The 144,179-nt window shown below is 40.8% G+C and overlaps 1 long non-coding RNA gene, 1 pseudogene and 11 gene segments (V, D, J or C); 1 reads left to right on the forward strand and 12 right to left on the reverse strand.

The window, feature by feature from the left end:
- Positions 1-12,974: 12,974 nt before the first annotated feature.
- On the reverse strand, positions 12,975-13,647 carry LOC119907339. The segment is given in 2 exon segments: positions 12,975-13,488; positions 13,596-13,647. Coding segments are annotated over 2 exon segments (384 nt in total).
- An 11,002-nt stretch (positions 13,648-24,649) lies between these two features.
- Positions 24,650-25,137, reverse strand: LOC119907647. The segment is given in 2 exon segments: positions 24,650-24,978; positions 25,086-25,137. Coding segments are annotated over 2 exon segments (381 nt in total).
- Positions 25,138-36,726: 11,589 nt separating this feature from the next.
- Positions 36,727-37,205, reverse strand: LOC119907349 (the record flags this gene model as incomplete). The annotated part of the segment is given in 2 exon segments: positions 36,727-37,046; positions 37,154-37,205. Coding segments are annotated over 2 exon segments (372 nt in total), but the record flags the coding sequence as incomplete, so codon positions are not given.
- A 6,672-nt stretch (positions 37,206-43,877) lies between these two features.
- LOC119907649 lies at positions 43,878-44,368 on the reverse strand. The segment is given in 2 exon segments: positions 43,878-44,209; positions 44,317-44,368. Coding segments are annotated over 2 exon segments (384 nt in total).
- A 7,036-nt stretch (positions 44,369-51,404) lies between these two features.
- On the reverse strand, positions 51,405-51,895 carry LOC119907650. The segment is given in 2 exon segments: positions 51,405-51,736; positions 51,844-51,895. Coding segments are annotated over 2 exon segments (384 nt in total).
- Positions 51,896-56,706: 4,811 nt separating this feature from the next.
- LOC119907342 lies at positions 56,707-57,197 on the reverse strand. The segment is given in 2 exon segments: positions 56,707-57,038; positions 57,146-57,197. Coding segments are annotated over 2 exon segments (384 nt in total).
- Positions 57,198-71,043: 13,846 nt separating this feature from the next.
- LOC119907352 lies at positions 71,044-71,626 on the reverse strand. The segment is given in 2 exon segments: positions 71,044-71,355; positions 71,572-71,626. Coding segments are annotated over 2 exon segments (360 nt in total).
- Positions 71,627-85,584: 13,958 nt separating this feature from the next.
- Positions 85,585-86,289, reverse strand: LOC119907365. Its single transcript, XR_005445095.1, has 2 exons — positions 86,239-86,289; positions 85,585-86,022 (listed from the first exon to the last, which is right to left on the reverse strand). It is a non-coding gene; the product is annotated as an uncharacterized LOC119907365 (long non-coding RNA).
- A 135-nt stretch (positions 86,290-86,424) lies between these two features.
- On the reverse strand, positions 86,425-87,581 carry LOC119907346. The segment is given in 2 exon segments: positions 86,425-87,422; positions 87,530-87,581. Coding segments are annotated over 2 exon segments (375 nt in total).
- A 487-nt stretch (positions 87,582-88,068) lies between these two features.
- On the forward strand, positions 88,069-89,498 carry LOC119907651. The segment is given in 3 exon segments: positions 88,069-88,077; positions 88,264-88,315; positions 89,167-89,498. Coding segments are annotated over 3 exon segments (393 nt in total).
- A 10,393-nt stretch (positions 89,499-99,891) lies between these two features.
- Positions 99,892-100,361, reverse strand: LOC119907357 (the record flags this gene model as incomplete). The annotated part of the segment is given in 2 exon segments: positions 99,892-100,202; positions 100,310-100,361. Coding segments are annotated over 2 exon segments (363 nt in total), but the record flags the coding sequence as incomplete, so codon positions are not given.
- A 25,674-nt stretch (positions 100,362-126,035) lies between these two features.
- On the reverse strand, positions 126,036-126,567 carry LOC119907340. The segment is given in 2 exon segments: positions 126,036-126,408; positions 126,516-126,567. Coding segments are annotated over 2 exon segments (384 nt in total).
- Positions 126,568-142,945: 16,378 nt separating this feature from the next.
- Positions 142,946-143,518, reverse strand: LOC119907345 (annotated as a pseudogene).
- Positions 143,519-144,179: the final 661 nt, after the last annotated feature.

Below are 144,179 nucleotides of genomic sequence, written 5' to 3' on the forward strand. Positions count from 1 at the left end.
TATTTTTGGATCACAGAGAAATGTTTAAATATTACTAACACTGATGTTAAAATTTCCATTTTTGAAAGAAACAAGAAGTCTTTAACAGATACAAACACTCATTAGCTGAAAAAAATTAACCGCATGGAGGTCCCCTCTTTGGTAGGTAGATACTGCTCAAGGATCCAAGTGCCCTCTTGGCAATTTCTTGAAGACAATGTTCTCTTTTTATTTTCACAGACCCCATCATTGGCCTATGGAAACCCCTCCTAGTCTCTTATCATTGGCTCACGGTAACTCTGCCCACCCTCTTATTTTGTATGTGACAGCATGTGGGAAATAACTGGTGAGGGGTTGGGGGCCGTTACTTCTGGTACAACCAGATTATTAGATAGTCTGCAGTTCCAAACTCTTGTCTCCGGCTGATAAAAATAGGTTCCTGTTTCGAAAACGAACTCTGTCTGATAAACCCAGACCGTTTTTAACAACCGGAGTCCTGGGTTATAGATAACTCTATTCCATAACTGGTCTACAAGATTACCTTAAGATGCTAATGACAGTTAAAACACACAACTTGATGTGGCTCATTGAGAAAACAGAGGGAGGGGAGGGATGGAAGGAGGTGCGGGGGGTGGAGCACATTCCTCAATTCACCCCACTGCCTATGCTACACCAGAAAGAGAGAGGACAGAGAAGAGGAGACACAGACTCTAGAAGGATTAAAGTTTTAAGACTCACAAGTTTAAGACTAGGCTACAGCTTTGGAGTGATAATGATGGCAAGTTTGTAAGACAAAGCACTAGCAAAGATTTTACAAAGTTTAATTTTGGAACTCTCTTATATTAACTCTTATTTTGCTGCATGCTGTTGAAGGTAATTTAAAATGCTGTTTAATTTTAACTCACTGTTATACTATTTTACTGTAATTATTTCATCTTATTCTTTAGTTCTTTAATGATGGTAAGTTTGTCACACAAAGCTTTAGCAAAGATTTTACAAAGTTTAATTTTGGAACTCACTCTTATTTTGCTGCATGCTGTTGAAGGTAATTTATAATGCTGTTTAATTTTTACTCACCGTTATACCATCTTATTTTGCTGCATGCTGTTGAAGGTAATTTAAAATGCTGTTTAATTTTAACTCACTGTTATACTATTTTACTGTAATTATTTCATTTTATTCTTTAGTTCTTTAATGATGGTAAGTTTGTCACACAAAGCTTTAGCAAAGAGTTTACTTTAGTTTAACTTCAGTTTAATTTTGGAGCTCACTCTTATTTTACTGCATGCTGTTGAAGGTAATTTAAAATGCTGTTTAATTTTTACTCACTGTTATACCATTTTACTGCTTTACTGTCATTATTTCAATTTATTCTTCACTTGTTTAATGATGGTAAGTTTGTCACACAAAGCTTTAGCAAAGATTTTGAAGGTAATTAAAAAATCTGTTTAATTTTAACTCACTGTTATACTATTTTACTGTAATTATTTCATCTTATTCTTTAGTTCTTTAATGATGGTAAGTTTGTCACACAAAGCTTTAGCAAAGATTTTACAAAGTTTAATTTTGGAACTCACTCTTATTTTGCTGCATGCTGTTGAAGGTAATTTATAATGCTGTTTAATTTTTACTCACCGTTATACCATTTTACTGCTTTACTGTCATTATTTCAATTTATTCTTCACTTGTTTAATAATAAAGACTGACTTGATTCCAAAGAAACCTCCTACTGATCCTTTGCTGGCCCCGGAGATTCCTCCTTTTACTTATAACTCACTGCTATACTTTTTTAATGATAAATTTATTGTCACAAACACCTCCTAGTTAATTCATTCAAGTTGTATTACTTAATAAAGTCTTTAAATCAATGAAAAACACACACAATGGAAGGATGTACGCAACCCTCTTATCAGTTACATACAGACATATTTCCGGCTGGGGTGGGACAGGATGAACCCCCTCTTATCAGTTACATACAGACATATTTCCGGTTGGGGCGGGACAGGATGCACCCCCTCTTATCAGTTACATACAGACATCCGGTGTGGGGGCGGGACCGGAAATAGCTGTCAAAAATGAGTTTGATGGAATGTATTTGATACTCCTCTCTGACAGTCTCTGATCCTGAATGTTTCTGATGTCGATCTGTGTCTTCATATTCCAATTAAATGTATATTGTTGAAATTACTTTAATCCCGTATGAGGCTGAGGTCAAAGGTCATGAACAAGACTTTTCTTATCTGCTTTCCCAGGCTGGCTACTCTGGATTATTTGGCAAATCAGAAAAGACAGTGGGATCATAAAAAGACATGAATGGATCGTGAGAAGCTGTGATGGCCAAAGTCATTTCATATTTTTTACAATTGAGCTTATTTTGCTACATGGTCATTGGTAGTTAAAGCAAAAGTTGGGAAATTCAACCTGTGTGTGTGTGTTTGTGTGTGTGTGTGTGTGTGTGTGTGTGTGTGTGTGTCCTAAATTTCTAACACTGTATGACACACACTATCTACCAAAACATCACAGATAGAAATACAACATCGGTTATTTGTTTGTCATATTCCCATGTGTAGTGTTGTTGGTGCAGTTGTAATCCAGTGCTGCTATCTTGTGGAAATGTTATATAATACACAAGTGCCCAAGTTACTTAAACAGGCTTTTTCCTAACATGTCTGTGTGTTGAGAGTGATTTATTCAGAGCGGAAAGGGCACCAGACACTGAGCCAGGACAGACATAAGTCTGATAAGAACTGTGCTCTGGTCCAGATTGAAGTATCTCAACAACTACAAAATGGATTGCAGAGAAATTTTGCACAGACATTTGTGGTGCCCAGAGGAAAAATCTCACTGACTTTGGTTGCTGACTTTTTCTCTTACGCCACCGGCAGGATAAACTTTTTGCTTATTCTGTGAAACACAGTATCTCAACATATAACTGACAGATTGGTATAAAATTTTGTAAAGACAGTCATGGTTCCTATACAATAAATCCTAATTACAGTGGAGCTCCCTGACCTTTCCTCTGGCACCACCATGACGTTTATATTCAACACCCATTTGATGGATGACCATGAAATGTGATTCACATATTCAGGTCCCCCTCCAGGTAAATTGTAATAATTTTGGTGATCCTCTCACTTTTCATCCCTGCACCATCATTTCAGTTTGTCCAGTACTTTGATTTATGAATAAATCTCTGCAGAGCTTATAACATTCACATCAGCCTCACCTTTACATTGTGCTCAATGCTAATTAGCATATGTGATAACACACCAAACATGGTGAACACAGCAGAGACGGGACCAAGTCATTGTTTTACAAGTTACAAGAAAGTCCCAAGTCGAGTCCCAAGTCCAGACCTATCATGTTGGGCACATCTGAGTCAAGTCTCAAGTCAAGTCCCAAGTCCTAAACTTTGAGTTTCGAGTCCTAAACAATTCATAATGCGCTCTTTTCATAAGTTTCTTTTCCAAGTTAAAAATAAGACAATGTGTTGAATAAAACATTAGCCTGTACAGAAAGAAGGCAGAGGAGCACTTTCACACAACAAATGTTCTATAATTTCATGAATTAAATGAAATGTTCATGTAGGGCTGCTAATTATTTTGGTCAATGTTGAGATCACAATTATTTAACATGATTACTCATTGACTTAGGAAACATTAATCTATTGAACTTTTAAAATGTAATACTTTCTTTTTAAAAACTGAATGATGAAATAAGAAATAATAATCCAACATTATTAACTTTAAGCAGCATCTATAGTACAAGAGGACGACAGCAGTTTCCCCCAAATTGACAGCTTTGGGTAACAGATGGGTTACTGAGGGGGCTGTGTGTGTGTGTGTGTGTGTGTGTGTGTGTGTGTGTGTGTGTGTGTCCTCAGTGAAGTGTATCAGTCTCTGCAGTAGCTTCCAGCTGCAGCAGTCACTTCAGTTTCTGTTCAGTCTGACTGAGGGAGGTTTTTGTACGACGCTTTTTCACTGTGTGAACACATCCTGACTGTTGATAACATGAAAACTCTGACAGTAGTAAACTGCTGCATCTTCAGTCTGGACTCCACTGATGGTCAGAGTGAAGTCAGAGTTTGATCCACTGCCTGTAAAACGACCTGGAGTCCCTGATGCTCGAGTGCTAGCATAGTAAATGAGGAGTTTAGGAGTTTCTCCATCTCTCTGTTGGTACCAGGCTAAAAGGTGGTAGTTGCTCCAAAAACGAACATCCTGACTGGTCCTACATTTGATGGAGACGGAGCCTCCCAGAGCAGAGCTCACTGCTCCAGGCTGAGTCACTGTGACCTGGCCTCTGGACTCTGAGGATACAGAGACAAAAACATAAAGCAGCGTCATGGTTTTGTGGGCTTCATTTCAGAGGGACGGATGTTCATAGAGGAGAGGAGTTTGATTCTCTGGACTTTACCTGTGAAGCACCAGCAGAGGAGAGTCCAGATGAGGACGCAGATCAAAGTCATGTTTTTGATGAGGAGGATTTCTGTGGCTTCTGTTGTCATGAAGGACAGCTGTCAGTCATCCAGTGTTCAACTCTCAGGACTATAAACTCTCCCAGAGCACTGGAGCATGGTGCTGCTGATGCAAAGTGGTTCTCTATGGAAATGCTCTGACTGACTCCAGCAGGAACTTGGATTACTCTGATGATTCTGTCTAGCAATGGATCAATACTCACATTTTGTGTCTGATATTTAAAATGTGATGTGTTCACAGGGACATGTTGTTTATTTGTTTTTTGTTTTATCAGTTTGTTTGAAAATGTCACGCTCTGCCGGTTGGCCATCCTTGGTGTTGCACTTTTGTGTTTAGTTAGTGTTATTTTGGTCTGTTGGGTTTTGGGGGTCTGTCTTGTCTTTCGTCTAGTGTTCGGTAACCCTTGTCATGTCTGTTACCCCAGTGATCCCTCTGCATGTCTGTCTCTGTTTTCCCCTGCGCTCTCTCTCTCTCTCTCTCTCTCTCTCTCTACCTGTGCCTCGTTAGCCTCATGTCTTTCACCTGTGTTGCTCCGGCCCTGCTCGTTAGTCCCTGTGTATATATACCTGGTGTTTCTGTCTTGTCTTTGCCTGGTCATTGTTCATGTTACCCCCCATCTGTTGTGTGTTTACTCTCTGCCTGCCTGTAACCAGCCTTTCTTGTCTTGTCTCCCTGTACTTTTGGATTTCTGTTATTCAGCCACTCACCTGTAAGTGTGCTCGCTTTTGGTTATATTAAAACCCTTCGTTGAACTATACCTGCTCCGCTCTGTGTCCTGCGTTTGGGTCCTCCAACCTGCCTCCACACCACGATCGTGACAGAAAAAGTAGTTCAGTAGTTAACATTGTCATTTTAATATTTCATTGTTGATTCTTAGGTACATGAAATGGACAAACATACCATCTTCATGTAGGAGGTTTTTGCTTGAGACAGGAAATATTTAAGACAGTTAAAACAATAAAAGCCTTACAGTCTTCACTATATGTGAAATATTTAATTAAAGAATAAAGAAAATACATGAGAGGAAAACTGTGCCTGTTACTACTTTTTATCTTTAGTCCTGAAAACCATCTGTTGTCATGGTTCAGCAGTGATGCCTATCGGTTGCCATGGTTACTGAGTTCAGAGAGGGAAATGAAACCAGTTTCATCCAATCTGAGGAAGATCGACACACTAGCAGCCTCCTCTCCTCCTTTCCTACAAGTGTTCTCATGTTAGGCTCTGTCACTTTAAGAGGGTAACCTCTGACCCTGAGGTGTGACTATGGCTGTGTCCGAAATCCCCACTCATTCACTACTCCCTACCCCCTATGTAGGGAGTTGTATGCATTAAATAGTGAGCTCACTCGCATTGTTAAAACACTTTCGGACACTACCCCGATCGTTATTTCAGCGCCGTTAATTACGTAATTGCCGTCGGCCAATCAGTTTTTTCTATTAGCGGAATGCATGATGGTATATATGGCTTGGTTAGTGACTATCGGTTGTACACTACTTTTCAAAATGCATTCTGGGATACATTGAGTGGACTATATAGGGTATAATAACTCTCACTATATAGTCCACCATAGTGAGTAGTGGGTGATTTCGGACACAGGGACAGGGACATATGTTTCTTATGATCGCAGGATCTCTGGATCTCTGGAATGTTTCCAGAGATCTACTGGATCTCTACTTCTGACTCGCAAGGAAAACCTTTGGCAAAACTATTTAACTTGCAAAACTTTCTGACTCACAAGGAAAATATTTTGTCTTCAAAGAGGACATATTAGCAATCAGAACTTTTCAGTGACACAAAAAAAGGCCTGTTTATTTTTAATTACAAACTTTTTATTGCAGTGCGATAAATATGCTCTCAAAAAATTTTTTTGTTTGCTTGCATTAAAAAGACAAAAAACCTTATTACTTATACAAGCCTTTTCCTAACGTGTTATCCAAAATGATTTATCCAGAGCAGAAGGGGCATCAGTGGCAGGACAGATCTAAGTCTGATAAGAACTGTGCTCTATAATAATTTAATTTTTAGGCCTCCCATGGCTCTGTGGATGGAAATGTTGGTCAGTCCACTACTTTGGTCCATATGATGGATTGTAGTGAAATTTTGTACAGAAACTTTGGTTGATGACCTTTCCTCCTCCGCCACCAGCAGGTCAATGTTTTCTTATTCTGTTAAATTCTCATTGCTTACACCATGTGGTCATTGAGAAAGCACTAACATTCAATATTGTTCACTCAATCAGCACAGATTGAGCTCAGCTGACCCTTCTACCACATCCCCCGACGACTGAGACAAAAGCCAACAATATGAACAACAACAACACTGTTCCTGTCAAGCTGGGTAGGCTGGGTTGTCCTCTATTCATTATTACATTAAAAAGCAGAACAGTAGGGCTTTATAACGTTACATTCAGTAGGAAGTTAGCTAGCGTTAGCTAACTAACATTAGGAACAATCCACAGCCAACATTTTTCTGGATTTATTTCAGGTTTTGGAAAGAGAGTAAATCGTACTTCTCCTTTCAACCTCTCTGGGTTGCGACTGTAATTATTACAAGGGCCCCAGCGTTTGACCATATCTTAGAAAAATACAGCCAAAAAAAGCTAGAAAACAACTCCTTTTGCATTAGAGTCAATGGAGCGCAGCCATGAAAGTTTCGGACCTCAGTTAGAGAGAGTCCTATACTGCGCTGTGATTGGCCAGCTGCGTATTCGGGCCGTGGCTTAGCGAAGGGTCAATTAGCAAACAGTTACCCAGGTGGAAACACAAGGAAAGAGGAAGAAGATCAGTATGGAGAAGATGAAGAGGTGAAGGAAGAGGAGGAACAGTAGGAGTTAGAGGAGGAGAAGGGATAGGGAGGAGGAGGAGGAGGAGGAGTTTCTGAGGGCTTGTGTGTCATGTCTGAGGTCAAAGTTTGGTTTTTCTGCAAGATTGAATGGTATTAAGTGGAGAGCTTCATTTTGACCTGAAAATAGGATGTTTGGGAAATTGGTTGAGCAGTTGTGGATTTGTGTTTAGAGTTTTGAGAAAAAGAGGCATAATTTTAAGAAATGTGTTTAAGCAATCGAGGAAAACTGTAATAGTGAGAGAAGACTTGTTTACTTTAGTATCACGTACCCACGTACAATCTTTCCCTAACCTTTTGGATGTTTCATTCAGGATGTGAATCCATATTTCTAGTGTCAAAGTGCTGTGCTTTGTTCACCAACCATCCACCCTGATCATCTGCCTGTGCCGTCCAGAATCGTAACCCTTTCTTCACAATTCCTATAGAGTCACAGTTGTGAATATTCACCTCTTTTCTCTGTTATTTATCTTTTTGTTTAGGACTGAAAAAGATATTCAGCAAAGTCAACTCTGGTAAAATTGGATGAACATTTTTCGATATTGTCTGAAGTTTCATTGACTAAACCATTGATCTGAGACAATAATCACCAGGCAGTGATTTTGTTTCTCATTAGCCTGTTGAAAACAGATGCCATCAGTACCGGGGAAAACGGTGCTGTGGGCGAAATTACTGATAGAAAAAAACCCCACCAATGTTGTAGCTTCGATTCTAAGTGGGCGCCATCTTGATTATTGCACAAACAAATACCTGCAAACTGTCTGCCTGCAATCGACATTTCTGCAGAGAGGAAATATAGTGGTGCAGTGGTTAGCACTGTTGCCTCATAGAAAGAAGATTGTGGGTTTAAACCCTGGTTGCCCTGGCTTCCTCCCACTGTCCAAAGACATGCATTTTAGAATAATTGGTGTCTTTGAAATTGTCCTTGTGTGAGTGGTTATTTGTCTATGTGTGGCACTGTGATGGACTGGAGACCTGTCCAGGGTGTACACTGCTTTTGCCCAGTGTAAGCTGGGATTGGCTCCAGCCCCCGCAACCCTGTACGCAGGATAAGCGGTTGACGATGGATGGATGGAAATTTACATGTAAAGGATACTAAAAAGTTATTAGTAACTAATCAAGTGATTTGTAACTGTTATGTTTTGTCTTTCTATTTTGGGAAAGTTGTGTTTTTGATAAGTGACATGAATATTGAAGTTCAAGACATTTATTTGTTCCTGAGGGGAAATTAGTTTTGCTGCAGTAGCAAAGAAGTTAACACACAGTACATAACAACAAAGACGACAACATTGTAGCAGACCTAAATTTATTAGTTATGCATTTTAATAAATTTATGAGAATTAATACCCAATTATGAATTTTAATATTCATAAAATCAAATTTCATTCTTCGTTAAGGGCATTGTTATAATCCTAGAGTCTCCGGACCTCTAGGTAGTTTGAATAATTGTACAATTATTACTAGTGATCAGTTAGTTAATAATCTCTAAATTATCTTAAATCAGTCAGTCAGTCTCATATCTAAAGGGTCAATTCTCTTGGCAGGAACTATAAAGAGGCAACACACACAGCTCTTGATTATATTACAGTGAATTTATTCTCTAACTAAGGTGATAAAAAGATGGTTGGATACAGGGAACATAAACATTTGCTGAACAATGAGCCTGGAGGTTCGATTGTGGGAAGCATTTGACTCATACGGCATAGAAGAGCTACTGAAAGTAAACTAACGCTATGGTTTTAAGCTTTACAATGGACATCTGATCACAGAACGTGTGTTAAGTCTTACTGCTTGTCGACAGCCTGCTTTTGGCCTGTTGCTGGTCCCACGCTAGCTGCCGATCCTGGCTTTTTGCTAGGGATTCTCCGGGGTTCTCTGTTCTCTGATTGAAAACGCCTCCTCCGTCTGGCAATTCGGCTGTTTTCAGGTTTCCTTCGTTGTCACTGGCGAGACCACGTGGCTTGGTCTGACCTCGGTGAAGTTGGCTCGACGAAAAAGGCTTAAAATGGAACTTGGTCGTTCCTGAATTAGTCCAGTGTAACTTAACGGACTGATAACTTTAACAAACAAAAGAAATAAAGAAATTAAAACAAACTGAAGGCAGATCGATGTCGCGGCACTTCAGGTGTGTAGCTTCAAGTGAACAAAGGCCTGTTTGTTTCGCTGGTCGACTGAGGGCGTTGCCTGGCGCGGCACGCCGGCGCGTGCCGAAGCGTCCAGAGAGCAGAACAGAGTAAAAGAGAGCCAACAGCGAAGAAGAGAGAGCGTAGCGAGGTCGCATGTCGCTCTTTTGTTGCCTAGGGCGCGGTTCCCCAGGGGGCGTCTCAGGTTTCCCAAGGGACTGCCTTTCTAAACTTAATGTCTAAAAAGAAATCTATTTGCACGTATTATAATCAAATATTTTCCACAATCGAACCTCAATGGTTGAACGGTTGTACTGTTCTAGGCATTTGGTAACAGGAAACAATTGTCACATTATTGGTCAGGATATTTATACATTTAACGGCATTTCCGATGAGGGCATGTAATACTTATTTCGTCCACTTGGGGGAGCTCAGGTTACATGAGGAAAGCTTGGATTACATTAGATGAAGGAGTGTCTTGCTGAAAATAAAAACACTGCACAAGTAACTTTCTTTTCAGCACTTATATCAACAACAGATAGCAACAACAGTTAACATAACTACTCAAATAGAGGCAAACGTAATCAGGTAACTAAAGATTTAATTAAATGCTTTGAGTCTTTGGAGACTGCAGTCCTTTTACATTGAAAGTTCAGTGTCTGGACCATGTCACACTTAGGTGAGACAAGGAGTATCCCTTTGATGTGGTAATAAAACAAAGAATAAGGTCAGTTGCCACGGAAACGTGTGTGGTGGGGCCAGTTTTGATAGGCTGTTCAGGGAGATGCCAATGGCTGGTTTAAGTTCAAGTCAGCCTTATGTGCAGACGTTACCTATTCTTTACAGAGTTAAGCAGAGAGATAGCAGAGGGTACGAAGGTATCGATATGTTTTGGCTGGTGGCTGACTGAAGCGGGAACCAGAAGGCAGCATCTTAAATTCTGCATGCGGGGGGTGAGAACTATCAGACATGATGGATTCTGCCTTTTTAAGCACATGTCTGTTGTACAGTTCAGTTAGTTTTATCTGCTGAATCCCAATGATTTTGCTGCTAACTTTATTTACCATTGCTAATGTGTTTTTCGGTTTTAAACTTAGAGAAGCATACCAGCAAATTCATGAAAAAGTAAAGACGGACTCAATAAAAGATTTATAACACAATGTCATCAGGGATCTGTCCAATTGAAACTTAGTTAGCTTTCTCAGACAGAAAAGACGTTGCTGATTTTTCTTACTCAGTATATCTGTGTTTAGTTCAAAGGTCAACTTGTTATCAATGATGATTCCCAGATACTTATACGACTCAACAATTTCAACCTCTTTACCATCTATAATCGTCTTTTCAGGAGTTGGATGGTGACGTCTAAAATCAATGCATATTTATGTATAGTGACTTTATTGGTTGTTGAAAATTTCCCGAAGCAAAAACCCGGAACATCAAAACGACTAACTTGCGTTATCATTCAGTACCATAATGTATAGTTGTATCACATATGTTTTCAGTCAACAATGGACTGTCAAATCAAACAATATTTCAGTCAGTTTTCACATCAAACTGGAGGGATAATAAATAATAACTACTCTAATAATAAATTCTAAATTTAATTAAACTAAAATAAAAGTGCCTAATTTTTAGAAAAAATGAAACTGAAAGTGTAGTTTGAAGTGATGAAGTGTAGTCTTAACCAATTTTATAATAAACACTCAACACATCATAACAAATGAACAGCTGTAATGCCTCCTCTTCTTTCATCCCCTCTCATAGAGCTACCACTTTTCTACTTTCTCATGTCACATGAGACGATTGAAGCACATGCGATTGGTCTGTGAGTTTCCTGGGCCGCTAAACCAGTACAGTAAATGCTAGAAAAGCTGTGCAGGTTAAAATAGAAACGCTCCGTCCCGAGGTAGTAAGTCTCAATAATAAATCAGCTGTAGGTTGGTGGTCCGGAGAGGACAGAGGCTGGGTCCGGATCCGGACCACGGTCCGCCTATTAGTGACCACTGGTATAGATATTTCATCAAGTGAAGCAGTAATGAGTAATGAGTTGGTGCTCAGGCCAAGGATCTCAGATAGTTTGCTAAACTCCGGCCAGAGGTTTTTTTAGATGTCATCATCAGTTACAGTTGGACAGATTGCCTCAAGTCCATGTTGTAATATCAGTGAGCAGTATTGTGACGTTTATGCTGCACTTTGAGAACTTCTTGCCCTTGTTGACTCAAAAGTTGAGACTGAAAGTTGATGCTTGATAAATCATTTCACCACAAGTTCCATTCAGTAGCTCTTCTGGAGCTTTGGATCAGTTACATGATCTTCTTCAGCAGATGGTGATAACGCAGAGGTCAGGGAATATTTGAACTTTGAAGCCAAAACACAAAATCCCTAAAAATGATAAGAGGGATGGAAATTTGAAAATCTACATTTCAGTGTAAACATGCCGACTCCATCTGCTGAGAAACATCATGTGATGTAACTGAAAGATCCACAATAGTTTGTGGTTTATTTGTTTATTTGCTTTTACTTTCTTTCTATTCTTTGTACCATTTTGGGCTAGGGCAACATGCAATAGTACTGGCTTCTGGAATTATACTGTAGTTTAGTCAGATGGTGGTGATCTCTGTACATGTTTAGTGACCCACTTTTAATGTGAAGTGTAACAATGTGTGAGTGAGTGACTGGTGGAGCAGAAAAAACACCTGACAGAAACTTCTTAAAGGAGAAAATCAGCTCTCACACAGTAAAGGGGTCCTGCTGAGAGAGCAGTTTCCTACATATTCACATGTTTACATGTAGAGGATTCTGAAAAGTCTAGTAGTTAACTGATCCAGTGATTTGTAACAGTTTGTTTTGTCTTCCTTGTTTGTTAAAAAAAATAATATAAATGCAGGTTCACCCAGCTGTCATAGAATATTTTCACTTTGAAGCCAAAGTGGACATGAAGTCCTAAAAATGCTCAGAGGAAGATGAATTTGAAAATCTACGTTTCAAAGAAGACTGGGTGACTCCATCTGCTGGTTGTGGTCTGTTTTCTTTTTTTGTTGTTTCCAAGGTTAAGAATAATCATTTACACTCAGTATGTTGGTGGAGTTTTGATTTGCATGTTAGAGAAAATGTGTTATTCCATATTCTTTATATATAATATTTACGTATATAGTTATATCAAGAAGGTTACTTATTTCTTTAGCATTTTTATGATTTAATTTGATATTTAGCTTTTCTATAGATGACATGCGTTTATATACTTAAAATACTATTTTGTGCTTTCAGGGATGTACTGATTGTGTTGGACAGTCTCTGATCCTGAATGTTTCTGATGCCGATCTGTGTCTTCATATTTCCCATTAAATATAATTGAAATTGCTTTAATCCAGTATGATGCTGAGGTCAAAGGTCATGAACAAGACTTTTCTTATCTGCTTTCCCAGGCTGGCTTCTCTGGATTATTTGGCAAATCAGAAAAGACAGTGGGATCATAAAAAGACATGAATGGATCGTGAGAAGCTGTGATGGACAAAGTAAGATTTCTTTCTTTTTTTTTTTTTTATTGAGCTTATTTTGCTACATGTTCATTGGTGGTTAAAGCAAAAGTAGAGAAATCTTCAACCTTGTAGAAAACATTGTGTGTGTGTGTGTGTCCTCAGTGAAGTGTATCAGTCTCTGCAGTAGCTTCCAGCTGCAGCAGTCACTTCAGTTTCTGTTCAGTCTGACTGAGGGAGGTTTTTGTACGACACTTTTTCACTGTGTGAACACATACTGACTGTTGATATAGTGTCGACTCTGACAGTAGTAAACTGCTGCATCTTCAGTCTGGACTCCACTGATGGTCAGAGTGAAGTCAGAGTTTGATCCACTGCCTGTAAAACGACCTGGAATCCCTGATGCTCGAGTGCTAGCATAGTAAATGAGGAGTTTAGGAGTTTCTCCATCTCTCTGTTGGTACCAGGCTAAAAGGTGGTAGTTGCTCCAAACTTCAACATTCTGACTGGTCCTACATTTGATGGAGACGGAGCCTCCCAGAGCAGAGCTCACTGCTCCAGGCTGAGTCACTGTGACCTGGCCTCTGGACTCTGAGGATACAGAGACAAAAACATAAAGCAGCGTCATGGTTTTGTGGGCTTCATTTCAGAGGGACGGATGTTCATAGAGGAGAGGAGTTTGATTCTCTGGACTTTACCTGTGAAGCAGCAGCAGAGGAGAGTCCAGATGAGGACGCAGATCAAAGTCATGTTTTTGATGAGGAGGATTTCTGTGGCTTCTGTTGTCATGAAGGACAGCTGTCAGTCATCCAGTGTTCAACTCTCAGGACTATAAACTCTCCCAGAGCACTGGAGCATGGTGCTGCTGATGCAAAGTGGCTCTCTATGGAAATGCTCTGACTGACTCCAGCAGGGACTTGGATTACTCTGATGATGCTGTTTATCAGTGGATCAATCAGTTTATCAGAGTATTCATCTGAAATGGTTTAAAATCTTTTTTACATGATTTTGGTTTCATGCTACAAGATATATTTTGTTTCAAAATATCTTCTGCCTAAATTTCCAAAGAACAAATATAGAAATTGAATTTAACATTAATATATCTAACTAAAACATCCATTCTGGAAATTTGTGTGACTGTCTTAATTTTATATTTCAGCTGATAAAATATTACAAACAGAAACTATTTTTGGTGAGTTTGTTTGTGTCAAAGTCAGAGAGCCGTGTCTCTCTACAGTGAGAGGTTTTTGTACGGCGGCTCAATGAGTTTGTATCACTGTGGTTGACTTTTGGTGGAGGAACCAGACTGGATGTTGGAAGTAAGTCAACCATTTAACAAACTTTTATTAAGTTGTTGTTTTTTTCTTTTATATTCAGCATGCAAAAAAACCTTTTGAATGTCCATATTAATGTATAATGTTTAATCGAATATTTTGCACTAGGAAACAAAGTTCCCTTCACCAAAAAAAAACTCAACTCATTGCAATGAATATATTACATATTAGCAAAAGGGAAAATGATTTCTATCTTTAATGGTTAAGTTGTATCTTGAGAGGTTGTAGCTTTAGTTCTGCCTGAAAAAGTCTACAGTGAGGGATTTTTGTAGTGCAGCTCAATGTGTTTTTCTCACTGTGGTTGACTTTTATTGATATTTTAAATTCAGCTTTTGAATGTTTGATGGAGATAAATATATTTAGTTTGTTTCAGTGATTGGGTTTTTATTTCTCCTCATTTACCAGCAACTTTACTAAACATTTCTTTACACATTACTCACACTGAAATTCAAACAGCTTGAAGTGGAGAACAGATAAACAATAGCAATGATAACTTTAGTTATGATTAAATACAACCCCGCGACCCTGTACGCAGGATAAGCGGTTGATGATGGATGGATGATTGAATACAATTCACTTTCTCCACGTAATGATTGAAATCTGGATGAAGAACATTTGATTATTGTCAATTAGTTGTTGATATATTTCAGGTCGTTCTGTATGATGATTCTCTCTGTGCTGATTTGCATGAGAGGCTTCTTAAAGGGAAGTGAAACAATGTGAGTGAGTGACTGGTGGAGCAGAAAAAACATCTGACAGAAACTCCTTAAAGGAGAAAATCAGCTCTCACACTGTAAAGGTGTCCTCTAAGCTGATTGGTGTCTCCTAGGTGATGTCCGTCCCACCCTGACGGTGCTGCCCCCCTCCAGTGAGGAGCTGCAGCAGGGGAAGGCCACGCTCATGTGCCTGGCCAACAAGGGCTTCCCCTCAGACTGGAGTCTGGCCTGGAAGGTGGACGGCAGCAGCAGCAGCAGCAGCTGGGAGGAGAGCAGGAGCCCCGGGGTGCTGGAGAAGGACGGCCGCTACAGCTGGAGCAGCACCCTGAGGCTCCCTGCAGACCAGTGGAGGAAGGTGGGCTCTGTGACCTGTGAGGCCACCCAGGGCTCCCAGGCTCTGGTCTCAGAGACACTGAGGAGAGACCAGTGTTCCCAGTCCTGACCTGACTCACTGGGACTCTGCTACTGGTTTTACTCTGCTACTGCTCTCTGAACTCTGTAACTCTCTCTGTGTCTGTGTCTCTTTCTTTCCGTAAGTCATTCTCTAATCACATGTTTCATGGTTAAAGTTTGTGTACTGGATTTAATTTGGATTATTTCAACACAATAAAGACCAGTTCATTCAAATCTGTTGTTTTCTGTTATAGTGACTGTACTCTGTTACTCTGTCATCAGATCATATTAACAATATTCAACTTTAAGTAGTGAAGCTTCATTGATGTAATAATGCTCATGCTGTTAACACTGTAAGAAAATAAAAAAAGTTATTTCAAATTAAATAATATTTCATGATAGTTTTATTTTTTACCAACAAAGATGCATTTTCCTACTGGTTTTACTCTGCTCTCTGAACTCTGTAACTCTCTCTGTGTCTGTGTCTCTTTCTTTCCTTAAGTCATTCTCTAATCACATGTTTTATGGTTAAAGTTTGTTTACTGGATTTAATTTTGATTATTTCTACACAATAAAGACCAGTTCATCAAATTAGTTGTTTTCATTTCTGTTATACTGAAAGTAACAGTTGGTAGAGGTCGTGCCCCATGAACAAGGTTGACTCCTTACTGCAACAGCCTGGGTTTGAATCTCACCTGATCATCATAGTTTCAGTATCTGCAGTGTGATTCTTCACAGAGTCAGTGAGCTGTAGCTGTCCTCAACATATCATGATGTTTCCCCCTCAGTGCTGAGAGCGTTGATCTACATATTTACATATTTACATGAAGAGGATACTAAAAAGTCTGGTAATAAACTGTGATTGGCGATTGTGATTTTTCACTGCTTGTAGTTTACACCCATCCCATTTACCAAATTAGCTGTATCCCTGCACATTATAAACATATAACTGTTGTTGTTGTTGTTGTCTTAAATTAAAACATTTAATCCGAAGAGACTGGATTATTCTTAGAGTCAGATCACCAGGATTTTATACTTTTATGTGAACATTTTAAACAGAAATAATGCTCAGTGCCCTACTCTGTACTGAAACGTTCTCTGTTATATAGTAGTTTATCATGTGTGAGCAGGGTTGGGAGGATTACTTTAAAAATGTAATCCGGTACAATTACTAATTACTTGTTTAAAAATGTAATCAGTAACGTAATCCAAGTACCAAATAATAAAAGTAATGTAATCTGATTACTTTTAGTTTCAATGCCAAATAGGCAAATGAAAATAAGAGATGTATCAATGATGTGTTTTCTGCTCAGTGTATTTTTAAAGAAACATAGAATAACAAAATTTCCTGTTCCCAAAATCCATATTTAAATGTTTTTATATGATATGCTTTGCACTATGTGACCACTATGGCAGTATCTCGCCCATCAATGACAAAAACATTGTTTTGTAGGTATTCTTGATGATATTTAAGTTTGTCATTCGGGAAAACATTTTACAATTTTGATTACTCACTCTGCACTTGTATTAATTTAGCATGAAAACAATATAAAGCTGCTGAAGCATAGTGTTTATGGGGCCGGGCCCCACTCATTACTGTACAAAAACACAGCTTTCTTATCTTATTTGAAAGAGAAATATTAGAAATATGGAGAAAATATTTTTCTAGTTTTCTCTCTGATGTCCCCCGGCTGCTCTGCCTCAACTCTGTGTCTGAGTTTCCTGATGGACAGATAGCTTTACTTGTTGTTGAAGTTTAACAAGCTAACTAGCTGCTGTTATTAGCTCAGTTAGCTGTGCAACTACTAGTAAAATAAGTTTACTCTGCCCATACTGGGAGATCGGATCACCGGGGTAGTGTTAGTGTTTACCATAGACTGTAATGTTATAAAGGTGTTTAAGTTACACGGGGTGCGGTGTCTGATTGGGAACCGTAACCGGGCGAGCGGGCAACAAAACCTCGCTCAGCAGCCTCCCAGTGAACACAGCATGAACAGGACCGAACACAGCCTCAATGACCAACAGGGAATCCAGTAACTTACTGAGATGATTTACACATTTACTGTTTGTTAAACTGTTAACTGTAGCCTATCTGCCTGTATCTGGTTGGTTACTTCAGTCGGTTAGCCGTGCTGCTAGCGGCCATATAAGCTTACTCAGCCCCGGGTTGCCAAGAGCCAAACCCAGCAAGAAAACTACATTCGTACTGTATCCCACATAAAGGAAGGAAGCTGCCCTGTGGGGCGCATGCTCAAGCGGCGACCGGCAGCAGGTTTTCTTTCGGCATTATATGTTTAAGGTTTTTAGTGAGTTTTATGTTTGATTGTTTACGATTGTCACGAACAAGTTCTTATGATCATTGTAGGCTTACTATTGATCAAAAGAAATGGAGCTTTTAATTATTGCTGCCTTGTGGACTTTGATCAACCTGACGCTTGTTTGTCAAGGGATCACACTTCATTCTTCGAGGATACAATATACCAGAGATCAACTGTTACAATGGAATAGGCAAAATTCAATCACTGGATTACAGTTGGATCTTCAGTATCCCGATTGCATTCATTGAAGGGAACATATTAAAACTGGAGATAACTCAAGTAAAGTTAAGAAAAGGAAGCGGGGGAAAAGAGGAGGAGTCAGACTGCGACTAAGGAAGCAACAGTTTACCCGGATTCCCTTGCCTTCTTTGGTTATGGGCAATGTCCAGTCTTTACGGAATAAACTTGATGAGCTACAAGGTAATGTTCGTTTTCTTCGGGAATATAGAGACAGTTGCGTCATGGCATTTACAGAGACTTGGCTGACAGAGCAAGACTTGGACAGCGATCTGTCTATTGATGGATTTGGTACTCCATGGCGTCTTGATCGGAATACAGCCGCAACAGGTAAATCTCGTGGAGGTAGCGTGTGTCTTTATGTCAATAAGCGCTACTGTAGCTCAGTGACTGTTAGAGAAAGACTCTGTACTCCTGATGTTGAACTGTTATCGGTATCGCTCCGCCCATTCTATCTCCCTTGTGAATTCCCGCAAATCTTCATTACAACTGTGTACATTCATCCTAAAGCAAATCATGGTTCGGCATCTAGCATTTTATTTGATGTGGTACAAAAACTTCAGAATATCTCACCTGAAGCGCCCAATTTTATTCTTGGAGATTTTAATCATGTGGTTTTAAAAAAGTCTTTAACAAATTTTTTTCAATATGTTACTTGTCCAACCAGGCAGAACAAGACATTGGACCTTTGTTATGGGACTGTTAAGGGAGCATATAAATCAGTACCCTTGCCTGCTCTAGGTTCTGCTGACCACAATTGTGTACTACTACTCCCTACATATAAATCTGTCCTTAAAAGAGAAAAAATTCAGACTAAAGAGGTTAAAATCTGGTCTGAAGAATCTATTGCTTGTCTTCCGGGCTGCTTTGAGTGTACCGATTGGGAGATGTTTAAAGACTCTTGTAAGGACATTGATGAACTCACTGATGTGGTCTGCTCTTATGTTACTTTTGTGAGAATATGATTATTACCACCAAAAAGATTAAGGTTTACCCAAATACTAAACCATGGATGTCTAAAGCAGTTAAGTCTTGCTTAAAGAAGAAGATGCTGTCTTACAATCAAGGAGGGACATTAGAAAGAAAGGTAGCAATAAAGGAGGTTAAAGTGGAAATTCTAAAGGCTAAACAAAGGTATAAATGTAAAATAGAGAATAAACTGGCTGAGAAGAATATTGCTTCAGCATGGTCCGGGTTGAAAACTATTGTCGGTATACAGCAAAGTGTGAATCGAGCTAATATTGTCATAGATGGTTTCAGTTCAAATAGCAAGCTTGCCAATGCTCTTGATAATTTTTATTTGAGATTTGATCAGTCTGATTTTAAAGATGAAGTTGATGAATTGAGATGTAAATTTAAAGACAATCATCACCTCATCCTGGACCAGGGAGCAGTTGAAAAATCTTTTTTTTTCACAGAAGTTAAATAGGAGTCCTGGTCCAGACAATATCTGCGGCAAACTACTGAAACACTGTGCAGGACAACTAAGTTCTATCTTCCATGATATTTTTAATATGTCTTTATATCTACAACATGTACCTAAACTGTGGAAGCAGGCTGTTATTATCCCGGTTCCTAAAAGCAATAGTCCCAAGGTTTTAAATGACCTCAGGCCAGTTGCCCTCACTTCGCTTGTAATGAAATCCTTTGAAAAGCTTGTGAAGATGGCTTGTGAGGCAAACTGAGCAAGCCCTAGATCCTATGCAGTTTGCTTATAGGGCACATAGAGGAGTTGAGGATGCTACAATTACTCTACTTAATCTCTTGCTTAAGCACTTAGAAGGGAGAAAGACGCATGCCAGACTGTTGTTCGTTGATTTTTCCTCAGCTTTTAACACTATCCAACCTCACATTTTAGCCAAAAGACTAATAGAGCATTTTAGCCTCAGCAAGAATTTGGTGGGTTGGATATTGGATTTTTTGATAAACAGAACACAGAGGGTGAGAGTAAATGGCATTTTGTCAGATTTACTGTGTACATCGACTGGCTCACCACAGGGCTGTGTTCTTTCACCCTTATTTTATATTTTGTACACTAACATGTGCCAAAGCATGTATACAAACAGAACAATACTGAATTATGCTGATGACACAGTTATTGTTAGTTTGTTAAATGATGGTGAATCTGGTCACGGTCCTATTATTGAAGAGTTTGTCTCCTGGTGTGACAAATCCTATTTGGAGTTAAATATAGAAAAAACAAAAGACATGATCATAGATTTTAGAAACAGTGCTTCTAATTATTACTCGACGGTCATCAAAGACCAGGCGGTGGATTGTGTAGAAAGCTATAAATATCTTGGGACTGTCATAGACTCTAAATTGACTTTTGAAAAAAATTGTGAGTCTGTATGTAAAAAGGGTCATCAGCGTCTGTTTTGCCTCAGAAAGTTGTCCAGATTTCATATTGATAAATCTATGATGATCCTTTTCTACCATGCTTTTGTTGAATCGGTCTTGTCGTTCTCCCTTGTATCTTATTTTGGAAATTTGTCTTTGAAGAACAAAAATTCTTTGAACCAAATTGTTAGGTGGGCTAGTAAGATCATAGGTTAATCTCAACTCAACCTTGTAGGTCTTTATTCCAATCAGTTACAGCATAAGGCGAGTTTCATTATTGGAAACTTTACATGCTGAGTTTCAGCTCCTCCCCTCTGGATGTCGGTTTGCTGCCACTAGGTGTAGAACCAAACGATATAGGAATACTTTTGTTCCCGCTGCCATAGAATTAATGAATAAAAATAGCAGTAGATGACACTCTTTGTTATGTATAGCACCTTATGTGTTTTAGCCAGGGGGGACGGGCGGGTAGGAGGGTGGGGGTTAGGGGGTGGTGGTGTAGAGGCACACTGCCATGTTCTTTTTAGAAGTTTTAGGTTTCGGATATTTTATAATGTTCTATGCTTATTGTTTGTTTTGATGTTTTTATGTATGGATTGCCGAAAGTCTCCTGTCTGCACAAAAATTTTACCCTCGGGTACTAATAAAGACACCTTGACCTTGACCTTGACCTTGATTCCCAGTGGTCAAATTGGCCTCTGTCGGTCTCGGAGGCTGTGCTCGGTTCTGGTCCAGCTGCGTGTTCACTCACTGGGAGCTGGAACCAGAATCTGCATGATGGGTCGGAGGCGTAAACACACATTCACCGCAACTGGCGACTGTAAACGCCAATCAATGTCTGCGACATGTCCCACCCTTGCTTTGGCTTTTTACCAGACTGTATATAAAAAATATATAGTGGCAAATAGCACAGCGTTTTGTTTCGTGGAAACTTTCTGCTTAAAGGAATCCCTATGAGTAATCCCTGTTGTGGGATTGCGTGGTGTGGGGACAGAGAGGACCCAAATGCAATGTTCGGAGGGAAGGAGGTTTATTGAGGGAGAAAGGGGTAGAGGGACTGGAGTGGAGGAAGAGATGGATGTCGGGAAAGCATATCATGGTGTTTCCCCCTCAGTGCTGAGAGCATTGATCTCATATTTACATATTTACATGTAGAGGATAATGAAAACTCTGGTGGTAAAAAGATCCATTGCTGTTTTGGTTTGTCTACCTAGTTTGGGAAAAGTTTTTTTTTCACAATGATTAGTGACATTAATATTCATCTTTAGGTGTCTTTAATGTTGAGATTTCATCATGTAAAGCAGTGTTGGGTGTTCATGATCATGCAATGTAATTGAAAGCTCAACAACAGTTCGTGGATGGATGTGCAATGATTATTTAACTGTAGTGTACTGCAACAATTTTAATTTAAACATCTAATTTGACTTGGAATATAGAAAAGGGAGTCTTCATCATTACCTCTTCTTGCATGGAGTCATATATAGTGTTGGAATCCCGGGCAGGAAACCTATCGCGAGAAATGCATAATGCTGTACTGCAAGAGTAAATATCAGACTGGCTTTTTTTTGTTGGCGTGGGCTAAGGGAGCTAAAGCTCTCGCTGTAATTGATGTTACTTTGTTTGCTCTGTCCTATGTTGTCGCTGTTGCTTGATGTTCGGCTGTGTTAGCAAAGCTGTTGACATTAATCATGTAATGTAATCAGAGCAAATACATGAACAGGTGTCCGTATACAACAGTGTCATGTAAGTGAATAGTACTCCTAAAACTGGGAGCCAATTTTGATTATAAAGTTTTCTGATGCTGATCTGTGTCTTCATATTTTGTTTTATTTGGAAAAAGTTGAAGTTGCTGTGCGCGTGCCGTTTACTCACGGAGGGCTGTCTCATCAGACAGGTACTACGTTATGATATTAAGAATGTTTCTTAGACCGAAATCTTCCCCCCAATAGTAATCAGCATGCAGTGTGTAGCTATCCACTTTTTAATTTGATGGCTCGTCGTCCTTTTGTTTATCTACTTCTCCCACACGCTGCATCCAGTCTGCTGAAGTCTCCCTCCACTGCTTATTTGTGTGGGTGATTTGCAGGCTGATCAACATCCCGCCCCTCCTGTGACCCATGGTTTGACTGTACGTCTACGTTCAGAGCCAGTGAGAGACGGACTTTTTAAAAACTGCTTTACATGCGATAAAATAATTGTCAGCGATAATTGATTAATGCGTTAACGCTGTTTGTGAGTCCTCAGTGAAGTGTATCAGGGATTATAATGTGATATAAATGTATAGAGAAGAGACGTGCTGGAAAATGTAATTTGACTAAATATATTTTTTGATGATCAAGAGTTTCTTGATCATTAAAAAATTATCTTATTCTATTATTATGCATCACAAAAACAAAGCTAATTCATGTGTGTGTGTGTCCTCAGTGAAGTGTATCAGTCTCTGCAGTAGCTTCCAGCTGCAGCAGTCAGTTCAGTTTCTGTTCAGTCTGACTGAGGGAGGTTTTTGTACGACGCTTTTTCACTGTGTGAACACATACTGACTGTTGATAACATGAAAACTCTGACAGTAGTAAACTGCTGTATCTTCAGTCTGGACTCCACTGATGGTCAGAGTGAAGTCAGAGTTTGATCCACTGCCTGTAAAACGATCTGGAATCCCTGATAGTAGCTGATTAGCAAGTTTAACAAGCAGTTTAGGAGTTTCTCCATCTCTCTGTTGGTACCAGGCTAAATAGTGGTATGGGCTGCTATAATAAACATTCTGACTGGTCGTACATCTGATGGAGACGGAGGCTCCCAGAGCAGAGCTCACTGGACTCTGAGGATACAGAGACAAAAACATAAAGCAGCGTCATGGTTTTGTGGGCTTCATTTCAGAGGGACGGATGTTCATAGAGGAGAGGAGTTTGATTCTCTGGACTTTACCTGTGAAGCAGCAGCAGAGGAGAGTCCAGATGAGGACGCAGATCAAAGTCATGTTTTTGATGAGGAGGATTTCTGTGGCTTCTGTTGTCATGAAGGACAGCTGTCAGTCATCCAGTGTTCAACTCTCAGGACTATAAACTCTCCCAGAGCACTGGAGCATGGTGCTGCTGATGCAAAGTGGCTCTCTGGTGTTTCCCCCTCAGTGCTGAGAGCATTGTCCTCAATATTTACATATTTATATGAAGTGGATACTAAAAAGTCTGGTAGTAAACTATTTCAGTGATTTTGTTTTGTCATTCCAATGTGGAAAATGAGTTTAATATGGTCTGTTGACAATGAATAGTGACTTTATTTTAATGCATATTGACGACGGATGTGGTTGTTTATAATATCGAGATTTTCTCAAATAAAGAAATGATGAGTCATGAGGGGAGGCTGAAGCTGGTATATCAGGTAGCTCGCTAAAGAAACTACTCGGAATTTTGGACATGACGGCAGAGCCAGAAAACAGCTATTATGGAATATTTTAACTTTGAAGCCAACATGGACATGAAGCCCTAAAAAAAATACAGTTTGCAGTTAAAGTTATAAACATCTAATAATATGAAGTAGGTCACTTGTGTCTTTTTGTCTTGATTCCATTTGATAATGAGCTTTTCTTTACATAAATTTAGCTTAAAATAATATTTTCATCGTGAAGCTTATGCTGATCTTTGCCTTCATATTTTTGTTTTGATTTCTGTAATCCAGTATGAAGCTGAGGTCAAAGGTCATGACCAAACATTTTTGTAATTGACTGTCCCAGATTGGATCTTAATGATTATTTGGAAAATAGATACGAACATGGGATTTTTATTAGGATATGAATAGATGGTGAAAAGCTGTGATGGAAAGATTCATTTGATTTGCACTAGATAAGTTTTTGTCATTGAACTTGTTTTTTAGGTTAATTGATGGTTAAAGCTGCAATGTTCCATCTATTTGATGAAACAGTGTGTGTGTGTATGTGTGTGTGTCCTCAGTGAACTGTATTTGTATTTAAAGTCCAGATTAAATGTTTATGCTTTACAATCAGATTTCACCATAAGATAAATACAGTGAATGATCTACACTTTGTCACTCCCCTTAGCATTTCTGTGAGTCTCACTGGACTGCCACAAAGCTTTTCTAACATGTGATCAAAGTTTAGGAAACAAAACTATTGGTTAGGTAAAAAAAAAATCAGTAACGTAGCTACGTAACACTTGTGTAATTTGATTTCCAGCAAGATAATTATTTGACACAGAACTTGTTCTGAAACTGATACTGTGATATTTTTAATCCACTTGATAAAATTGTGCATTTGCTGTGTGTGTGTGTGTGTGTGTGTGTGTGTGTGTGTGTGTGTGTCCTCAGTGAAGTGTATCAGTCTCTGCAGTAGCTTCCAGCTGCAGCAGTCAGTTCAGTATCTGTTCAGTCTGACTGAGGGAGGTTTTTGTACGACGCTTTTTCACTGTGTGAACAACCACTGACTGTTGATAATATGGAGACTCTGACAGTAGTAAACTGCTGCATCTTCAGTCTGGACTCCACTGATGGTCAGAGTGAAGTCAGAGTTTGATCCACTGCCTGTAAAACGATCTGGAATCCCTGATGCTCGAGTGCTAGCAAGGTAAATGAGGACTTTAGGAGTTTCTCCTTCTCTCTGTTGGTACCAGGCTAAAAAGTGGTAGCTATTATAATGAACATTCTGACTGATCGTACATTTGATGGAGACGGAGCCTCCCAGAGTAGAGCTCACTGCTCCAGGCTGAGTCACTGTGACCTGGCCTCTGGACTCTGAGGATACAGAGACAAAAACATAAAGCAGCGTCATGGTTTTGTGGGCTTCATTTCAGAGGGACGGATGTTCATAGAGGAGAGGAGTTTGATTCTCTGGACTTTACCTGTGAAGCAGCAGCAGAGGAGAGTCCAGATGAGGACGCAGATCAAAGTCATGTTTTTGATGAGGAGGATTTCTGTGGCTTCTGTTGTCATGAAGGACAGCTGTCAGTCATCCAGTGTTCAACTCTCAGGACTATAAACTCTCCCAGAGCACTGGAGCATGGTGCTGCTGATGCAAAGTGGCTCTCTATGGAAATGCTCTGACTGACTCCAGCAGGGACTTGGAGTACTCTGATGATGCTTTTTATCAATGGATCAATCACTGAGATCAGAGTACTGATTGGAACTATTAATTCTCTTTTTTTCTATGGATTTGGCCACAGATAAAAGTTATTTCAGAATGTCCTCTGTTGTATAAATTTCACTAAATTCATTAACAACGGAATTAACATCAGTGTTGCACTGAAATTTCAACACTAGGATTTTTGTTTATTTCGTTAAGGTGTCATTTTTTCATTAATATGTATCTCTGATCATTTCTGTATTGTCATTTTACATGATGTAATTTAAAGTTTATTTCCTAAACATTTCTGTTTTGCTTCATTTTACTATGAGTCAGAATATTTGTAGACATTTAACAATTCAGTAAGGGTGAAATTTATACTTTTTAAATGGCGTAGGTTTTGACTGTTTGACTTTTTATTTCATAACTGTCAATGTTTAGTTGAATTTGTTTGTGTCAAAGTCAGAGAGCCGTGTCTCTCTACAGTGAGAGGTTTTTGTACGGCGGCTCAATGAGTTTGTATCACTGTGGAGGACTTTTGGTGGAGGAACCAGACTGGAGGTTAACTGTAAGTACATTTGAGTCCTTTAATTATGCTAATTCAGTATTTATTCTGTTTAACTTTATAACACTAGGAATTATTGCAATATTTTAGCTGATTATTGGATTATAATAGTAGTGAATTCTTGAATGTGTCCCATCCTGTCCAGACTGAAATCTTCTTCAGTGAAAAGTAACATGCAATAATGGGATGAGGTTGCATTTTTAGGGAGAGAAAGTAGAGGAGAGAGGAGCTCAGTGCATCATGGGAAATCCCCCGGCAGTCTAGGCCTATAGCAGCATAACTAAGGGATGGTTCAGGAGTCACCTGAGCCAGCCCTAACTATAAGCTTTATCAAAGAGGAAAGTCTTATGCCTACTCTTAAATGTGGAGATCCGAGGTGTCTCTCTCCCTCTCTCTCTCTCTCTCTCGCTCTCTCTCCTTCACCCCAACCGGTCGAGGCAGATGGCCGCCCACACTGAGCCATGGTTCTGCTCGAGGTTTCTGCCTCTGTCGCCTAGTGCTTGCTCTTGTTGGGAACTGTTGGGCTTCTGTAAATAGCATCATAGAGTACAGTCTAGACCTGCTCTTTTATGAAAAGCGCTGTGAGATAACTGTTGTTGTGATTTGGCGCTATATAAATAAAACTGAATTGAATAGATATATGTGTAGTTTGCTCATTGAACATGAATACATCAGAGGAACAAATTGTCATTTTTAACTTTTTATCTTTAGTACTGAAACCTGTCTGTTGTCATGGTTCAGCAGTGAAGCCTGTCTGTTACCATGGTTACTGAGCTCGGAGAGGGAAGAGAAACTTATTTTTGACACGTCTCAACATCTGGCAATCTTCAACTACTGTTATTGATCAGTAAAGCACAGACAAAAACAATCATCCAAATTCAGTTTCTCAAAAAGGTCTCTCTCTCTCTCTCTCTCTCTCTCTCTCTCTCTCTCTCTCTCTCTCTCCCCCCATCTTTTTGCAGTGGGCCGAGTCGTCCCCACCCTGACGGTGCTGCCCCCCTCCAGTGAGGAGCTGCAGCAGGGGAAGGCCACGCTCATGTGCCTGGCCAACAAGGGCTTCCCCTCAGACTGGAGTCTGGCCTGGAAGGTGGACGGCAGCAGCAGCAGCAGCAGCTGGGAGGAGAGCAGGAGCCCCGGGGTGCTGGAGAAGGACGGCCGCTACAGCTGGAGCAGCACCCTGAGGCTCCCTGCAGACCAGTGGAGGAAGGTGGGCTCTGTGACCTGTGAGGCCACCCAGGGCTCCCAGACTCTGGTCTCAGAGACACTGAGGAGAGACCAGTGTTCCCAGTCCTGACCTGACTCACTGGGACTTTGCTACTGGTTTTACTCTGCTACTGCTCTCAGTCTGCTCTCTGTAACTCTGTCTCTCTTTTTTCTGTCATCAGATCTTATTAACATTATTGAAATTTTATTGGTGAAGCTTGATTGATGTAATGATGCTCATGCTGTTACCACTGTCAGAAAATAAAAAAGTTATTTCAAATTAAGAAATATTTCATGAATTCTTTTATACCAACAAATATGTGTATTCCTTGATGTTATAAGTGCAGTATTATATCTGATGTCAGAAGAAGACTTATTCATCACTGGTAATGGTTTTATTAATACATTCTGGGATTGCATCATTTATTTTCACTTAGCCAGAAACTCCTTGAGTCTCACTTTACAGTGTCTCTGTTTAGCAGAACTATCTTAATGCAGGTAAAAACAAGGTGTGAATGAAAAGTGAAAGAAGGTGTTTTCATGAAGTCATTTAAAATGTGGTTTATAAATATCTACATAACTCAGTTTAAAGGATTAAAAACAAAATATAGTATTGTCGGCATGAGATGGTTCTTATGTCAGATTCTTACACCAAATATTTAATTTCAGTGTTGAATATTTGTTTATTTTAATGTTTTTAATTGTGCTGGTCACTAGTTTTCAGGAATCAACATTTTCTAATATGTCATTATATCTTAAATTTTATTATTTGCAGAAAAAATACTGTTTCATCAGTTAAAAAGAAATGTGGCTTTGTTTATTTATATTTTAAGTATCCTAAAATGGCTTCACCATATAATAGAAAATCCCCCAGGTGTCTTCACCCTGAGGTAAATGAGGTTTCCTATTTAGTCAGTGTTTTTTTTTTATTTGCATGAAGACAAAATACTCAATCCTATCAATACATCTACAAAAGTTTCAACAAAAATAATTTTAGGCTTTAAAATAAGGAGATTCATCAGCAAAAAAAAACTAAAAAACCCCACAGAATTTATGAAAGTGATTTCACATTTTACAAAATCCAGCAATATTTCACCATCTGCATTACTGTCTTGAGGCAGGACACATATGCAAACACACAGAGTCAGTGAGCTGTAGCTGTCCTCAACATATCATGGTGTTTCCCCCTCAGTGCTGAGAGCGTTGATATACATATTTACATATTTACATGTAGAGGATCCTGAAAACTTCTCATTTTCAGTATCCTCTACATATAATATGGTGTTTTAGACCATGATTAGTGACATTAATATCAATGTAGGTTTGATATCTTTAGGTGTCTGTAATATGGAAGTTTCTTCAAGTAAAGTAGTGTTGGGTGTTTGAGGGGATTCTGAGGCCGACGATCTCAGAGAGCTTCCTCGAGAAACTCCAACTAGAAAACATGGAAGTCATCATCAGTTACATTACTTTTTTTTATGAAATAATCTTCCTCAGCAGATGGAGTTCACCCAGCTGTCATGAAAAATTTTAACTCTGAAGCCAATGTGGACATGAAGTCCTAAAAATACTCAGAGAAATAGGAATTTGAAAATCTACATTTCCATGAAAACTGAGTGACTCCATCTGCTGAGATCATATGATGTGATAGAAAGCTCCATAACAGTTAGTGGATGGATGTTGAGTTTGTTTTGCCATTTCCAAGGTAAAGAATAAACATTTAGTCACAGTGTATTTGTGGAGTTTTGATTTGCATGTTAGAGAAAATGTTTATTTGATATTGTTTATATAGTAAATGCAGATACAGTTATATCAAGGAGGTTACTTATTTCTTTTGAATTTTTATGATATAAGTTGATTTTTAGCTTTTCTATAGATGAGATGCATTTATATATTTAAAATACTATTTTGTGCTTTCAGGGATGTACTGGTTTTGTTTGGACAGGCTCTGATCCTGAATGTTTCTGATACCGATCTGTGTCTTCATATTTTCAGTTAAATGTACATAGTTGAAATTGCTTTAATCCAGTATGTGTTACGATTTGTGGCAGAAACAGGTTGGAGAACCCAAAATGCAGACACTGGAACAGGCAGGTTCAGATCTTGAGATTTATTCAACAAACAAAAGAGAGCACACTTACAGGCTGAGGCCAGAGAGTCCAGAAAATCAAAAATGATTAAATCCAAATGAGCAAACAAAACAGACATCCAAAACAGCTAATCCATAACTCCGTGAGACAGCCAGTAAACAAGCAGGGAACAAGCAGGACTAAATACCACACGAGACAGAGCAACTCCAAGCCACGACAGACAGGGCGTAACACAAACAATGACCAGACAAGGGCAGAACAGAAGGGATAATGACAAGGGCAGGAGCAACACAGGTGAAAGACCTGAGGCTAACGAGACACAGTGAGACACCAGGGAAAACAGAGAGACACCAATAAAGCCATAAGGAAACTAATAACCAGGAATATAAATAACTGATCCAGAACATAAGCAGACAGATCATAAATATACCAATAAACTACAACTAACAGGGAAAACAGACTTAACTAAGATTAAACAGAACATAGCACAAACATGGACAAAATAATTCAGAAGTACATGAGGGAAACAGAGGCAAACAGAAGGACACATGAAACAATGGCAAAACTCAGAAACCCACAGGGAAAAAATACAACTCATAGCAGTATGAGGCTGAGGTCAAAGGTCATGAACAAGACTTTTCTTATCTGCTTTTTCAGGCTGGCTACTTATTTGGCAAATAAGAAAAGACAGTGGAATTATAAAAAGATCTGAAAGGATTTTCCTGTGTTTGAGCAGCACATCATGGAGTGGGTGGGAGATATTGTCCAAGATGACATAGCTGGGGGGGCACAGGCTTTGAGCACCCCTAACAGCATTGAGATTATCCGTACGTGAGAGTGTTGTGTGAAGAGAGCCAGGCAGAGCGGGCGATTGAAATTCTGCTGACTGGTGGAGAGTTGCTAAACTTGGGGGAGAAGAGCAGGGAGCAGCGGCAATCGCAAAGTTGTTATATTTTTTTGTTTCTTTATTAAGTTAATTTAGAAAAAATGTTTAACCTACAATCTGAACAAATGACTCATAATAAAAAGGTTGTCTGAAAAGGAACCGCAGCTGAAAAAATTAAACATATAAGTTGTCTTTTATATCACTGCTGACAAATTTGCATTGTATTGTTGGCCAGATAAAATCACAGACAAAAGAAAAAGACAAGTAGTCTAAGTACACTACGTGACGCTCACCTGTTTCTGTGCCTGTCTGCTAAACTCGGTCAGCGGAGAGAGACGAGGGAGAAGAGAAACTCGGGTGTCTGTCAAGCAGCCGTGTGCTGAAAGTCAATTTCAAGTGTCGTGAACCTGTGTTTGAGCAGCACATCATGGAGTGGGTGGGAGATATTGTCCAAGATGACATAGCTGGGGGGGCACAGGCTTTGAGCACCCCTAACAGCATTGAGATTATCCGTACGTGAGAGTGTTGTGTGAAGAGAGCCAGGCAGAGCGGGCGATTGAAATTCTGCTGACTGGTGGAGAGTTGCTAAACTTGGGGGAGAAGAGCAGGGAGCAGCGGCAATCGCAAAGTTGTTATATTTTTTTGTTTCTTTATTAAGTTAATTTAGAAAAAATGTTTAACCTACAATCTGAACAAATGACTCATAATAAAAAGGTTGTCTGAAAAGGAACCGCAGCTGAAAAAATTAAACATATAAGTTGTCTTTTATATCACTGCTGACAAATTTGCATTGTATTGTTGGCCAGATAAAATCACAGACAAAAGAAAAAGACAAGTAGTCTAAGTACACTACGTGACGCTCACCTGTTTCTGTGCCTGTCTGCTAAACTCGGTCAGCGGAGAGAGACGAGGGAGAAGAGAAACTCGGGTGCCTGTCAAGCAGCCGTGTGCTGAAAGTCAATTTCAAGTGTCGTGAACCAGCCAATCACAGCCTGGATGGGGCGGGACATTTAAAAGTATTAACAGATAGGTGTCATTTACACTGGGGACGCTGGGGACAGGTCAGAATCAGAATGTCTCCATCACTTTTTGAAAGCTTTTGTTAAAAAATATTCTGAACAATAGCAACAATAAATAACAAATGAAACAGTGGAAAATAAGAAAACTTACAATGCAATTGAAAGAAGAAACAAATGTGCATTGTCCAAAAGCTGATTACTGCATTAGATTCCATTATATTTTTGTATTTTGAAAAGCTGCTAACAGTAAGGCAAAGCACATGTGTGGTCAGATACTGTAAGTTGATGTCAAAATGAGCTTTTAAATCATAGACATAAAATTCAAATCTCCTTTATGTATTAGACCTAGCGGTTCCCAAACCTCCCAAACGCGCAATGCATCCCCTTATACATCTTGACCAGGTTGCTGCACCCCCAAACCCTCTCTCACTCCATGTTTGCTGATATATATATAAAATTTTTTTTTTTTTAAACTCTCACCTCTTGCGGGGTGACATGTCGCTTGGGATTGCCACATCTATCACTAATGCCTTCTTCTGCTGTTTGGTTAGCCAAACAGCAGAAGAAGAATGTCTGGTTGGTTAGCCATCACCAGTTTGTCAGTCTGGATCTTGAAGTCCCACAGGATCTTAGCTCGGTCATTCTCAACTACCTTAGGAGGTGTTTTGACCTCGGGACTTCCAGCCCATACTCATGGCAGATGTTCCTGTACACTATGACAGCTACCTGGTTATGGCGTTCCATGTACGCTCTTCCTGCCTGCATCTTACACCCTGCTGTTATTTACTTTACTGTCTCAGGGGCATCCTTGCACAGTCTGCACCTGGGGTCCTGCCTGGTGTGGTAGATCCCAGCCTCTATTGATCTTGTACTGAGTGCCTGTTTTTGTGCTGCCATGATTAATGCTTCTTTGCTGTCCTTTAGTCCAGCCTTTTCCAGCCACTGCTGGGATTTCTTGATATCAGTTACTTCTTCTATTTGTCTGTGGTACATGCCATGCAGCGGCTTGTCCCTCCATGAAGGTTCTTCATCTTCCTTGTCCTCACCCTCAGGTTTCTGCTGCCTGAGGTACTCACTAAGCCCTTCATCTTTGGGGGCCATCTTCTTGATGTACTCCTGGATGTTTGTTGTTTCATCCTGGACAGTGGTCTTGACACTCACTAGCCATTGGCCTCCCTCGCTACGCTTGGTGTACAGTCTCAGGGTGCTGGATTTGGGGTGAAACCCTCCATAAATTTTGACAAGCTTTCTTGTCTTGATGTCAGTAGCCTCTATCTCCTGCTTTGGCTAGTTTATTATACCAATGGGGTATCTGATGACAGGCAGGGCGTGTGTATTGATGGCTCGGATCTTGTTTTTCCCATTCAACTGACTTTTCAGGACCTGCCTTACTCTCTGTAGGTATTTGGCTGTGGTGCTTTGCTGCCTCCTTATGGTTTCCGTTTGCCTGTGGCACCCCAAGGTATTTGTAGCTGTCCTGAACGTCTGCAATGTAGCCTTCTGGTAGTTCACCCCATCAGTTCTGATCATCTTCCCTCTTGTTGATACCATGCGACCACACTTGTCCAGTCCAAACGACATTCCAATGTCGTTGCTGTAGATCCTGGTAGTGTGGATCAGTGAGTCGATGTCTCGCTCATTCCAGACAGCTTGAGTCATCAATGTAGAGGAGGTGACTGATGGTTGTTCCACTTCGGAACCGGTCTTTGTGATGAACTGGCTGAGGGGGTTCAGGCCTATGCAGAACAGCAGTGGGGATAGTGCATCACCTTGGTATATGCCACACTTGATGGTGACTTGTGCAATTGGCTTTGAGTTGGCTTCCAGACTTTTCTACAGCCCCATTGAGTTCTTGATGATGTTGTAGTTATCACACTACTACACCACCATTAAATTTTTGTTGACCTTTAACTCATTTCCCATTATACTTTGAAAGCAACTTTTTTTCACTTTAGCCAAATAACCCCTTCATCCCAATGTTTGCCTTTGATCAACCTGCAACATTTTGAATTTATCGCTGTTCATATAACCAATATTTTGTTTTATTAACTTGTATTTACTGTAGTTTGATTGATTAATAAAGTCATTATTAAATTGATAATTCAATATTTCCCAAAGTGTCTCAGTTTCTTTCCCCAAACTGCTAATGATATTAATATTCTCAAGTGTTAACATCCATCATTTTATAAACAAGGTGTAGATTCACCACAAATATCACACACAAATGCAACCAGCTGACAACGACTGACTGTCTCAGTCACATTTGATCATGCTGTGAGACCCCAAGTCCCTGGAAACGCCACTCTGAAGGCCAAGTGTGAGCTCCCGTGTCTCCATGTTGACCTAAACGTTGAGACTGAAAGTTCATGCTTTAGAGTAAAATAAATTTCACCACAGAGGAATGGGAATTTGAAAATCTACATTTCAATGAAAACTTGGGCGGCTCCATCTGCTAAGGAAGATGAAGTGATGTGACTGAAAACTCCACAACATGTAGTGGATGGACTTAGTGCTGAGATTGTTTTTCGTATTCCAAAGTCAGTATAATTTGACATATTTGTTGTTGCATGTCAGTATGGTGACATTTTCAATCGACTTGATGCAATTTAAAATTTACAGTGTGTGTGGGTGCTTGACTGTTGATCCAATGAAAACTCTGACAGTAGTAAACTGCTGCATCTTCAGTCTGGACTCCACTGATGGTCAGAGTGAAGTCAGAGTTTGATCCACTGCCTTTAAAACGACCTGGAATCCCTGATGCTTGAATGTTAGCATTGTAAATGAGCAGTTTAGGAATTTCTCCATCTCTCTGTTGGTACCAGGCAAAACGGTGGTATGGGTTACTAAAATAAACATCCTGCATCCCGGTCCTACATCTGATGGAGACGGAGCCTCCCAGAGCAGAGCTCACTGCTCCAGGCTGAGTCACTGTGACCTGGCCTCTGGACTCTGAGGATACAGAGACAAAAACATAAAGCAGCGTCATGGTTTTGTGGGCTTCATATCAGAGGGACGGATGTTCATAGAGGAGAGGAGTTTGATTCTCTGGACTTTACCTGTGAAGCAGCAGCAGAGGAGAGTCCAGATGAGGACGCAGATCAAAGTCATGTTTTTGATGAGGAGGATTTCTGTGGCTTCTATTGTCATGAAGGACAGCTGTCAGTCATTTACATTTATTCATTTAGCTGATGCTTTTATCCAAAGCAACTTACAATTGCTATAAATGCCAGAGGTCACACACCTCTGGAGCAACTAGGGGTTAAGTGTCTTGCTCAGGGACACAATGCTGAACAGTCAGCATGTGTTCACACAGTGGGAATCGAACCCAGGTCTCCCACACCAAAGGCAAAGGCAAGCATCCTATCTATCCACCATCACCACACCACCAGTCATCCAGTGTTCGACTCTCAGGACTATAAACTCTCCCAGAGCACTGGAGCATGGTGCTGCTGATGCAAAGTGGCTCTCTATGGAAATGCTCTGACTGACTCCAGCAGGGACTTGGATTACTCTGATGATGCTGTTTATCAAAGGATCAATCAGTTAGAAATTGTAAATATACTTGTGAAGAAACAAATAAATAAAGAAGTTACAACAAACTGATGTCTTTGTGATATTTATTAAAGATAAGAAAAACAGACTAAGTGATTCATCTGAAAGGCAGAGCTCACACTTATTAGGGCCACTGTAGGTTAAAGAAATTAATAATTTACCAAGGACTGTGAGCATTAAGACTTAGTTTTAGTTTCAAAGTTAGAGGTTTTAGTTAAGGTAAGGTTGTGGCTTGGAACGTGTGTGTTTGTTTGTGTCTTTTCCACATACATTTTGTCACAAGGACAACAGAGTGTTGCTTGGTCTGTATCTTTAAACAATAAAGATCACTCACCAATCAGTCAGTCCCAGATCCAATTCCAGTAAAATGATCTGAAACTCCAGACTGACGACTTGTAGAATGATAAATCAGGAGTTTGGGAGATTCTCCAGCTTTCTGAAGGTACCAGTTGAGGCAAGTACCAGCACTTGAACTGGCTTTACATCTGAGAGAGACAGTCTGTCCTGGAACAACAGACTGAGCTCCAGGAGACTGAGTCAGGATGATTTCTCCTGATGAATCTGGAAAACATGAAAAAGAGGAGAAGGGTTATTGAGACAAATCCAGTTTGGAGAAAGATGATCAACATCCAAACAGAAGAGTCTCATTTCTTTAACATGAGAACAGATGGAAGAAGGTAAATGCTGCTTGTTTCAGTGTTTCTCCGACAAAGCAGAACAATATTAATGCAGGTTTTACATCTTTAGGTGTCTGTAATGTGGAGATTTCATCAAGTAAAGTAGTGTTGGGTGTTTGAAGGGATGCTGAGGACGACGATCTCAGAGAGCTTCCTCGAGAAACTCCAACCAGAAGTTTTGGACATGTGGGTGGAGCCATAAAACACTGAAGTCATCATCAGTTACATTACTGTTTTTATGACATGATCTTCATCAGCAGGTGGAGTTCACCAAGCTGTCATGGAATATTTCAACGCTGAAGTCAAAGTGGACAAGAAGCCAGAATAATGCTGAGTAAAATGAGCGACTCCATCTGCTGAGGAAGAGCATGTGATGTGATTGAATCATGATGTAGTAATGTTGTCTTAAAACAACAGCTTCACTCCGGGCACGGTGCTGTTGCACTATGTAGCACTGGAATCCCGGGCAGGAAACCTGTCATAACGGCATAGTGCTTTACTATAAGCTGCCTTGATGTTCTCAGTATGGAGATCATAGCAGAGGCTGAAAAGAGACTGAAGAAGTCATTGTCGAAAGGAGTGAGGAAGATACAAAGAGAGAGTTACTGGACAAGATTAAATATCAGACTGGCTTTTACTTGTTGGCCTGAACTAACTGAACTGAAAGGATCCAAGACAGTTGTCGAGCTGGCCTTCTTGCTGTTGGACTAGTCAGTAATATTAGCCTGCTTGCTATTTCTTGTGTTTTCCAACTTGCTTGATGATTGGCTAGCAGTTTTCAACATTTTTAATCATGTAAGTTATGTAATCATGACAACTACATCTGTACAGCTGTTCATATTTGCGACAGTGGTGTGTAAATGAACAATACTCATAAAACAGGGGGCACTAAATCGCAAAACAAGCCATTCTTGTGTAATGTTGCTTTACAACAATATTTTTTTGTAATTGGAAGGATGTACTGGTTTTGATTGGTCCATTTTTTATTACAAAGTTTTCTGATGCTGATCTGTGTCTTCATATTTTCTTTTATCTGGAAATAGTTGAAGTGGCTGTGATCCAGTATGAAGCTGAGGTCAAAGGTCATGACCAAGACTTTTCTCATTAACAGTCTCAGGTTAGTTTCTCTTGATTATTTAAAAAAACGCTGATGAACCTGAGATTTCAATGGGATATAAATTGATAGAGAGAAGACGTGCTGTAAAAAGTAATTTGATTTCCCGAAATCAAATCTGGTTAAATGTTAAATCCTATTGATTTAATTATGTCTGTGTGTGTGTGTGTGTGTGTGTGTGTGTGTGTGTGTGTGTGTGTGTCCTCAGTGAAGTGTATCAGTCTCTGCAGTAGCTTCCAGCTGCAGCACTCAGTTCAGTTCCTGTTCAGTCTGACTGAGGGAGGTTTTTGTACGATGCTTTTTCACTGTGTGAACAACCACTGACTGTTGATAACATGATAACTCTGACAGTAGTAAACTGCTGCATCTTCAGTCTGGACTCCACTGATGGTCAGAGTGAAGTCAGAGTTTGATCCACTGCCTGTAAAACGACCTGAAATCCCTGATTCTCGAGTGCTAGCAGCGTATATGAGCCGTTTAGGAGTTTCTCCATCTCTCTGTTGGTACCAGGCTAAAAAGTGGTAGTTGCTCCAAACATAAACATCCTGACTGGTCCTACATCTGATGGAGACGGAGCCTCCCAGAGCAGAGCTCACTGCTCCAGGCTGAGTCACTGTGACCTGGCCTCTGGACTCTGAGGATACAGAGACAAAAACTTAAAGCAGCGTCATGGTTTTGTGGGCTTCATTTCAGAGGGACGGATGTTCATAGAGGAGAGGAGTTTGATTCTCTGGACTTTACCTGTGAAGCAGCAGCAGAGGAGAGTCCAGATGAGGACGCAGATCAAAGTCATGTTTTTGATGAGGAGGATTTCTGTGGCTTCTGTTGTCATGAAGGACAGCTGTCAGTCATCCAGTGTTCAACTCTCAGGACTATAAACTCTCCCAGAGCACTGGAGCATGGTGCTGCTGATGCAAAGTGGCTCTCTATGGAAATGCTCTGACTGACTCTAGCAGGGACTTGGTTTACTCTGATGATTCTGTTTATCAATGGAGTATTGATAAGATATTTTTAAAAAACGACGATTACATTTTTTAATTACAATTAATCGCATGATTTTCTTGAAAATTGTAAATTGAATAATGAATTCTAAAGTAGTGTATTGCTTGACTTAAATGTACTGCTACATACACAAAAATGCATTAACATGTGGTTTGTAAAGAGCTTTTTACCAGCAGTATTCCCTTTACACAGCAATAAAATATTTTTTTTAAATCTCAACTTAAACATTAATGTAATCAAATCAAATATTAAACCACAGCTATTTACCACTGCCAGGGAATTACCTTTTATCTAGCTTGTTAAAACAAGTTACCATCAGAGTCCAGTTTTCTTGGGATTGGGAACATTGAAACAGTCTATGTTCAGTAGAAAGTGTCCCTGTTACAGTGCGGTGAAGTGGTCGAGCACAAGGTGTACTGCGGTTCCCGTGAAACTGTCGTGGTCGTGCTCGCCTCACGCACACGCCCGCCTGCTGCCAAAGTTGAATTGTCTTGAATTTTTTGTACGAGATGTGCAGCACAAGTCAGTGAAAGAGAGACTGATCCTCGCTGTTTATGAGTTTCCAGAATCTAAATAGATATCAGGATATCAACAGGAGGGAATTCACATGGCAGAGCATCCCCGCAAAACTAAATGCAGGCCTATCAGGTAAAGTTAGTATAATTTAGTATCTTTTTGTATAATTTAAATTTAAGTTAAAGGCTGCGGCTGTGTAGCGCACAGAGGCCGTTGCCATGGTTACTATCCATAGAGCGCCGGCCGTTCACTCGCAGAGAGCTGTCTCCCTGTCTGTTCACCTGAGAACCTGCCGAAGCCTCTCCGCTGCTTGTTTGGGTTATTTTGCAGGCTGATCAACGTCCCACCTCTCCTGTGACCCATGGTTTGATTGTAGGCCTATGTGTATTCAGAGCCAGTGAGCAACGGACTTTTAAAATAATAATTTTAAAAAACTGTCGCCGTTAATTAATGAATGCTTTAACATGATAATAACGCGTTAACATGCCCAGCCTTAAAATTAACATATGAAATTAAAACAGTCATATTTTCACGTCAGCTGATAAAATGTTACAAACTGAAACTATTTTTCGTGAGTTTGTTTGTGTCAAAGTCAGAGAGCCGTGTCTCTCTACAGTGAGAGGTTTTTGTACGGCGGCTCAATGAGTTTGTATCACTGTGGTGGACTTTTGGTGGAGGAACCAGACTGGATGTTGGAAGTAAGTTTCTGCTTATATACTAAATACAATATTATCAAGTCCTGCTATAAATTCTACTTTTGAATGTTTAAGGCAGATAATAATCTATATATATATATTGTTTTAATTATAAAACTTTTATTGTTCATGTTTTTATTTCTCTTCCTTTACCATGGAGGCTAACTCAGAGAAGCTTAACTAAACTGTTCTTCACACAGTCCAGTCAAAATGAAATATAATCAACTTGAAGTGGAGAAAATATAAAACTTTAATCTTAATGTAAAAATGCTTAGATTAGTTAATTTTAAACTGCTGTAAGTGAAGTGATACAGCTGAGCAGTGATACCTGTGTGACTGAATTTGCACTTGAACAGTAACGACGTTTAAACTGTATCTAGTGGTTCAACTCATCATTATAGATGTTAATGTAAGTGAAGAAACACTTTGAAATACAGATGAAGAACATCTGATTGTTGTCAGATCATTTCTGTATTGGTTTCCACTGAATAAATTATCATATTGTTAAGTATGATGTTGAGTAAGTATGATAAGGATGATCTTGATAAGAAAGTTTGTTATTTATTTCCAGTGTAGTTTGATATATTTCAGGTCGTTCTGTATGATGATTCTCTCTGTGCTGATTTGCATGAGTGACTTCTTAAAGGGAAGTGAAACAATGTGTGAGTGAGTGACTGATGGAGCAGAAAAACCATCTGACAGAAACTCCTTAAAGGAGAAACTCAGCTCTCACACAGTAAAGGTGTCCTCTAAGCTGATTGGTGTCTCCTAGGTGATGTCCGTCCCACCCTGATGGTGCTGCCCCCCTCCAGTGAGGAGCTGCAGCAGGGGAAGGCCACGCTCATGTGCCTGGCCAACAAGGGCTTCCCCTCAGACTGGAGTCTGGCCTGGAAGGTGGACGGCAGCAGCAGCAGCAGCAGCTGGGAGGAGAGCAGGAGCCCCGGGGTGCTGGAGAAGGACGGCCGCTACAGCTGGAGCAGCACCCTGAGGCTCCCTGCAGACCAGTGGAGGAAGGTGGGCTCTGTGACCTGTGAGGCCACCCAGGGCTCCCAGGCTCTGGTCTCAGAGACACTGAGGAGAGACCAGTGTTCCCAGTCCTGACCTGACTCACTGGGACTCTGCTACTGGTTTTACTCTCTGAACTCTGTAACTCTCTCTGTGTCTGTGTCTCTTTCTTTCCTTAAGTCATTCTCTAATCACATGTTTCATGGTTAAAGTTTGTTTACTGGATTTAATTTGGATTATTTCAACACAATAAAGACCAGATCATTCAAATTTGTTGTTTTCATTTCTGTTATAGTGACTGTACTCTGTTACTCTGTCATCAGATCATATTAACAATATTCAACTTTAAGTAGTGAAGCTTCATTGATGTAATAATGCTCATGCTGTTAACACTGTAAGAAAACAAAAAAAGTTATTTCAAATTAAATAATATTTCATGATAGTTTTATTTTTTACTAACAAAGATGCATTTTCCTTCATTTTATCAGTGCAGGATTATATCTGAGGTAATTTCTTGTTCTCCTTGAGTCTCACCTTAGCAGAGACACTGTAAAGTTTCTCTTTATAGCTGCATTAAGAGAACTTTCTAAATGCAGGTATAAACAAGGTGTGAATGAAAGAATGAAAGCGGGTGTTTTCATGAATTCATTTAAAATGTAATTTGTACAAATCCACATTACTCAATACAGTTTCAAGGATTAAAAATGAAATTTAAAGTACTTTCAACATGAGATGGTTCTTATCTCAGATTTTCAAACCAAAGATTTTATGTCAGTGTTGCATATACCACACAGTGACACATTAGTCTATTCTGATGAAGCATGCAGGGTGAAACAGTAAACACAAATATCAAATTTCCATCACATACTCCTCCCTTGTGAGCATTCTTTGGTCACTCAAGAATATACAGCATTACAAAAAGATCATCAGGTCATAGAAAGGCATCATGATGTAATCTACACCAGTTTAACCAAGAAACGAATCTGGGTCCTTCCTTTCATCACAGTTCTGCTGCTGCAACAATGGCATGTTCACTTGTTCATGGAGTGTGATCATTTGAATAGACACACATTTATCAATAGCTCTTACAGTCAAACCTCTGGCACATGGAATAATGCAACATCCACAGAGAGGTAACAGCGCTACAGCAATCATTAGGCCTGCTAGTATGGGCATCACTAAGGCTTTTTATTTAGCAAATACAGAATCAGACCAGTCAAACATATTAGTGTCCACTTCAGAGTTCTCTGCAAGTTCTTCTCGTAGCGAACACATTCCTTCCAGCACTGGGGTCACCGAACCATCTGGAGCTGTATTGTTGGGCACAAACGTACAAGAGGAGTTATTAAAATTATCCAAGCATCCCAGCCTCTTTGGGTGCTTCTCTTGCCTCTAACACTGCTATGTGATGTCAATGCCTGTGTGTAGTTCACCGTGGGGTTCTGTTGTGGTGGCTTTTGTGCATCATGCTTGTGATCTAAGAACTGCAACAGAGGCACTGTTAATGTTATTGCAATGGCAGCAAACATCTGTGTTGTTCCTCGTAGGCCCACACATGTCTGGGTGTCTGACTGGGTCCCATGGATGTCTCCTTCCAGAGACAAACATGCTACTCACTCTTAAATCAGCAGTGGTGAGACCAGGGGTTTTCCCACTAGCTCCCTTGTGTTGATGTTTGCTGTCTAACAGCCTTTGAGTCCGAGACAAAGGGTGCCTAAGCGTTCCCAATCCCTCCTTCACTCACAACACAAGGTCAGGGAAAACAGTGGTTCAGTTGCTGATTGTGCACGCTTGTTGATCTGTTACTGTTCTGGTGCAGGCACCTTCCTGCAGTGGCTGGTATGTATCCATGTAGCTCTTTCAGCCTCCACAACCACCACAAACCCTCCTGGTGGGAGACTGCATCGGCTTTGTTGCTGGAGAGGGAAAAACTTCTATCCATTTTGGAAACATATCAACTATCATCAACAGTACTTTTTTGCCTTTGCTTGGGTTTAGATAAAAACCTCCCTCATAAGGTGGTTAAACGGTTCATCTGGTGGTGGATGTGCTGCTAATGAAACCTGTAATCCCCTCCCTGTGTTGTGTCTTAGGCAGATTGAGCATGTTTGACAAAAGTTGTGAGGGTGTGTTGTGAAACCTTTCATGAACCAGTGTCTTGCTTCACCACAATATTTCATTAGTGATACAGTTACAGTTTTACAACACCAGCACTCTGTAGTTTTCTAGTAAGGCTAAACTAAAAAGGAAGAAGAAGAATTGGTTAGTGTTAGATATTAGGCTCTGGCCGCTGCTCCTGATTAGGAGAGGGAAAACTTTCAACAATGACAACAAGACAGTAAATCTTTCACATGATGAATTTCTATGATTTTGTTACACTTTTTTTTTGCTGTTATTTCTTTTATACTGCTTTAATATTGAAACATCTAGTGTTTTCATTTCTGTGCAGCTGGTGAGTCAGATCAGTTCCTCTCCAGCTGAAGGAGGTTTTTGTACAACGTTGTATCACTGTGTGAACGGGAATCTGTGACCACCCTGCTGACAGTAATAAACTCCTGCATCTTCAGTCTGGACTCCTCTGATGGTCAAAGTGAAGTCAGTTCCAGACTGACTCCCACTGAAACGATCTGAAACTCCAGACTGACGGTTTTGTAGCATGATAAATCAAGAGTTTAGGAGCTTCTCCAGGTTTCTGAAGGTACCAGTCCACCTCATAACTAACACTTGTACTGACTTTACATCTGATGGAGATAGTCTGTCCTGGAACAACAGACTGAGCTCCAGGAGACTGAGTCAGGATGATTTCTCCTGATGAATCTGGAAAACATGAAAAAGAGGAGAAGGCGGTGATCTACATATTTACATATTTACATGTAGACGATACTGAAAACTTGTCATTTTCAGTTTCCTCTACATGTAATATGGTATTATGGTGTTTTAGACAATGATTAATGACATCAATATTAATGCAGGTTTTACATCTTTAGGTGTCTGTAATGTGGAGATTTCATCAAGTAAAGTAGTGTTGGGTGTTTGAAGGGATGCTGAGGACGACGATCTCAGAGAGCTTCCTTAAGAAACACAACCAGAAGTTTTGGACATGTGGGTGGAGCCATAAAACACTGAAGTCATCATCAGTTACATTACTGTTTTTATGACATGATCATCAGCAGGTGGAGTTCACCCAGCTGTCATGGAATATTTTAACTCTGAAGTCAAAGTGGACAAGAAGCCAGAATAATGCTGAGTAAAATGAGCAACTCCATCTGCTGAGGAAGAGCATGTGATGTTATTGAATCATGATGTAGTAATGTTATCTTGAAACAACAGCTTCACTCCGGGCACGGTGCTGTTGCACTATGTAGCACTGGAATCCCGGGCAGGAAACCACAACGGCATAGTGCTTTACTATAAGCTGCCTTGATGTTCTCAGTATAGTGATCATAGCAGAGGCTGAAAAGAGACCGAAGAAGTCATTGTCGAAAGGAGTGAGGAAGATACAAAGAGAGAGTTGTCGAGCTGGCCTTCTTGCTGTTGGACTAGTCAGTAATATTAGCCTGCTTGCTATTTCTTGTGTTTTCCGACTTGCTTGATTATTGGCTGTATAAGCAATGTTTTTGACATTTTTAATCATGTAAGTTATGTAATCATGACAACTACATGTGTACAGCTGTTCATATTTGCAACAGTGGTGTGTAAGTGAACAATACTCATAAAACAGGGGGCACTAAATTGCAGAAGAAGCCATTCTTGTGTAATGTTGCTTTACAACAATATTTTTTTGTAATTGGAGGGATGTAAAGGTTTTGATTGGTCCATTTTTTATCACAAAGTTTTCTGATGCTGATCTGTGTCTTCATATTTTCTTTTATCTGGAAATAGTTGAAGTGGCTGTGATCCAGTATGAAGCTGAGGTCAAAGGTCATGACCAAGACTTTTCTCATTAACAGTCTCAGGTTAGTTTCTCTTGATTATTTAACAAACCTCTGATGAACCTGAGATTTCAATGGGATACAAATGGATAAAGAGAAGACTTGCTGTAAAAAGTAATTTGATTTCCCCAAATCAAATCTGGTTAAATGTTAAATCCAATTGATTTAATTATGTCTGTGTGTGTGTGTGTGTGTGTGTGTGTGTGTGTGTGTGTCCTCAGTGAAGTGTATCAGTCTCTGCAGTAGCTTCCAGCTGCAGCAGTCAGTTCAGTTTCTGTTCAGTCTGACTGAGGGAGGTTTTTGTACGACGCTTTTTCACTGTGTGAACACAAACTGACTGTTGATGTAATGATGACTCTCACAGTAGTAAACTGCTGCATCTTCAGTCTGGACTCCACTGATGGTCAGAGTGAAGTCAGAGTTTGATCCACTGCCGGTAAAACGATCTGGAATCCCTGATTCTCGAGTGCTAGCATAGTAAATGAGGAGTTTAGGTATTTCTCCATCTCTCTGTTGGTACCAGTGTAAATAGTGGTAGTTGCTCCAAACATAAACATCCTGACTGGTCCTACATTTGATGGAGACAGAGCCTCCCAGAGCAGAGCTCACTGCTCCAGGCTGAGTCACTGTGACCTGGCCTCTGGACTCTGAGGATACAGAGACAAAAACATAAAGCAGCGTCATGGTTTTGTGGGCTTCATTTCAGAGGGACGGATGTTCATAGAGGAGAGGAGTTTGATTCTCTGGACTTTACCTGTGAAGCAGCAGCAGAGTAGAGTCCAGATGAGGACGCAGATCAAAGTCATGTTTTTGATGAGGAGGATTTCTGTGGCTTCTGTTGTCATGAAGGACAGCTGTCAGTCATCCAGTGTTCAACTCTCAGGACTATAAACTCTCCCAGAGCACTGGAGCATGGTGCTGCTGATGCAAAGTGGCTCTCTATGGAAATGCTCTGACTAACTCCAGCAGGAAATGAGCTTAGAAGTATTTGTGATGACCTCAGTGTTGAAGATGGTCACTTGGATTGTCTATTTATTGAGATAAATGTAAAAAATGTTGCTGCTGTTCGGCTTTTACTATTATTATTATTATTTATTGTTTGTTTTTCTCCTCCCCAAGCCCCCTTCTCTGTTCTATTGCAGGTTTCGTTGCTTTCTGCAATTGTTGTTTCCCACTGCTTTTCCGATGTTGTCCACCTTCCATCCCCCTTCTCTGTGCTGTCTGTTTGTGCCCCCTGTCCGTCCCGGTGACAAATCAATACCATCCATCCATTGTCAACCGCTTATCCTGCGTACAAGGTCGCGGGGGGGCTGGAGCCAATCCCAGCTGACAGCGGGTGCAAGGCAGGGTACACCCTGGACAAGTCGCCAGTCCACACATAGACGAACAACCACTCACGCTCACACCTAAGGACAATTTAAGGTCACCAATTAATCTAGCCTATCTTGTCTTTGGACCCACGCAGACATGGGTGGGTCCATGCTGTGAGGCAACAGTGCTAACCACCGTGCCGCCCACAAATCAATACATAATTAAATAAATAATAAAACAGACAAAGGAGTATATTAATACTCTCTTCTTAAAGTAAAATCTGTCTGGCACAATATGGTATCCAGGTCATCACACTCCATACCAGACTGCTGGGCAGGACAGGTTTAAAAAAAATATATATATAAAGGGGTGCGGCGGCTGGGACCCATGTCTTGCGTGGTGGTTCTTGGGGCGCTGGCTCTGGCTGCAGTCTGCTCTTTGTGGGTCTCCCCCGCATTTTTGAGTGGGTTTTGTTTCGCGGTCCACTCCACGGTGCGGTTGTCCCTATTGGTGCACTTTTTTGTGCTCCATCTTTTCCTTCCCTTCGCCTCTCTGTTGGTGTGCTTGGACGCAGGGCTCTGTGGGCGGCCAGCCTCTTTGGCAGTGACCTTTTGTGTCTTGCCATCCTTGTGCAAGGTGTACACAGGTGCTGGTCATATAAGTAGAATATCATCATCAAAAGTTGATTTATTTCAGTAATTCCATTCAAAAAGTGAAACTTGTATAATGTATACATTCATTCCACACAGACTGATATATTTCAAGTGTTCATTCCTTTTAATATTGATGATTATAACTGACAACTAATGAAAACCCAAAAATCAGTATCAGAAAATTTGAATATTGTGAAAAGGCTCAATATTGAAGACACCTGGTGCCACACTCTAATCAGCTAATTAACTCAAAACACCTGCAAAGGCCTTTAAATGGTCTCTCAGTCTAGTTCTGTAGGCTACACAATCATAGGGAAGACTGCAGACTTGACATCTGTCCAAAAGATGACCATTGACACCTTGCACAGGGAGGGTGGGAAACAGGGGGTCGTTGCTGGGGAGGCTGGCTGTTCGCGGAGCTCTGTGTCCGGGCGCATTGTTGGGGAGGCGAGGGGAGGGGGGGTGGTGGAAAGAGGTGTACAAGCAGTGGGGATGGCCGCGCCCTGGAGAGGATTGTGGAACGGGGCCCGTTCAGGGGTGTGTGGGAGATTCACGGGGGGTGGACTACAGCTAGAGTCGGTGCTTCGGGGGCCGCCGCGCACGGATGTGTGCAGGATGTGGGTTTCAGCTGTCGCATTCCTTGTGTCAAGCCACAAAAAAACCCTCAAAGAATCAGAAGGAGCTTTATTGCCAAGTAGTGTTTTACCCATTGCTGTGACGATAAGGTGCTACATGTAGACAAACATACAGTTGACATAAATAAAGTACAATTTCTACAAAAATGTCGAAATATAACAAATATGGAATGGAAGAACAACGTAGTGGATATAAACATGTGCATTATTCTGGGTCTGTGCCATGCAGACGTAACATAATGGAGGAGAATATTGTGTACATATAAATATATAAACTGACAACATAAAAATATACAACAACAAAGATTAACAATCAACAACAAATATGTGCAACGTGCCAGGTCTGTGCACGACACGAGATGAAACAGTATTTACATGTGCAGAGACATTTGTATCATTTGCAAGGGGGGAGTGTCAGTGGGGGGATCCGGGCCTTGTTAATGAGGCAAGCTGCAGATGGGAAGAAGCAGCTTTTGGTCCTGATGGACCGCAGCCTCCTGCCAGAGGGGAGAGTCTGAAACAGTTTGTGTCCGGGGTGGGAGGGGTCAGCTGCAAGAGCGAATGATACGCTTCAGCCTGCCCTTGTCCCTGGCAGTGGCAGCAGCGTACAAGATGGTGATGGAGGAGGTGAGGATGGACTCAATGATGGCGGTGTAGAAGTGCACAATCATTGTCTTTGGCAGGCTGAACTTCTTCAGTTGCCGCAGGAAGTACATCCTCTGCTGGGCCTTTTTGATGATGGAGGTGATGTTCAGTTACCACTTGAGGTCCTGGGAGATGATGGTGCCCAGGAAGCGGAAGGAGTCCACAGTGGTGACTGGGGAGACACAAGGGATGATGGGGGCGGGTGGCACTGGGCTCTTTCTAAAATCCACGACCATCTCCACTGTCTTCTGAGCGTTGAGCTCCAGATTGTTCTGGCTGCACCAGGTCACCAGATGGTCGATCTCCCACCTGTAGGCGGACTTGTCCCCACCTGAGATGAGCCCAATGAGGGTGGTGTCGTCCGCAAACTTCAGGAGCATGACAGACTGATGACTGGAGGTGCAGCTGTTGGTGTACAGGGAGAAGTGATCCACCTGCAGGTGGAGTCAGGCACGTTCAGCTGGGAGAGCTTGTCCTGCAGCAGGGCCGGGATGATGGTGTTAAAAGCAGAGCTGAAAACCACAAACAGGATCCTGGCGTAGGTTCCTGGGGAGTCCAGGTGCTGGAGGATGAAGTGAAGGGCCATGTTTACTGCATCATCTACAGACCTGTTGGCTCTGTAGGCAAATTGCAGGGGGTCCAGGAGTGGGTCTGTAATAGATTTTAGGTGGGACAACACAAGGCGTTCAAAGGACTTCATAATCACAGTGGTCAGGGCGACGGGTCTGTAGTCGTTTAGTCCAGTGGTCCTTGGTTTGTTGGGGACAGGGATGATGGAGGAGGCTCTGAAGCAGGCTGGCACATGGCATGTCTCCAGTGAGGTGTTAAAAATGTCTGTGAACACCGGAGACAGCTGATCAGCACAGTGCTTCAGGGCGGATGGGGAGACAGAGTCCGGCCCAGCTGCTTTGCGAGTTTTCTGCCACCTGAAAAGACCGTTGACTTCCCTCTCTGTGATGGAGAGAGGAGGGGGAGGAGCTGGCCAGCTCTGGGGGGGGAGTGCAATTTATACTTCTGCATCAAATCGACGGTATAGGTAATGGCGTAGGCTACGGGGATACGCAGAGGCCACGCCTTCGCCTGGCGTGCACCTCCTCAAATGTGTGACTACACTTTGAGTCGACACGGTTCGTAAGCTCTGTGATTGGTCGGCTGTGTAGCCTCGCGATGCCTCTTAGCCGACCAGAATTTTATATTTTAGCATTAGAAATAAAGATTAGGATATCATCAGCTTAAAGTGATACAACATGACTGTGATGTACGATTTTTACAGTTTTTCTCCATTGCTTAAACACTATAAACAGGCTTTTGAGCTAAAATTTCAAAACCATAACCATGCTACTGTACAGCACACTTAAGAATAAAAGAGAGCCACAAACGACCTACGAATGGCAGCTGATGCTAGCTCACATTCCCTCCTCAAACTCCTCGAACTGTCTGCTGCTTTCGACATTGTAGATCATGGCATACTTCTAAACCGGCTCCACCAAACCATTGGACTCACTGACACTGCTCTTAACTGGTTTACATCGTACCTCACTGACAGAACAGAGTACATTTCACTTGGTAGCGCAAGGTCCCGGCAACACACAGTCACCTGCGGAGTCCCCCAGGGGTCAGTTCTTGGCCCCATCCTCTTCATCATCTACATCCTCCCCCTCGGCAACGTCATCAGTCACCGTGGAGTCTCATTTCACTGTTATGCACACCCCACTACAACTTCACCAACATCATCATCGTCTTCAACACTCACCGCCTGTCTGGAGGAGATAAAGGTTTGGATGAAACACAACTTCCTGCAGTTGAACAGCTCCAAAACTGAGTCAATTCTTGTTGGCACCTCACATCAAGTTCAGTCATCCTCCATAACCGTTATAACTATCTCTGGTCAAGACATTCCCCTCTCCACAACAGTCACAAATCTAAGATTTGATCCGCAACTCACCTTTGAAGCCCATATCAAAAACCTGTGCAAGATCTCATTCTATCATCTCAGAAATATTGCAAAACTCCGTTCTACACTCACCTTAGCTGATGCTGAAAAACTGGTCCGTGCGTTTGTCTCCTCCAGACTGGATTACTGTAACGCACTTCTATGAGACTATTGAGACTTTTAAAAAAGGCCTAAAAACATTTATTTTTAGAAGAACTTATGAGTTTTAACCTTGCACAATAATGTTGTTGCACTATTTATCTATATTTTATACACTGATGTTTTTACCTGGCTTTTATCATCTTACCTGTAGCACTTTGAGGTTTTTATGTATTATTATTATTATTATTATTATTATTATTATTATTATTATCTCACCAGTGTGTAAGACTGTGTTGTAGTGTGTGTGTTTTTGAGGGCTTGTGTGTTATGTCTGAGGGCAAAGTTTGGTTTTCCAGCAAGATTGAATGGTTTTGAGTGGAGAGCTTTATTTTGACCTGAAAATAGGATGTTCTGAGAATTGGGTGAGAAGTTGTGCATTTGTGTTTGAGTTTCAAGAAAAAGAGGCATAATTTCAAGAAATGTGTCAGAGCAATCGAGAAAAATCTACAGGCCTCTGCAACAAGTTTTTTGAAAATGAAGATGGAAGATTGATTTTGGGATTTTATATATAGTTGATCTACTTATATTTAAATTATACACTTGTAAGTATAGTTTTATGACTTCAGTTGATATTGAAACTTTTTTTAAATTACATTTAATTAAATTAATCTTTGGTTATGAAGGTTTCTGATGCTGAACTGTGTTCATATTTTCTTTTAACTGGAAATCATTAAAATAGCTGTGATCCAGTAAGAGGCTGAGGTCAAAGGTCATGAGAAGAACCTTTCTCATTACAGTTTTTCACAATTGCTAAGATCAAATTAAACACTTGCCTCAAAACCATTTCATCTGTGCTCAAAATCAAACAATGCTTTCAAAACATAAACACAGCCAGTCAATAGGTAAAACACTACAAAGCATCTCGTCCAGGGCATGTAGTTACAGAAAATGTTTTTTGCATAGAGGAAACACATTTTCCAATTTAAAAAGTATAGTAATCACAACTTAGTACAGTAAATATGTAGTATACTGTAAGTACTGCAAGTAATACAGTATTGAATATCTGTATATTCAAATACATTAAGCCCAAAGAACAAAGAAAACTATAAATGACAAGCACATTACACTCAAAAATGTTGTGCAACATTATATCAATATTAATGCATCTTTTACATGTTTAGGTGTCTGTAATGAGAGATTGAGATTTCATCAAGTTAAGCAGTGATGAGTCATGTGGGTGATGATGACGCCGAGGATCTCAGGGAGCTTCCTCGAGAAACTCCAACCAGAAGTTTTTGACAGCCAGAAAACATTTCGGAGCCAGAAAACATTGAAGTCACTATTAGAAGCATTACTATTTTTACAACATTATCTTCATCAACAGAGGACGTTCTCCCAGCTGTCACACAGTATTTTAACTCTGAAGCCAATGTGGAAAAGAAGCCAGAATAATGCTGAGTGAAATTGGAATTTGAAAATCTACATTTCAATAAAAACTGGGCGACTCCATCTGCTGAGGAATAGCATGTGATGTGATTGAATCATGATTTAGTAATGTTGTCTTAAAACAACAGCTTCACTCCGGGCACGGTGCTGTTGTACTATGTAGCACTGGAATCCCGGGCAGGAAACCTGTCACAACGGCATAGTGCTTTCCTGTAAGCTGCCTTGATGTTCTCAGTAAGGAGATCATAGCAGAGGCTGAAAAGAGACCAAAGAAGTCATTGTCGAAAGGAGTGAGGAAGATACAAAGAGAGAGTTACTGGACAAGATTAAATATCAGACTGGCTTTTACTTGTTGGCCTGAACTAACTGAACTAAAAGGATCCAAGATAGTTGTCGAGCTGGCCTTCTTGCTGTTGGACTAGTCAGTAATATTAGCCTGCTTGCTTTTTCTTGTGTTTTCCGACTTCCTTGATGATTGGCTAGCAAAGTTTTCAACATTTTTAATCATGTAAGCTATGTATTCTAAACAAATGCACCTGTACAGATGTTCATATTTGCAACAACTGCATGTAAGTGAACAGTACTCATTAAACTGGAGGCACTAAATTGCAAAAGAAGCCATTCTTGTGTAATGTTGCTTTACAGCAATATTTTTTTGTAATTGGAGGGATGTACTGGTTTTGATTGGTCCATTTTTTATCACAAAGTTTTCTGATGCTGATCTGTGTCTTCATATTTTCTTTTATCTGGAAATAGTTGAAGTGGCTGTGATCCAGTATGAAACTGAGGTCAAAGGTCATGACCAAGACTTTTCTCATTAACAGTCTCAGGTTAGTTTCTCTTGATTATTTAACAAACCTCTGATGAACCTGAGATTTCAATGGGATATAAATGGATAAAGAGAAGACTTGCTGTAAAAAGTAATTTGATTTCCCCAAATCAAATCTGGTTAAATGTTACATCCAATTGATTTAATTATGTCTGTGTGTGTGTGTGTGTGTGTGTGTGTGTGTGTGTCCTCAGTGGAGTGTATCAGTCTCTGCAGTAGCTTCCAGCTGCAGCAGTCAGTTCAGTTTCTGTTCAGTCTGACTGAGGGAGGTTTTTGTACGGCACTTTTTCACTGTGTGAACACATGCTGACTGTTGATATAGTGTTGACTCTGACAGTAGTAAACTGCTGCATCTTCAGTCTGGACTCCACTGATGGTCAGAGTGAAGTCAGAGTTTGATCCACTGCCTGTAAAACGACCTGGAATCCCTGATGCTCGAGTGCTAGCCTCGTAAATGAGGAGTTTAGGAGTTTCTCCATCTCTCTGTTGGTACCAGGCTAAACGGTGGTTGTTGTTCCAAACAAATACATCCTGACTGGTCGTACATCTGATGGAGACGGAGCCTCCCAGAGCAGAGCTCACTGCTCCAGGCTGAGTCACTGTGACCTGGCCTCTGGACTCTGAGGATACAGAGACAAAAACATAAAGGAGCGTCATGGTTTTGTGGTCTTCATTTCAGAGGGACGGATGTTCATAGAGGAGAGGAGTTTGATTCTCTGGACTTTACCTGTGAAGCAGCAGCAGAGGAGAGTCCAGATGAGGACGCAGATCAAAGTCATGTTTTTGATGAGGAGGATTTCTGTGGCTTCTGTTGTCATGAAGGACAGCTGTCAGTCATCCAGTGTTCAACTCTCAGGACTATAAACTCTCCCAGAGCACTGGAGCATGGTGCTGCTGATGCAAAGTGGCTCTCTATGGAAATGCTCTGACTGACTCCAACAGGGACTTGGATTACTCTGATGATGCTATTTATTAATTAACAAATTAACAAAGTATTGATTATGAATGCGTGAGAGCTGAATAGTAAAGTAATGGGAAAGCCAGTATTGGATCAATACTCACTGAAGATCAATACTCACATATTATGTCTGACATTTGAAATATGATGTATTCACAGCAGTTCTTTTAGTCTTCAGTGTCGTTAACCAGACTACAATCCACTCCAATTAAAAATGTTATATTCAGGCTCAAGAACTTTGCCAATTTCTTTTGATTAAGTGTTTAATGTTTCAGGATTCAGTCTTTGTCCCAGAATAATGATTTTAAAGACATTGGACACGTTTTAGTTGTTGTTGTTGTTGTTTTATCAGTTTGAAAGAGTAGTTCAGTAGTTTGCCTTGTTCATTTGAATGTTTCAGAAATGAAGCCCGACTGTTCAGTGATGATTCCAGCCTACATGAAGAGAACAAACCCATTATCATTTATGAAGTTATTGATTGAGACAAGAACGATTTATGCTAGTTGAAACAAATAAAGCCTCACAATCTTGAAATATTTAATTTAATAAATAGTCAACCTGAATAAAAGTGTGCCTGTTTTAACTTTTTATCTTTAGTATTGAAAACTGTCTGTTGTCATGGTTCAGCAGTGATGCCCGTCTGTTGCCATGGTAACTGATTTCAGAGAGGGAAGTGAAACCAGTTTCATCCAATGTGAGGAAAACCAGCAGAACGAGCAATCTCCTGTGCTAATACTTACAGGATGGAGTTTAGTTTACCTCATATACACTTTATTATCTCTCTCTTCAGTTGGTCGAGTCTTCCCCATAATTTCAGTATTTTAATTTCTGACGCTGTATGACACACACTAAATACCAAAACACACTCATCACAGACAGAAATACAACCACCAGCAGGATACATTTTTTGCTTATTATGTGAAACACTGTATCCCAACATCCAACTGACAGATTGGTACAAATTTTAGTAAAAACACTCATGGTTCCTAGACAATAAATCCTAATTACAACGGAGCTCCCTGACCTTTCCTCTGGCACCTCCATGACGTTCATATTCAACACCCATTTGATGGATCACCATGAAATGTGGATCACATATTCATGTGCCCCTCCGGGTGAATTGTAATAACTTTGGTGATCCTCTCACTTTTCATCCCTGCACCATCATGAACATTCACTTAGACAATTCAAACTCAGCAGACTTCCTGTCTCTGATTCAATCCTTTGATCTAACACGGGTTCTCAGCCCCTTGACCCACAAAGCTGGCAAGGTGCTTGACCTCTCCCTTGTCCAAAACTGTGCCACAGAGTGCCTAACAGTCACACCTCTACATGTGTCTAACCACTATTTCATTCAGTTCACAGTATGCCTACAGGAAAAGCCCATTCTTCCAACACCATTGGTTTCACACCACCGCAACCTGTCTCCCGCTCACTTTGCCTCAGCGGTAGCTTCCGCTCTACCCACCCTCAACACATTTTCCTCACTTGAGGTCAGTGATGCCACACAATCTCTGTGCTCTACACTAAGCTCATCCCTGGATTGCCTGTGTCCTCTATCCACCAAGCCTGCTCGCCGTTAGCCCGTGGCTAACTGATACCATCCGTGGGCTCCGTACTGATCTCAGAGCGGCTGAAAGAAAATGGCGAAAAATCAAAGACCCCGCCGACCTTAAGGGCTATCAATTGCTCCTATCCTCCTTCTCAACAAGCATCAGTGCTGCCAAAACTGCATTCTAGAATTACAGAATAAGCAGTGCCACTGACTCAAGGAAATTATTTTCCACTTTTAAAGCGCTACTAAAGCCTCCTCCACCTCCACCACCCACAAACTTGTTTGCTGATACCTTTGCTGCCTTCTTCACAGGCAAAGTGGAGGCTATAACTAGCCAATTCTTTGAAACACTCAAACTCAACCATTGTAGCAGTCCTGCTACATCTTTTCCCCTGCCCTTCCAGGTCAGTGGTTGTTCACTCTACTCGTTTACTCCTCTCACAGAGAGCGAAGTATCAGAACTCTTGACTCTTAGCCGTCCAACTACATGCCCACTGGACCCGATTCCTACGATTCTCCTCCAAGCCATATCTCCTACTGTGGTCCCGACAATCACTCATGTGATAAATACTTCTCTGGCTTCAGGAACCTTCCCAACCACTTTCAAAAGGGCTCGGGTTACACCCTTGCTCAAAAAGCCCTCACTTGACCCAACTTAAGTTGAGAACTATCGACCAGTGTCTCTTATACCTTTTTTATCCAAAACTATTGAACGGGCAGTATTCAAACAGGTCTCAGAATTCCTCTCAGGGAATGACCTCCTAGATCCATATCAGTCTGGTTTTAATAGTGCCCACTCTACTGAAACGGCTCTTCTGTCTGTAACAGAAGCCCTAAGGTCAGCTAAAGCTGCAGCCCAATCCTCAGTTCTTATCCTGCTTGACCTATCAGCTGCCTTTGACACAGTCAACCACAGGATCCTGCTATCCGCTCTCTCAGCAATGGGCATCTCGAGTAAAGCACTCCTGTGGTTCGAATCCTACCTCTTGGGGCGTTCCTACAATGTTTTGTGGCAAGGACAATTATCCTCCTCCCACTGCCTCTCCACAGGGGTAACCCAAGGCTCAGTGCTAGGGCCCCTTCTCTTCTCAATCTACACCACCTCACTGGGGCTGATCATTCGCTCACACGGCTTCTCTTACCACTGCTACGCAGACGACATGCAACTCTACCTATCCTTCCCGCCAGGCGATCCCACTGTCTCGGCGCGGATCAAGGACTGTCTATCAGACATATCTGCATGGATGAAGGCTTGCCACCTTCAACTAAACCTCTCTAAGACTGAACTCTTGGTCATTCCAGCCAAGCAATCTATCCACCATAACATCAAACTACAAATTGAATCCGCAACTATCACTCCAACCAAGGTGGTGAGAAACTTGGGTGTCATGATTGATGACCAGCTGTCCTTTTCAGACCATGTTGCTACTGTCTCTCGGTCATGCCGCTTTTCTCTATACAACATAAGGAAAATCAGGCCCTACCTCACTCAGTACGCCACCCAGCTTCTGGTCTTCTCTCTTGCATTGACTATTGCAATGCCCTCCTTGCAGGTCTTGTGTGCAGTGAAACCCTTACAAATGGTTCAGAACGCAGCAGCGCGTCTGGTTTTTGATCAGCCCAAAAGGACTCATGTCACTCCATTACTCAGTGACCTCCACTGGCTCCCCGTGGCCTCCAGAATCAAATTCAAGTCACTAATGCTTGCATGCAGAGTGACTACTGGGTCTGCACCCATCTACCTAAACTCCATAATACAAACTTATGTTCCTTCGGGGCCGCTACGCTCCTCCAACGAACGCCTCCTGGCTCTGCCATCCCTTCACACAAAGCAATCCCAGTCCCGGCTATTCTCATCTGTGACACCACGATGGTGGAACGAGCTACCACACGCCATCAGAGCAGGTGCGTCCCTCTCTAACTTCAAGAAGCTCTTGAAAACTGAACACTTCCTCTTATAACACCTCTAACTCCTAACCTCTAACATACACTTCCTGTGCCCTTCTTCTTCTATCCCCTCCAATGATCTTGTATTCATTGCACTTTTTGTTTTGATTGCACTTTTTGCTTACTTCCTTCCCTAGGTATCTACCCCATTGATGTGATATGTACTGTGAGCTCTTACTAGTATTTATTGCTGCTCTTACTAGTATGTATTGTCAGTTGTAGATCTGTAGTTGATGCTCTGTTGATGCTTGTATGTTGTTCCTCAAATGTAAGTCGCTTTGGATAAAAGCGTCTGCCAAATGACTAAATGTAAATGTAAATGTAAATTTCTGTTTGTCCAGTACTTTGATTTATGATTAAATCTCTGCAGAGCTGTTAACATTCACATCAGCCTCACCTTTACTTTGTGCTCAATGCTAATTAGCAAATGTGATAACACACCAAACAGAGTGAACACAGCAGAGGCAGGACCAAGTCATTGTTTTACGAGTCTCAAGTCTTAGCACTCAAGTCCCAAGTCGAGTCCCAAGTCCAGACCGATCATGATGGGCAAATCCCGGTCAAGTCTCAAGTCAAGACCAACAAGTCACAAGTCAAGTCCCAAGTCTTAAACTTTGAGTTTCGAGTCCTAAATAAGTCATAATGCACTCTTTTCAGAAGTTTTTTCAATTTAAAAATAAAAAATAAATGTGTTGAATAAAGCATTAGCCTGTACAGAAAGAAGGCAGAGGTGCAGTTTCACACAACAAATGTTCTATAATTTCATGAATTAAATTAAATGTTCATGTAGGGCTGCTAATTATTTTGGTCAATGTTGAGATCACAATTATTTAACATGATTACTCACTGATTTAGGAAACATTAATCTATTGAAAATGTATGCAATGTAATGTAATTTAAAATGTAAGACTTTCTTTTTTTTTAAATACTCCAAAATAACAAAAATAGCCCAAGAGGACAACAGCAGTTACCCCCAAGTTGACAGCTTTGGGTAACAGATGGGTACACTGAGGGGGCTCTGTGTGTTAGTCCTCAGTGAAGTGTATCAGTCTCTGCAGTAGCATCCAGCTGTAACAGTCACTTCAGTTTCTGTTCAGTCTCACAGAGGGAGGTTTTTGTATAATGCTTTTTCACTGTGTGAACACATGCTGACTGTTGATATAGTGTTGACTCTGACAGTAGTAAACTGCTGCATCTTCAGTCTGGACTCCACTGATGGTCAGAGTGAAGTCAGAGTTTGATCCACTGCCTGTAAAACGACCTGGAATCCCTGATGCTCGAGTGCTAGCATAGTAAATGAGGAGTTTGGGAGTTTCTCCATCTCTCTGTTGGTACCAGGCTAAACGGTGGTTGTTGTTCCAAACAAATACATCCTGACTGGTCGTACATCTGATGGAGACGGAGCCTCCCAGAGCAGAGCTCACTGCTCCAGGCTGAGTCACTGTGACCTGGCCTCTGGACTCTGAGGATACAGAGACAAAAACATAAAGCAGCGTCATGGTTTTGTCGGCTTCATTTCAGAGGGACGGATGTTCATAGAGAAGAGGAGTTTGATTCTCTGGACTTTACCTGTGAAGCAGCAGCAGAGGAGAGTCCAGATGAGGATGCAGATCAAAGTCATGTTTTTGATGAGGAGGATTTCTGTGGCTTCTGTTGTCATGAAGGACAGCTGTCAGTCATCCAGTGTTCAACTCTCAGGACTATAAACTCTCCCAGAGCACTGGAGCATGGTGCTGCTGATGCAAAGTGGCTCTCTATGGAAATGCTCTGACTGACTCCAGCAGGGACTTGAATTACTCTGATTTTTATCAATGGGTCAATCACTTTATCAGCGTATTGATAATATTTTTAAAAAACCTCTTTTGTATGATTTTGGTTTTATTTTGTTTAAAATAAAATAATAAGTTATTTCAGTTCATTTAAAATGTAAATTTAATTTAAAATGAACTAGTGATGGGCAACAATAACATTTTTTAATTACAATTAATCTCATGATTTTATTGAAAATTAAATGATGAATTCTAAAGTAGTGTATTGCTTGATTTAAATGTACTGCTACATACACAAAAATGCATTAACGAATGGTTTGCAAATAGCTTTTTACCAGCAGTAATCCCTTTACACAGCAGCAATAAAATATTTCTTGTAAATCTCAACTTAAACATTAATATAATCAAATAAATATTAAACCACAGCTATTTACCACTGCCAGGGAATTACCTTTTATCTAGCTTGTTAAAACAAGTTACCATCAGAGTCCAGTTTTCTTGGGATTGGGAACATAGAAACAGTCTATGTTCAGTAGAAAGTGTCCCTGTTACAGTGAGGTGAAGTGGTCGAGCACAAGGTGTACTGGGGTTCCCGTGAAACTGTCGTGGTCGTGCTCGCCTCACGCACACGCCCGCCTGCTGCCAAATTTGAATTGTCTTGAATTTTTTGTACGAGACGCGCAGCACAAATCATTGGAAGAGAGACTGATCCTCGCTGTTTGTGAGTTTCCAGAATCTAAATAGTTATCAGGACATCAACAGGAGGGAATTCACATGACAGAGCATCCCCACAAAACTAAATGCAGACCTTTCCGGTAAAGTCAGCCTGTGTATAATTTTAATTTAAGTTAAAGGCTGCGGCTGTGTAGCGCACAGAAGTCGTTGCCATGGTTACTATCCACAGAGCGCCGGCCGTTCACTCGCAGAGAGCGAGACATTTAAAATGTAGTTTGTACAAATCTACATTACTCAATACAGGTTCAAGGAATAAAAATGAAATATAAAGTACTTTCAACATGAGATGGTTCTTATCTCAGATTTTCAAACCAAAGATTTTATGTCAGTGTTGCATATACCACACAGTGACACATTGGTCTATTCTGATGAAGCATGCAGGGTGAAACAGTAAACACAAATATCAAATTTCCATCACATACTCCTCCCTTGTGAGCATTCTTTGGTCACTCAAGAATATACAGCATTACAAAAAGATCATCAGGTCATAGAAAGGCATCATGATGTAATCTACACCAGTTTAACAAAGAAAACGAATCTGGGTCCTTTCATCATATGGCGGGTGGATTGTGCCACGGATGACCTACCAATGGAGACCGTCGTGTGACAGCTACGTGTGTGGATAGGCTACTCCGTCGCCAGTGAACAACGTCGTTGATAAGCCCGTCGCCGTCAGGCTTGTTTTTTTCCCCTCAAACTTGTTCTTCTCTTTTCTTTTTTTTATTGGCGGTTGGCAAACTAGCCAACAGGTGCATTAGCGCCACCAACTGGACTGGAGTGTGGAGCCAGAGATTATTTTCAATACAGGCCTACATGCTCCAGCCTTTTTGTCATTAAAAGTGTTGCTGTAAAATTAAATTTTACACAGAAATTTAAAAGGAGGGTAATCTAATGGATATAATATTTATCAAAGATATTAATCAACTTAATTTTTTAAGTTATGTCAGCTGAGAAGTTTGTACTATTAAAAAAAAAACATTAGGCTAGTTTGGCTTTGTTAGTAGGATGTCTTTGTCCAAATTTGTAAAAGGTTCTTTTGTAAATCAAACCAAAAGGAAGCGTGAAAAATATCTAGAAATATGACCATTGTTCAATGAACTCCTTGAGGCAAAACAGTTTTATGTAGTTTTAACCTCTCTTCTATAAAGTAACGAATCGAATCGAATTTCTTCTCTTTTTCATCTTTCCTATTTGCGGTTTGTATTTTTATGTGTTGTATGCATAGACTGTATGTATTCCTGTATGTTGCATTGTTAATACTGCTATGCTAATAAAGAGGAAAAAAAAATCTTTCCTATTTGTCCTCTTCAGTGGAATGATTCAATCTGTCTTGCTGTTTTGTGATGTCATCACTTGATGGCACTGTTGCATTTTTTTGTCAATTGCAAAATTTAAATAATGCATTTTAGGCTAAAAACTTTGATAATATCTTGTGAGTTAATGTTTGAATATCATAAGATTGCAATAGGCATCTAGGGTGCACATTGTTAACTAATGCACAAGTGGTAATGTATTAAAAATACGACATATAACGTTACTTTAGGTGATGGGCAGGCAGAGATTTGATGCATTTAGATGAGCTCCATGGAGAGAGGACCCCACTTTTTGCTAACAATTTATAACAGTTTTCAACGAAAAAATGTTGCCACTAGTACTTCTTGTAGATTTTTATTTAAGGTTTAAGTTTGTCCAAATTACTTTTTCGGTGTTCTGTCGATTTATGCTACCTGGTTTTGCGCATGCGCATTCCCCAAAAGCATAGTCTGTTTCCCCGCCCATAAATCTGTGCAACCTTGCTGTTGGTCATGCCGTCAAGACTCTGGCTGATCGTCAACAATATCAACATAAAAATAAGAATTAGTCTATCAGAATATGCTACCCCCCATAAATTAAATAAAGACAGCATTATATAGTATATATATTTCAACATGCTCCCCATCTTCAAAAAAAGATGTCATAATACTGAGAATTACACCTTTATGGGATTGGAAATGATTTAGTAATCTTCGGGAGCATTTTTTCTTAATTGATTTAGGTAACATCAAGAATAATACTATAAATGACAATGGCATTGACAAGGTGTTTTAGTGGAAATTTGCAAACAGAATTATGACACTTCATTTAGACACAGGGCTAGTCTTAGTCAGAACACAGTAACATTTTCTTGTCACACTCAATTCAAACATTCACAGAATGCTGGTGGCTCCACAGCCTCTGCATATTATGTAAAAATAATTTAAAATGTTACTCTTTTATTGGTTGTGAATAATCAGATATTCTGTGTTACATCAAAGCCTTATCTCAAATAGTATCTATTTTTGGAACACAAATGTTTTGTCAGTCACCAACATGTATTCACACAAGACACAGATAAGCCCTGGATGAACTGACGGCGGAAGACTTCAGGTTGCTGGTCATAGGCTGTGGTAAAATCAACACCCAGATGCTCATTAGCTCCCCCTACTTCAACGATGAATCTGGTGTGCTGCTGTCTGGATCTCTCTGCTGTCCGCTTCAGTCCGTGTATTTCTCTTATCTCTTCCTTGCATTAACTCAGAAAAGAAATATGTATTGGTGTACATTTTTGTTGAAACATATCAAGCAAGACTTGTAGCAGGGGAGAATGCAGACAAACTACTGCAGTTTCAAAATTGCCCTTCAAAGACTCACCTCAAAAAGTCAGTGCTCAGCATTGCCAGTAACTACATGAGGTCAGGTTTTGTGGCTTTGAGGGATTACTAGCGTGAGTGTTGACTGCTGAAGGCTGACGCTAAACTGGATTGCTTGAATTATACCATTGACTTTGACAGATGCGTGTAATCCCAATTTCCGATAACTTAAATTATCAGGTGACAACAAAGGTAGCCAATTCAGTTTGTCAGTATTTGTCTCTTTGTTTGGGATCTTCAGCCATCTACAGTGGAGCGACGTTTGTGTGTGTGTGTGCTCGTGTATGTATGTTTGACTTTGACTCATCAATAAAGGTATTGCAGACAGGTATTCCAAAAAAAGCTCCACTTTAGGCCACCAATTAGTCCTTTGTGCTTTGCTTAACTAACTAACATCAGCAAGGTAACCAGCTCTCCCTAGACAGATCTGTCAAATAAATCTCCAAAAAGTATAAATAGGGTGCGTCCATGAAATGACCACACCAGTAAAACATTCAGTTGAAGACTACAATTTATTTTTTAAACTTTAAATGTAATAGATGCTATGGACGCTCGTATCGCTGACATCACGTAGCTTGCATGACGTACTTCCGCCCGGAAGTATTTTCTTCATTGTGTTAAGCTTTCTTTTAAACGATTAACATTTATAAAAAGAAAACAAAGTGTCCTTCATAATTCAACAATATGATACGTTAATTATTTCTCCTTTGATTCCGAAAAATAACAATGATGTGTTTTTGATAGCGGAAGGCGCAAGAGAATTGTGTTGTGGGCGGACGGGGCGCGTTCCACTACTGTTTGGAGCTATCTGCCGTGGATTGGCTTGATTCCATTTCAAATTGCCGACCGTCGGCCGCAACTACCAACTACCAAACGAACGCCACTATCTCTGTTAAGAAAATGCGTTTATGGCCTGTGATTGTAAAATATGAAGGTGCTCTTTTCATTTTATAGTTTAAAGAATATGGACCTGAGGATATTTAATATTAAATCATAGGGTCTTCCTGAATTAATAAGGTTCATTCTGAGCCGTTCATCCAATAAAGCACTCCAAACCCGTGTCTGACCGGCTGACAGGCTCCAGGTAAGCTTATGGTTTGTCCTCACTCAGGCTTGTCTGTGTGTTAGACACCTGGGCAAGAGGGATCATGAAATAATATTAATTAGCTGTTCATTTAAATCTACATTCCACATTTAGTAGCCTACCGTCTGGGTGGATTTTACAGTAAATATGCTGGATTTGGCAAACAGCTAAAGCATTCCGTTTCTCACAGTGACAAGTGTTGGAAGGAGGAAAATGTTAAAGGAAGAACTAATTAATTGTCCTTTTTAGTAGTACAGAGGATGCAGCAGGGTCTACACTAGGCATATGTGTGATGTCATGTCTTATTCATTGATGTTTTGTTTTTCTTTACCATCATAGCAGCATTAACATAAATAGACAAGCATATGTGTGTCCACAACAAAGATTTTTGTGTGAGTGACTCATTTGGTCACTATTTTCACTAAAAAATAAAAACAAACAAACAAATAAAAAGTTTCTTTTTACATATTGAGCCTTCAAAGTGCTCTTTGAAACTAGACCTGGGAAGGCTTGCCCCTAAAATGAGAAATTTAAAACTTTGCTGTAGAGCTAAACCAATACATCGTTGGAAAGGTCTCAACCTGTAGATTACCATATATCAGTATGAAGATTCTGAATGGATCCTGCTTTGAAATACTGACCTTTGAACCCTCACCTTGGTACATGTTTGAATGCTTATAATTCATCAACAAAAGAGACTACAGACATGGGACCGACTGTTAAAGAGAGCTCTTGGCCTTAGCTGTCATGTGAGTATAGTCAACAACTGGGGGCCCAATCAAATGTGGTTAAAATTCCAAATTCACGCTAATATGTTTTAGAAAATACAATTCCCTACAGCCATGCAATGCAGTTTGAGTCAAATCAGCACCACAGTTGTAGTTTTTCCTGTGTCCAAAGTTAGGGTTGTAATATAGGGTCGTAAAAACATATACCTACTGAATATATAAAATATCTAGTACAGCCGAACTACTACTTACACTGAATCTAGAAAATCCATGTTAAGTAAAAATAAATTTCTTGGTTTATTTCACATATTTTAACATAAACAGGAGTCCAAAAGGCAAACCCCGCCCACAAAATAAAGCACTTCCGTAACCTTCCACTACCAAAAAAACCTTTATTTCTCGGAATCGATGGAGAAATGATTAAAAGTGAAAGCCTTAACATGAACATAACACCAAAGCTGACTATACCTTGAGTATTAAGTATAAGACAGCAGCTTCTACAAAAACAGTGTTTATTGTCCAAAACAGCAAGTTTAAGCCATTTTTTGTTTAAATTGGCAGGACAGTTCACAGCTCATGAAAAACAAACATGGACTCTGTTGCAGTTCCACTAATAAAGTGATCAGCAACACAGCCTTAATTTGATTGTGACCAGTTACAATAAAGACACACACAGAACCTAACTGTCTGAGTCTGATGCATGTTAGTTAGTCTTGAATTAAGGAGGCATTTTTAATTATGTATAACAAAACGTGCAAATTTGCTCAAAGTATTCGTTCCAGAAGCAGAAAACCACCCCTCGTCTAGAGTGCTTACAGACCTAGTTGCTATCATCGTCATCACGATCATCATCATCACTGTATACCAGTGTCTGTATGCTTGACATGGGGAGGGCCCAATACAGGCAGGGGTTGTCTGGGGTGACATAACCATGCATTCCAGGAACAATGTCTGGTACATGTTGGTCGAACATCAGTGGCGTGATGTAGTTTTCTTTCCAGCTGTTGGAGACGTTGGATGAGGACAGCTTTTGCACTTGGCTGCTCTGTGTCATTGATGGCAGAACACAGGAAGGCGTGCTGCTGTTGGAGGTGGTCAGCTACAGTTCTCATTTCCTGGTAAAGCGTGTGCTTTTCCTCAGCGGCCCGAGTCTTCATATGTAAGGCATCAATCCCTCGCCTTTTCAGACTCCTTGGAACATCATCTTCTTCAACCTGGAAGAAGAAGACAGAAAACAATGTGCAACGTAGTTGTGGTTAGTAAGCGGTTGTCAGGTGGTTACTAGAGTGATGTGGTCACTAGGTTTTGGTAACTATACTTACAGTGTCATCAAAACAGAAGTAGACTGGCCGAGAGGGATTACATGATTCTTGAAAATCAATAGTTGCAGGGAAGATGCTCATCTGTGGTGGCCACTGAATGCTGTTGTACTCTTTTATTGCCTGTCTCAGTCTCTTGTTGGAGTTGGCAACCTGCTTGGACAGTCTAACGGCAACGCCCTGCCCATCTAAAGTAAAGTTATAAAAGAGACATGCAAACAAATGCCTTCGTTATTATGGTCCTTTACAGAGCTGGATCTTATTTTTTAAATTTATCTACTTATCCACAGCAATTTACCTGGAAATTTTCTCTTCAGATGGAGGAGGACGGCTCTCTCCTTTCATTCAGCTCTAGCCTTCCAGATCAGTTGGCCTCTGAGATCACGGTCAACTTCTTTAAGGGTAGACTGGAAGATTAAATCAGATTCTTGCCATCTTCTCCGAATGCTGTGTTTTTTCTCCATGTTTAGCAGAGAGTTCTCAATTCTACAATGGTCAGAGAGTAAAAATTACTGTTAATTAGGCACTTAATCAGAGAACAGAAACAGACTGATACTGCTTACTTACTCTGTTTCATCCTCCATGTGTGACTCACGAGTCCCACATCTATATATTATAAAAAGTATAGCACAACACATCAGTAGTTACCAACCAGAAAACATTCCCGTGGTACACTTGAACAAACATTGTACATTACAGGGGGAGCTTGGTGGTAATTGATTATTAATCACACCATATTTAATTACTGCATTGTGACAGTTTCCTAGAAAACAAGACGGTGTTACTGTCTCGCTCATAGCTATGTAATCACACCTAGGCTTCCATGTTTAAGCACATCAGTAAGGCACTCAAAGATGGGTGTAATTCCCATATAGTCTTCCATAAACAAATTGAACGCTTACTTGAACATGTAGAACTGAATCAGCTTAGTGATGTCATCCCTTTTCCATCTACAGACAGTGTCTGGAGAACAGATAATGACATTACTACAGCTCTAATAAAGTGCTTCATTTCATGTTACTTCTTCACCGACACAGCTTACAGGATACTCTACTGTACATGGAAAAGTATGTATAATGTATTTGCAATATCCTTTGTTAATAATATGTGTTACCTTTTTACAATATTCCAAGACATTCACGCATTCACTTCAGTTTACTTACTTATTGACTTTGGTTTTTCTTGGGCTAGCTCCTGCTCCCTTTTCTTCCATCTCTCCATGTCTCGCTCTGAGACTAACACTAGACAATAAAAATAACAGAAAAACAAACAACTGTCAATGCTACATACTTTGTGCAAAGGGCGCTTGTAAACGCAATTTAAAATTTTCCTGTTCACAACTATTGTTACCTGCATGTGCATGACTTACCTGGTGCTTCTCTGATGACAGATGAGATGTCTTCTTGAGCGAGAGTTGATATTTTCTCTGCTTCATCTAATTGTTGCAGAAGCTGCATCTCTGTAAAGACAGTTTTGTTTACTTCTGCTGACCAATTTGTGTGTCATCAGCTTAAACCATGTAATGGGAATTCCAAACATATTGCATGTAACCCTGGACTCAGGGAGACTCATCTGTGATGTGACACTGAATCCGTGTAAACGCAACAGTCAAAATATCTCGGTTCTCTGTGTTTGCCTGAGCTGTTCATTTAAACACGCAATTCCCACCACAAACACCAGGACAGAATATTGTTATACAGCAGTAGACAAACCTAGGTCAGTTGATTTCCTCCGTCCATAATGCAGAAGGGCATCAGTCAACAGGTCCAAGCGGTGCGAGGGAGTCATCTCCTTTGTGACTCTGGAAAAGACTGAGTCAATAGTCATATATGTGACTGCAGTGGCGTAGCCTTACCGTTCTCCTTGGCTCATGTTGACAAACATTAGGGGCATTTCATGACGACAAGAGGCTCCAAACACTCCTGTAACATTGAGTTTCTTCGCTTGTTTTTGTGACCTCAGCACATTGCCAGCCTTGAAGTTACTACAGTACTAAATTTTTAAGGACATTACATTTATGGGAAGAGTAATGGTCTTTTTCTAGGAGTTAAATCCAACATTTTATAGACTCAACTGCAACTGTGACTAACCTCACGAGGCTTTGAGCTGTCACGATGTGATAGCAGGTATTCCTCTACATTCTTTTCATCAACAAACTTGCGGGTTCCATGCAACGGCTCAACCACACTTGTCCCAGAGCTTTGCTTCCTCACAAGGCCAAAGTTGGCATCCAGTGTCACTATCATATCTCCATCCGCCTGGGAAATAAACACAGCAATCCTGGTTTTGTATCTGGTACTACAAAAAAAGAGTCTAGGTCAGAAACACCCATGGAATTAACAACTGATTGACAAATTCTTAAAACAAATGCTGCAAGATACACAAGGTCCCACATTCATCCTCAAACAGCCATCAGAAATGCAGAGCACTAGGTTGATACACTTACTATTTTTTTAGAATACTTTATACAATAATTCACTGATTTTGCATATATCAATTCAATACCATCAGTTCATGGAAACTGCAATTATCAAACAGGAACTGTCCTGAAACTAGAACCAACCTTTGGACATGCTGGGCAGTCCTACATAAGGCCAAGGTGAAGGTGGTTTAAACAGAGTTTTTTTGCATGCAACTGTATAATTCAATATGTTCATCTTCATTGTTTACATTTTGTTGTGATAATTAATAATGAGCACAATTATGGAAGGGTGTAATTTTCACATCCATTTCGACTTGTCAGTCTTCCATGAAAGTAACTGAAATGTTCACTTCACAGACAGGACTTCAGACTTACCTATACAAAAACCCTCAACAGAAACTTGACACACCAGTGACAGACAAACAAAAAGCTCTAGCAGAGGGATGGAAAAGACTGGTTGGGGCTTGTCGGCTGTTGCTGGCCAGAGCCCGTACCTGAGCAGAGCGCAGGCTTATGGTTCACACGCACACATATTGACAGTGACTGTGCAGAGTCGTCCTGCCAAACAAAGAGAGGGAAATAAAATAAAACATTAAAAAGTACTAATATAAAGACTATTATATCAGCATACACAAAATCACTTGAATGTGTCACTTATAACTTCATGTTTGATATTATTGGAATCAGCAAACAGGCACAGAGAAGAATTTTCAAAAATGCATCACACATTTTCTGACCTCCTTATAGGAAACCATTACTCCACATTTAATAGGATTTCATTCCTTAACCTGTCAAAAAAAGAAAATACACTGAGATTTTTTCAATGCAAAAATGACAAACCTGTGCTGACAATGACCTTCATGTCCTTCCTGTACATTACATTACAGCTCTAATAATTCAATGATTAATTTTATAAGTAACTGTAGGCCTAATACAACCATTTTCACATTGTGGGGAAGGGAAAGCATTAACGTTATCTTCTTCAGTGGAATTTTATCGGACAGTGAATCCAAACAATAAAGCACAACACAGGCTATGAACTGTAGGCTACTCCAGAGTTCCCTGTCGCCACAAGTATAAAAGCATTTCACACAGGCTGTACAAAGCATGACTTGAATTTACTCAATAAAGTTAAAATAGGAGTTACACTGACAATGGTGTACTGGTGGCGACGTACTTAGTGACGACGTGTTTATCACACGGTTGTAAGGCGACGTACCTAGTTCAGACGTATTTAGTAGGCGTATATTTATACAGGAATTCGAACATACGCCGCCGTGACGTTGCCGCCGAAGACGTTGATTCCATGCACTCGCCGCCAAGTCGCCGCCGGTCTCCCGTCTGCAGTCCCAATCACTCCCATTCAAAAATCCACACGGTCTGGCGGCGACGGCAGGGTAGACTGCTCCTTCTCCTTCTCCTGGTAATCCTCGCTCTGACACTATCCACCCGCCATATCATCACAGTTCTGCTGCTGCAACAATGGCATGTTCACTTGTTCATGGAGTGTGATCATTTGAATAGACACACATTTATCAATAGCTCTTACAGTCAAACCTCTGGCACATGGAATAATGCAACATCCACAGAGAGGTAACAGTGCTACAGCAATCATTAGGCCTGCTACTATGGGCATCACTAAGGCTTTTTATTTAGCAAATACAGAATCAGACCAGTCAAACATATTAGTGTCCACTTCAGAGTTCTCTGCAAGTTCTTCTCGTAGCGAACGCATTCCTTCCAGCACTGGGGACACCGAACCATCTGGAGCTGTATTGTTGGGCACAAACGTACAAGAGGAGTTATTAAAATTATCCAAGCATCCCAGCCTCTTTGGGTGCTTCTCTTGCCTCTAACACTGCTATGTGATGTCAATGCCTGTGTGTAGTTCACTGTGGTGTTCTGTTGTGGTGGCTTTTGTGCATCATGCTTGTGATCTAAGAACTGCAACAGAGGCACTGTTAATGTTATTGCAATGGCAGCAAACATCTGTGTTGTTCCTCGTAGGCCCACAAATGTCTGGGTATCTGACTGGGTCCCATGTTTGTCTCCTTCCAGAGACAAACATGCTACTCACTCTTAAATCAGCAGTGGTGAGACCAGGAGTTTTCCCACTAGCTCCCTTGTGTTGATGTTTGCTGTCTAACAGCCTGTGAGTCTGAGACAAAGGGTGCCTAAGCGTTCCCAATCCCTGCTTCACTCACAACACAAGGTCAGGGAAAACAGTGGTTCAGTTGCTGATTGTGCACGCTTGTTGATCTGATACTGTTCTGGTGCAGGCACCTTCCTGCAGTGGCTGGTATGTATCCATGTAGCTCTTTCAGCCTCCACAACCACCACAAAACCTCCTGGCGGGAGACTGCATCGGCTTTGTTGCTGGAGAGGGAAAAACTTCTATCCATTTAGGAAACATATCAACTATCATCAACAGTACTTTTTTGCCTTTGCTTGGGTTTAGTTAAAAACCTCCCTCATAAGGTGGTTAAACGGCTCATCTGGTGGTGGCTGTGCTGCTAATGAAACCTGTAATCCCCTCCCTGTGTTGTGTCTTAGGCAGATTGAGCATGTTTGACAAAAGTTGTGAGGGTGTGTTGTGAAACCTTTCATGAACCAGTGTCTTGCTTCACCACAATATTTCATTAGTGATACAGTTACAGTTTTGCAACACCAGCACTCTGTAGTTTTCTAGTAAGGCTAGACTAAAAAGGAAGAAGAAGAATTGGTTAGTGTTAGATATTAGGCTCTGGCCGCTGCTCCTGTTTAGGAGAGGGAAAACTTTCAACAATGACAACAAGACAGTAATTCTTTCACATGATGAATTTCTATGATTTTGTTACACTTTTGTTTTGTTTAAAGATTCATGATTGTCTGAAAATAAACGTCTATGCTGCCATAAACTACATCTCCCACAATGCATGTCGATTTGTGACCCGAGAAGTGACGGCATACCGCCACTAGATTGCGATGTTTGTGATTCAAGGAGAAAACCCGGTAGGCTAGGCCTATGTCTTTTGTGTTATGAGACAGTATCAGTGATGATGGATCAACATTATTCAAGGCAGACAGCGTCGGCCGATGGCCGTTCACACTGCACAACTTGCCGTCTTGTGACGGGGGTCTTGAAGTCGTTGTGGCGTTCACACTACGTGACTGATCTGTGACAGGGGGTCACACACTACACGAGCTGACAACGACTCTGTCACCTGATGCTGGTTTCCAAATCACGTTTTGTCAAGAAAACACACGAAATGGGAAATCACACAAACCTACAGACAAAACAGCTGTTGTTTGTTATTATAAAGACAGCAATTACAAAGACAAAGAATCTGGGTGAAAGAATGCATTAGGACACGCAGGTAGCAGGTAGCAGGGATTGTCTGAGCTACAGAGAAAGCTGGAGGTGAGTAAAAAGTGTATTTATTTATTTATTTATTTATTTATTTCAAGCAAAATAGTGTGACAACAGAAAAGATACACAATAATAATAACTTATACACTTATGCTTGAAATGGAGTGGGAAGAAGTAAAACTTATTAAACCCCACCCCAGTCTATCAAAGAATTTATACATACAAAAAATAGCTGCTTCCTTCATCAATAATCTCAAAGAAAAAATATTACTAATTAAAAAAAAATTAATAATAATAATAACAATACCTCATTTAGAAACAGTGGATGCTCGAAGTCAAAACCACACATTCATACCATACATACTAATAATATACAAATATTTCCACAGGTAACAATGCTTATCAAATACCAACAATGGTAGATGGAATACTACAAGGGTAAATAAATGACAACTAATCCAACAATCTACACAACATGAATACAATCAAACCTCATTGTCATTGTAATGTAACCAGACCTTTCGTTTGTAAAGACGTTTGAAATTGTGAATGCCTTGACATGCGGTGAAAAAGTAGCTGCCTGCTCTGCCAGCTGCCTGCTCTCATTGGCTGGATGTGGATGTCGAGTCGGCCGACTCCTCCAGATATTTGGCGTGCTAGATATCTGGCAGATGTCGGCGATATGGCAGAAATGTGTTGAGGAGGCGTTTTGATGCGTCTTTGAGTAGTTCACACCGATCAACCGCTGATTTACTCCCGATCACAGCCTGACGGTCGCCGAGCGGCAAATCGGGCTAAGAATTGTGCAGTGTGAACCAGGCTTAGGCTCCAGTAGCCTATACGTCTGCATTTTCCAGGTAATCAAACTATCTCTCATTAGTTGGATGTATCCCCTCTGCAAGGCTGTGTGCAGCTGGACTATTTGTTTTATCAAATGCCACATCTGTCCCTCATGTTATTAGCAGCTTTCTGCACCTCTGGACTGTGAAAAAGTGAAAAGATTATGTTTGATGATATTTGTCTTTGTTATTTACTTGAAATGTTTGATCTTTGATTGATGAAGTAATGAGGGTTTTTAAATCTGATAAATTCATTTACTTATGTTATAATAACACAGAGAAATTTTCTTACTAAGGCTATATTTTTACATCTGATAAATGTCCTTAACTTGAATACATAATGAAATAAAGAGACAATTGTTTAACAATATGTTAAGGATTAGTTACGTTTATGCAGTCTTACAGTTGCAACTGGCCCTTTGAGGGTGACCGTATTGCTTATGCGGCCCTCTGTGAAAATGAGTTTGACACCCCTGACCTAGTGTTATGGTTTCTGTGCAGCTGTTGATTCAGATCAGTTCCTCTCCAGCTGCGAGAGGTTTCTGTACGACGTTGTATCACTGTGTGAATGGCCAGCTGTAATCCTGCTGACAGTAATAAACTCCTGCATCTTCAGTCTGGACTCCTCTGATGGTCAAAGTGAAGTCAGTTCCAGACTGACTCCCACTGAAACGATCTGAAACTCCAGACAGACGGTTTGTAGCATGATAAATCAAGAGTTTAGGAGCTTCTCCAGGTTTCTGAAGGTACCAGTCTACCTCATTGCTAACACTTGAACTGGCTTTACATCTGAGAGAGACAGTCTGTCCTGGAACAACAGACTGAGCTCCAGGAGACTGAGTCAGGATGATTTCTCCTGATGAATCTGGAAAACATGAAAAAGAGGAGAAGGGTTATTGAGACAAATCCAGTTTGGAGAAAGATGATCAACATCCAAACAGAAGAGTCTCATTTCTTTAACATGGAGAACAGATGGAAGAAGGTAAATGCTGCTTGTTTCAGTGTTTCTCCATCACAGCAGAACATCATTGTGGTGAACCTGGTTGCATCCTGAAGCAAAGTTTTCAGAAGAGAGTCTCACCCTGAACAAGGAGCCCCAGGGTGGCCAGCAGTAGAATCAGTGACATCATCATTGTGCTGCCGGCGTGTCAGTGGCTCTGAAAGGCCTGGACAGTCACTGATCAACACTGGCCTCTTAACGGCTGGGAGCAGAGAGGCAGGACACATATGCAAACACACAGAGTCAGTGAGCTGTAGCTGTGGGTCGGCTGTGGCTCAGGCGGTAGAGCGGGTTGGCTGTTAATCGGAAGGTCGGCGGTTCGATCCCTGGCTCCCTGGTTGCGTGTCGAAGTGTCCTTGGGCAAGATACTGAACCCTGATTTGCCGGGCTATTCCGCCAGTGTATGAATGAGTGTGAATGTTAGTTTCTGTTTGAGCACTTAGGCTCAGTGTATGAATGTGTATGACTGGTGAATGCAGATGTAGTGTGAAAGCGCTTTGAGTGGTCGAAAAGACTAGAAAGGCGCTATACAAGTACGGAGCATTTACATTTAGCTGTCCTCAACATATCATGGTGTTTCCCCCTCAGTGCTGAGAGCGTTGATCTACATATTTACATATTTACATGTAGACGATACTGAGAACTTGTCATTTTTAGTAACTTCAACATGTAATATGGTGTTTTAGACAATGATTAATGCAGGTTTTACATCTTTTAGGTGTCTGTAATGTGGAGATTTCATCAAGTAAAGTAGTGTTGGGTGTTTGAAGGGATGCTGAGGATGACGATCTCAGAGAGCTTCCTTAAGAAACACAACCAGAAGTTTTGGACATGTGGGTGGAGCCATAAAACACTGAAGTCATCATCAGTTACATCACTGTTTTTATGAGATGATCTTCATCAGCAGGTGGAGTTCACCCAGCTGTCATGGAATATTTTAACTCTGAAGTCAAAGTGGACAAGAAGCCAGAATAATGCTGAGTAAAATGAGCAACTCCATCTGCTGAGGAAGAGCATGTGATGTTATTGAATCATGATGTAGTAATGTTATCTTGAAACAACAGCTTCACTCCGGGCACGGTGCTGTTGCACTATGTAACACTGGAATCCCGGGCAGGAAACCTTTCACAACGGCATAGTGCTTTACTATAAGCTGCCTTGATGTTCTCAGTATGGAGATCATAGCAGAAGCTGAAAAGAGACTGAAGAAGTCATTGTCGAAAGGAGTGAGGAAGATACAAAGAGACAGTTGTCGAGCTGGCCTTCTTGCTTTTGGACTAGTCAGTAATATTAGCCTGCTTGCTATTTCTTGTGTTTTCCGACTTGCTTGATTATTGGCTGTATAAGCAAAGACATTTTTAATCATGTAAGTTATGTAATCATGACAACTACATGTGTACAGCTGTTCATATTTGCAACAGTGGTGTGTAAGTGAACAATACTCATGAAACAGGGGGCACTAAATAGCAGAAGAAGCCATTCTTGTGTAATGTTGCTTTACAACAATATTTTTTTGTAATTGGAGGGATGTAAAGGTTTTGATTGGTCCATTTCTTATTACAAAGTTTTCTGATGCTGATCTGTGTCTTCATATTTTCTTTTATCTGGAAATAGTTGAAGTGGCTGTGATCCAGTATGAAGCTGAGGTCAAAGGTCATGACCAAGACTTTTCTCATTAACAGTCTCAGGTTGGTTTTTCTTGATTATTTAACAAACCACTGATGAACCTGAGATTTCAATGGGATATAAATGGATAAAGAGAAGACGTGCTGGAAAAAGTAATTTGATTTCCCCAAATCAAATCTGGTTAAATGTTAAATCCAATTGATTTAATTATGTGTGTGTGTGTGTGTGTGTGTGTCCTCAGTGAAGTGTATCAGTCTCTGCAGTAGCTTCCAGCTGCAGCAGTCACTTCAGTTTCTGTTCAGTCTGACTGAGGGAGGTTTTTGTACGACGCTTTTTCACTGTGTGAACACATGCTGACTGTTGATAGAATGACCACTCTGACAGTAGTAAACTGCTGCATCTTCAGTCTGGACTCCACTGATGGTCAGAGTGAAGTCAGAGTTTGATCCACTGCCTGTAAAACGATCTGGAATCCCTGATGCTCGAGTGCTAGCATAGTAAATGAGGAGTTTAGGAGTTCCTCCATCTCTCTGTTGGTACCAGGCTAAATAGTGGTTGTTGCTCCAAACATAAACATTCTGACTGGTCCTACATCTGATGGAGACGGAGCCTCCCAGAGCAGAGCTCACTGCTCCAGGCTGAGTCACTGTGACCTGGCCTCTGGACTCTGAGGATACAGAGACAAAAACATAAAGCAGCGTCATGGTTTTGTGGGCTTCATTTCAGAGGGACGGATGTTCATAGAGGAGAGGAGTTTGATTCTCTGGACTTTACCTGTGAAGCAGCAGCAGAGGAGAGTCCAGATGAGGACGCAGATCAAAGTCATGTTTTTGATGAGGAGGATTTCTGTGGCTTCTGTTGTCATGAAGGACAGCTGTCAGTCATCCAGTGTTCAACTCTCAGGACTATAAACTCTCCCAGAGCACTGGAGCATGGTGCTGCTGATGCAAAGTGGCTCTCTATGGAAATGCTCTGACTGACTCCAGCAGTGACTTGGATTATTCTGATGATGCTGTTTATCAGTGGATCAATACTCACATATATTTCTCTGTACGAAGAAAATACATTTCAAAATGTAGGTTTTAACATTCAGTCTCAAGGTCAGTGCCATTTTCTTTTGATTCAATTTATAATGTGTATAGTATTCAATCTTTCTTCCAGACTAATGATTTTAAAACCATTCCAAAACCAATTTGTTTGAAAAAGTAGTTGAGTAGGTAACAAATGTTCATTTGAATGTTTCAGTGATGATTCCTGCTTACATGAGGAGAACAAACACATCATCATCATGAAGGAGGTTTTTGCTTGAGACAAGAAATATTTAAGATAGTTAAACCAATATAAGCCTTACAGTCTTCACCATATGTAAAATATTTTAAACTCTGAAATTCAGAAAGTTTAATTTCAAAATAAAAAATATATACACCTGAATAAAAGTGTGCTAGTGTTAAATTTTTATCTTTAGTACCGAAAACCGTCCGTTCAGCAGTGATGCCTATATGTTGCCATGGTTACTGAGCTCAGAGAAGGAAGTGAAACCAGATTCATCCAATCTGACGAAGACCAACAGAACTTGCAGCCTCCTCTGCTGCAACTAACAGGATGTTTAGTTTACCTCATATAAACTTTATTATCTCTCTTTGCAGTGGGTCGAGTCGTTCCAGAACACTGAGGAGAAGCTCTCTGTGTCCTAAAACAAACAAACAAACAAAATAATAAACATCTATCGCATTGCGTTTACATTTATAGTTACAAGAATAACTGCTGAGATATGTAGGGGTCTTCATTGAAAAGAGTAGATAAATTAAATCCCAAAAAAGTGAGTTTTAGTCTCATAGTCAGATAAGTAGGATTTTCTAATTTCAGTACTTAAATTTCTCACACTGTACAACACACACTATCAAAACACACTTATCACAGACTCACAACTACAACAATATTGTTTTTTTGTCATTTTCCGTAGCCTTGTCTGTGCAGTTGTAACCCAGTGCTTCTCTCTTGTGGAATTGTTATGGTACTAAATGTTCGAGTCACTGATACAGAATTTTTCCTAACGTGTCTGTGTGTTGAAAGTGATTTATCCGGAGCAGAAAGGGCATCAGACACCCAGGCAGGACATTTACACAAGTCTGAACTGTGCTCTACAGTATTCAGTCAGCTGGTTAGTCCTTTTTGAACAGTGGTGCTCAGAGAATAAGTCCAACTTATTTTGGTTGCTGAGTAGATAGATAGATAGAAAGGTTATGATAGGGTAACCCTAATTATTTTGTGTTAGTCACACTAGGTTTAGGGGTGCTGTTTTACTTTGGTTTAAATGTTGGTCCGATCAGTGAGGTTTAGTTTCTTTGCTCGTTGTGTAGTTTAGTAATTCAGGCCTTAATTGGAGGAGTACTCTTTCTGTTATATCTGTGTCTTTGTTTTAATCAGCACAAACATGCCCTTTTTTCTTTGTAGTTTGTGTACCTAATGTTGTTGATTCTTCTTAAAATCTGTTTTAAATGAACAACTTTTTTTGTTACTTCCTTTACCCCTCACGAGCTAGGTCGTGACAATGAGCATAGCTTCCAGCTGCAGCAGTCAGTTCAGTTTCTGACTGAGGGAGTTTTTTGTACGACGGTTTTTCACTGTGTGAACACATTCTGACTGTTGATCCAATGATAACTCTGACAGTAGTAAACTGTTGCATCTTCAGTCTGGACTCCACTGATGGTCAGAGTGAGTGAAATATGAGAAGACACGATAAAAGTTTGAAAGTTTGGTAGACAACATAATAAAAGAGGATCATGTGTTGAAAGTTTTCACAGCCTTTTTTTGTTGGACTTGTTGGAATAGGAAATTAAATTGCTCTGATTATGTAATTCGAACACATCTTTGTAGTGGTCTTGATTCCACATTCCGACTTAAGAGCACATGAACACACCAAAGTCAGAGGAATGACTTTACAGCTCTGGAAATGGGACCATCCGAGGAGCACGTGAAAGCACCCTGAGCCAACCCCCACCACTGGATGCTACAAAAACTTTCACACTGAACCTTCAGACATGAATGCATCAAAAGAACAAAATGTCACTTAATTTTTTATCTTTAGTACTGAAACCTGTCTGTTGTCATGTTTTCTGAGCTCAGCTGATGAGAAAAGAAACCCTTGTTTTACATATGACTCAATATCTTTAACTCTCATTTGTAATTTACTGAATGTTTATTGTGTGTTGGATGCTGCTTTTTTATTGTTGATCAAAAAGGCACAGACAAAAAAAGTTTTATCCAAATTCATGAAAACGTCACATCTGCTCTCTCTCTGTCTCTCTCTCCTTTTACACATGTTAACATTAATTTTCTTGTTGTGTTATTGGTGGTTTTAATAGTTCAACACAATAAAAATGTCATCAAATAGCTTTCCTTGTGGATTATGTACATAAAATTGACAGGTTATGATTTTTTTTCTGCCATGCATCTAATATTACCAGTCATTTCAATAAGGTATGAAGACACAATAATAACAAGACTGTCTTTTTAAAATGTTACGTCTTCATTCTTTAATGACTGGGGTAACATTAACCTTAATGATATATATAATATATAACCTGTGATTGGGCGCTATATAAATAAAATTGAATTGAATTGAAAGGATTAAATTTTTTTTATTTAATTTTAATATAAAACCACCCATTTATCTTGTATTACAGGAGATTCTTCTTGATGAAGATCCACATGTTGTTTAGACATAATTTGTACCCAGAAAAGATGGTAAGTTTTATTTCTCTGAAAAAAATAAGAATGTCATGAATTTTATATTTTAACATTAGAAATAAAGATTAGGATATCTTCAGCTTAAAGTGATACAACATGACTGTGATGTACGATTTTACAGTTTTTCTCCATTGCTTAAACACTATAAACAGGTTTTTGAGCTAAAATTTCAAAACCATAACCATGCTGTACTGTACAGCACACTTAAGAATAAAAAAGAGTAGAGTCACAAACGACCTACGAATGGCAGCTGATGCTAGCTCACATTCCCTCCTCAAACTCCTCGAACTGTCTGCTGCTTTCGACATTGTAGATCATGGCATACTTCTAAACCGGCTCCACCAAACCATTGGACTCACTGACACTGCTCTTAACTGGTTTACATCGTACCTCACTGATAGAACAGAGTACATTTCACTTGGTAGCGCAAGGTCCCGGCAACACACAGTCACCTGCGGAGTCCCCCAGGGGTCAGTTCTTGGCCCCATCCTCTTCATCATCTACATCCTCCCCCTCGGCAACGTCATCAGTCACCGTGGAGTCTCATTTCACTGTTATGCTGATGATACATGAAATCTGACCCACACCCCACTACAACTTCACCAACATCATCATCGTCTTCAACACTCACCGCCTGTCTGGAGGAGATAAAGGTTTGGATGAAACACAACTTCCTGCAGTTGAACAGCTCCAAAACTGAGGCAATTCTTGTTGGCACCCACATCAAGTTCAGTCATCCTCCATAACCGTTATAACTATCTCTGGTCAAGACATTCCCCTCTCCACAACAGTCACAAATCTAAGATTTGATCCGCAACTCACCTTTGAAGCCCATATCAAAAACCTGTGCAAGATCTCATTCTATCATCTCAGAAATATTGCAAAACTCCGTTCTACACTCACCTTAGCTGATGCTGAAAAACTGGTCCGTGCGTTTGTCTCCTCCAGACTGGATTACTGTAACGCACTTCTGTGACTATTGAGACTTTTAAAAAAGGCCTAAAAACATTTATTTTTAGCAGAACTTATGAGTTTTAACCTTGCACAATAATGTTGTTGCACTATTTATCTATATTTTATACACTGATGTTTTTACCTGGCTTTTATGATCTTACCTGTAGCACTTTACCTGTAGCACATTTTTGTTAAATGTAAAGTGCATTAGAAATAAAATGTATTATTATTATTATAATTATTATTATCTGACCAGTGTGTAAGACTGTGTTGTAGTGTGTGTGTTTTTGAGGGCTTGTGTGTTATGTCTGAGGGCAAAGTTTGGTTTTCCAGCCAGATTGAATGGTTTTGAGTGGAGAGCTTCATTTTGACCTGAAAATAGGATGTTCTGAGAATTGGGTGAGAAGTTGTGCATTTGTGTTTGAGTTTCATGAAAAAGAGGCATAATTTCAAGAAATGTGTCAGAGCAATCGAGAAAAATCTACAGGCCTCTGCAACAAGTTTTTTGAAAATGAAGATGGAAGATTGATTTTGGGATTTTATATATAGTTGATCTACTTATATTTAAATTATACACTTGTAAGTATAGTTTTATGACTTCAGTTGATATTGAAACTTTTTTTAAATTACATTTAATTAAATTAATCTTTGGTTATGAAGGTTTCTGATGCTGAACTGTGTTCATATTTTCTTTTAACTGGAAATCATTAAAATAGCTGTGATCCAGTACGAGGCTGAGGTCAAAGGTCATGAGCAAAACCTTTCTCATTACAGTTTTTCACAATTGCTAAGATCAAATCAAACACTTGCCTCAAAACCATTTCATCTGTGCTCAAAATCAAACAATGCTTTCAAAACATAAACACAGCCAGTCAATAGGTAAAACACTACAGAGCATCTCGTCAGGGGCATGTAGTTACAGAAAATGTTTTTTTGCGTAGAGGAAACGCATTTTCCAATTTAAAAAGTATAGTAATCACAACTTAGTACAGTAAATATGTAGTATACTGTAAGTACTGCAAGTAATACAGTATTGAATATCTGTATATTCAAATACATTAAGCCCAAAGAACAAAGAAAACTATAAATGACAAGCACATTACACTCAAATGTTGTGCAACATTATATCAATATTAATGCATCTTACATGTTTAGGTGTCTGTAATGTGGAGATTTCATCAAGTTAAGCAGTGATGAGTCATGTGGGTGATGATGACGCCGAGGATCTCAGAGAGATTCCTCAAGAAACTTCAACCAGAAGTTTTTGACAGCCAGAAAACATTTCGGAGCCAGAAAACATTGAAGTCACTATTAGAAGCATTACTTTTTTTACAACATGATCTTCATCAGCAGAGGACGTTCTCCCAGCTGTCACACAGTATTTTAACTCTGAAGCCAATGTGGACAAGAAGCCAGAATAATGCTGAGTGAAATGGGAATTTGAAAATCTACATTTCAATAAAAACTGGGCGACTCCATCTGCTGAGGAAGAGCATGTGATGTTATTGAATCATGATGTAGTAATGTTGTCTTAAAACAACAGCTTCATTCCGGGCACGGTGCTGTTGCACTATGTAGCACTGGAATCCCGGGCAGGAAAACTTTCACAACAGCATAGTGCTTTACTATAAGCTGCCTTGATGTTCTCAGTATGGAGATCATAGCAGAGGCTGAAAAGAGACCGAAGAAGTCATTGTCGAAAGGAGTGAGGAAGATACAAAGAGAGTGTGACCGGACAAGATTAAATATCAGACTGGCTTTTACTTGTTGGCCTGAACTAACTGAACTAAAAGGATCCAAGACAGTTGTCGACCGTGGCCTTCTTGCTGTTGGACTTGTCAGTAATATTAGCCTGCTTGCTATTTCTTGTGTTTTCCGACTTGCTTGATGATTGGCTAGCAAAGTTTTCAACATTTTTAATCATGTAAGTTATGTAATCATGACAACTACATGTGTACAGCTGTTCATATTTGCAACAGTGGTGTGTAAGTGAACAATACTCATAAAACAGGGGGCACTAAATCGCAAAAAAAAATTCTTGTGTGATGTTGCATTACAACAATATTTTTTTGTAATTGGAGGGATGTACTGGTTTTGATTGGTCCATTTTTGATAAAAAGTTTTCTGATGCTGATCTGTGTCTTCATATTTTCTTTTATCTGGAAATAGTTGTAGTAGCTGCAGGGCCGTGCAGAGACCTTTGGAAGGGCAGGTGCTCAAAGTATAAAAGGGGCACATGGAACAAGTCTTTAAATAGGGCTGTTCTCAAAATATTGATCCAGAAATATATCGTTATGTATTCCTTGCTGATATGCATATGCTGATGCTTCTGTATCGATACATCAACAAATGCAGTGACACAGTTTTGAAAAAGAACCTCAGGGAATACCCAGATCTAGCTTTAAAACACGGTGGGCTGACACAACTTACAGGGATCAGTTGCTGTTGAGGAGTTGCTGCTGTTGTTGCTGCTGACACTACTGGAGGTGATCTGTGACTAGAGATATTTTAACATATTTAACATAGGAGATGTATTAGCTGATGAAACAAATATATGACCAGGACAAGATGTAAATATTGCCTTCTCTAGTGCTGCAGCTGCTGCCAAGACTGACTGCTATGAGAAAATAAGAGGAAGGTAGAGGAAATAAGATACCAGGTTCAAAAAAGTGTGGGAAAAATCTGGGAAGGAAACAGTACTGGGAGAAAGAACTAGGTTGGACAAGGCACGGGTAAGAGTGAGACAAATCTATAGACAGGTGTTCAATTCAATTCAATTTTATTTTATTTATATAGCGCCAAATCACAACAACAGTTATCTCACAGCGCTTTTCATAAAAGAGCAGGTCTAGACCATACTCTGCGATGTTATTTACAGAAGCCCAACAGTTCCCACCAAGAGCAAGCACTAGGCGACAGAGGCAAGGAAAAACTTCCTTTTAAGAGGCAGAAACCTCGAGCAGAACCATGGCTCAGGGTGGGCGGCCATCTGCCTCGACCGGTTGGGGTGAAGGAGAGAGAGAGAGAGAGAGAGAGAGAGAGGGAGAGAGAGAGGGGAGGGAGGCAGCCTACACAATATACACACAGAGGTACAGACAGTAAAAGGTAATGTTGCTATAGACTGAATGAAAAATGGTACAGATATTTATAATAGTGTTGGATGGTAACCATCGTAGTGTTAATGATTATAATAACAATAATAACAATAAGACTAGCAACAATAGTCGTTGCAGTAGAGGGTGTCGTGCAGGAACACAGGGGCAGCAGGTGACCCGCAGCCACAGATCCAGACTCCACAGCTCCAGAGCCAGAAAACCTGCAGGAAGTGATAGGAGAGAGGAGAGAGACGAGAAAGCACAAGACTACCAGAAAGGGGAGAAGTTGTGTTAGTAACATGCAATAATGGGATAAGGTTGCATACAGAGGGAGAGAAAGTAGAGGAGAGAGGAGCTCAGTGCATCATGGGAAATCCCCCGGCAGTCTAGGCCTATAGCAGCATAACTAAGGGATGGTTCAGGAGTCACCTCACCCCAGCCCTAACTATAAGCTTTATCAAAGAGGAAAGTCTTAAGCCTACTCTTAAATGTGGAGATGGTGTCTGCCTCCTGAACCCAAACTGGAACCTGGTTCCACAGGAGAGGAGCTTGATAGCTGAACGCTCTGGCTCCTAGTCTACTTTTGGAGACTCTAGGAACCACAAGTAACCCTGCATTCTGGGAGCGCAGTGCTCTGGTGGGGTAGTAAGGTACTATGAGCTCTTTAAGATAAGATGGTGCCAGACCATTAAGAGCTTTGTAGGTAAGAAGAATGATTTTAAATTCTATTCTGGATTTTACTGGAAGCCAATGCAAAGAAGCTAAGGACAGGAGAAATGTGATCTCTTTTCCTGGTTCCTGTCAGAACACGTGCTGCAGCATTCTGGATCAGCTGAAGAGTCTTAATGGACTTTTTCGAGCAGCCTGATTTTCGCAATATTACGTAGGTGAAAAAAGGCGGTCCTTGAAATTTGCTTAATGTGAGACTTAAACGACATGTCCTGATCAAAGATAACTCCAAGATTCCTCACAGTGGTGCTGGAGGCCAAGGCGATGCCATCCAGGGAAACTATATCTTTAGATAATGCGTCACGGAGGTGCTTATGCCCCAGAGCAATAACTTCAGTTTTATCTGAGTTTAACATGAGAAAATTACAGGTCATCCAGGTTTTAACATCCTGAAGGCACATTTGAAGTTTAGCTAACTGATGAGTTTCATCTGGCTTGATCGATAGATATAACTATCATCTGCATAACAATGAAAGCTTATGGAATGTTTCCTGATAATATTGCCTAAAGGAAGCATATATAAAGTGAAGAGGATTGGTCCAAGGACAGATCCTTGAGGAACTCCATGAGTAACTTTGGCGTGCATGGAGGACTCATCGTTAACATGTACAAACTGAAATCGATCTGATAAATAGGACTTAAACCAGCTTAGAGCGGTTCCTTTAATGCCAATGAAATATTCCAGTCTCTGCAATAGGATCTGATGGTCAATGGTATCAAATGCAAATGATCTAATAAAACCAGTACAGAGACAAGTCCTTTGTCTGATGCAATAAGGAGGTCATTAGTAATTTTCACCAGTGCTGTCTCTGTGCTATGATGAGCTCTAAATCCTGACTGAAAATCCTCAAATAAACTATTGCTCTGTAGAAAGTCACACAGCTGTTTAGCAACTGCTTTCTCCAGAACCTTAGAGAGAAATGGAAGGTTAGATATAGGTCTATAGTTGGCTAAAACATCCGGATCAAGTTTGGGCTTTTTCAGAAGAGGTTTAATTACAGCTACTTTAAAGTACTGTGGTACATAGCCTGTTGATAAAGATAGATTGATCATATCTAGTATAGAGGTGCTGACTAAGGGTAAAACATCTTTAAGCAGCCTAGTCGGGATGGGGTCTAAGAGGCAGGTTGATGGTTTAGATGAAGAAATTATTGAAGTTAGTTGGTAAAGATTGAGGGAAGCAAAACAGTCTAAACATGTATCTGGTTCTACAGCTGTTTCTAAGGTTCCTGAGTTAAGAGATAAGTCGGTGCCAATTGAGGGCAGGTCTTGGTGAATTTTGTCTCTAATAGCTAGAATTTTATCATTAAAGAAGCTCATGAAATCGTAACTACTGAGAGCTATGGGAATACTTGGCTCAATAGAGCTGTGACTCTCTGTCAGCCTGGCTACAGTGCTGAAAAGAAACCTGGGGTTGTTCCTATTTTCCTCTATTAATGACGAGTAGTATGCTGCTCTGGCATTACGGAGGGCCTTCCTATAAGTTTTAAGACTATCTTGCCAAATTAAACGAGAATTTTCCACTTTGGTGGAACGCCAATTCCTCTCAAGTTTCCGTGATATTTGCTTTAATTTGCGAGTTTCAGTATTATACCATGGAGCTAACCGTCTTTGTTTTAGTATTTTCTTTTTTAGAGGGGCTACAGAGTCGAGTGTCATTCGCAGCGAGCCTGCAGCACTATCAACAAGATGATCGATTTGGGAGGGACTGAAACTAGCATAGTCCTCTGTTACTATGTGACTAGATAATGTATTTAGAGCTGATGGAATCGCATCCTTAAATTTAGCTATGGCACTATCAGACAGACATCTTGAATAGAAATTTTTGCCCAATGGCGAGTAGTTCAGCAATACAAACTCAAAAGTTATCAAACAGTGGTCGGATAAAGAGGGATTCTGTGGGAACACCACTAAATGTTCAATTTCAATACCATACACCAAAACAAGGTCGAGGGTGTGGTTAAAACAGTGAGTCGGTTCATGAACACTCTGAGAGAAGCCAATGAAATCTAACAAAGAGATAAACGCAGTACTGAAGCTGTCATTCTCAACATCCACATGAATATTAAAATCTCCTACAATAATAACTTTGTCCGTTTTAAGGACTAAAGTTGACAAAAACTCTGCAAATTCAGATAAGAATTCAGAGTACGGGCCAGGTGCTCGGTACACTATAACAAAAAGAATTGGTTGCAGTGATTTCCAACTTGGGTGCGAAAGACTAAGAACAAGACTTTCAAATTAGTTATAGTTTAGTTTAGGTTTAGAGCTGATTAGTAGGCTAGAGTCGAAGATAGCTGCAACTCCACCTCCTCGGCCTGTGCCTCGAGAAATGTGAGTATTAATATGACTGGGAGGGGTGGATTCATTTAGGCTAACATATTCTCCATCACCCAGCCAGGTTTCAGTAATATAAAATAAATCAATTCATAATCTGATATTAGTTCATTTACTAGTACACCTTTAGAAGAGAGAGATCTGATGTTTAAGAGTCCACATTTAACTCTCCTATTCATTTGCACTATTGCTCTTGTGGTTTTAATTTTTATGAGGTTTTTATGCACAGCTCCTCTTCTGTTTACCTTTTTAAATAATTTCGATGGTCGGGGGGCAGACACCGTCACTATAGGATTTTCACTAAGTAACTCCTGAAATGGAGGAGCTGAGAAGTGTGTTAGACTGCGACTCTGCGTAGGATTTTGGGTGGGTAACTGCTGAAAAAGAAGGGCAGAGAAGTGTGTTAAACTGCGACTCTGCCTCCTGGTCTCAACTCTGGGTTGTCATGGATTTGGTCCACTAATAAACTTGGCCAGATTTCTAGAAATGAGAGCTGCTCCTTCCCAAGTGGGATGGATGCCGTCTCTCCGGATCAGACCAGGTCTTCCCCAGAAAGTCTGCCAATGATCAACAAAGCCCACATCGTTTGCTGGACACCACCTCGACAACCAGCGGCGGAATGACGACATGCGGCTATACATGTCATCACTGGTCAGATTTGGCAGGGGTCCAGAGAAAACTACGGTGTCCGACATTGTTTTTGCATATGTACACACCGACTCAACATTAATCTTAGTGACCTCCGATTGGCGTAACCGGGAGTCATTACCGCCGACGTGAATAACAATCTTACTGTATTTACGTTTATCCTTAGCCAGCAGTTTCAAATAAGACTCAATGTCGCCCGCTCTGGCCCCAGGGATGCACTTAACTATGGCCGCTGGCTTCGCTAAATTCACGTTTCTCAAAATGGAGCTGCCAGGTGTGTGTGTGTGTTTGTGTGTGTGTGTCCTCAGTGAAGTGTATCAGTCTCTGCAGTAGCTTCCAGCTGCAGCAGTCACTTCAGTTTCTGTTCAGTCTGACTGAGGGAGGTTTTTTGTATGACACTTTTTCACTGTGTGAACAACCACTGACTGTTGATGTTATGTGCACTCTGACAGTAGTAAACTGCTGCATCTTCAGTCTGGACTCCACTGATGGTCAGTTCTGATACTGATACTCTCTGGGAAGTGTCGGCAGATTCAACCAAGACATTATTTGTTCAAGATTCCTTAAAACTAGATGTCAGAAACTGCTTCGTTACACAAACTGCAAATTAGATTCTTAGTGACAAAGCTAATTTTTAAACTAGCTCAAGATAAATCAGATTTACAAGATGTGCTATTGGTAGAAACTCTCATGTTGAAATGGGTTTAGAAATGTCCTGAAAGTTTCATGAATCTGATTAAACTAAAAAGTCTATGATGAATTTATTTCATTTGAATTATGAGGTAAGTTATTATCAGCACATTATATCATAACAGTATCAGAATCAGTAGTATGATCTCAAAATACAACATGTGTGTTTAAGTTTGTTGAAAACTAAACTGTGTGACTTCAATATAAAACTTTTAAATCTATTTTATTTGAAATGTAATCTATAAAGGAAACATGAAAATTCATGTCAGATCAAAACTAGTTTTAATGTGTTTGACTTCATTGTCAGTAAATTACTAAAGTGTTTCTATAACTCCACAGCTGTTGATTCAGATCAGTTCCTCTCCAGCTAAAGGAGGTTTTTGTACGACGTTGTATCACTGTGTGAACGGACGGCTGTAATCCTGCTGACAGTAATAAACTCCTGCATCTTCAGTCTGGACTCCTCTGATGGTCAAAGTGAAGTCAGTTCCAGACTGACTCCCACTGAAACGATCTGAAACTCCAGACTGACGGGTTTGAGCATCATAAATCAGGAGTTTAGGAGCTTCTCCAGGTTTCTGAAGGTACCACTGCAAGTCATTAGTAACACCTGAACTGGCTTTACATCTGAGAGAGACAGTCTGTCCTGGAACAACAGACTAAGATCCAGAAGACTGAGTCATGATGATTTCTCCTGATGAATCTGGAAAACATGAAAAAGAGGAGAAGGGTTATTGAGACAAATCCAGTTTGGAGAAAGATGATCAACATCCAAACAGAAGAGTCTCATTTCTTTAACATGGAGAACAGATGGAAGAAGGTAAATGCTGCTTGTTTCAGTGTTTCTCCATCACAGCAGAACATCATTGTGGTGAACCTGGTTGCATCCTGAAGCAAAGTTTTCAGAAGAGAGTCTCACCCTGAACAAGGTGCCCCAGGGTGGCCAGCAGTAGAATCAGTGACATCATCATTGTGCTGCCGGCGTGTCAGTGGCTCTGAAAGGCCTGGACAGCCACTGATCAACACTGGCCTCTTAACGGCTGGGAGCAGAGAGGCAGGACACATATGCAAACACACAGAGTCAGTGAGCTGTAGCTGTCCTCAACATATCATGGTGTTTCCCCCTCAGTGCTGAGAGCGTTGATCTACATATTTACATATTTACATGTAGACGATACTGAAATCTTGTCATTTTTATGTAATAGGGATTTTAGACAATGATTAGTGACATTAATATAAATGTAGGTTTGACATCTTTAGGTGGAAATTTCTTCAAGTAAAGTAGTGTTGGGTGTTTGAGGGGATTCTGAGGCAGATGATCTCAGAGAGCTTCCTCGAGAAACTCCAACCAGAAAACATGGAAGTCATCATCAGTTACATTACTGTTTTTATGACATGATCTTCTTCAGCAGATGGAGTTCACCCAGCTGTCATGGAATATTTTAACTTTGAAGCCAACGTGATCATCCATCCATCATCAACCGCTAATCCTCCGTACAGGGTCATGGGGGCTGGAGCCAATCCCAGCTGACATCGGGCGAAAGGCGGGGTACAACCTGTGATGGACAAAGTAATTTGATTTCATATTTTTTTGTAATATTTTTTCCTACATGTTCATTGGTGTAAAGTAAAAGTTGTGAAATCTTCAACCTCATAGATGACGTGTGTGTGTGTGTGTGTCCTCAGTGAAGTGTATCAGTCTCTGCAGTAGCTTCCAGCTGCAGCAGTCAGTTCAGTTTCTGTTCAGTCTGACTGAGGGAGGTTTTTGTACGACGCTTTTTCACTGTGTGAACACATACTGACTGTTGATAAGATGTTCACTCTGACAGTAGTAAACTGCTGCATCTTCAGTCTGGACTCCACTGATGGTCAGAGTGAAGTCAGAGTTTGATCCACTGCCTGTAAAACGATCTGGAATCCCTGATTCTCGAGTGCTAGCAGTGTAAATGAGGAGTTTAGGAGTTTCTCCAGCTCTCTGTTGGTACCAGTGTAACCAGTTAGAATTGTAAACATTCTGACTGGTCGTACATCTGATGGAGACAGAGCCTCCCAGAGCAGAGCTCACTGCTCCAGGCTGAGTCACTGTGACCTGGCCTCTGGACTCTGAGGATACAGAGACAAAAACATAAAACAGCGTCATGGTTTTGTGGGCCTCATTTCAGAGGGACGGATGTTCATAGAGGAGAGGAGTTTGATTCTCTGGACTTTACCTGTGAAGCAGCAGCAGAGGAGAGTCCAGATGAGGACGCAGATCAAAGTCATGTTTTTGATGAGGAGGATTTCTGTGGCTTCTGTTGTCATGAAGGACAGCTGTCAGTCATCCAGTGTTCAACTCTCAGGACTATAAACTCTCTCAGAGCACTGGAGCATGGTGCTGCTGATGCAAAGTGGCTCTCTATGGAAATGCTCTGACTGACTCCAACAGGGACTTGGATTACTCTGACGATGCTGTTTATCAATGGATCAATCAATATATCTGAGTATTAATTAGTAATGTTTTAAACCTATTTTACATGATTTTAGTTTCATGCTTCTAGGTGTATTCTGTTTCAAAGTGCCCTAGGTCTTATTCAAATGAACTGCCAGAGAAAATGAAATTTCAAATATACATAAAATTCAACATGCATTCTGGAAACATTTATTCATTTAGCTGACGCTTTTATCCAAAGTGACTTACAATTGCTATACATATCAGAGGTTGCATGCCTCTGGAGCAAAGAGGAGTTAAGTGTCTTGCTCAGGGACACAAATGGTGGATGTTTCACAGTGGGAATTGAACCCAGGTCTCGCACACCAAAGGCAAGCATCTTATCTATGTGCCACCTACCCTATATTATGTCTCATTTTCACATTTCATATAGGGCTGATAAAATCATACAGTCAGAGACTCATATTGGTGAGTTTGTTCCCGTCAAAGTCAGAGAGCCGTGTCTCTCTACAGTAGTTTGTATCACTGTGGTGCACCTTTGGTGGAGGAACCGGACTGGATGTTGGAAGTAAGTTTCTGCTCAAATACTAAATACAATATTATCAAGTCCTCCTTTAAATTTAGCTTTTGAAAGTTTGAGGCAGATATATTGATCTTGTTTTTATTATAAAAACTTTTATTGTTCACGTTTTTATTTCTCTTCCTTTACCATACCACAAAATATAAAACTTTAATCTTAATGTAAAAATGTTTAACCTTTTCTACCACAATATTAACTGTTGTTACGGTTAAATACAATTCACTTTCTTCAGGTAAAATTGAAGTGAAGATAAAGATGGGTATTTCAAAATTTTGCATATTGTTATGTCTTTGGAAAAAGAATACAATATTTCCACATTTAACGTGAAAGGACAACTGGCACTAATTTTCGTAAGTTAACACAGTGGTCAGTATATCTGTCAGTAAGTGAAGTAATACAGCGGAGGATTGATACCTGCGTGATAGAATTGTATCTAGATTTTCAACTCATCATTATAGATGTTAATGTAAGTGAAGAAACACTTTGGTGATGATTGAAATCCAGATGAAGAATATTTGCTTGTGGTCAGTTCATTTCTGTTTTGGTTTCCACTGAATAAATTATCGTATTGTTAAGTATGATGTTGAGTAAGTATGATACGTATGATCTTGATAAGAAAGTTTGTTATTTATTTCCAGTGTAGTTTGATATATTTCAGGTCGTTCTGTATGATGATTCTCTCTGTGCTGATTTGCATGAGAGGCTTCTTAAAGGGAAGTGAAACAATGTGTGAGTGAGTGACTGGTGGAGCAGAAAAACCATCTGACAGAAACTCCTTAAAGGAGAAAATCAGCTCTCACACAGTAAAGGTGTCCTCTAAGCTGATTGGTGTCTCCTAGGTGATGTCCGTCCCACCCTGACGGTGCTGCCCCCCTCCAGTGAGGAGCTGCAGCAGGGGAAGGCCACGCTCATGTGCCTGGCCAACAAGGGCTTCCCCTCAGACTGGAGTCTGGCCTGGAAGGTGGACGGCAGCAGCAGCAGCAGCAGCAGCTGGGAGGAGAGCAGGAGCCCCGGGGTGCTGGAGAAGGACGGCCGCTACAGCTGGAGCAGCACCCTGAGGCTCCCTGCAGACCAGTGGAGGAAGGTGGGCTCTGTGACCTGTGAGGCCACCCAGGGCTCCCAGGCTCTGGTCTCAGAGACACTGAGGAGAGACCAGTGTTCCCAGTCCTGACCTGACTCACTGGGACTCTGCTACTGGTTTTACTCTGCTCTCTGAACTCTGTAACTCTCTCTGTGTCTCTTTCTTTCCTTCAGTCACTCTCTAATCACATGTTTCATGAATAAAGTGATTATTACTACACAATAAAGACCAGTTTATCAAATTAGTTGTTGTCATTTCTGTTATTTTGAAAGTAACAGTTGGTAGAGGTTGTGCCCCATGAACAAGGCTGAGTCCTTACTGCAGCGGCCTGGGTTTGAATCCCACCTGATCATCACAGTTTCAGTATCAGCAATGAGATTCTAAAACATACTGTAACATAATGTTTTCCTACAAACACAAGCTCACTGTAAACTAAACTGTGTGACTTCAGTTTGAAAAAAAAAAATTATATATATATAACAAATACATACATACATAGACAGCTCAGGAACAAAATAAGAGACCACTCCATATTTGTCTTAAATCAGCATCTTGTTATGACCTGGCTCAGAAGCCCACAACAAAAGGGAGACACACCATGGTAAACGATTAACAACATATGTTTATTTAACAAAAATAAGCCATATTAAGAGATATTTGGAACTAACATAATTAAAGTATGAGGTATGAGTGTGTGGGTTCAGTAGTGTCATTGCAGGATGATGGTTGCATGAATGTGTATGTGTGAAGGTGTTGTATTAGGCAAAAACAAGGTAAATACCACAAAGCAGCAGTCCAAAACCAAAGAAAACCAAACTGAAGGGGAAAACCGGGGAGCCGGGCCGCAGAGAGGTCTGACCTGGCCTCAACAGCAGCCTCCTGCAGAATAAGAAGACAGATTTACAGATAGCCTACACTCAAGGGAACTGGGCCCAGGTGCCTCCAGTTACCACAATCATCTCTTCCTCTACAAGGAGGAGAGAGAGAGAGAGGCCACACACACTCCTGACCCCACTGGGCATGTATGGCAACCATCCATTCCAGTGGCTTTACTGGTTTTATTAGATCTTAGTGCTGCATTTGATACCATTGACCGTCAGATCCTATTGCAGAGACTGGAACATTTTATTGGCATTACAGGAACCGCTCTAAGCTGGTTTAAGTCCTATCTATCAGATCGATTTCAGTTTGTATATGTTAACGATGAGTTCTCCATGCATGCCAAAGTTAGTCATGGAGTTCCACAAGGATCTGTCCTCGGACCAATCCTCTTCACTTTATATATGCTTCCTTTAGGCAATATTATCAGGAAATATTCCATAAGCTTTCATTGGTTATGCAGATGATACTCAGTTATATCTATCGATCAAACCAGATGAAACTCATCAGTTAGCTAAACTTCAAATGTGCCTTTAGGATGATAAAACCTGGATGACCTGTGATTTTCTAATGTTAAACTCAGATAAAACTGAAGTTATTGCTCTGGGGCCTAAGCACCTCCGTGAAGCATTATCTAAAGATATAGTTTCCCTTGATGGCATCGCCCTGGCCTCCAGCACCACTGTGAGGAATCTTGGAGTTATCTTTGATCAGGACATGTCGTTTAAATCTCACATTAAGCAAATTTCAAGGACCGCCTTTTTTCACCTACGTAATATTGCGAAACTCAGGAATATCCTGTCTAAAAATGATGCAGAAAAACTAGTCCATGCATTTGTTACTTCTAGGCTGGATTACTGCAATTCCTTATTATCAGGCTGCTCGAAAAAGTCCATTAAGACTCTTCAGCTCTTCTCCCCTTTCTGGTAGTCTTGTGCTTTCTCGTCCCTCTCCTCTCTCCTCTTATCACTTCCTGCAGGTTTTCTGGCTCTGGAGCTGTGGAGTCTGGATCTGTGGCTGCGGGTCACCTGCTGCCTCCGTCTTCCTGCTTGACACCCTCTGCTGCAACAACTATTGTTACTAGTCCTATTATTATTATTGTTATTATAATCATTAACATTACGACTGTTACCATTAACACTACTATAAATATCTGTACCATTTTTCATTTAGTCTATAGCAACATCACCTTTACTGTCTGTACCTCTGTGTGTGTATATTGTGTATATTGTGTAGGCTGCCTCCCTCCCCTCTCTCTCCTTCCATCCCTCTCTTTTCTCTCTGTTCCTCTCCTGCCGTCTCCCTCTCTCTCTCTCTCGCTCTCTCTCCTTCACCCCAACCGGTCGAGGCAGATGGCCGCCCACCCTGAGCCATGGTTCTGCTCGAGGTTTCTGCCTCCGTCGCCTAATGCTTGCTCTTGGTGGGAACTGTTGGGCTTCTGTAAATATCATCACAGAGTACGGTCTAGATCTGCTCTTTTATGAAAAGCACTGTGAGATAACTGTTGTTGTGATTGGGCGCTATATAAATAAAATTGAATTGAAATTGAATTGAACCTATTCATCTCATCAGTGGTGTCCAATTACAGGAATAACTACTGTCTTTGGTTTTAATAATTACATTCCATTAGAGAGGTTTACGTCAGGGTCAGATAACTAGTATTTTATAAGATCAGGGGAATATAAAAAAAGGCATTAAGGGTCATGCACAGAACACATCTGATAGTTTTGTCAGTACAACCAGACAGTGTTTATCTGTTATCCTAAAGCAGGTAGGAGCTGGTGTGAAAGGAAGCCATTTTAACAGAAGCAGTAAGTCTGTGCTACATGTTGTTCTTCACATCTGCCCTCTCTGTCCTGCTCTGCCATCTTTGGTTATGAAGGTTAATGGTGCTGATGTGTGTTCATATTTTATTTTAACTGGAAATAGCTGAAAAAGCTGAGATCCAGTGAGAGGCTGAGGTACCTTTCTCATTAACTGTCCCAGTTTGGCTCTTTTTTATTAACTGGCAAACCAGACAAGACAATGGGATTATAATGAGATATGGATGAATGGTGAGAAGCTGTGATGGAGAAATTTATGCGATTTGCACTAAGATATTTTTAATCATTGAACTTGTAGTGATACATGTTCATAGGTGGTTAGTTTAAACATGTTGAAATGTTCAATCTATTTGATGAAAGTGTGTGCGTACTTTATGTGTGTGTGTGTGTGTGTGTGTGACATGGGGGTCACTCATTCAGTGCTCTGATAACTGAAATAAGTGTTTAACAACTATGTCATCAAAATTCATTATTATGATACCTTATATGCAATACCTGCCGCTCTGTTGGGCTGTTTTCAACATATCATGTAGCAATATTATCCCCTGCTGGGGTTAAATTTACTAACAGCTACTTTGGCAGTTTCCTAAACTCTTTGTGGTTATCATTCATCACCAATGTAGGCTGTTCAACTCATCAGCATTTACTAATAAATTAATATAGTATTACTTTGTTATTTTACCTTCAATGTGCTTAAGATTTTATTTTTCTGTGAGAAATTGTGACTCACCCGGTGTGTGTGTGTCCCAGTTGTTTCCTGTCACTAGTGCCCCTTTTGATGGCTATTTTATCACTTTGTCCTCTTTGTATAGATCTTCAGCTTGCATGCCCTATCAAATTTCAAAATATATATAAAAAAAATATCAAATTTCCATCACACCTATTTCATCAGTGTTTTATTTGCATGAAGACAATATACTCAGTCCTGTCAATACATCTACCAAAGTTTAAACAAAAAATATTTTAGGCTTTATGATATTTATGACTCATTAGCAAAAAAACAACAACACAGAATATATCAAATTAACAAAATATGAAAGTGATTTCACATTTTACAAATCCACATGGAGGTGCATTGAATTTAAATAAAATACTCACCTAAAACAAAGGAAAACTTACAAAATGACATTTCTTATTATTGTAACCTCTCAGTGTGTTTCAGCAAAATGTAACTTTACAACTTTTAACTGCATGAGTTTCATTCTAATTAAAGTACATTTACATACATTACATTACAGTGTGGTTATGTTTTTGAAATATCTAGTGTTATGGTTTTGGTGCAGCTGGTGATTCAGATCAGTTCCTCTCCAGCTGAGGGAAGTTTTTGTACGACGTTGTATCACTGTGTGAATGGGAAGCTGTGACCACCCTGGTGACAGTAATAAACTCCCACGTCTTCAGTCTGGACTCCACTGATAGTCAAAGTGAAGTCAGTTCCAGACTGACTCCCAATGAAATGATCTGAAATGTTGCTACTGATACTTGAACTGGAAATGCGCCTCCCCATTTGATCTAATAAGAAGTGTGTACAATAAATGTTATTTCTAAATTACCCAATGACTACTAACTTAGTGATTAAAGTTTCAATGTACCTTGCATTTCCAAGTGTGAGCTTCTGCATGCATTACAGACAGGAAAGGACGCAAGGACAGGAGCTTCCTCATGTCAGGGCACTGCTGAGCCACCTTGGATAAATAAGGGAAATATTTGCATGCCACATCAGAGCAAAGGAATGTGATGTTTCCTGGGACATTTCCCACTAACGTCCTTTGAAGGAAAAGAGGGTAGGCAAAAATCTCCCCACGATACATGTTTAGTGCTCCAAGGAGGACTCCATGGCGACAGACAATTTCAAGCCCTTCTTCATCCAATGTGCTGGTGTTTTTCCTGGAAGACTCTTTAGCTGCTCTCCAACTTGAAGATCCACAAGACCCTTTTCCTGAGATCTATAAATTCAAAGATTATAACATAAAACAAAATGAATTATTAAACCATCGTAGAATTGTGACTGTCAACAGGTCCTCAAAGTTACAGGACTGGATGTGTTCTGTTTGCAGAAGTAGGATAAACTAGTTTAACACGTATGGAACCTCCAAATGTTTGGATATAAAAAGCCATCACTGTCCTTTTTGAAATAGATTTAGAAATTAAATCTGAGCTTCAGAAAATTTCCAGGTATACCTTTCCTACCTTAAAGTAATTTTAAATAAAAACCTTGGAGAAGCCTAAACCAAGCAAGTCTAAGAAATGTCAGTAATTTCCTGCACAGGTTAAACTTTCTGTTCTTGTTAAGTGACTCTTTCATGAAAAATAAGTCTCTGTGATGATGATTACTATACTTAAAGTAAATAGTGTCAAGACAGCAGTGAGACAAAAACAAATATTGAAACTTGCATGATTTGTTTGTCTGTGGATGTTGTCAACAAACTCAGAAACCTCCTCATATTTCTGAATAAAGACACCTTCAAAGTTACCTGGCTCTGAAGTACTGAAACAATACAGTGAGAGCTGTTCAAACAAACAATGTCCATTTTTCATACACTGTTGACATTGGCTACTAGTTAACCCATATATCTAATGCATAATATAAAAAATGTAATTTCATATTGAAATTTCTACATTATGTCTCCTTAACCTGATTTGAAATTTAGGAGCCAATAGTTAGGAATACTTTTTTGGTCTAAAACCCTAAATGTGAAATACCTTGCGTTTGATTTGAAGAAATAAAGCTTGCAGTTTCCGTCAACTGACACTGCAAGCATCTCTGGAGTGCAGGCAGGGCAGTCAAAGGATTTCTTGTGGAATATCTTCTCCAACTTGTATGTCACAGCAACCCACTCAGAAAAGCTTTTGCTGAAGGTATTAGCTGATATTTTGCCAGCGTTTTAGATATAGGACAAACATAGGAGAAAAGTCTAAGGAAAATAATATTTGTGTATGTGTAACTCACCATAAACACTAACTAATAAACATTACATGCTTATTCATTAAGCTTGGCAAAACTGAAAACTCACTCTTCTGAAGCGCCCTTTTCTTTCATCAAGCATTTTGATGAATGCCTTAAGTGACATCCTGGGTGTGGCCATCTTAAGGTCATAGACAAATGACCAAGACTGGAAGACATCAGTGGTATGTATACAGGGTGCAGAAATTCATGGTGCCAGGCCAGTATCCATCACGCTGGATTCCCTAAATGGTGGAGGACCATGTTAGGCAACAGCTGGTACAACTCACAACTGGCAATACAAGGTTGTAGCGGCCTGTAGGGAGATTTAATTTAAATGAATAAATTAAGTAATACTGTTAATTTACCTCAACAGAAGACGGAATCAGACCTTTGTTTCTAATTCCCTCTTTCTGATAAGTTTAAATGGTTATAGGAAAAGATTGCAAGAAGATGTTGCAGAAACATGATAATGCACATGATAATGCACTTGAAATGTAGGTACTGCCACCTTGTCGTGCTTGTGCATTACAACAAAATACCGCTTGGATGATACATTAACACACACGCACCCACAGTGAAATTGGGCAAAACCACTTGCATGATGAGTAATCATGACAACAAGAAGGAAGGGAGGTCAGTGCGCATGTGTGGGCGTAATGTATGTGATGATCACAGGATCGTTGAATCAGTTATCACCATTGATGAACCGCACGTAGAATATTACATCGTTTTTAAACAGTAGTTAGAATATACCCGCGAGGAACCGTGATGTGCATGCAATTAATTCTCAGCGGGCACAACTCGGCACAAGACTGGCAAGCGAGCAGAGCAGATGTCAACAATAAGCCTCAGTTTAGCTGTAAGCGTACAGGGTAAGTTACAGTGACTAAATAATAGAGACTGCGGCGCAACTCTGACAAAAGCTGCAAAAACCCTCCAGTTAGTGACTCTCTTTTGTCCAAGACAAAGCGTGTATGAACACCAGTTTCACAGTTCTCACAAAGGAACAAGAAAGGCAGGCAGTACAGACACCTCACAACAGCTTGTTTGACAACAATCCCATGCCTTTCAATTTCAATTTACGCTTTGTACTCAGGTGAAAATGTCAAGTAAAACAATATAAAAATACATGCAAAGTTATAATGTGAGGTTATAATGTCATAAGTTAGCGACGTTGGCACTTTTTACAGAAATACCTGCATTTTTTTCACTAGCAAGTTAGATTTACATTTTCATTTTTTCCTTCTTGAAAAAGATTTGTGAGATTTTAGCAAATCAAGCGTAGACGCGTTGTCTTTCTAAAACAGCTGTATATCACCTGCAGAACATAAATAATATCCAAAGTTTGACTTACCTGTCTCAGAAAATGCTCACGAAGAAAAAACTCACATCAAACTCTGGTGCATTGGTTGCAATTGATTGGGTGAATCCACTAACCCCGTCAGGGTCTCCATAGCAACGGTAGCAATGGATTATAGCAACGGTAGTTCTCTTCTGCCAAAGATTTTACAGAGATTAATTGATTATTAATGGTGAAATGGTAACGTTTGTGGCTAATGGTAAGCTGAATATAAATATTAATAATAAAATAATCTTTAAACCAATCAATATTCATGATGCTGTTGTAAAAAAAAATAATGACCATAACATTTTCATATTGTATTGTAGAATTATCAATCACTTTTTGTATTGAAATATATTAAAATAAAATGACATATGTATATATCTAATATATATTAAAATCTAAAAAAACATTGGAAATGACAGAGAGAATCCTTCCGGGGTTATGTCAACACTCAGTTTGCCATGCCCAGGGCGTCCAATACTACCGCGGATGGGTTTACACTAGAGTTAGTGGTAAGCTCTGTGTGTCTCATATCGACGCTAAAGGGTGCCAAGTGCGCTGGAAGTAGACGCCAACAGACGTGACAAAGCATAAATATATGACGCCCTGGGAATGACAACGGGTTGGATTTGCAGGCTTGCTAAATGTTAAAAAAAACATATCTACAAACATTATGTTGTTTTTTCTTAAATAAAGTTTTGCCCTTTCGAACCTCAATTTTCTGAGTTTCAAAACCTTTTTTCACACATTTGCACACCAGTTTTCAGATCACGATTTACAAGGTTGCAAACCTAGAAAAACAAACTAATACACTGTGAGAACACTGACAAATTTGAAACAATGAAAAATTTTTTGCGCATTGTAAAAAAAAAACTCAAAAACAACATAATGTTAGCAGAGATTTTTTTTTTTTTTACATTTGGAAAGCCTGCAAATCTGAGTTTTAGATCTTGGAAAACTTTTTTTGGTAAGGTTTTGAGTTTTCAAACACTTAGTTTCAACCTTTCAGAACTTTTTTCAGTTTTGATTCTTGGCAGGATATTCTTCCCATAGTAACGCAGCGTTACTTGCTGTAGTAACTAGTAATAATATTACTGTTTTAGAAAAGTAATTAGTTATACTACTAGTTACTGGGGAAAGTAATATTATTACAGTAATACGCCTTAATAGTAATGCTTTACTGCCCAACACTGCTCATGCACTGCAGAGTTCAAGGCAAACCATTTCTTTTTGTTGTAACCGAAGTGTGGCTATTAGTGATTTGGTTGTTTTTTCCGTATGATTTCTTTTGTCATTTGTGCCATGTTCTCTTTTAGTTCCTTCTGGTGGTGAAGTTGATCCTCCACAATTTTCTGAAGGTGTCGCTGAATCCCATAGCCAGAAATGTTTCCTCTAAGGCGGAAATTGGTTGGAAAGGTCCTCCATGACTGTTATCTATTTTGATGGCTTTTTGCGGAGTTATGGGATGAGCAAGCTCAGAAAACACAGTGAGGTCCATGTCCAACAGAGAGTATGTTGTAGGAGGTAACTTCCATTCACACCACAAGTACTCTGAGTTAGCAGCCATTTTGTTTGGGTTTTCTTTACCAGAAAATAAAAAGTTTTATCTTCACAACGGGTGTGTTTTTATTTTTTTATTTCTTCAGATATATTATTTTGTCATTCAACGATACTTTTTAAGGTCCCATTTGGGGTGCCACTTTTTTATGTGACAGTTTGAGTTGCACAGTTTAAATTATTGTTGTTTGGGTGCCAGCCAGGTCTCAAAGGGTGCACCCCTTAAAAGAACGTACACCCTCCCCGTGAATGACCAAAAAAGAGAACCACCACAACTCAAAAGCATAGCGCAAACAAAACATTGGTTTAGCAAGCAAAAGTACTTCTTAAACGACGCCTGGCTAACGGCAGCTGGCTCACACAGTGTGGGAAATGTGTGCTTGGTGTGGCTGGTTCGACTGAGACAGGCACAGACAGCGTTTTTTCAACAACTTCCACAAAAGGAGCAACAAGATTTCACATACAGCTTTTTTCGACCCATAGCTTACCAGTGGTCCACTCTGACTGACGAGGGTCAGCCAGCAGTAATGAAACCGGTTGTTAGATGTCATTAGCCACAGCTAATGTGGTGCAACGTGGACACATGGGGTCTCCCTGGTTTGCTGATCCAGGGACAGACCGCATGTCAGCTACACATTAGCTTACCATTAGCTACCTCTTAGCTCAACGTTAGCCTGACGGTAGCATCGTTGTAGCCCAATGCAACATAGCAACATCGAGGCTGGGTCACCGGAGGTTGGAAGGGGGAAAGCGGGGAGCCGCTGGGGGACTCTTGCTCATCCGATAGCAACAGGTCGAGGGCTTCGTCCAGAGAGTGGGTGGGCCGCCACGCCACCTTGTCCTCACCATCAAAATGATCGCCTGGTACTGCTTTTCTTCGGAGGAGAGAGGGTACATAGAACGAGCAGCGTGAGCCGGGGGTGATCGCTCATCTTTTCTGACAGGAAATCTTCTGCTCTTTAGACATCTCAGTGCTGAAGAAATTTTTTATAAATAATTATTAGAAGTGCCCTTTTTTTTGTTTGAGCCTCTGCCCACCAAAACGTCTGTGCACGTGCATATATATATATATATATATATACACATATATGTCTGTATCTCCTCGGCTGTGCTCAATAAACCATGCTATGTTAAGTCTACATCAGTCGAAAATTCTTCAATCCTCAGCCTGGCTCACAATATTTCTTCAACAGCACTTGCTTGATGTTTGGCTGCATTAGTAAAATTGTTAACGTTTTTCATCATGTAAGTAATGTTGGCTAATTATAACAAATGCACGTGTACAGCTGTCCATATTTACAACAGAGGTGTGTAATGAATAGTACATAGTCATAAACTGGGGCGCCAAATTGCAAAAAAAAAAAGCTATTCATGCAAATAGTTGCTTTGAAATAAATATAAAAACGTGATTGAAGGGATGTACAGGTTTTGTTAGGGCCCTTTTGATTAAAAGTTTTCTGATGCTGATCTGTGTCTTCATATTCTTTTTTCTGGATAAAGTTGAAGCAGCTGTGATCCAGTTTGAAGCTGAGGTCTAAGGTCAAGACTTTTCTCACTAACGGTCTCAGATTGGTTCCTCTTGATTATTTAAAAAATCACAGATGAACATGGGATTATAATGTGATATAAATGTATAGAAATGAGAAAACGTAATTTGACTAAATCTAGAAAAATGTTAAATCCACTTGATGTGAAGTCTGTTTTCTTTACTGAGAATTTCTATTTGACACCAAGAAGCAGTTATTTTTGGATGATCTTGCCACATTATGCACCACAATAACAAAGCAAATTCACCTGTGTGTGTGTGTGTGTGTGTGTGTCCTCAGTGAAGTGTATCAGTCTCTGCAGTAGCTTCCAGCTGCAGCAGTCAGTTCAGTTTCTGTTCAGTCTGACTGAGGGAGGTTTTTGTACGACGCTTTTTCACTGTGTGAACAACCATTGACTGTTGATGTTATGTGCACTCTGACAGTAGTAAACTGCTGCATCTTCAGTCTGGACTCCACTGATGGTCAGAGTGAAGTCAGAGTTTGATCCACTGCCTGTAAAACGACCTGGAATCCCTGATGCTCGAGTGCTAGCAAGGTAAATGAGGAGTTTAGGTGTTTCTCCATCTCTCTGTTGGTACCAGGCTAAATGGTTAGAATTGTAAACATCCTGACTGGTCCTACATCTGATGGAGACGGAGCCTCCCAGAGCAGAGCTCACTGCTCCAGGCTGAGTCACTGTGACCTGGCCTCTGGACTCTGAGGATACAGAGACAAACACATAAAGCAGCGTCATGGTTTTGTGGGCTTCATTTCAGAGGGACAGATGTTCATAGAGGAGAGGAGTTTGATTCTCTGGACTTTACCTGTGAAGCAGCAGCAGAGGAGAGTCCAGATGAGGACGCAGATCAAAGTCATGTTTTTGATGAGGAGGATTTCTGTGGCTTCTGTTGTCATGAAGGACAGCTGTCAGTCATCCAGTGTTCAACTCTCAGGACTATAAACTCTCCCAGAGCACTGGAGCATGGTGCTGATGATGCAAAGTGGCTCTCTATGGAAATGGCCTCACTGACTTCAACAGGAACTTGGATTACTCTGATGATGCTGTTTATCAATGGATCAGTCACTTTATTAGAGTATTGATTGGATCTATTAATTCTCTTTCATATATGGATTTGTCCACAGATAAAAGTTCTTTCAGGATGTCTTCTGTTCATTTACTTCACTAACAATGAAATTAAAATCAGTGTTAAACTGAAATTTCAACAGTGGGATTTTTGTTTATTTTATCAATGTGTCATCTTTTTCATTAATAAATCTCTCTGATCATTTTTGTATTTTAATTTAGCTAAATGTAATATGAAGTTTGTTTCTTATACATTTCTGTATTTTCTTTATTTTACTACGATACAGAATATTTTTAGACATTTAACATTACAGTAAGGGTGAAATTCTTACTTTGTAATTTGTGTAGTTTTTGACAGTTTAACTTCTTACTTCATAACTGTGAATGTGTTTGTTGAGTTTGTTTGTGTCAAAGTCAGAGAGCCGTGTCTCTCTACAGTGAGAGGTTTTTGTACGGCGGCTCAATGAGTTTGTATCACTGTGGTGGACTTTTGGTGGAGGAACCAGACTGGAGGTTAACTGTAAGTACATTAGATTCCTGTTACGTCCCACCCTTTGGGCACCATGTGGTCATCAACCACCTACACTGGTTACTCGAGGATTTAGGAAACCAGCAACACAACCGAACCTGACGAACTGGGAGTGTACCCCCACCACTTTAAATCCAAAGGTCTGTGGTGTTAGCACATCCCAAACGCACAAAAAACTAAAATTAATGTTCTGTAACTAAATACACAACCGCAATAACACACGTGTGACCACACCAGAAGGTGGACTGCAACAACCACAACACAAAATGGTCACATTGTAGTAAACTACACACAAATGTTGCCAACTTACACCCAAGAAGCAACTGACGAGTGACCTACCAAATGTGGAGTACAGTTACCACTAAACAATGGGTCACGATCCACAAGTTATTGCAAACAAGAGTATTTCACAGCTGGAAGAGAAGTGACCAAACAAAGCAGTCATCTCAAACAAATAGCTAAAACTGTTGTGCATAGTGCTAGGGACAACAAGCTGCATAGAGACACCCCAACCTACCTACCAAGATGGCTAAGCTAATCTAGCTAGTCTTCAGTGGCTTGCCGAGCTCGAGGCGAATTTAAACGCTGAACTCAGTGCATCACCGAAGGCCACAGATGTAGCCATCTGCGATCCACTGAAGCGTGCCCCCACTCAGAATTGCCACCAAAAATAAGAAAGGCAAAAAAACAAAGTGGCAAGTTCTTTAAACCTGCCCGGTGGCTACCTAGTTAGAGTGCTCAACAGCAAAAACTCCCAAGCTACTGAGTTACCCCAGTCAAAAGCACAACATGTAGCCACAACTTACAGAAATTCTACCAAAAGAGACAACCACTACACTCAAGGCCATCAGATGCACATCTTTATCTCACCTCATGGTTTTTCTATCCCGGACGAGCCCCCATTTGTTACGTCCCACCCTTTGGTGGCAACATGGGACGAACAACATCCCAACACTGACCCAAACTCAACACAAATAAACACCTTTAAAACAACCAAATCAAGTGAATTTATTAATATTAACTAGACAATAAATTAAGAACTCCAAAAACACAATACAAAAATGCCCCAGCTGGGAAGCAGCAAGGCTAGCAGTACCAAATCAAGAAGGGTCCCCTCCTGACACTTGCACAGCAGCTTTTAAAGCCCGCCTTCAAAGGCCAGGTGGACCTTATTCGGTAATTAGCTGGAGCACTCCCAGAACAGAACTGAAAGACACAGCACAGGGAAATACATACAGCCGTAACACTCCTTTAATAACCCAAATTCCATATTTATTCAGTTTTATTTTATAACAGTAGACATTACTGCAATATTTCAGCTGATTATTCGAATTTAATATAATTGTAGTGATTCTTGAATGTGTCACATCATGTCCAGACTAAAATCTTCTTCAGTGAAAACAATCTTCACTGGAATTCAAATTTAACACAGTTTTAAGATATCATGTTTTCTAAAAGGTTTTCTCTCTGAAAAAGCCCATGTAGTGGACATTTTTCAAAGGTTTTCATATCGTTCTGAAGGGTACTCACTTTTCATGGACATAACAAATTATTATTAAAAAATAATCAAACTTACTAAAACACAGAACTATCTGTGTTTTAGTAAGTTTGATTTTTTTGATACATAACACAGTAGTCAAGTAGTAGTAGTCAGCACATTTTGAATGAACAAATCAAACAGACACCTTCAAGATCTTTTCTGTTTTGGACCAGAAATCTTAAAGTGAACAGAACATTAAAAAAAATACTCCTGAAATGTTTCATTTTAGATAATGTATTTTATTTTTTTTAACATCATCATCATCATTTAACATTGTTTGTAGTTTGTTGATTAAACATGAATAAATCAGAGGAACAAAATGTCAGTTTAAACTTTTTATCTTTAGTAATGAAACCTGTCTGTTCTCATGGTTCAGCAGTCTAGCCTGTCTGTTACCATGGTTACTGAGCTCAGAGAGGGAAGTAAAGCTTATTTTCGATACGTCTCAACATCTGGCAATCTTCAACTACTATTATTGATCAGTAAAGCACAGACAAAAACAATCATCCAAATTCAGTTTCTCAAAAAGGTCTTCTCTCTCTCTCTCTCTCTCTCTGCAGTGGGTCGAGTCGTCCCCACCCTGACGGTGCTGCCCCCCTCCAGTGAGGAGCTGCAGCAGGGGAAGGCCACGCTCATGTGCCTGGCCAACAAGGGCTTCCCCTCAGACTGGAGTCTGGCCTGGAAGGTGGACGGCAGCAGCAGCAGCAGCAGCAGCTGGGAGGAGAGCAGGAGCCCCGGGGTGCTGGAGAAGGACGGCCGCTACAGCTGGAGCAGCACCCTGAGGCTCCCTGCAGACCAGTGGAGGAAGGTGGGCTCTGTGACCTGTGAGGCCACCCAGGGCTCCCAGGCTCTGGTCTCAGAGACACTGAGGAGAGACCAGTGTTCCCAGTCCTGACCTGACTCACTGGGACTCTGCTACTGTTCTCTGAAATCTGTAACACCCTCTCTCTGTGTCTCTACTTTCCCCTCAGTCACTCTCTAATTGCGTTTTTAAATTGCAAGTTTATTTTCTTGATGTAATTTTGATTATTTCTACACAATAAAAACCAGTTCATCACAATACTTGTTTTCATTTATGTTATTGTGAAAGTAACAGTTCAGGGGAGCGGCTGGCTCACTTGGTAGAGCACTTGCCCCATTTATAAGGCCGAGTCCTTACTGCAGCAACCTGGGTTTCACTGTTCTATTGAAAATACAGGCTACAAATGCCCAAAAAGTATCTTTAAAAAAAGAACAGATCATGCTGTGTTAAAAGTTCCATAATAACCCCGAAATGTTTAATTAAGCTAAGTTAAAAGGCATGTATTCATCCTTTGTGGATTCCTTAAAGCTTTAGGGACACCAGCTTTATTAAACTTATTGTTCTTTTTTGTTTGGTAGCAAAGGTAATTTAATACATATTTAAATGTAAATGAGGTAATACTGTATGTTATGAAGTGTGTGATTGGCAGAAAGTGTTGAAACGGGCTTCTTCTTTACATAGAAATAAATATTCTATTTTAAAAAACTAAACAAATGTTAATATGTTGCTACCACTAGTAACTTATCTACTTTTCAACTCATCTACAGTAGATATGTATATATAGCATTTCCCTACATATTTACATATTTACATGGAGTGGACATTGAAAAGTCTGGTAGTAAATTGATTCATTGATTTGTGACAATTTGTTTTGTCCAGTTTAATCTTTTTATTTTTTACAGTAATTAGTGGCATGAGCTTGCTGGATGTCACTGGTCAAAGTATTCAAATTTGAAAACAGAGAGGCATGTGGAACGGGAGATGACACGGTGAGCATTTGTGTAATCTTGTGAGACTTGGTGTAATTCAAACATGGCAGCGCGCAGCTAAACAAACATTTCATGAAAACAAACAATCCGCCAATTTAAGCCAACAAATATTAACAGTCAAATTGCTCTGGAGGACCTCGAAGACGAGTGTTTGGAGGAGCTTGAAGTTTACATTGATGAGTGTTTTCACCGAGTGGCCATGGGGAAATCAAAGAGAAACTACACTGAAGTTCACCTGGAGCATCACCGGAAGCAGTCTCCTCACAAGGCGCAGATTTCACAGAGATCCTGGATTCAATAGACAAGAAATTGTCTAGCTTTGATGCCCGATTAATTCTGGTGGAAGTACTTCAGAAAGAGTTACAGGGTCTGCGGGAATCCCTTGAGTTCAGCCAGAAACGGGTGGTTGAGCTCGCGGCAGAAAACAAGGTCCGCCAAGGTTTGGTTAAATCCCTCACGGAGGGAATGATGTGGCTCTCGGCGGAAAATAAAAACATTAGAGGAGCGATCATCAATCTCCAGGCTCGTAGTATGCGGGATAATCTGGTAATTTTGGGCATCACGGAGCAGGCCCGCCGTCAGGGGGGGTCAAAGGGTACAGATGACCCCGGCCCGAGGCCTTGGGGCCCATGCAAAGGTCTATGGTTAACCCTTAAATGTGATCAAGTTAGACACTTTACTAACGGTCTTTTATAAATAACAAAACTTTTTAGATGTATTTACATGAAAAATTAATTTATTGTTGTCATTAAAACATATTTCAAACTTGTCATTTCAACTTTTCATACTTTCTCACGGTACACATCCATTTTCTTACGCAGTGAAAAACAAATGTATAACTTATAATAACGAGTCGGGGCTAGTGAACTCCTCACAGCTGAATCGATGCGATATCGCGCTGTGAGTCACGGTAAATAACTGAAAGAGTTTTCAGAGGCTAAAATCTGAGGCGCAGGTCTCCTCTGTTTGGGACTGTGAGCTGCTCTTTATCTGAGGTGCTAAAGTGAACATTTGTGTGGATTTGTGGTGAGATTTCTGCCTGAACAAAAGTGTTTTCAGTTAGTTTCAGTTAGTTTCGTTTACCTCCTCCTATCATCTGGTAGTACAGTCCCAAACGGTTCTGTGTCTGCAGACGTTCAGCAGCACAACATCGCAGGTGTATGCACAGCAGAGTATAGGGCAGGTAGACTGTTAAAGTATATTATTAATTCTCATACATGATTGATTTCATTGTTGTAATATTATGACTTTTTTTCTGGACCTGTCAGAGAACACAGATATGTAGGGGATATTCTGAATGTTCAGAAAAATTTGAACATCAGCAGAAACCTGCTGAAACACATGAGCTAAAGTGCAGGAGTTTCTAACTGAACTAAAATTATTTAATATCATTGAGGTGAGTAAAGGGCCCTGCGATGGACTGGCGACCTGTCCAGGGTGTACCCCGCTTTTCGCCCAATGTCAGCTGGGATAGGCTCCAGCCTATATGTGAGCATGGCCTGGATGAGTCTATAACACTGAATTTGGAATTGTTTTTATTTTTTTATTTATTTATTTATTGAAACAGGAAAAGATTAAGAGCAATCGGGCCTGACTCAGTATAGAACTGATTTTCAGCAGGTTCCTGTTCTGCAGAACATGAATACCTCAAACACAACAAAACTCCAAGACCATACAATAACAAACACACAGCAACAAGCACACAAACTACGATGTGGAGGTCATAAAGCTATCACAGATATACCTGTCCATCAGATGGCGAGTGTGGTGTATAACATATGCTTTTGACATTACAGTTTAACATAATGGTCTGCAGCTGGAGAGAGGAACAGTGAACCCTTATGGGGAAGTAATGATTGATGGGTGAACCAAGAGTGAACCCTCCTATAAGAATTTGACCCCTGACCCAGAGCTGGAGAGAGACACAGTGGACCCAGTGTTAGGGGAAGTGGTGTCTAACAGATGGTTACACTTAGTCTACAGCACTGTGCCCTTATATGGTTTTTAGCAGAGACCTAAACATGTCCTATATAAGCTGTGTTCAATGTACAGAGAGACAGAGTGGTTATCGGGCTGGGTCACCCTCCAAGCTGCTGCAGAGCTTGTAATTGATGCTGAATTCTTTGATGTAATAAACTTTTATAATCAAGAACAGTGTCAAGCGGATTTCTTCTCAACACATCACGCAGCATTATCGTTCGGACACCACAGAAATTGGCGACCACGAAGGGACCGTGTTGTGCCAGAATTCATCGTTCCATCACAGGCTCCATCGAGCTGACTCCCGCTCCAGACGCTGGCGTATAGGGTGAGTTTTCTCATAAACTGTGGGCGCTGGTCAGTTCGTGTGTCTGTGTGTGCGTTGAAGGGTACACCGGTTCGATCCCGTGTGAATGCTGGCGGGTGGATGTGTGAGAAGACTCCGTTCTAAATTGTGTGTGCGTTGTGGATAACGCAAAAAGGTTGTGTGTGTGAATGTAATGAAGACAGATAGATAGATATAAAGGGAAGAAAAAGGAACAGCCTAGGAGTAACGGGAAGTGAGGTTTCATAACTTTGCAAAGATTAAGAATATGGGCCCTCAGATTCTTATAACCGTAAGTCATGTGGGATGGAAATTACTGTCGCGTGAAACTAGGCTTTAAGGAATAGGTAAATTGGAGTAAGGGAAAAAGAGAGAGAGTGTAACCCTGGCCAGGGTCATTCGGCTTGAATACAAATTAATAAGGATAAGGAAGAAAATATAAGGTTAAGGAAAAAGGAAAATAAGGATTAGGACGCCGCAGATCTGGACAAAAAGCCCTTGAAAGGCGATCTTAGATGGGCCGCAAATCCTGGAAAGGAACTAGGTGAATTTTCGGGTCTGTTCAAAGGAACTGGGAGCTTGTAGAAGAAAATTTAATTGTAAGTTACCTCTCGATACATGTGTTGACGAACTATGTCCGAAGTGGCCTCTCATTAAATATCTGCAAACTCGAGGTAGCATAAATTTAGGAAGGAAAATAATAAAGGAAAAGGTGCGGCGGAAGCATGCTGTATAAACAGTGTGAAGAAATGCATTCTTGTTGACTGGATAGCTACCATGTGTGTGTGTGTGTGTGTGTGGTGGAGAGCTGCCCTGCTGTGTCTCGGTTGTGTGTGTGAGAAATAGGAGAAGCCTAGTGTGTGTGAGAGACTATGCAGAGGACGATAATGCTAGGATTCAAGAAAACATATATATGAATAAAGAAATAGAGAAGGGAACTTGATCAAGGGGAAAAATGTGTTTTGAAATTTGTTAAAGTTATTGATCAATGCTGCTGTATGGTTTGGGTCATTTCAGAAGCAGCAGTGGGGTTTTTTCTTAGCCTAAGTTACTTTTTTGGGGAAGTGCGCATGTTTTGTTGTTTTTCTATATTTTACTTACTTTTCATTTGGGGTTTTTTTTATGTGTGTAAATACATATTTAAAAGGCATTTTCATTGGTATTTCAGAACGTTTTTTAACAGAGTAAGCTTTAAATAGGAGAGAGTAGTGTCCCCAGCATCCCCAGTGTAAATGACACCGAAATTCCTTAGCTTGCATGTTAACGTAGATATGTTAAAAGTTAGGGAAAATAGATTATGATTACTCAGAGAGGTGACACTCTTATTTTTGGGGGAAAATAACCTTGTGAGTACATAAAAGGACTAAAGTGTTGTTTGCCTTTTTTTGGGTTTTTGTTCTCCTGTGATCTGAGAGACAAGAAGGAGAGAGAGAGAGAAGGAGAGAGAGGGGGTGCCGTCCAGCGCGCCACAGCAAAGCAGCCCCGGATCCAGTCTGGCCAGTATTGTGCAATCCACAAACTCTTTACAAACACCTGTGCATATGTGTCTATACTCATTTATAATTATTACGGCTGATACACATTTAGTTTGTCTCCTTTCAGGATATTATAGACACATTTGTAACACAGAGAGTCTATTTGTGTATGCCTGCCATATTTCATGTTATGACTATCTAAGGGGAGACTTGGCAACGGACTGATCAGTTACTGTGTTTGAATATTACATATGGGAGTTTTTGTGCAGGGGTCGTTTGAAGTCAAGTTGTGTTGGGAATTGAGTGGTATTGAGCTTTTGGGGTCAAAACTAAGGTGAGTGGGTGCTTATTAGGTAGCAGTTGGCACCGTGTGATTGCTGGATAACAAGATTTTTGTGATTGCTCTGGAGTTGACAAATTCCCTTGATTTTCCGTTAGCGGATGTGGTAAGATTGCCACCTATCAACAATTAAGTAGAATTAAAAGAAAAATAAACAATAAGTAATAAGGAAAATAATTTTACAATAAAGAAATATAAAAAAGTTGTCACTATGCGGAAAAAGGACATTAAAACGTTGAAAGTAACTACTCCGGTTGATGTAGTGCAAAAAAATAATCCTCTAGTTGATGGTATTGTAAAGTTATCTGAAAAATGGCATAAGCGTTGGCCTAATATTGAACAACCATGGCCTGTGGAAGGGACTCTTAACCCAGGTGTACTTAAAATATGCAAGTACTTGTGTCCACATATAAGTCGGATCAAAACAAGGGGAAAAAAGGGGAACGACGTAAAGAGAAGAGACGAAGAGAGCTGGGTGTTCTTAAGTTGTTCGAACATGAAGGTCAAAAACTGATGAAAGAGACGCAAGAGAAAAGGGACAGAGGTGTGGAGAAAATGGCAAAAGAGGCAAAGATAACAGAAAAATTAATGGCAGAAGTCAACAAACCCTTCTCACATACGGATTCAGCAAAGAGACCTCCACCATACGAGGAGGAAGCGGAGTTTAAGGATGTCTATCCTCAGCTTCCAGTGATCATTCAGGAGGGTGGTTATTGCATCAGAGATGAAGATGAACGAGTCATAGAGAGAGGACAAGCAGAAACAACTATAAAGATGACTCCAAGCTCCAAAAGTAAGAAGAAAATGACATGTTTGGGAAACTAAGGGTAGAGCGAGGCTTAGGAGAATGGAAGATGATGATGAACAGAGTGATGTAGAAGAGATCATGGGTGGATATGATCCTGTGATCAGACGGAGGCTGGCCAGAGCGGAAAGAAGGGGTGATGAAAGTTGGAAGAAGAAGGATACAGGAGATCAGATCTCCGATGAAAGTGAAGATGGAGACAGCGATGAAGAGTGGGAGATTAAAGGTGCTTCATGTTCAAGAGGATTTTATCCTCCAATGACTACTGAAGAAATAGAAAAAGACATGGATCGATGCATATCATGCTTGGAGAAGTCGACTTATCCAGAAGAAATAAGAGAATTGGAAGAACATCTCGAGAAGCTGACAATACAGAGGGAGAAACTGAGGAAAAAAGGGCCTCAAAAATTGGAGAAGAAGTATGCATTACGCCCAAGGAAAGGGAGCACAAGTAAGAAGATGCTGCCAGTGATAATCCGAGGACAGAATCTGGAGTATAAGCCTTTGCAGAATACCGATATGTCAGATATACTTGAGAAGTTGCCTATTCTTCAAGATGGAGCACATCCTTGGATCTCGAAGTTGGAAGAAATTACGGTAGGAACACAAACTGCCATAGGAGATATTAAGAGACTTTTTGCTAATCTCCTGGGGATTCCAGGTATGGAAGAGATTTTTCAGAGAGCGGGACTTAATCGATATGTGGGGACTGCTGTAAATGATCCTGAGTTGTTCGCTGCAAGTAGGAATCGACTGTGGAGAGCACTGAAAGACACGTTTCCCACAAATGTGCATCCTGACAATATCTTGATTGATTCATTGGGAAAAGAAGAGAATCCGAGAGCCTATGTGTCGAGAGCTCATCAGGTGTGGAGAAATATCACAGGAAATGATCCAGAGGCGAGTCAAATGGAGCGGTCAATTTTGCGAGCTAAACTACAGATGGGGTTGCCCCCACCAGTAAGGAGCAAACTGGCAGAGGTGGTTGGACTTGGAAGCATGGCAATAGGAGTCTATACAGATCATATAGCCCATCAAGTGGATCTATATAGGAAAAAGGAACATGATCAGAAAGAACAGGACCAAGTGACTCTCAGGAAACTCAATCAAATACAACTGGGGAAAATAAGAAGAAGGAGAAGAAACAGGCTTTGGTTATGGAGGAGCAGTGTTTACCAAAGCAACAATCACCACCACAGCTTCAGTCAAGCCAGGAACAACCGCAATTGTCCCAACCACCACTAGTGGTCCCAGTTGTTTCATATCCACAGCCAGTTTATGGACAGATGCAGAATTGGAGAGGAAGAGGACGAGGAAGCTCAAGAAGAGGAGGATTTAATCCATACTTTCAGCAATCTCCAGAAGTGTGTTACAATTGTGGACAGGTTGGTCACTTTGCCCGTGAGTGCAATAGCTCAGGAGGAAATTTCAGAGGAGGAAATTTCAGAGGAGGATTCAGGGGCCAGTCAAGGTCGCTTGGAGGACTGGTGAACCCTCACAGGGGCCCGGAGCCAGGATTCTAGAGGTGCCCGGAAAATCCGAAAGGGGGGTGTCAGCTGGTAGCATCAGGGCCGGAAAGAGATCCAACAATTGAGGTGAAAGTAAATAACCGACCAGAAGTGATGTGTTTGGCCTGAAGGTACACATCTTCCTATGTCCAATCAACTGATTCGGACAATCGGGTTTGAGGGAGTGAAGCAGCTGAATCCTCTCATGGAACCAATTGAGCTCTGCTATAAAAATCAGAAAACTACAATACCCATATTGGTATCAGAACATACACCTATTGCTTTACTGGGAAGAGATGCTTTGTGTAGATTGAACTGCACAATAAAATGTACACCAGATGGCTGCCTGATAGAAGTGCCAAAAGAAATGGTCCACCAACTATTGATGAGGGATGGAGTCCTCTGCAGTATTCTGGATTGGAAATCTCAGTGCAGATTTCTTGGAGCCGGCTAAGATATGGGAGAAATTCATTGTGGCAAACATGCCAGATGCGAAACTTCCAGAATATCCATTCCATTGTACGCTCAAGTATTTCAAGAATGCTGCCCAATCAAACCCAGAGGAATGGTTGGCTCATCAACCAAAGGGAATTCTACTAAGCTCAAGTTGCATAATTTTGGGACCACAAGGAGCAGCTATGAAGGTAAACACTGATGATTATTGGAGAAAGAATTCAAAATTGAGAAGAGTGTGCCACATGTGACTTTGTTGGTTTCTGAAGACTATGAGCAGAAACATAGGGGAAATGATGACAGAAGCGGAGGAAGCTGTTTTTGTACCGATGAAAGAGAATTTGGCAATTTGGCAGCGATTCGTCAAAATCATGATTTCAGCTAAAGGACAGGGACAGCCACAAGCTGTACGGATGACACATGAATCTATTTGTAGTGCCAAGATGGACTCGGATTCTATGAAAGAGGAGATGTTGCGACAAGTTCCAGAATGTTTGTGGTCTCAACACAGTACCGATATTGGACTTGTGAAATCAGCCCAACCAGTGAAAGTAGAACTTCGACAGGAGCTAGACCTCCTTGGAAGTATCAGTATCCATTGAAGGATGAAGCAATTCAAGGAATCGAACCACAAATTGAGGGACTTTTGAAAGCAGGTGTTTTGAAGATGACAACAAATCCTCAGAGTAACACGCCTTTGTTGCCTGTGAAGAAACCTGATGAGACTTATCGTATGGTTCATGATTTGAGAGCAGTAAATGAAGTGGTAACTAATTTTCCAGCAGAAGTTCCGGATCCACATACTTTGTTAGCCCAAATCCCTCCTGATGCAACACATTTCACGGTGTTAGATTTGTGTGGTGCATTTTTTAGTGTTCCTCTTAGTGTAGAGAGTCAGGGTTTATTTGGATTCACATATAGGACAGTTTTATGAGTATGAGAGATTGAGGATTTAAACACAGTCCTCATATTTTTAACAAAGTATTGAAAGATGATTTGGTAGGGATAGATCAGATATTGCAGAGTACTGTGATTCAATATGTCGACGATATTATGATCTGTTCACAAGATGAAGAAACATGTCACAAAGACTCAATTAAATTGCTACAAATATTGGCAGAAAAGGGGCATAAGGCCTCACAAAAGAAGTTGCAATATTGCCAGGAGAAGGTTGTATATTTGGGTCAGACAATAACGCATGGACACAGAAGCATTTCTGATTGTCAATTGGAGGCTATTCGCAAGGCTCCAAAGCCCAGAACTGTCAGAGAATGTTGACGTTTCTTGGTATTGCTGGTTATTCTTCAGCATGGGTTGAGGATTATTCTAGTTTGACGGGACCTTTGAGAGCTATGGTTAAGGATACTGGGAACGCTCAACTTCACAGCAATCTGACCTGGACACAGGAAGGCCTTGTGGCATTTGAAACAATCAAACAGAGGTTACAGGAGGCGCCAGCGCTCACACTACCAGATTACTCTAAGAATTTCTTGTTGTATGTGTCTAGTTCTACTGGAGGTAAATATGCATGTGCAGTCCTTTGTCAGCCGACGGGTACAGGGTCGAATCCTCAACCTATTTCCTATTATTCGACTGCATATTCAGAAGTGGAATTAGGGCTACCACTGTGCTACAGAGCAATGGTTGGAGTTTATTTAATGTATGACAAAGCATCATCTGTTACGAGGGGTTACCCAGTGACAATTCTTACCCATCATAGTCTCAGGAATCTCTGAACTAGGGGAAAATACACATTGACTATGCCAAGGCTTAGAGACTATCATAGGCTCTTAGAGCAGGAGGATGTCACCCTGGTAAGGTGTGATACGGTAAATCCAGCTGAGAATTTGCCAACGTCAGAGGATGGTGAGCCACATGATGGTGTTCAAGAGGCAGAGAAATACTCAAGGCTTAGATCAGACTTGCAAGCCCTTCCACTACGTGAGGCAGACCTGGAGTATTGGACTGATGGGTCTTGTTATCGTGTGGGAGATAAATTGTGTGCTGGCTATGCAGTAGTAAAAGCTCAAGGAACGGGATTTGTTGTTGAAAAAGCTGAAGTAATACCACAGCCTGCGTCTGCACAGCTTGCAGAACTTGTGGGGCTAACAGAAGCGTGTTTGTTAGCTGACGGGCAGCGAGTGACAATATATACTGATTCGGCATATGCACATAATGTATGTCATTTGTTTGGAGCAGTGTGGAAAGGTCGGGGGTTTAAGAGAACGGATGGTTCTCCGATACAACATCACGCACAAATAATAAAACTGTTGCATGCTATGATGAGGCCTAAAGAGATAGCGATAGCTAAGTGTGCAGCTCATAAAAAGATGCGTCAAGAGTGACACAAGGGAACAAAGCTGCTGATGAAGCTGCAAAAGCTGTCACAGGAGCTGACAAATTGGGCAAGGTTTTTCTGGTCACTCATGGGGTGGACTTGGAAGACAGAATTACGCTTAAGGAAGTGATTTTGATGCAGGAAGCTGCTTCTATGATTGATAAACAGTTGTGGCTAGACCGAGGTGCTGTTAAGGATTCTACGGGTCTTTGGAGAAATCATGAGGGACTGATAGTAGCACCTCTGGACCTGTTAGGTTTGATGATTCAGGAAGCACATGGGTTAGCTCATGTTTCCAGGGGGGAGGTTAGGAGAAAAATCACAAAGGAGTATGGTTTTTGGGCACCATATTTGCTTGAAAGATTGATTTGTCATAGGCAGGTGTACAATCTGTCTGAAAAATAATGTCCGCAGGGGTATGTCTGTTCCTCCTGGTTACATTCCCACCCCAAGGGGTCCTATGCGTGAGTTAGTTGTTGACTTTGTCGATATGATAAAACCAGTTGAAGGGAAAAGATACATGCTAGTGGTTGTGGATAGATTTTCACGATGGCCGGAGGCCTGTCCAACCAAGCGGAAAGACGCTCAATCGGTTGCCAAGTTTTGTGTAGAGAGGTCATAAGCAGGTGGGGACTTCCAGATCGAATATCATCAGATAATGGGAAAGAGTTTGTGGATAAAACAGTGAAATTGATTTGCAAAAATTGGGAATCAAACAACGTCTTGGAGCAGTTTATCACCCACAAAGTCGAGGGATTTGTGAAAAAATTAATGGGGTTTTGCAAATGAAACTATACGAGGGTTTAATCTTCTGTCAAATACTCAAAGAAGTCACAGACTGACATTGTTGAAACATGACATGGCTCTTGACTATATTTTAGCCAAACAAGGAGGTTTGTGTGGCTATGAACTTGACGGGAGACGGTTGTTATACTTTGATCCCAGATAGTTCTGATAATATCACTAGTGTTATAGATGCATTAAAGAGTATAAGGGATGCGTTTGGTCAATCTGAGGGAGCTGGATGGTCAGCAAATACTTGGCTACAAAATCAGTTAGGACCAGTGGGAGCAGTGGTGGTTCAGATTTTGGTAGCAGCTTTGTAGCGCTGTGTTTGATGTTTTGCTTTTGTACGGTGCTATTGACTTTTGCGAAAGCTATGATATTGAGATGGGTTGGAGTGGTAATGCCTGGGGAGAACACTCAGATGCCTTTGTTAACTACGGCTGATTCAGATGGAGATGATGAAGGGAACCAGATGAATTAATGATGGAAAGATATCCATTTTAATGTTACTTTGTATTTTCATACATTGAGGTTTTAATTTTCATGTGTTATTTTGCAACAAGATACTGGTTGGTGTTTTCTTTTCTTCCAGAGTATATGGGGATGTACAGATGGGGATTCAAATACTCAAACAAGGACAATATGAAAGGACTCTGGACAAGGACGGTGTGGAAACGTCTGGATTGCATCGACACTGCAGGAGCTGCAGTGGAATACCTTCCTATGTCTACTTTGATATAGATATGAATACATATGTGAATGAATAATACTTAATTAACAATTATATTCTTTTTGTGTTAACTGTGTAAAGACTTATACTTTCAGTTATGGAGTTAATATATGGGGACCTCAGGTTTTTTAGGATAGGGTCTAGGCAGGGAAAGGTCCGTTGGAGGGTCCGATGGGTTGACCAGCCTTAATTCGGACATTGTTTTGATTTGTTTCTTTCCTGAGGTTTTCACATGTATTGGCTTAACCGTATTTCTGCATTGACTGATAAAGATGTCGTTTATTAATTGGACTGGAGTACCATGCGTGGCCGCCTAAGGCAGAGGGGCCGTGAGAAAATTTTCCTGTCTAGATTGTCTTGGAGGGAATTTGGAATGAAGGCTGCCGGACAGGTTTTTCGTTCTCACACTCCATAAAGTTGATATGCTGCTAAAAATAATATGCAAGAAGTATGTGTTGGAGAAATTTATCTCTTTTTGTTTTTCGAGACTCAATTAAGTCTCGTAGGGGGGAATATGTGGTGTATAACATATGCTTTTGACATTACAGTTTAACATAATGGTCTGCAGCTGGAGAGAGGAACAGTGAACCCTTATGGGGAAGTAATGATTGATGGGTGAACCAAGAGTGAACCCTCCTATAAGAATTTGACCCCTGACCCAGAGCTGGAGAGAGACACAGTGGACCCAGTGTTAGGGGAAGTGGTGTCTAACAGATGGTTACACTTAGTCTACAGCACTGTGCCCTTATATGGTTTTTAGCAGAGACCTAAACATGTCCTATATAAGCTGTGTTCAATGTACAGAGAGACAGAGTGGCCATCGGGCTGGGTCACTCTCCAAGCTGCTGCAGAGCTTGTAATTGATGCTGAATTCTTTGATGTAATAAACTTTTATAATCAAGAACAGTGTCAAGCGGATTTCTTCTCAACACATCACGCAGCATTATCGTTCGGACACCACACGAGCAAAAGTTTGTTTAAATAGTCTTATTGATGTTATAGATCTGATGTGCTGTGGAGTATCATTCCAGGCTCTAGTGAGCAAATTAAAGAAAGATTTCTGTCCATAGCAGTTTCTAAAAGCTGGTATAGGGAGAAGTCCATTTGCAACAGATCTCATAGTGCATTCGGGCCTTGAGCTGAGTTTTGGAGCTAGCGCAGACAATCCTGCAGTAGTGTGTCCATTTAAGATCTGATAAAAAAGGTTCAAACTGTCGCGCTGATCTGGCAGAGGTGCGCCTGTCTCCCGTGTGCCCGCCTCCTCCTGCATGCCGTCTCACCTGCGTGCCGCCCCGCTCTGCATCGGCAGCCGCATGTGACCGTGCGTGCGCGCCCTGGCGCACCCTCGACCAGGTGAATTAGATTGAGCAATCAGAAGCTCGCACACACTTCAATCAGCGGGAGCATATAACGCAGTCATTTGGCTGGTGGAAAGGGACTGACACGACGGATTGAGCAGCACACATCCACTGCGGGGAATGAGACTTTTGATTTTGACGGGCTATCGGTAAGCTCACTTGAATGTTGTTTAAATCTTTTCTGTTTAGGTGGTAATATGGGTGTGTTAAAGTTGTCACTGCATGGTTGAAGAGAGGGAGAAACTATGTTCAAATGCATGGATATATATGGTTAAAATGTGTGGGTTTTCTACCTAATTTGTGTAAAAGAATGCTTAAATAGTAAGCCAAAATTGGTTTGTTAAAGATTAATTAAAATGCATAATTAGTTTGGTGAAATGTGAAGAATAATATTGAATTTAAATATACTTACCGTTTTTGAAATATTTACCTTGACTTGTGTTTACTGTGGAAATACCTGTTTATTCAAAATGCTTTTTATTTCTGTGTTTAAAGGTTTTTCACCTATACTGTTCAACTCCTGTTCAATTATTCAAATAAATTATTCTGAGTGAAATCCGAAGTCTGGTCCTTGTCAAGTGTGGACACCTCGCAGTTAAAAGAAACACTTGACAGTGAAAAACCGGCCTGACAGTAGGAAACCGGCCGTGACAAGTGAAGACTCCACAAGAGCCCACCACAAAGAGGGAGAAGACTCCACCTGGGGGCCTGGAGGAAATCAACTACCTGCCGTTCACCTGTCAGTCCAACAGCCAAAAAAGGCAACATGGCCGAGTCCAAGTCACTCGAAGAGCTGAAAACAGAGCGAACTACAGTAAAGAGACTTTTTTCCCGACTCACCAACCATATAACGAGGACCCACATGGAGATGTCTGTGGAGGAGCTGCAAGATAACTTCAAAAGACTCACAGCAGAGGGCGCTAAAGTGATGGATGCAAATGAGGAGCTTGAGGCTGCTTACATTGCACAGGGCAAAGGAACCGAAGCAGAGGGCGCACCTGAGTTAAGCGACCAACAGAGAGCTGACATAGAGAAGACGGAGAAAGAGTGTGAGCAGAAGTTAAAAGAGGTAAAGCACCTTGTCCAGGAGACATTATGGGCCTCATGTGGTGAAAGAGAACTGACCCTTGCTCTAAAAGCTGCAGAGGCAGAGTGCGAGAACGTCTCCTCCACTCAGCCTGACACACCCCTGGAGGCATATGACTTTATGCTCCGCCATTTAGAGAGCCTGGTGCACAAAGCCAAAGAAGCGCACCAGACCTGGAACCGCTGGGCTCCACGAGCCGAGAAGCAAGATTTCAATCGTCGGCTAACGGAGCTCGAAACCCTCCTTCCCAAGCTGGTGTCGAGGAAAGCCGCCCTGATTGGAGCAGCAAGTATTAAAGAGGACAGCAACAGAGTACCTGTCACAGCCCACAGCGCAGCCCCTGTTGCAGCCATAAAGCTAAAAGCCACAGCTTTACCAAAGTTTACCGGCAGCCAGCGTGAGTATTACAGATGGAGGAAAGAATGGGAGGCTCTACAGAAGCAAGGTGAACCAACCGGATCCAAAGAGGTGAAGAAATTTCAACTACTTGATAGCCTCGACGAAAGAGTGGCCAAGGATCTACGGCTCTCTACTTACACCTCAGCAGACGAGATCTTCAGAGTCCTAGAGAACCGCTACGGAAACCAAGCCACCATCGCTATTGAGATTGTCGAGGAGCTACAAGCTATCCCACCTGTTCGTGGTAACCACCCAAGAAGAATCGTAGAGCTCATCCAAGCAGTGGAAAAGGCCCTCTATGATTTAAATGAACTGAGCAATGCAGATGCCATAAAAAACCCACTAGTAATAAAATCCATCGAGAGCAAGCTGCCAGAGTCCCTGAAGAAAGACTGGCTTACCCACGCTGCTGACCCAAGAAATGCTGTAAGCCACCAGAACCGCTTTGACAAGCTACTGGCATACCTCCAATCCCAAGAGCATCGGAGCCGCCTGTCAGCCAAGATGTGGAGGGTGTCGCTGCGGGAACTGCCAGCCAGGGGGAAAGGAGATAACTCTTGCAGAAGAAAGGGAGATGGAGATCATAAGAAATGGTTTGACATACACGACTGGAGATGTACACAGCACCGAACCACACTGGCATGCTAAGTATCCGTGGACAGAAGATCCAGCAACCCTGCCAAACAACAGGAAAGCAGTAGAGGCAACATTCCTCAGAACTGAGAAGCAGCTATCAAAAGAACCTGAGTGGAAGGCGGCCTACGCTGCACAGATCCATGAGATGGTGAACCGCAGGGCCGCAATGAAGCTGTCCAAAGACATTCTGCAGAGTTGGACCGGGCCAGTGTGGTACATAAGTCATCTCATTGCACTAAACCCACACTCAGTCTCCACCCCAGTCAGACTAGTGTGGAACAGCAGCCAAAAGTGCAGAGGTTCAGTCTGAACGACATCCTCATCAAAGGTCCTGATGTCCTGAACCCAATCCGAGCTGTCTTATTGAGGTTCCGAACTGGTGTTACGCTGCCCTTGGAGACATCCGGAAGATGTACAACTCTGTCTGGCTGGAAGATCGAGAGGTCCACCTGCACAGATTCCTGTGGCGTGACAGTGAAGATGCCGAAATAGAAGATTTTGCCATAACAAGAGTCAACATCGGAGACAAACCTGCCGGTTGCATAGCCCAAGTCGCCATGCGAGAAACTGCGAACTTACCTTCATTCAGTCACTTCAAGGAAGAGAGACGCGTGCTGGGAGAAGATGTATACGTCGACGACATCCTGACTTCACATAACGACCTTGACCATCTGAAATGCCTCACAGCCAACATCAAACACATCCTGAAAGCTGGAGGATTCCACATAAAGCCCTGGGTTTACTCCATTCAAGGTGGGAGGAAAGAACCCAAGGATGAGATACCAAAGACTATGATCCTACCAAACCAGCTGACAAAAGACGACGACAAAGCCCTTGGCCTTGGTTACACCATCAATGACGACAAACTCCATGTCATGGTTGCAGTTAACTTCTCAAAGAAAAGGAGAAAGATGCGCCTTGGTCAAAACCTGCTCAGACAGGAGGTCAGAAATCAAACACCTGATCCACTCACCAGACGAGAGCTGCTAAGCCAGGTTTCTAGCCTGTATGACCCACTCGGCCTTGTGACTCCTGTCAAACAAAAGGGTGCCATCCTGGTCAGGAGAGCTTTTCAAGAAGCCAAGGTAAAATACTGGCTAGAAGACTCGTGGGATGCTGCTTTGTCTGAAGGTCTCAGAGAAGACGCTATAAAGCTATTGGAAGAATATGCTGACCTGAGCCAACTTCGTTTCACCAGATCCCTGACTCCACCAGATCTCTGCGCAGAGCCCAGTGCAATCACATTCTCTGATGGCAGCCAACACGCATATGGCGCAGTGATGTATCTTCGCTGGAGTTGCAGCCGTGGTGTCGTTGTGAGACTGGTCGAATCCAAATCCAAGCTGACCCCCCTTGACCACAAAGGGGATCCGGTAAAAGCTGAGATATGCGGAGCAGTCTTCGCAGCCCGCCTCAAGACCTACTTCCAGAGACACTGCCGACTCCAGGTCAAGAAATGCTCATCTTGTCGACAGTCAAACAGTCCTGGGTGCAATACAGCGTGAGAGTTATGGCTACCAGACTTTCTTCGCAAATCGCGTTGGTGAGATCCAGAGCAGTACCGACGTCCAAGACTGGTGGTGGATTCCAGGGCCAGCAAACATCGCAGATATCATCACTAGAGGGGCCAGTCCAGATGCCCTAACTGAGGACTCCGAGTGGCAGTCGGGTCCAAAGTTCCTCCAACTTCCTGACGATGAGTGGCCAAAGAAATCCGCCAGAGACGTCGCAGCCCAAGCTCGAGACAAAGTCACAAGGATCCAGAAAAAAACATTCGTAGCACTACTCTCCAGATGTCGCCTGAAAACGGCACAAAATCCAGCCCAGCTAGAGTATGAAAGACCACCAGCAGGAGCAGCAGTCCGGCATCTAGTCGATGGAAAGCGCTTCAGCAACCTGAGAAGGCTGATTGGGACTGTGGCTTGGATCTGGAGAGCAGCTAAAAAGTTCTTAAGTGCCGAAACCAGAGACCAAGAAAAGTGGGAGGCAGTACCATCCTCGGGTATCCTTACAGTCAGAGAGAGACGGGACGTGTTTCGAGACCTTTGCCTAGCAGCACAAGAGGGCGTCAACTTCCCAGGCACCACAACAGACAGATTAGTCGTCTACAGAGACCAAACAAGTGGACTTCTAGTTTGTGGTGGGAGAATCCAGACCTTCAAAGAAGACCGCAGAGCTGTTCCCCTCCTACCTTTCCAAGCCTGGTTATCTACCCTGCTAGCCAGAGAAGCACACAGTAAGGGACATGAAGGTGTGGCGGGAACCCTGCTGCGGATGAGGATAAAGGCGTGGGTCATCAGAGGAAGGGTCATTGCCCAAAAAGTCGTTGACAAGTGTATCGTCTGCAAGAAAGCAAAAGCAAGAACCTGCAAGCAAATAATGGGAAACTTACCTGATGAGAGGTCTAGTCCTGCTGCACCATTCGAGTTTACGTCCGTTGACCTGTTTGGACCTTACCATGTGAAGGATGATGTCAAAAAGAGAGTGACCATGAAAGTATGGGGCGTCGTGTTTTGCTGTATGTCCAGCCGAGCCATTCATGTCGAGCTGGCAAACACACTATCAACAGAGAGCTTCCTGCTTACCTACCAGAGATTCACCGCTGTCCGAGGCCATCCCCGTAAAATCTGGTCTGATCCTGGTACGAACTTTGTCGGAGCGAGACCTGTCCTAAAAGAGATGTACACTTACCTGAATCAACAGAGCAAAGAGTCACTTGAAGAGTATGCTGCCAAAAATGAGACGACCTGGATGTGGAAAATCCTCCCGGCCGATTCACCTCACCGAAACGGAGCCGCCGAAGCTGCTGTCAGAGTCACCAAGAGAGCCCTCCAAAGCCTTGGCAATGTAGAAGGTCTTACCTTCAGTGAGTTCCTGACAGTGCTCCAGCTAGCTGCTAATCTTGCCAATGAGAGACCCATTGACGCCAGAGTCCAAAGCCGAGAAGAGCGCATCCAGTACATCACGCCGAACAACTTATTGCTTGGTCGAGCTACACAAAGTGGAGACTTCAAAACTGTCGACTACACCACCTACCCATTCAAGAGGCTCAAAGAAGTGCAAACGATAGTAAACAACTTCTGGAAGTCCTGGAGCCAACTTGCTGGCCCGAACCTGTTCATTCGCAGTAAGTGGCATACTGCTGAAAGGAACGTTACCATTGGAGACATAGTTTGGCTCTGCGACCAAAATGCACTGAGAGGGCAGTTCAGGCTTGCAAGAGTCATCGGCGCAAATCCTGATTTCAGAGGTGTCGTCGAGATGTTCATGTGAGAGTCTCCCCAAGTTCCAGCATCTCTGTGAGAAGCTCAAGACCTGGTGCCGCAGATCCTGGATCAAGTACCATACTGCATCGGGACGTCCGGCGCCTTGTGGTCCTCATACCATGGGAGGATCAAGTCAGAGACCAGCCCACCTGAGAGTACGATCTTTCCGGGCGCCGCCACGTAAAGATCGAGTGGGAGGTGTCGCGCTGATCTGGCAGAGGTGCGCCTGTCTCCCGTGTGCCCGCCTCCTCCTGCATGCCGTCTCACCTGCGTGCCGCCCCGCTCTGCATCGGCAGCCGCGTGTGACCGTGCGTGCGCGCCCTGGCGCACCCTCGACCAGGTGAATTAGATTGAGCAATCAGAAGCTCGCACACACTTCAATCAGCGGGAGCATATAACGCAGTCATTTGGCTGGTGGAAAGGGACTGACACGACGGAATGAGCAGCACACATCCACTGCGGGGAATGAGACTTTTGATTTTGACGGGCTATCGGTAAGCTCACTTGAATGTTGTTTAAATCTTTTCTGTTTAGGTGTAATATGGGTGTGTTAAAGTTGTCGCTGCATGGTTGAAGAGAGGGAGAAACTATGTTCAAATGCATGGATATATATGGTTAAAATGTGTGGGTTTTCTACCTAATTTGTGTAAAAGAATGCTTAAATAGTAAGCCAAAATTGGTTTGTTAAAGATTAATTAAAATGCATAATTAGTTTGGTGAAATGTGAAGAATAATATTGAATTTAAATATACTTACCGTTTTTGAAATATTTACCTTGACTTGTGTTTACTGTGGAAATACCTGTTTATTCAAAATGCTTTTTATTTCTGTGTTTAAAGGTTTTTCACCTATACTGTTCAACTCCTGTTCAATTATTCAAATAAATTATTCTGAGTGAAATCCGAAGTCTGGTCCTTGTCAAGTGTGGACACCTCGCAGTTAAAAGAAACACTTGACAGTGAAAAACCGACCTGACACAAACCATGGCTTATTCTATAGTTCTGAAATGTCAAGGCATTACTCAAAGATGCAACACAGTGGTGAGTCCAGCCTGGAAGCCTGTTGTGAATCTTATAGGCTCTATTGTAGAGTCTCGCTACAGGTTCAAGGATCTCATTTGTTGTGAGTTACCAAACAGGTAAACAATATGACAGAGTGGACAATATAATGGGATGAAGATATGTTTTAGAAACAGAATGCAGTAAATATGGTCTAATTTTACTATAAACAAATAACTTTTGGTTTAACTTTCTGGTTAAAATTTGGACATGGTCACGATAAGTAAGATGTGAGTCAAGAGAGACTCCCAGATACTATATAGGTCTGAGTTAAGTTTGTAATTAATTGTATCAATATCTGAGCCAGACAAAAAAATGACAGTGTCATCAGCATATAACAAAGTACTAGAAACATCAAAAAATTAGGAAGATCATTAATGTACATAAGGAAAAGTAAAGGACCTAAGATGCTGCCCTGTGGAACTCCCATAGAACACACTCGTGACTGTGATGTTACCGAGCCGATTCTTACAGTCTGAGATCGGTCACTTAAATATGATTTAAACATATCTATTGCAGAGAAGGACAAATGAAAAGAAAGAAGTTTATTTAACAAAATTTGATGGTTAACTGTATCGAAAGCTTTTCGAAAGTCTATGTATATGACTCCAGTAACCTGACCTTTATTTAAAGACGCCCGTTATTATGAGTTAAATGATTGTTAGGGACTCCATCTGTGTCACTATAAGGCTAATGGCCAAGAGCTTCTATGAAATTGCCCTTGTTTGTTTTAGAACTAAGAAGTTGGTCGAGGTGGTGCTGGATTGGGTGTTGATGAGGGGCCCAGTTTGGAAAATGTTGTCCCCCTGTCCAAAATTCCTTACAGCGGGCCTGTCCCGGAGCAGGCGGATGAAGCCCCAGAGGAGCTTCATTCAAAATCATCTGAAGCTCCCGGACGCTTGCCTTTGATCGAGTGCACCGCCTGGGAGAACCCAGGCCCATGGTCGCGAAGTTTGAACACTTCAAGCAGAAGGAACTGGTTAAAGGCCGCGGCAGGGAGCTGAGAGGAACCAACTGCAGCATGAACAACCGGTTTCCCCAGGAGATTCTGTTCCTGATAAGAAAGAAGCTTATTGCAGATGATGAATAAACTTTACGTTTGATGGCCAGCTGTACCGCGACAGAGACACCACTCTGTTTTTTCCACTAAGATCCAAATCCAGCAACGGGTGAACTTTATCACTATGCAATAATTTTTTCCCTCTTTCCTTCTCAGTTAATTTCTCCGTGACAGATGGCAGGTTAATAGGCCTAGTTATAAAATACAGTTCACGTCTCAACACTGTGGTTATCTGACTAGACTGTCTGATAATGTTTTGTGGGTTTTCCTCTGTTTTGTTTCACTGTTTCTTTCTTTTGTTAATGGTGCTCTTTCTCCTCCGTTTACACGTTGATCAGCCGCGCTATTTTCATGCTGTTTAATTCGGGCACATCGCTAGCACACACACACAGGTGCATACAACATGCACACATAGACACACACATACAGGCGCATACAACACACACACCACACACAAGGATACAACACACACTAGCCTACACTACATCCCTTAAGTATAATTTATACTTCTGCAACGAATTGATGGCGTAGCCTCTGCGTAGCCCCCTACCCTACACTGTCACCTACGCCATAGCCTGACGTGCACTTCTTCAAAAATGTAACCACACATCGAGGTAACGCAAACCGTAAGTACTGTGATTTGTCGGCTGCGTAGCCTCACAATACCTCAGAGCCGATAGAAAGTGTCCTGTGCTTTGAAGTAACTTTTACTAGCGGCCAAAACAGTGGCTGAACTCGTGGATCAATATATTTGACCATCACAACCTGAGCGAAATGACTCGTTTCACTATCAGAATGTGATCCATTCGGTCGATATCATTTGAAAAGGCTACACCAGCCACACGTATACAATTCGTGAAAGAGACGGACAAGAGATGCACAAGTATAAATGCATGGCTACGTGCGTAGCCTACAGGGTAGCTTCGCACATAGATCCTAGGCAGGAGTATAAATCAAGCTTAGTTGAATGATGACCACACTTAAGCTCACCTCTTGGAATGTTCGCGGAGTTGGTTCAAGGGAAAAGAGATTAAATTGTTTTAATCTAAATAATGTGCAAGCAGACATTGTCCTACTACAGGAGACTCATTTATCCAAGAATGCAGATAAACTAACCTCACCACAGTTTCCTCACTCGTACTCTGCCTGTTTTAACTCAAAACAAAGAGGTGTCACCATTATGATAAACATCATCTGAACCTGTTTGGTCTGATGGCCTTCAGCACATAAGCCTTTATTGTTGTTTTGTATCCTTACTGTGAGTCGGTGGTTTTATGGTGTTAGTGGAATGCATGTCTTTAACTGCCGTGTTGTTGCTGTAGTATGAAAGAGGCTCAGGAGCGCGAACAGAGCTGTCCCCACATTAAAAGCAGAATAGTGTCTGATGCAACCAGGAGAGAAAACAGGCTTGTGCTTCGTTTCTAACTGAGTTTTGAGCCCATTGACAATAAGGCAATGGAAGCTGGATTAATTTCATTGAAAAACTTACATATAGTCCCATTAAGAATGAACTTTTGATCTCGATTCACTTGTCTGGTTTTGAGCTTTTTATTTACAGTCTATAGTTTTGAGGTGCATGTAAAAGAACATGTGTTATTGCATATATTTCATAAAAAGTATATGCAGTTATAATTAAATTATATACATGTAAATGTGAGCCATTTTGATTATGAGATTTTCTGATGCTGATCTGTGCCTGAGACTGAGGTAAAAGGTCATGACAGAGACTTTTCTTCTTAACGGTCCCAGGGTGGCTCCTTTGGATGACTTGGCAAATAAGACAAGAGAATGGCACATTAAGATATGAATGGATGGTGAGATGTTGTGATGGAGAAACTAATTTATTATTCAACAATATATTTTTATCATTGACCTTGTTTTGTTTAATCAAGGTCAATGATATGTATGTGTGTGTGTGTGTGTGTGTGTGTGTGTGTGTGTGTCCTCAGTGAAGTGTATCAGTCTCTGCAGTAGCTTCCAGCTGCAGCAGTCAGTTCAGTTTCTGTTCAGTCTGACTGAGGGAGGTTTTTGTACAACGCTTTTTCACTGTGTGAACACATACTGACTGTTGATATAGTGTTGACTCTGACAGTAGTAAACTGCTGCATCTTCAGTCTGGACTCCACTGATGGTCAGAGTGAAGTCAGAGTTTGATCCACTGCCTGTAAAACGATCTGGAATCCCTGATGCTCGAGTGCTAGCACGATAAATGAGGAGTTTAGGAGTTTCTCCATCTCTCTGTTGGTACCAGGCTAAAAGGTGGTAGTTGCTCCAAACACGAACATCCTGACTGGTCCTACATCTGATGGAGACGGAGCCTCCCAGAGCAGAACTCACTGCTCCAGGCTGAGTCACTGTGACCTGGCCTCTGGACTCTGAGGATACAGAGACAAAAACATAAAGCAGCGTCATGGTTTTGTGGGCTTCATTTCAGAGGGACGAATGTTCATAGAGGAGAGGAGTTTGATTCTCTGGACTTTACCTGTGAAGCAGCAGCAGAGAAGAGTCCAGATGAGGACGCAGATCAAAGTCATGTTTTTGATGAGGAGGATTTCTGTGGCTTCTGTTGTCATGAAGGACAGCTGTCAGTCATCCAGTGTTCAACTCTCAGGACTATAAACTCTCCCAGAGCACTGGAGCATGGTGCTGCTGATGCAAAGTGGCTCTCTATGGAAATGCTCTGACTGACTCCAGCAGGAACTTGGATTACTCTGATGATTCTGTCTAGCAATGGATCAATACTCACATTTTGTGTCTGATATTTAAAATGTGATGTGTTCACAGGGACATGTTGTTTTTTGTTTTTTGTTTTATCAGTTTGTTTGAAAATGTCACACTCTGCCGGTTGGCCATCCTTGGTCTTGCACTTTTGTGTTTAGTTAGTGTTATTTTGGTCTGTTGGGTTTTGGGGGTCTGTCTTGTCTTTCGTCTAGTGTTCGGTAACCCTTGTCATGTCTGTTACCCCAGTGATCCCTCTGCATGTCTGTCTCTGTTTTCCCCTGCGCTCTCTCTCTCTCTCTCTCTCTCTCTCTCTCCCTACCTGTGCCTCGTAAGTCTCATGTCTTTCACCTGTGTTGCTCCCGCCCTGCTCGTTAGTCCCTGTGTATATATACCTGGTGTTTCTGTCTTGTCTTTGCCTGGTCATTGTTCATGTTACCCCCCATCTGTTGTGTGTGTACTCTCTGCCTGCCTGTAACCAGCCTTGCTTGTCTTGTCTCCCTGTACTTTTGGATTTCTGTTATTCAGCCACTCACCTGTAAGTGTGCTCGCTTTTGGTTATATTAAAACCCTTCGTTGAACTATACCTGCTCGGCTCTGTGTCCTGCGTTTGGGTCCTCCAACCTGCCTCCACACCACGATCGTGACAGAAAAAGTAGTTCAGTAGTTAACATTGTCATTTCAATATTTCATTGTTGATTCTTAGGTACATGAAATGGACAAACATACCATCTTCATGTAGGAGGTTTTTGCTTGAGACAGGAAATATTTAAGACAGTTAAAACAATAAAAGCCTTACAGTCTTCACTATATGTGAAATATTTAATTAAAGAATAAAGAAAATACATAAGAGGAAAACTGTGCCTGTTACTACTTTTTATCTTTAGTCCTGAAAACCATCTGCTGTCATGGTTCAGCAGTGATGCCTATCGGTTGCCATGGTTACTGAGTTCAGAGAGGGAAGTGAAACCAGTTTCATCCAATCTGAGGAAGATCGACACACTAGCAGCCTCCTCTCCTGAGTCGAGTCGTCCCAGAACACTGAGGAGAAGCTCTCTGTGTCTTAAAACAATAACAACAAAATTATAAACATCGATTCCATTGTGTTCAATAACTGCTGAGATACGTTCTGGTGAAATTTCATTATTTGAGTATGCTACTTAAATTTCTTACGTTATATGACACAAGCTATCTATCAAAACACAATTATCACAGACTCAGAACTACAACAAAGGTTATTTTTTGTCATATTCCCATGTGTAGTGTTCAGTTGTAATCCAGTGCTGCTTTCTTGTGGAATTGTCATTGTACTACACATGTTTTTCAAGTCACTTGAGGTATTTTTGTGTCTTTTTAATGCAAGCAATGTTTTGAGAGCATATTTATCGCACTGCAATGACAAAAATAAACAGGACTTTTTTTGTGTCACAAAAAAGTTTTAATTGCTTATATGTTCTCTTTGATTTCAAGTCAAAAAGTTTTCCTTGCAAGTTTTGCAGGTTAAAGCATTTTTCAAGTGAGAAAGTTTTGCAATTTGAAAAGTTTTGCAAGTCAAAAATGCAATATTATGTAGCTGCAGTACCGGAGGCTGCAGTTTCAGGACCCCCGCAATCCTGGGACCGCAGTTCTAGGACTGTAGTTCTTTCGTGACAATGCCATCTAGTGGAGTGGTGGTGGTAATGCACAGCAACGCGAAGGAGGTTAACCCTGGCTGCTAGCTCAGCTGTGGGGTTAACCGGTCGACATGCACATAATCCATAACTTAAGTTTAGGCACACACTCTGTGATGGTTGTGGTAAGGGTAATTGGCTTCAGGGGGTGTCAAGAGTAACATAGCTAGCTTGCTAGCCAGCCAGCTAGCTGGCAGTATCAAAGTAAACTAGGGTCGTAGAAATGCAGTTCCGGTCCTAGGATTGCGGTCCTGAAACGGCAGCCTCCGGTACTGCAGCTACATACTACTCCAAAAATGGTGAAAATAAGAGATTCTATTGGTGGGTTTGACTGACCAATCATGGGTTTGAATTGACCGCTCCAACTCCGAGCAGCACTCAGTTGTAACGTGTACAGGCTAGATGAAGGTAAGTTGACGTTATGTTGCTCATTTCAGTAGAAATTCTTTTAAATGTAGTATGGCATAATTTAATGATTTTTTATATTTACCATTGGCCAGGCCACAGAGTCTATCGCTGTCTCCTTTTTTAAAATGACATGTATAATAGTTAGTTAACATTAGCCGTCTTAGCATGAAGCTTGACTGGTAGTGCATCAGACATGACTAGCTAGGTAAATTTTAGCTGCTCATGTTTAACGCATTGTACATGATATCTAGCAGAACTAGTTTTCTGTGACTGTGGTAAATGGAGTTTATGGTCCCACAGCATAAACTAGACTTTAGACTGCTGATATTACATTGGAAATATAGACTGTTATCTAGATATTTTGAGGTGTTGCTGCCTTGTTATGTTTTCTCCTTTAGATGTGACATAGAAGCATTTATTATACTCGTTTATTTTCCTCCCATAGTTTCACTCTAGATCATTGGTGCAGCATGAGAGCCAGAGAGCTGCAGAGAGCTTAGGAAGCATCTTCACCCTGCCGGATGTCTCTTAGTCTGACTGGCTTCTCCCTTTCTTTTCCCCTCCCTGCGAAGAAGTGCAGCACTGGATGTCCTCATCATCCACTGTGGCGGCAGCTGCACGGGAGAGGTCAGCATTGTGAAGCTGGTCAACATGATGGAGGACCTGCACCGGCTTTACCTCCAGCACCCTGGCATGAAGATCCTGTTTTCATTTGTGACCCAAAGTGTTGGTGGAAGGCTGGTGCCCATCAGTAAAGAGTGCTATGGCTGTATTTGTTTGTAGCTTAAATGATGCCATGATTGAGAACCGTCGCATCTGACATGGCAGCCCTGGGCTATATTTGAAAAATCTAATTCATTTCACAACTAGCATAATTATGTTTTTAAGTAAAGTAGGTAATTGCCTTAAAGGCCACCTCCAAATGCAGTGAACTGCTTTCAGTTGGCAGTTTCACAGCTTTTGAATTTGGCTTTTAGGACCCTTTTTTTGCTCCTAAACATAGCTGACCGTCATGGCTAATATTGTTTATTTATGTTCAAAATGGTTATTAAAAAAGTAACAAGCCCACCTTTATCCCCCTTTCTCCCTACCACTCTATGGACTCCTAAGTGCTCTGAACCTATGCCGGACATACAGTAGCTGTTACCACTTGCACGGGCCCAGTCTATTTATTTGAATAAATGTGTTTACTACATGTCCACATTTGTGAATATTTTAAAAATAACACATTGTTTACATTGCAATAAATTGTATTTATAAATTTCCACTCCTTTTGTCTTTTATACTGACTGGAAATGTTAAATTTCACATTCTGATATACTGTAATTCTAGTTCAAACACACAAGAACGTGTGCACATCCAACAAACCTGTGGGCATAGTGCTGAATGAAAGGGCTTAGAGTGAAAAATTAAGAATGACCTGCACAATGCGTAATTATGAATCCCCCTAGGCAGTATCATTTATTGCAATGTTTCAAACTCTGAGGTCTTCTCAGGCAAATACACAGGTATTGTGAAACTTATACAGTGAGGTAAAAAAACAACCAGCTCATCAATAGCTGCCTTCTATCAGCAATGGCGCCACCAAGGGGGGGGCCAGGGGGGGCCACGGCCACCCTAAGAAAATGGGTGGCCACCCCAGTGGCGCCCCCTGGAAAGGAGCATATGCATAAAATGCTATATACTGTTTATGTATATAACCCCTGGGTTTGAGTTAAAATGTCAATAGCAGCTTTCCTACAAGTGTTCTGTCACTTTAAGAGGGTAACCTCTGACCCTGAGGTGTGACTATGGCTGTGTCCGAAATCCCCACTCATTCACTACTCCCTACCCCCTATGTAAAGAGTTGTGTGTAGAGCACTATATAGTGAGCTCACTCGCATTATTAAAACACTTTCGGACACTACCCCGATCGTTATTTCAGCGCCGTTAATTATGTCATTGCCGTCGGCCAATCAGTTTTTTCTATTAGCAGAATGCATGATGGTATATATGGCTTGGTTAGTGACCATCGGTTGTACACTACTTTTCAAAATGCATTCTGGGATACATTGAGTGGACTATATAGGGTATAATAACTCTCACTATATAGTCCACCATAGTGAGTAGTGGGTGATTTCGGACACAGGGACAGGGACATATGTTTCTTATGATCGCAGGATCTCTGGATCTCTGGAATGTTTCCAGAGATCTACTGGATCTCTACTTCTGACTCGCAAGGAAAATATTTTGTCTTCAAAGAGGACATATTAGCAATCAGAACTTTTCTGTGACACAAAAAAAGGCCTGTTTATTTTTAATTACAAACTTTTTATTGCAGTGTGATAAATATGCTCTCAAAAAAATTTTTTTGTTTGCTTGCATTAAAAAGACAAAAAACCTTATTACTTATACAAGCCTTTTCCTAACGTGTTATCCAAAATGATTTATCCAGAGCAGAAGGGGCATCAGTGGCAGGACAGATCTAAGTGTGATAAGAACTGTGCTCTATAATAATTTAATTTTTAGGCCTCCCATGGCTCTGTGGATGGAAATGTTGGTCAGTCCACTACTTTGGTCCATATTGAAATATGATGGATTGTAGTGAAATTTTGTACAGAAACTTTGGTTGATGACCTTTCCTCCTCCGTCACCGGCAGGTCAATGTTTTCTTATTCTGTTAAATTCTCATTGCTTACACCATGTGTGCATTGAGAAAGCACTAACATTCAATATTTTTCACTCAATCAGCACAGATTGAGCTCAGTTGACCCTTCTACCACATCCCCCGACGATTGAGACAAAAGCCAACAATATGAACGACAACAACACTGTTCCTGTCAAGCTGGGTAGGCTGGGTTGTCCTCTATTCATTATTACATTAAAAAGCAGAACAGTAGGGCTTTATAACGTTACATTCAGTAGGAAGTTAGCTAGCGTTAGCTAACTAACATTAGGAACAATCCATTCTGGATTTATTTCAGGTTTTGGAAAGAGAGTAAATCGTACTTCTCCTTTCAACCTCTCTGGGTTGCGACTGTAATTATTACAAGGGCCCCAGCGTTTGATCATATCTTAGAAAAATACAGCCAAAAAAAGCTACAAAACAACTCCTTTTGCATTAGAGTCAATGGAGTGCAGCCATGAAAGTGTCGGACCTCAATTAGAGAGAGTCCTATACTGCGCTGTGATTGGACAGCTGCGTATTCGGGGCGTGGCTTAGCGAAGGGTCAATTAGCACACAGTTACCCAGGTGGAAACACAAGGAGGAGGAAGAAGATCAGTATGGAGAAGATGAAGAGATGAAGGAAGAGGAGGAACAGTAGGAGTAAGAGGAGGAGAAGGGATAGGAAGAAGAAGAGAGGAGGAGGAGGAGGAGGAGGAGGAGGAGTTTCTGAGGGCTTGTGTGTCATGTCTGATTTGATTTTTCTGCAAGATTGAATGGTTTTAAGTGGAGAGCTTCATTTTGACCTGAAAATAGGATGTTTGGGAAATTGGTTGAGAAGTTGTGGATTTGTGTTTAGAGTTTCGAGAAAAAGAGGCGTAATTTTAAGAAATGTATTTAAGCAATCGAGAAAAACTGTAATAGTGAGAGAAGACTTGTTTACTTTAGTATCACGTACCCACGTACAATCTTTCCCTAACCTTTTGGATGTTTCATTCAGGATGTGAATCCATATTTCTAGTGTCAAAGTGCTGTGCTTTGTTCACCAACCATCCACCCTGATCATCTGCCTGTGGCGTCCAGAAACGTAGCCTTTCTGCACAGCTGAAACAATTAGACACCTATTTACAACCTGACAATCAATTAACTGTTTGTCATTTTACAAGCAAAAAATGCCAAAGACAAGTCCTATAGAGTCACAGTTGTGAATATTTATCTCTTTTCTCTGTTTTTTATCTTTTGGCCTGGGACTGAAAAAGATATTCAGCAAAGTCAACTCTGGTAAAATTGGATGAACATTTTTCTATATTGTCTGAAGTTTCATTAACTAAACCATTAGTCTGAGACAAAAATCACTGAATGAATCGATAACAAAAATAACTTGTAAAAGAATATGAACAGAATCCAGGCAGTGATTTTGTTTCTCATTAGCCTGTTGAAAACAGACGCCATTGGTACCGGGGGCAACGGTGCTGTGGGCAAAACTACTAATTGAAGAAAAAAATAATTTGCCTTTTTAAATAATGTTGTTGTTGTTGTTGTTAATGTTGTAGCTTCAAGTCTAAGCGGGCGCCATCTGGATCACTGCGCAAATACCTGCGAACTGTCTGCCTGCACTCGACATTTCTGCAGAGAGGAAACATGGTGGTGCAGTGGTTAGCACTGTCACCTCACAGCAAGAAGTTCGTGGAGTCAAACCCTGGCCTTTCTGTGTGCAGTTTGCATGTTCTCCCCGTGTCTGCATGGGTTCTCTCTGGGTGCTCCAGCTTCCTCCCACTGTGCTGGTTTGGATAATTGGTGTCTCTGAAATTGTCCTTGTGTGAGTGGTTGTCTGTCTATGTGTGGCCCTGCGATGGACTGGTGACCTTTCCAGGGTCCAGGGCCCTGCTTTTGCTCAGTGTAAGCTGGGATTGGCTCCAGCACCCACGACCCTGTACGGTGGTTGACGATGGATGGATGGAAATTTACATGTAAAGGATACTGAAAGGTTATTAGTCAACTAATCAAGTGATTTGTAACTGTTATATTTTGTCATTCTATTTTGGGAAACTTGTATTTTTGACAATGATAAGTGACACGAATATTTATGCATAGTGACTTTATTGGTTGTTTATAGTATAGATATTTCATCAGGTGAAGCAGTAATGAGTAATGAGTTGGTGCTGAGGCCAAGGATCTCTGATAAACTCCAGCCAGAAGTTTTGTTAGATGTCATCATCAGTTACAGTTGGACAGATTGCCTCAAGTCCATGTTGTAATATCAGTGAGCAGTATTGTGAGGTTTATGCTGCACTTTGAGGACCCTTGTTGACTCAGAAGTTGAGACTGAAAGTTGATGCTTGACAGTAAAAATCATTTCACCACAAGTTCCATTCAGTAGCTCTTCTGGAGCTTTGGATCAATTACATGATCTTCTTCAGCAGATGGTGAAAACGCAGAGGTCAGGGAATATTTGAACTGTGAAGCCAAAACACAAAATCCCAGAAAATGATCAGAGGAATTAAAATTTGAAAATCTACATTTCAGTGTAAACATGCCGAATCCATCTGCTGAGAAAGATCATGTGATGTAACTGAAAGATCCACAATAGTTTGTGGTTTATTTGTTTATTTGCTTTTACTTTCTTTCTATTATTTGTACCATTTTGGGCTAGGGCAACATGCAATAGTAGTGGCTTCTGGAATTATACTGTAGTTCAGTCAGATGGTGGTGATCTCTGTACATGTTTAGTGACCCACTTTTAATGTGAAGTGTAACAATGTGTGAGTGAGTGACTGGTGGAGCAGAAAAAACACCTGACAGAAACTTCTTAAAGGAGAAAATCAGCTCTCACACTGTAAAGGGGTCCTGCTGAGAGAGCAGTTTCCTACATATTCACATATTTACATGTAGAGAATTCTGAAAAGTCTAGTAGTTAACTGATCTAGTGATTTGTAAAAGTTTGTTTTGTCTTCTTTGTTTGTGAAAATTATATTTTTTAAAAACAATTAGTGACACTAATATAAATGCAGGTTTTACATGTTTAGGTGTCTATAATATGGAAATTTCTTCAAGTAAAGTAGTGTTGGGTGTTTCAGGGGATGCTGAGGCCGACGATCTCAGAGAGCTTCCTCAAGAAACTCCAACCAGAAAACATGGAAGTCATCATCAGTTACATTACTGTTTTTATCAGCAGATGGAGTTCACCTAGCTGTCATAGAATATTTTAACTTAGTGGACATAAAGTCTCCATCTGCTGGTTATCTTTTTTTGTTGTTTCCAAGGTTAAGAATAATCATTTACTCTCAGTATGTTGGTGGAGTTTTGATTTGCATGTTAGAGAAAATGTGTTATTCCAAATTCTTTATATATAATATTTACGGATATAGTTATAACAAGAAGGTTACTTATTACTTTTGCATTTTTATGCTTTAAGTTAATATTTAGCTTTTCTATAGAGGATGTTTATATTATTTTGTGCTTTCAGGGATCTACTGGTTTTGTTTGGGCAGTCTCTGATCCTGAATGTTTCTGATGCTGATCTGTGTCTTCATATTTCGAATTAAATGTGTATTGTTGAAATTGCTTTAATCCAGTATGAGTCTGAGGTCAAAGGTCATGAACAAAACTTTTCTTATCTGCTTTTCCAGGCTGGCTACTCTGGATTATTTGGCAAATCAGAAAAGACAGTGAGATTATAAAAAGATCTGAATAGATGGTAAGAAGCTGTGATGGAGAAAGTAATTTCATTTCAGATTTATATATATATATATATATTCAGATAATATTATTTTACTTTTTTTTTTTTTTTAATTGAGCTTATTTTGCTACATGTTCATTGGTGGTTAAAGCAAAACTTGTGAAATCTTCAACCTTGTAGATAACATTGTGTGTGTGTACAGTGTGTGTGTGTGTGTGTGTGTGTGTGTGTGTGTGTGTGTGTGTGTCCTCAGTGAAGTGTATCAGTCTCTGCAGTAGCTTCCAGCTGCAGCAGTCAGTTCAGTGTCTGTTCAGTCTGACTGAGGGAGGTTTTTGTACGACGCTTTTTCACTGTGTGAACAACCACTGACTGTTGATGTTATGGAGACTCTGACAGTAGTAAACTGCTGCATCTTCAGTCTGGACTCCACTGATGGTCAGAGTGAAGTCAGAGTTTGATCCACTGCCTGTAAAACGATCTGGAATCCCTGATGCTCGGTGCTAGCATAGTAAATGAGGAGTTTGGGAGTTTCTCCAAATCTCTGTTGATACCAGGCTAACCGGTGGAAGTTGCTCCAAATGTCAACATTCTGACTGGTCCTACATCTGATGGAGACGGAGCCTCCCAGAGCAGAGCTCACTGCTCCAGGCTGAGTCACTGTGACCTGGCCTCTGGACTCTGAGGATACAGAGACAAAAACATAAAGCAGCGTCATGGTTTTGTGGGCTTCATTTCAGAGGGACGGATGTTCATAGAGGAGAGGAGTTTGATTCTCTGGACTTTACCTGTGAAGCAGCAGCAGAGGAGAGTCCAGATGAGGACACAGATCAAAGTCATGTTTTTGATGAGGAGGATTTCTGTGGCTTCTGTTGTCATGAAGGACAGCTGTCAGTCATCCAGTGTTCAACTCTCAGGACTATAAACTCTCCCAGAGCACTGGAGCATGGTGCTGCTGATGCAAAGTGGCTCTCTATGGAAATGCTCTGACTGACTCCGGCAGGGACTTGGATTACTCTAATGATGCTGTTTATCAGTGGATCAATCAGTGCTCATTTGTATGTGGCTTAGTCTTGTGTTTGATTGACAAATTGTCTTCCAGAATTTAGTAAATTCCTTGTAATTCACTAACCCAGCATCACTGTGGGGGAAATTTTAATAAAGTTGTTTAATTCATCATAATTATCTTTACACATTTGTCAGGAGGTGTTGGAGAGTTTTGCATTAGGCATATTTTATTTCAGTTTGGTTTACTGAAATAGAAATAATTATTGTTTGTATATGAAAAGGTTGAATACATACACATCATTTGTGAATCCATTTTAAAAACTTTAACAACTATGTTTGGCAAGTTTGTTGTTTGAGAGCCGTGTCTCTCTACAGTGAGAGGTTTTTGTACAGCGGCTCAGTGAGTTTTTATCACTGTGGTGGACTTTCGGTGGAGGAACCAGACTGGAGGTTAAGTTAAATTTCAAAGCTGAACATTAAAACAATATTTGATTATATGATATTTGGAATTTGATATATTTGCAGCAGTTATTGAATGCTTCGCTGTGTTTTTATCTAGACTAAAAAAAAAACCATTAACATTATGTTGTACTTTACTACTCTGCATTCCTCTATATAAAGAAAATTAAAAATAAAGTTTAAGTTTTAGTGTTTTAGTGTCCTGGCTCAAGAACTATGACTATTGGTTTAGTGTTTAATGTGCATGTTACTTGAATTTTCTCCCATTTGAACACATTTCATAATATTTGTGACAATTTTATCAGCTTAAAAAAGTAGTTCAGTAGTTGATGATATTTATTTGAATGTTTCAGTAATAAAGCCTGATTGTTTCCTGCACACATGAAGACAAGTAACACATTTTTTATGAGGTTTGGCTTGAGATACAATTGTTTAATACGTTTAAATAGTTTAAACAACTGCTGAAAGGTGTTGAAAGAATGTACATCAGAGTAAAAGTGTGCCATTTGTAACTTTTTATCTTTGGTACTGAAAACTGTCTGTTGCTATGGTAACGGAGAAGGAGAGAGGAGAGAAGGAAGTGAAACCTTTAAGACCAGTTTTATCCAATCTGAGGAAGACCAACAGAAACTAGCAGCCTCTTCTGCTGCAACCAACAGGATGGAGTTCAGTTTAGCTCAGAGAAACTTTATTTTCTCTCTCTGCAGTGGGTTGAGTCGTCCCACCCTGACAGTGCTGCCCCCCTCCAGTGAGGAGCTGCAGCAGGGGAAGGCCACGCTCATGTGCCTGGCCAACAAGGGCTTCCCCTCAGACTGGAGTCTGGAGACACTGAGGAGAGACCGGTGTTCCCAGTCCTGACCTGACTCACTGGGACTCTGCTACTGGTTTTACTCTTCTACTGCTCTCTGAACTCTGTAACTCTCTCTATGTCTGTGTCTCTTTCTTTCCCTCAGTCACTCGCTAATCAAATGTTTCGTGGATAGAATTATTTTCTTGATATAATTTCAATTAATTTTACACAATAAAGACCAGTTCATCAAATTAGTTGTTTTCATTTGTCATTGTGAAAGTAACAGATCAGGAGCATTCAGCTCAGTTGGCAGAGCGTTTGCATCAGTTTATGTGTAAACTGAGTCCTTAGTACAGCAGCCTGGGTTTGAATTCGGCCTACGGTCCATGGCTACATGTAGTCCCGTATCTGTCTCCCTCTTTCCTTGTTCTATCCACTGTCTTGTCAAAATAAAAGCTAAAATGGCTCAAAAATATCTTTAAACAAGAAAGTAACAGATTATGCCGTCTTAATAGTTCCATTAAATCCAGAAATTTTTAATATAGCTAAGTTAATGAAATGTATTCATCCTTTGTAGATTCCTTAAAACTTTAGTGACAACAGAAACTGCTTTGTTACACTAATTGCTTTGTTTGGTGTGGAGATTTTTGTAAATATTTCTCGGTTAATAAGATGTATTGTATGTTACGTTACATATGAAACAGATGAAATGTGTGAAACAGGCTTAGAAAGTCCAGAAAGTTTAATGAGTCTCAGTGAACAAAAAGGTACGAGTTGAATTTTTTTTTGTATTGTGAAGGAAGATATTTTCAGCTTCTAATGCATTTATAGTATCAGTATTGTCACGATGTCTCAACCATGACTAAGCTGGGAGGATCTGTGTGTCGATGACTGCGTTTTGTTACTTTCTGTTTCTGAATGTATGAGGCTGGCTGGTGTGTTTTTTAGTTTTTCTGTCGCTCCGCCTTTCTCTCTCTCAGCCTTGTGGCTCTACCTAGTTTCTACCCTTGCAGGTTGGCAGGAGGCGTGACTGGTGGGGAAGCATGGGGCTGGCTCACTCACCTGTCTGGCAGACTGATAAGCACACCTGATTCGTATCATGTCTTTCTGTGCTGCTTCATAAGCCCTGCAGTTCTCCTCAGTCTTTGCTGGATTTTTACGTTGTATGACAAGTACCAGGCTAACCGGTGGTAGTTGTTCCAAATTTCAACATCCTGACAAGTATCAGCAGTGTGATCTCAGAACATAACGTAATGAACACAAGCTCATAGAAAACTAAACTATTTGAATTCAATTTAAATCATATATACATAGTTATTTGCCATTCAATTAGACTTTAAATAAACTATTCAATATCATATTTTAACAAAAATTATCCAGAAATTATTCTATTATTTTGATCTCTCTATTTGTTAAACATCTAAAGCGTCTCTGTTTTGTTGCAGATGTTTATTCAGATCAGTTCCTCTCCAGCTGAGGGAAGTTTTTCTGCAACGTTGTATCACTGTGTGAACGAACGGCTGTAATCCTGCTGACAGTAATAAACTCCTGCATCTTCAGTCTGGACTGAATGAAGTCAGTTCCAGATCCACTTCCACTAAATCGGTCTGTAACTCCAAACTGCCGACTCGTAGAATGATAAATCAAGAATTTAGGAGCCTCTCCAGGTTTCAGAAGGTACCAGTCTACCTCCTTCCAACATATTCACTGGCTTTACATCAGAGAGACAGTCTGTCCTGGAACAACAGACTGAGATCCAGGAGACTGAGTCAGGATGATTTGTCCTGATGAACCTGGAAAACGTGTTACATCTAGGGGTGTCGGGACATAAACATCAACCAGGTGTATTTGGTATTGAAAGGATGTTTATTTGAAAAGAAGTAAATAGAGCTCAACAGAAAATGGGCCTATGGGTGCTGTGGAAATCAACAAACCAATAAAAATAAAAAAAAAATAAAAAGAGGTCCTCAAAAGGAGGATTACTACTCTAACTACTGGTAAAAATAAAAGGGTAAACCAAAAACCTCTCTAACTAAAGTACGTTTGCAAACACAAAGCGCACAGCACCCGTGAACCTAGTGGAAACTAACATAAAACACAACTACTGTTGGCGCAAGAAAGGTGTCAGTTATTAGATCTTAAACCTGGCCCTCTTCCTTACCTTCACACAGTTTACAAGTCACAAATACAATGTCTGACAAGACGAACAGAGATACTAAACACAACAAGCTCTGAGCCATGTGTCACCAAGGCAGGGAAATCAGATCTGGCAGCTGCCTCGTTGTCAGACCAATCAGGCTTTTTAAACAGGTACTGGTGCTCCTTGATTGGCCAGTGGTAGCATGCTGCACCAATTAGTGTCATGGTCACAGGAACCCAGCCTGCTCAGTAAAACAGAGAGACACATGCACATGGTTACAGATGCAACCTAACACATGAAAAAGAGGAGAAGGGTTATTGAGACAAATCCAGTTTGGAGAAAGATGATTAACATCCAAACAGAAGAGTCTCATTTCTTTAACATGGAGAACAGATGGAAGAAGGTAAATGCTGGACTCTTTCAAATCATTTATCAAAACCCACCTCTTTAAACTAGCTTTTAACCTCAAATAATGTTACATTGTTACTGCTGCTGTTTGTTATTTATATGGTTGCCCCTACGCTCTTATGTATTTTGCATAACATGTTTTATATTGTTCATAATTTTTTTTTATATATTTTATCTGTTTTAAAAGTAAATCAAATCAGCCTGTAGTGTGTATTAGTATTTCAATTTGTCATCAGTCATGAGTTCATTCACAGTTTAATTCTGTTTTTTGGTTTTCTGTGAAAACATATGTAGTGACCAGAGGAACGTTTACATAACAAACTATTAAAAAAGGGTTAAAACCAGGGCTAAAAAGTGGTTTATCTTACATTGTTTATTTGGTTCTTGATTGTGTAATTTGCGATGAAAAGTGTTAATTTACAATCTACGAGGTGATCTTGAACTAAAATCTGGGAACTGACACCTTCCGTCTCCGCCCACATTCCTGGGAATGTCGCGGTATTTTCCTCATTAGAGTAAAGTTCACGCTGAGGAAACATCTCTTTTCACTCTCGTGATTATTCCTCCCCATTTTCAGGTATGTTTTCGTTGTTAAACAGTTAGCATGATTGTAATAATCCACTAACATGTCACAATGACCACATGGTGTAGGCAATAAGAAATGAAGGGATCTGTATAGAGTTTTGCAGTGACAGCTTAACAAATCTGAATCTTGTGTGAAAACACGGAATAGTGTTTAAAGTTTAGGGACATGGGTGTGCCTTTTTGATAAATAGTGTTATGGTTTTAAAATTTCAGTTCATAAACATGGTTATAGGGTTTAAGCAATTGAGAAAAAACTGTATGAGTTTTGTTTGGACCAGCTTCGAAGATGAATCTTTGGATGTAGTTAAAAAACCAAGGACCCATTATCAAACTGAGGTCAAAGGTCATGACCAAGACTTTTCTCTTTGCGTCCCAGGTTGGCTCCTTTCTATTTATTGGACAATAAATTAGAACATGGGATTATTATGTTATATGAATGGATGGGACCCAATGACCAGGATCTCTGTTTTGTCTGAGTTCAACCAAAGGACATTATTTGACATCCAATTTTTGACATCACAGAAGCAGTAAGTGAACTCAGCATGCCAGGGTCTGTGGATCTGACGGGCAGGTACATCTGTGTGTCATCAGCGTAAACATGAAAAGAGACACCATGTTTCTGGATAATTTGCCAAAGGGGAAGCAAATACAAGGATAATAAAATGCTTCCTAAGCAGGGGCGACTCTAGGATCAGACCTTTAGGGGTGCTCAGCTCCTAATGAGAATGTAGCATGTATACAATAACTTGCAAAAGTCTTCACTAATTGATGGAGAGAATAAGTAGGCCTACTTGAGAGGAGCTGGTGCAGAGCAGAGCGGGTCAGTCATCACTTTGTGTTGAAAAGTGGTGGGGACATAAGGGCTCAGATTAGGTACAAGACAAGAAGATTTTTAGCACTATTTAGGGGGATCTTGGGGTCCTCCCCCAGAAGGCTTTTAACATTAAACTCGTAATTTCATGCATTCTGGAGACATTTTCTACTCCAATTTAAGGTGTAAATTTCTTTTTTTACATGAGGGAAAACTATATCGCAATGCATGTTTTCTTATTGTGCAAAAAAACCTTTCTCAAAGCATTTTCATTTGTTTGTTACACCTATCCAGCTGAAAACACCACATGCTCTTCTGAAAACGGCTAGCTGGGAGTGCTAAGGTGGGTTTTGGAGGCACAGTGTTTTTTTTCAAGACCCTGTGGTCGCTATAATACATAACTTCCGTGGAGGCGTTGAGTAGCCTACTTAATTTACTGAATGTAAAATTGTCACCACAAAGTACGTAGGCCTACTTCTTGTTCTGGCCCTTGCTCTGCATGAAAAGAAGGCTGAAACATGAGAGCGAATAGGCATGTGGGTTCATGAGATTTTGCTCACCTCGGCGAGTAGGCACGAGTCAGCGTTTTTGCCAACCTTGAATATTTTTCTACTCTCGGCAACTGAAAAAAAACGCTCAGCGCCCGGCGTGGTACAGACGCTCAGTGCCTCTCCACGCTCCTGGCTCTTCCTAAAAACAGAATTCCCACACTGCTTTAAAAAGCTACAAAGATTGTGAAAATCCGATTTTGTTTGCTCAGACGGGTAAAGAGCTTTATCATTTGTTCCCACATGGACTATCACTCTAGCAATGGAGGACGGGAGCGATGGCATTACAGTAAGTCCTGGAGTTTCTTTTAAATGAAACGGATGTTCCTGGTTATGGAGTCCCCAACTATTAGTGTGGATGGGGAGAAAAGGGGACAAGGAGATGCGAGTTGTGGGGTTTCAGAGCTGGACTGTGCAGAATCTGCTTCCACACTGTGCACGGACTGAATAATGGGGTGTCTGAGCTGAGTGTTGTATTGGGGGAGCAGAAACAGACCAGAGAGATGGACTACTCTAACCTTTAGGTATAGTAGTCCATAGTAAGTTTATATATTTGAAATGATATCTTGTGATTTGAGGGAGTATTCTTGGGGCCATCTTCGATTATGAAGGGATCTGATGCTGATTTGTGTTCATATTTTATTAAAATTGATATACAGGTGCATCTAAAACAATTAGAATATTGTGGAAAAGTTCATTTGAACTTCCCTGAACAAGACTGAGAGTTTACAGCAGGTGCTTTGAGCTGATTAGAGCTCTGCTGAAGTCCACATTTCCGTATTATAAATTAGTTATTCCAAAACTCTACAATATTTTGAAATACTGGATTTTTGATTTTCATAAGCTATAAGGCCAAATATCATGGCAAAACAGAAACAAAAATAGGCCTTTAAAGTTTTTACTTTATGTGTAATAAATCTAGATAATAAGAAAGGTTACAAAACTTTTCCACAACCATTCATATTTTTTGAGATGCACCTGTAGTTCAAAGAGCTGTGTGTGTGTGTGTGTGTTGAGTATGTGCGTGTGTGTGTGTGTGTCCTCAGTGAAGTGTATCAGTCTCTGCAGTAGCTTCCAGCTGCAGCAGTCAGTTCAGTTTCTGTTCAGTCTGACTGAGGGAGGTTTTTGTACGACGCTTTTTCACTGTGTGAACATATGCTGACTGTTGATATAGTGATAACTCTGACAGTAGTAAACTGCTGCATCTTCAGTCTGGACTCCACTGATGGTCAGAGTGAAGTCAGAGTTTGATCCACTGCCGGTAAAACGACCTGGAATCCCTGATGCTCGAGTGCTAGCAGTAAATGAGGAGTTTAGGAGTTTCTCCATCTCTCTGTTGGTACCAGTGTAAATTGTTCCCACTATAAACATTCTGACTGGTCGTACATCTGATGGAGACGGAGCCTCCCAGAGCAGAGCTCACTGCTCCAGGCTGAGTCACTGTGACCTGGCCTCTGGACTCTGAGGATACAGAGACAAAAACATAAAGCAGCGTCATGGTTTTGTGGGCTTCATTTCAGAGGGACGGATGTTCATAGAGGAGAGGAGTTTGATTCTCTGGACTTTACCTGTGAAGCAGCAGCAGAGGAGAGTCCAGATGAGGACGCAGATCAAAGTCATGTTTCTGATGAGGAGGATTTCTGTGGCTTCTGTTGTCATGAAGGACAGCTGTCAGTCATCCAGTGTTCAACTCTCAGGACTATAAACTCTCCCAGAGCACTGGAGCATGGTGCTGCTGATGCAAAGTGGCTCTCTATGGAAATGCTCTGACTGACTCCAGCAGGGACTTGGATTACTCTGATGATGTTTATTAATGGAACAATCAATATATCTGAGTAATAATAGAAATGTTTTAAACCTATTTTAAATTATGTCAGTTTCATGCTTCTAGACATATTTTCAATGGATTAATACTCACATTGTGTCTGATATTTGAAATGTGATGTATTCACAGCAATTCTTGAAGTCTTCAGTGTCGTTAACCAGACTAAAATCTACTCCAATTAAAAATGTTATTTCAGGCTCAAGAACTGTGCCATTTCTTTTGATTCAGTGTTGATTTGCACAGTATTCAATCTTTTTCGCAACACTAATGATTTTGTTTAAAAAGTAGTTCAGTAGTTAGCATTGTTCATTGAATGTTCAGAAATGAATCCTGACAGTTCAGTGATGATTCTAGCTTACATGAAGAGACAAAACATTACATTTATGAGGTTTATGACTGAGACAAGAAATATTTAAGAGAGTTTAAAAAATTCAGCCTCACAATCTTCACCATATG

The sequence above is a fragment of the Micropterus salmoides genome, unplaced genomic scaffold (assembly GCF_014851395.1).
Source record: "Micropterus salmoides isolate LMB-PRFRI ecotype aquatic unplaced genomic scaffold, ASM1485139v1 Ms_hic_scaffold_17, whole genome shotgun sequence".
Taxonomy (NCBI): domain Eukaryota; kingdom Metazoa; phylum Chordata; class Actinopteri; order Centrarchiformes; family Centrarchidae; genus Micropterus; species Micropterus salmoides.